Source organism: Anarhichas minor, unplaced genomic scaffold, assembly GCF_050575085.1.
Source record: "Anarhichas minor isolate MPS153535 unplaced genomic scaffold, ASM5057508v1 ptg000026l, whole genome shotgun sequence".
Classification (NCBI taxonomy): Eukaryota; Metazoa; Chordata; class Actinopteri; order Perciformes; family Anarhichadidae; genus Anarhichas; species Anarhichas minor.
The window spans coordinates 17062768-17206946 of record NW_027466472.1 but is presented as its reverse complement, the minus strand read 5'-3'; the positions used below and the strand labels follow the sequence as shown (position 1 = coordinate 17206946).

Sequence of the window (144179 nt, the reverse complement as noted above, 5' to 3'; positions counted from 1 at the left end):
GCAGTGATCAACATTTCCTTCATGTCAAAACAATTACCTCATCCCATTCAAGAGTGTAGTTTTGGATTTTGGAGCCGTTGTCGCATGGAGCCTGTAGACAAACCGTGCGTCGAGTGATTATTACATCTCAATCAGATACATGCAGAAAACACACATACCACTAATACCCAGTTATTTCTTTGACTTTAAATGTGAGCACACGGAGCCAAACTCAAATGTTTGGATGGCTTGAGTCACACCGCACTTCATTTAAAATCTTGTGCGAAACATTTCTCATTACTGCCGCTAATTACGAAGAAGCCATCGTCAGGCCATGCTAATAACAAATAATGTGCATCCAGGTGTACGCACTCTTCTATGTTTTAATTAAATCAGTAAAGTTTGCTGAGCATGCACGATTTGTTCTTGCAGAGCCTCGCTTAACTCTCACACATTTACACTCACACCTGGGAGGTGATCTGCGTAACCGCTGCCTTTAACTGCTAGCGATTGAGCAACTTTAATGAAGCCACAGAAGCGATGGCTGTTGAAGAAGGAGAGACTGATTCTGAAACACTTTTTCCCTGTATGTACATGTGTGGCAGGTATCTCACACACACACACACACACACAACACGATTAAAGGCGCTTTGGCTACCACTTAGCAAAAACACTTTTTTCCACCTCGGTATTATTACTGTGCAGAGAAGAGATTGTGGCCTAAATGTTTCCTTAATCTGTTGCTTGCTTTCTGTCACGTCTATACGGCTGCCAATTGTGAAGGACCCGCCCCTGACACTGTTGGTTTCTGGGAGATTACCTTCCACTGGAGTACCAGTGTGTTCTTGGTCCCACTGGCCTTCCTGGGAGCGTTGGGCGGATCCGGCTCACAGCTTGAAGTGGTGAAGCTCACAGCCTCCGACGGGCTTCCCTGTAAACAGTTACACATAGCCTGGACCCTGAGGAAAGACGAGGAACGCGGTTACAACATGTTCCGCCGAGCGTTAACACCGTAGTTCAGAAGCAGGCAGTAGGTTACGCCTACCTGACATGATACTCTGTTGCTGGTCGAAGGTCTTCTAAAGTAGCACTTAGTTCTTCCCCGCTGCGTCAAAAAAAAAAAAAGACATTCTTTAGTGTCGTTTCAAATAACTGTCTATGTTAAATGTTGTTAGAGAAGTTGGTATTGAATCTCGTAGCATCTCGCTACTCACGCTCACCAGTACATGCTGTTGTACTTCCCATCTTTGCCGCTGAATGAGACGGAGACTTCGTAGCTGAGGGGCTCCGGGGGGCTCCGGTTGTCCTCCACACTTCCGTTCTCACTCTCTGGCCTGGTGGGCACGACGCAGCTCGCTACTGCTCCTCTGGCCTGGATGTCTGATACCTATCGTGTGAAGGTTTAAAATCATCAAACCAAACCTGAGCATGGAAAGAGAGCTTTTTGTCCCTCTAACCACAGCAAAATAAACTCACTTTTCTAAATTGTACTACCCTAAACCCGAGTCCAAAGAGGGGACGTGTGTTATGTATCAAGTGTCTAAGAAAATGTCTCATTCTTAATTTTCCCAAAACCAACACAAAAATCACATTGCTTGGTCGTGGAAAAGAGACGGGAATCAAAATATTCGAGCCGATACCACCTTGGGACAAGCACTTGGCAGGGAACCCTAACATATTTCATTCTGTTCTGAGGAGGCTTAAAAATAGCCTAAGCTACACTGCAGGGGGGGGGGGGGGGGGGGGTGTGGATTCATATGTGGAAGAACTCAATCAGGTCACGTCTGTTCCGCCTCCTCCCCTCTGCCCTAGGGGGCCACCTTACCCCCTCTCACTTCACACAGTTTGATTCTTAGCAGTTTGGCAGCAGAGACAGGAAAAAAAAAAATCAGAAGCTTCCCTTAGCCATCCTCCCTTAACCTTATCAATCACCTTTACGATAGGTTTGGTTTGCTCCTTTTACAAAGAGTTCAGACCTTAGCGACAGTGTATGACAAATCCCATCTTATATGAGGTCAAGGAAATCCTATTTGTAGTTAAAACAGCTATGCCCCTCTTCGGTTTATCCTCATTGCTTCCCTGCATCATTATACCGCTGGTTATTTCAGAGAATAAGACAAAGGGGACTTTGGCATACATGTGTATTTCCATCCGATTATTTCCCTAGGCCAAAAAGTAATCGTGATCGTCATCTGTAAGCACACTACCGTGAAGATGTGAGAGCTAAGCAACTGTTTCGCAAAGAGCTCAGAGCTTTTAGTAGACGCTAGCGTCGTTGTTTGGTGGCACATGTGGGAATAGAAATCCCCACATGGATGCTAGTCAGCACGTCTGACTCCATTAGCACGATGTCAGCAAGAATCCATCATGGATGTTAATAGTGTGTTTAATGACGCAATGCAGTCGCATCATTACGGGTTATCGTGAACACGGCGCTAATAGCGTCACACAACATCATCCAAATTGTATTGCTAAGATAAAGAAAAACAATAAAAGGAAGATATCAGGAGTGAATACGAACCACTGGGGTACTGATGGTGCTCAATAATGCTTGCAGGGCCAGAGCTTCCTCATCCAGCTCTGAGAAGAGAAATACAAGTGAATATGGATTAAAAAAACAGCACCGTCTTCATGAAATGAAGAAGAAATGAAGGAATGTGAGAAATAACGTGCCGGTTTCTATCTAAATGTGTAATACTGACTTAATCTCTGCCTGCAGTTGTTCCTGCTGGATTTTGTGGGCAATGTAATATCCATTTTGCTATTTGTAACATTTCTGTCATGTCTGTGTGCTTCTTGGACAGTGTAGTAGAGCATGTAACTATAACTACATGCTGAACCAGCACAGAGAACATTTCAGTGCATCTACAATGAATCAAAAGGAACTGTAAGGTTTTATTGACAGTCGTTCAAATTCAAAGCTCTGCAAAATCTTTAGAATAATTGACACAATCCTGAGAGGATTGCTGCCACAGTTATACTAATTTACAAGTTCACAATCTAGCTTGCCAATTAGTTACAATTGTATGCCCGTCTCTAATGGAATGCAAAAGACAGCAGGATTTTGAACATCCTATTCCAATTTTGTCGTAGATTGCTCGTGTTCCTACATTTCTTGAAACCTTCATGAGGTGAAATAATTTTTTCCCCTCCAGTGTCAAAAGCTGTGTTAAACTCCACGATTAATGAGCAGAGTTCACGTAATCAAGAATAGCATTGGCCGTGTTGCTAATCCCTCACTGCCACCAGCTGCAGCGGCTAATGAGGCACTATTCTCAGCACCTCAACACAACACACTGCTCGCATCCGGAAAACGCTGCGAGTGCTTTACGTCATATTTGTGAACCTAGACAAACTTCTACACTTTAACCTCCTCACCTCCTGGCTCTCCATTTTTGCCCCTGCCCGTCTGCTTGTCGGGGCCGGCCACGGCGTGGCTGAGCTGCCCCGGCTCCGCCTCCAGCCCCTTCCCTCCGACGCCGTTGTGAATGTCCACTGTCGGGGGGCTGCTGCAGGTCTTCTGTGGCGAAGGGGGAGGGCTGTCCTTCACCTGCCCCCCTCCTCCACCACCACCCTGACGGTCCTTCAGTTTCTTCTGCAGACGCTCGTACGTTTTGCTAGTTCTGTCGTCTCTGTGAACAAACGGCGGGCGTCCGTGTTGGGAGTGAGAATCTGTAGAGACTGAAGGGGCAAAAAAGACAAGATTTGTGAGCTTGTATAGACACAGACAGGAACACAATAAAGACCTGTCTCGCCGCATAAAGAGTCTGAAGGACTTAACAGTTTGACTCAGGCCTTGATTGTAAAAACTCGTCTTAATATAACAATACAGCCCGGACACCGCTGGCTCCAACTCACCCTGCTCTGAGTAGATGTGGGCTGGATGGTACTGGGAGATGTACTGGGAGCTCATGTCGCCCACGCCGCCCGCCATGCCCGTGTACAGGTGGGGTGGCGGGGGCATCATGGCAGGGTGTGGGATGAAGGCAGGCAGGTGGGCATGGGGCGGAGGTGGAGGGTGGTGGAGAGGGGAGTGGCCCCCTGGGTGGAACTCTGGTTGTTGAGGTAAAACCAGAACCCGCCGCACTCCGTTCTCTTCTATGATCTGAAGAGACACACACACACGTGGTATCAAAGCCGCTCCGAGGTCGACCAGATGCCAATCGGAAAGGCTGCGCTGGAAATAGTTCAGAATAAATACCTGTGAAACGTATCCAGGAGGCACATAGATTGGAGGCACTGAACCATTTGGAGACATCATGGGAACCTGAGCAGGACCTGTGAAGCAGGAAGGAGCGAGATCAAACACGTTCCCCGAGGGCAAACAGCTGTTTCATCTGTGGGCGATGTGTTGAAAGTAGTGGTGCGCAGGCCCCAGTCTGACCGGAATCATCCAAGCTCTAGCCTGGGCCCAACTAACAAATGTCTTCATAACAAATAGGGATGCACTATTTTGGATTTTTGCTGTTAAACCAATATTTCCAGCAAATTTTGGCCGATTGCCAATACCGTTAATCACACACATTTCTTTTCCAAGTCTGTCCTGTATTGGAATAAACATATTATCATGTCTACGGTTATCGTGATGACCCCCCCAAATCACTGGCCATAACACAACTACGGTAATTTACATGTAAACGTATTTATGTTTATGCAACAACTCCGTCATATCTGTAGAAATGTTCATTTCTGGCTGATGCCAATATTCCATTATAAGGCCTTTCTCTGCCGATACCGATGACATGCGGATATCATCTTACATCCTTAATACCAACTTGTTTATGCCAAAAAAATGTGTCTCATTAACATAAACAGAGCTATGTTGAAGCTCACACCAACATTTGAGAGTGTTGTTGAAAATGTGGCTCAAAATAGCAGTTGCATAAATAACAAACTGTCACTTTCAAATATTTCACAAACCATCAGCTTAGTACTGCAGCTTACTCTAAACACTGTAGTACCCGAAGTCTCAGTGGCTCAATACATCCAAAATACATCTTTGTTGAGTTCTCTCTTAATGTTTTTATAGACGGCCCCATCTGACGGTGCTTTTGACTTTGTAATCAAAACTTGTAAGTTTCTTCCGACTGCCTTAAACCTTCTACACAGATAATAAATGGACTTTATATTATATTTCTGTATATCTGGACAACCATAATAACTCCTCCCAGCTTGCCACCTTTGGCATGGAACACTTGGCAGGTTTTCACCAGAGCCAAAGTCAGACGCTACCTCTGTAGGGGAACAATCCCGACAGTCCATTCACTCTTCTAAACCAGCTGTATTTTCAATGACTTTCATTTTTTTTTAAATGCAAAGAATGGCTTTTTTTCTTTTCTTTTTTTATTAAAACTGGCAAACGCAAGAAGGCCACTTTATAAAAGTGCTGAGAAACAACAAAGTACCCTGCATGGCTCTGTCGTAGGGGCCAGTGCAGCGCTTAGCTCAGCTCAGAGAAGTGACAGCTCAGCAAAAAGCCAGAGAGAGAGAAAGAGAGAGAGAGAGAGAGAGAGAGCGAGAGAGAGAGAGAGAGAGCGAGAGAGAGAGAGCGAGAGAGAGAGAGAGAGAGAGAGAGAGCGAGAGCGAGAGCGAGAGCGAGAGCGAGAGCGAGAGCGAGAGCGAGAGCGAGACCTCTGTGCCAAGTTTGCACATTTCTCTTCTTAGAGACCTAAGACGTAAACACTGGGGCCCCAACGCCAGATGTCATGCAGGAGAGCAAAAAGGGATCCACAACACGTACTGACCTCCCAGCAGCCCGCCTGAGGAAGAGTGTCTCTTCATTTTGACGAAGCTGCCGTGAGCAGAGAGAAGACACTTACTTCTAAATGAACAGCCACACTGGGCCCACGACCACAGAGGCTGGCTTTGTAATGACACATTTAAAACGTCTCGTAGCACCTCCCCAGGTGCTGAAGTCCAGGCTCCACCTCTCGGGGGAGAGCAACAACAAGTGATTGTTGGAATAAGGACGTTTCCAGATAAGCTCATACAGTCGGATACAGTTTTCCCTTTTTATTTATTCAAACGTCTTTTTGGAGGTGGAAGTTTGTGGTGCTGTTGGTTTGTAATGTGTATATGTTGTGTATTACGTAACACCGTTCAGCAGCTGGATAAACACCCTCCTAATGATACAGCTGTAGGGCGGTTGTATTCGTTTTAGCGCAGTGTACCTAATAAACGGACAACCGAGTTTACACCTGAACACGTAACAACTCGGGTACAGAGTTTACTGCTGCACTCAAGGCTCAATAATGACACACGCTACGTTTGCAAGGCAATAGAGCCGGTTGGATTTTTAACACTACACTCATTCCTTATATGCTTCAATGCTGCCGAGCACTGAGCAAATAAGGAAGACATGGTACAGTGGATGAACGCTACCAGATCCACAGTGCAGTGGTTGGCATTAGTGATCCTGTGAATTCCCCCACTGCGGGACTAATAAAGGATTATCTTATTAGTCAAGTGTGAATAAGGTGGACAGAGCTGACCTGAAGTAAACAGAAGAAATTGAGTTACTTTAAGTACTTTATCATAAAGATAGCAATACTCTAATAATGTGAAAATCATCTAAGAAACACACAAAATAACAGGTACTGTGTACCGGAGGACGCACTGTTCTTAAAACTTCTTTTCACGGTTCTCTTCGCTCCAATGCCTCACAATTTATTACTTTGTTAGTAAAAACATTCAAAGTCTACTACATTAGTCTACCCATTATAAACTTTATTGTAGAAGACAGCTAGCAGGTCGGCCCTCTTATCCTGGTATCAAATGGGTTTTGAAGCCCCTTTCAGTACACTGAAGCAGCAGACTGATGGGTGGGGAAGTGACTCACTGCCTAAGAACACAAGGACAAAAACAATCCAGGGAGCATTGGGAGAGCTCGGCCTGAATGAAGGCAGTCACACCGGCTCAGTCCTCATTGATTTCAGATCCACATCATTTGAGTGGGAGTTCAAAGTGTGCAGTGTTCACTCGACTCACTTTTAAGACTAATAAAGGATCTCTTGCTTGTGCCAAATGCCTCTGTGCACCTCGGTGATGACTGATTACAGCAATGCCGACTAACAGGAAATCGAATGAATCACATTAGCATACAATATGCGATTGTTTGTCTGTTTAGAACGAGGTGCTTCGTGTGTACCGACTAGGAGAGCAAAGGAAGGAGGGAGGGAGGGGGGGGGGACACCCACTCTTTTACATCAGGCTGACGCACGAGTGCTGACAGATATCAGATAGAAAAGGCCACATCCTCATCCCCCCCTTCCCTCCGCCTGAGTCAACTGGAGCATTGGTTGTGCCGACGTGGCCGAGGAGTGCCAGCCTTCCAGAGGAAGCGGCCATGGGAAAAAAAAAAAACATCAGTCCTCCTCCACACGAATCAGCAGGCGGCCACTGAGCCAAGAATAGCCACAAACAAGCTGCCCGTTCTGGCAGCGTAAACAAGAGGCTGAGCAACACTTTGGGACTGCCATCGTCTCCCGTCAACATCGCATAACCCGTCTTACACCTCCACGCCTCCCGGGGCGGGCCGACAGTATCGACTGGTGTGGCGCCTCTTGAGTCGAGACGGGGAGAGAATTGTTCGGGTGAAAAAGCCGAGGGGAGAGACTTACCAAAGGGCAACACACACACGTCAACGTGCGTACATACACGTAAACAGATGCGCTAGGGTGGTAACGCCACTTTAAGGGATCGAGATCGTAAACAAATTCAAGTGGGACATTGCGAAGGTCTTCTTAGGCATAGTGCGAGCCGAGGGAACTGTCGGGATTTAATCGGGTGTGCAAATGAACCCTCAATTAGATACGATGAATAAAAAAAGAAGATAGAGGCTGGCTGGGTTAAGAGAAAGATGTGAAAATTCAAGAAGGGCACGCTAGACGGAAAAGACAAGAGAGAGACAGAGAGGTTTCACACGGGAGCTCTCAATAAGCTCTCAATGGCAACATGATGAACTGTGAGCCTATAAAGATGGAGCGGGCTTGATTATTAATTAGAGCTAATAAATTGTCTCCATCCACAAATAAAGGGAGAGAGGATAGACGAGGGAAGGCAAGCCGACTAACTGACAGAGGTTAATAATTACAGCCAAGCACGGGAAAGAGGCGAAGTATTGAACCGTCAGTAAAGCTAAAAAAAAAAAAAAAGGACCAATTGCGACCTAACCTTCGTTCTTAGTGATGACACCGTGGCGAATAGTTCTCTTTTTGCATGACACGGCCCATTGTTCTTTGCAGGCAGGAAAGATCTTCCATCAATTAAGCGAGCGGTAATTTGCAATAACCGTACCGTTCTATTAGCAGATTACAAAGCCGGGGATGGACACGCTCTATCCTCGGCCGGGCTGTTTCTCCACAACGTGCCCTTTAACGTCAGACCACCGCCAACCCAGACACACAGAGGAGAGGAGCAAGTGGAAAAAGAGGAAAAGGGCATTCTGTGTTGATCTGTGTGCAAACCACAGCCTGAGGGAGGAAGCTGTACAGTAGACAATGGAGCAAATTAATAAGAATATTTGGTAAACTTTGTCTGAATTGCTGATATTTTAGAAAGGCATCCGCATGGTTCTTACGAACCCACCAGCATGAATGGCGTTTACAGGAGGGGAGGGAATCAGTAACCTTCATGCTTGTGCTTGTGACAGAAACACCACACTGCTGCTGCTGCTGCTGCTGCTGCTCTCAGACAGACAAACACAGGGCGAGAGAAGAGCCATGACCACAGGGGCCGGATTCGTTTTTAAATAATGAATGATTTGGCTCCGTTCAGGATATGAAGATTCCACTCTGAAAAACACTGTCTCCTCCTGTGACGAGAAGCTAACCTCACAAACCCAGTGACGTGGATCATTTAACAAACACAAACACAGCCGAGTGGACGGAGGGATCGCCCCGTTCCTCCGGACATCCCACCCTTGATTCACTGGGAAGAAGAAATATGTTTTTTGATCAAACACATCATCTTCTATCATCCTCTTTACCTCCCCCCCCCCCCTTCGTATCAACGCAGCAAAAGGGAGAATGAGTCACAAGCTCAGTCATTCTACTCACTGCAGAAGCTGTGAATGAACCTCGTCTGTGTGCGCGTCTCTACGCACATGTTTGTGTACGCGTACTTGGAGTTCGGTGGGGGAGGTAGCGAGTATAAAAATAACGTGCTAATGTGTTTGATGTTTGCGGTCCAATTATGTGAACCATATGTGATGAGCTTTGTTTAAAAAAAAAAAAAAAAAGGGTGCTGGGTGTGAGGAAATATGCAACCACCCCACAACAATCTGAATGGATACGGCCCACGCAGTTTTTATATGATGTGTATTTGCTTCATTCATGTAACTCCTTCTGACATATTATTTACCCGAGTCAATGTGGCAAATACTTTCTGCTACAGAGTGTCTCAGCTGAGGGGTCATTTATGGCAAATGTATTTTGAATCATTGTCTTCAGTAAGAATTCAGACTCCTTAATTCCCACCGATTGTAAAACACTAATGTCTACATTTTTCTCGTCAATGCCTATTGAGAATTATGACGGACAGTCGAACAGCTTGGGAACCGCTCAAACCTCTCCGACGTTGGGATTGGAGTGGGCTTATGTCCTTTTTGAAAACTACAATCCAACATCCACTTCCTGTTGTGATTGTCCAGCTGTGTGGAGGGGAGGAAGTGAGCTGGGTGTGAACTTCACTCTTGAGATTCTTTAATTAACACCCATTTGTGGCACTTTCTCGTTTGTACAACCAAGTGCAATTCTACGAATGTCGTTCTAGAGAGAGTGTGTGAAGATGTGTGTTGCACCCATTTTAAACATTAGTAACTCTGTAACAGCTACAATCTACTTATTTCCGATCAAAACCAGGCCCCAACTGTAGTAATTCAATTTAATGACACCACTTGGACTGCTTTCACTCAATCGTAACAATTTAACTCGTCTTGAACAGATATGCGATGGAGCATGTGTATTGCAGCCAGGCGGCATCCTCCAGGCTGAAAAGTGAAGCCATTGTGAAGGGGCCTTAAACTTGCATTCTTTCTACTGACCAGCAGGGGGCGACTCCTCTGGTTGTATAGAAGTCTATGAGAAAAATGACTCTACTTCTCACTTGATTTAAACATTGTAAACATGAGTTTATGGTCTCAATCTCTAGCTTCAAGTCTTTAATGCAGCATGATGTTCATTTAGTAAATTATGGTCCATTTAGAGTCAAATAGACCATAAAGTAAGGTATGCTTTAGGGCGGGGCTACCTTGTGATTGACAGGTCCCTGCGAGGACGTTGTTCAGCCGTCGTGTCACTTCAAAAACCAAGATGGTGTCTTTGGTGAGCCAACTCAAGGCTTCAAAACGACGGAGACTACGTCCACTTTTCCTATACAGTCAATGCTTGAAGCTGTACAGAACACATTATGGAAAACGTCTATTGCAGCGGTAGAGCTTCCTAAAAGTCAATTTCAGTGGAAATTCTGTCGAGACAGACCACGCCAGTGTATTGACAGTATGGATACACCCTCACCCCCCTCACCACACAGTGTCAAATGTTCAACAGTGCACATCGTGGCTGCTCCGTTTCAGGCACAGAGGACATGACAGCCTCAAGTCCCTCCGATAGAAAATAGACCAGCACCATCAGGAATGAGATGAGGTGTTTCACAGCTATGGCATCAGAGATAAGGGACAAGTAGGCAGATGGGTCGACTGACCAACCGGTATCTAACAAGAGAGAAAAGGCAAGAGGACACTAGCAAAATGGCTACAAACTGAGCCAGGTGTAAGCATGCAAGCACAGACTAACAGACAGACGGACACTCTTTCGCTCCACGTCGAAATGCCGGAATGGCCGCCTTGGCTTTTGTGGGAGAAGGCACATCTCCATCAGCCTCAGCAAGCCGAGTGGAGCTAGACGCTGCTTTCAGCCATCAACCAGAGACTGAATCATCCACAGTGATGTGAATCACCGGCAGGCCGAGTCAGATAAAGAGGTGGATCTAATCAACCCAGTGGTCCTGATGCTGACTTGCCTCGTCAGTCCCCAAGCTGATCAGGCGGTCTTATTGCTGGGTGCCAGTGATGCAGCCTTCAGATCTACGAGAAGACGACCCGTGGAGCGCTGGGGGTCATGGCCACTCACATAGAGAACTCTCCGTATGGCGAGGACGACGGCTAGGAGGAAGAGACTAGATGGCCACGCTAATTAGCCTCCCTCGCCCCTCCTCCGAGGCACACATAAAAAAAAAAGAAAAAAAAAAGGAAACTGCCTTCCAGGCACTGCATTTTATAAGATTTGTCTGTTTGTATTGAGCAGGCTGTCATGCGTTAACACGAAGCAATTACACACATCTAGCTGCTAAAAATACATAATTGAAAACACAAACTGGGTGTGGGACGGAGCAAATCCTGAAAAATGTGTGTAAACCGGATCCTCCTGGCTCCGGAACCGTGTCGCGCTGTCTCTGTCGGTACATACTAGGGTAAAAAGGTGAAAGCATGCCTATGCACAAAACACTTAAGTGAACAAGGATAATCTGTTCTTGTGACCACACAACAAACCGATCAACCCCGCGCGCATACGTACACGCATACATGCCCACACGCACGCACACACACTCTTCTTCTTCTTCCTCCCTCCTTGCACCGCAAGCGGTGAGTCATCCCTCTATTCACGTCACCGAGAGATGAGTGCACCCTGTGACAGGCCAGTTAGTAGCAGTCGCACTGATCTATGTGGCACCTCTCTCCCTTTGTTTCTCCTCTGATGGAGAGACTATGTATGCTCGCTCCCCATTAGGGAGGTTTACTCGGCTCATGATGAGAGGGCCCAGTGCGGGAGCTCGGTCAGACAGGAGTAGGGGGAAGAGCCCCTGCTTTGGGAAAGCGTATGATGGCTTCATATCACTGCTTTTGCTCCTTTGTCATCCAAACCTGGATAACCGAGGCCTATCGTCTCATTGTTATTCATGTACGTCACGAGGCATAGCCAAAGGCTACGGACAAGAGGGATAATAAGCATCAGTCTATACATGGGTCATTATATTTATGCTGAAATGTCGAGCGACTGCCTACTGCGGTCACAAAGGGTAGCGATAATTATTCACTCACAAACCTTCATTACGCCAACATCCTTTATCTTTCTTTATCAAATCGAACATTTAACAGGGAAAAAAACCAAAAGAAAACAGTGGCAGCGAGCTCACAGAAATACACGGAGGGATGTCCACGGAGCACAACAAAATAAAGCTAATCATTTTCAGATCTCCCGTTTTACCATAATTATTTACAATTACGGCCCCGCGGCTCCACCTCCTACTACTCCAGCTGTCTTCCGTTCGCAATGTCAGCGACGTGTTGGAGCCAGACTTCATTGTCGCTGTCACAAAGCCAGCGCAATCACAAAACAATCGAGGAGAAGGAAATGACTGCCATCAGGACGAATGTGTAACACATCTTACTCAAACACGGCCTTTCAGCCCCAACTCCTCTACCAACACACTGATCAGACCGTATGCTTATTCTGCATTTATGATAGCATGGCGGCGCGCAGCTCATTTCATCATCAAGAGCAGCGTGCCAAATGATATTCGGATAGCAAAGCTGATGAGAGGGGGGGAAAAAATTATTGTATTTTGGGGGGGGGGGGGGGGGCACGAGAGTATGACAGTCCGGGGGAGACACAGGATCAGTGTAATAAAGCGTTGTAACAGAAACTACATAAAAACCAAAAGGGTGCATTCATGTGTCCTGAACTAAAGAATGAAGATGTCAGGAAGCATTTTGTGTGTATTGCCCTATAATTATCATATTAGGATAACACATTTTAGGTCAGTTACAGCATGCAAGTGTAACGTCAATCCATGTGACCAAGCTTCATCAGCTCTGTGTGTCCTTAAAAAAAAACATCTAATTTCATAAAAACATATTGATGCACGTAAATAACAGATCCTTTCAAGCTATGCTTTCCATTGCATCGGGTGGAACCAGAAGATGCGATTATGTCATTGAGCAGCCTATGAGCAGTGAGACATGACTGTCATCCTGTTGGCATTCCTGTAAAAAAAATACGTCAATGCTTCCTGGCCAAGCCCCTCCCCCTTTTCACTGCGCACACTGAAAAAAAAAAAAAAGCTGGATGAATCTGGGTGAAGGTGATTGCTGGAAATAAAAGAGGTGAAAGCAAAAATCCAGCTCAGTTAATCAGATTATACTTATACGCCTATTATAACTTGTCAGTGTGATTTTAAGCGCATACATGAAATTTGCTCTGAGCAGCAAGAGCCTTTTCGCAACCTCATTTTTTTTGGGGCCTCTAGATTCAACATAATTACCTACACAAGCAGGCACGGAGATTCTAAGCTCTCGCTTACAGGCGAGGCAATTTCAGCAGGAAAAATATCCCATGTTCAGGTACATTTTATTAATAAGCCAAACACAGATGGAAAGCCAAACATCTCTGGTTTTTAAAAGCCCGTGTTAGTTTTTAAACACAATCTCTTTGAATGGGTGTGCATTCTTACAGGTGACCACATTAAAGAATAAAAACTAATTTAAGTTAAGAAAATAACTAAATGAGTTATTTAAGTTTTTGCACTTGTGAATACCTTTTTGAGGTTTTGCATATTTTGTTATTTGCTCATTATCGTGATCTTCCTTTTCCATAGATGTCAAGGTAAAAGCAGAGTACTCAGCATTTTTAAACCAGCCATACATTTAATGGAGGCAGCCCCGTGGAGTGCGTGGCCAAGAAGGCGTTTGTGTTGCGGTCACAACGCCCTGAAACTCGCCCTCAGTGCGTCGTCTGCTCTCCCTTTGAGCACTCTCTGCTGGAACAGTCGTGCTTGTTAAACGCAATGAGCCCGTGCACATTGTTGCGCGTCTTCATGTTGAGAAGGTGATGCTATAACTAGAATGAAACTTTGATCAAATAATTGTATTCATCTTTCATGTATCTGAACCATACGCTACGGCTTAACTGTATAAAAATAAAACGGTCAAACCATATTTAAATGTTGAGGCACGGCTGAGCTTTAAAAATGGACTCATCGATGTCATTACATAAACCCGTTTTGTTTCTTCAAGGCTAAAGAAATATGGTATTTATTTACTTTTTTTATATTACATGATAAAAATCTATATTTTGAAATCAACCACTGGGTTTTCAGACATGCATTTGAATTTAAATGACAGTGAAAGGGTTTCCACACAATAACAGAGCAGCCGTCTCACCTGTGATACACTGAAATTGACCATCCTCTCGTCGAATAGTGAAGGCCTCACCTGGGTTTACCTGCACCAGGATTACCTGTGGAGAAACACAAGCAACGTTTCATTTGACCAAGTTAACTTCCACACATGCTCATTAAAGCTGAACTCAACTTTACACTCGAGATCGTGTAACATTTCTGGGACTCCTTCCTCCGGCGTGAATAAAAGCAGCAACATTCAACAACAGTCGTTAACACAAACAGTGTTCGCTGTTACAATGACAATAAAGCATTCATTCATCTGAACGTACATGGGAGACTAAAGTGTGAACACCAATAATCACAACTGTGTGTGTGTGCTGAATGTACCACACACAATCAATACACAAGCTCATGTTCTACACTGGTTTTCACTGCCAAATTTAAGGAAATATCATCCATAGAGTGTGGGACTGTTTCTCATAAGCAGCACAGTATAATGAATACAGCTTTGATTTCACATCACATATGCATTCTGGTTCTTTTTGGTTGCAAAAAGCATATCAGGAGACTCGTTATTGGTTCATTAAAGTCATCCACAAAATCTAAAGGCAACAAAGAGAAACGTATCAGTTTGGCATGCAACCCTTGCCTCTAGAAAAAAAAAAAACAGCACAAAAACATTGCCAGCTCATCATAATTCATGATTAAAACATTTTAAATTATGAAATTATGGTTTGGGTCTCTTTCAAAAACACAATATAATTAAACGGCTGCTCATTTTGTCAATCGAAGAGATGAAACGATTGAATGTTTAACTTGATAACTTTCAAAGTATGTGTTAATGCAATGCATTCACTGTTATGATCATTTACCTTTCTGTAAATATGACATAAAAACAACAATCACCTGTAAATCTCAGGAACATTCAACAGATACAACAACTCGGAAGCTGATTCCTATTTCAACCCATTTCTAACAAGGAAAAAAACAAACCATCATCCTCCATCTCTAAACATATTGATTGGGTTAATATTTCAAAGGATTCATGATTTTGAACTGAACTGCTTCTCCCTTGTACCTTAGCTGTAATGTGCGGCAAAAACAACTCGAGTCATCCGGCCTTACGAGCCTCAACTATAAACCTTACAAACTGTTCATATCTCCGTCCTATTCATAGAGTTCAACATGACTACTGGAAGCATCAGGTACACACCGCTCCCCTACACTGAGTCATGCTGCTTCTGTCATCACAAGAGAATCAGCCTCAGAAGAACAGGTGCATTGTGTCCGAGGAACTAACTTTTCAAACCACTCAACATTCCCGACAACGTCGCCGTCTTCTGATTACCGTCAAATACAACTGAAATCATCAACACAACTAAAGACAAACAATATGTTTTTCCCGTTCACCAACAGGTCAGAGATTCGTCATTCTTTTAAACTCAATTAACGCGATTAAGGGGTTTTCAGTTGCCCGGCGCTGCATGTGAGCGCGAGTTACCTCAGTCTTGTGGAAGTCTCCGTCATAGAATCTACACTTGGCTGGCAGAGGGCTCTGGCTACGGTTCTCCTCGAGCACAGAAACCATCAGCACCTCCATCTCATCTCTGACACTGCTCCCATTCATGTGCTCGGCGGGGAGCGGAAAGAGCCCTTTGACTGCCACACACACACACACACACACACACACACACACGTATGTTCACACACACAACCACACAGACAGCGTCAGCAGCAAGTGTAGATGGCAGGGGAGGGGGGGGGGGTCTAATCAAAGTCTAAGCACTTCACAGTCAGAGGTGTGTGTGTGTGCGGTCCACCCCTCCCAGGACGATCCCTCCCCTTTGACCAATGTTAATCCTCGCAGTGTGAGTAACATTGACATCAACACAGATACATTCATTGCATTGGAAGATGTGACTGCTACTTACTGTCGCCCGCATTGCTTTTTCTCATTCAGGCGTCGCTATTCACGCAGTCAAAGAAAGAAAAAAAAAAAAAACGAACACAACAAAGATGCTCTAGGGTCTAACCAGACCCTCCACCACCTCATCAGAAATCACATGACCTGCGATGCTAACACATCTGGCTGGGCTGATCCTTTACACCCTCCACTTCCATCAACCCCTGCAACGAAATCCAGGGAGAAGCCGGTGAGAGGCGAGGAGGAGGAGGAGGAGTGCAGCAGGAGCTATGTAGGCGGATGAGGGCTTGGTCTCTCTTGCGCTGGATGCAGCCTTCACAGAAAGTGTGGCGTGAATCTCATGTTTGCTTAGCGTGGCTCGGTCTCATCTGCTCCGTAGCGGCGGCGCTCTCTCTCTCTGCAGCAGGGCGGCTGGTTCACTCTGGGCTCCTTGTGCAGCCTCCCTACCAGTCAGTATCCACAGCAACCCCTTCAACAAATAAGCCACGGCGATGTCCGCTTCCAAACCTTCAGAGGAGGGATTGAAACCTTATCAGCAGTGGCCACTCTCTGGGGGGGGGGGGGGGGAAGGGAGGCGGATGAACCCAAGGAAACGGAACCAAATGTGAGAGGAATGATGCCCTCAGTTCTCTTCTCTGTCACCGACTGTGTGCCAGCTCCGTTACCGCCCGCTGTGCTCCTTAATGTGCTTCATTTAAATAGCATTCCATCAGGGCGTGATCATAACACCGGTATAGGGGTTCCATAGCGTGGAGAGTCCTTTGTTCTGCCTTTTTTTTTTCACAACAACAACAATGGCGTGAGGGAGCCGAGCGACCCACGCAGCCTCTGAGGCTGACATATACGACTACGCTACAGTCCCACTCCCTCCCCCCGCTGTTCTCCCTCCCCCTCATACTCTCACTGGCTCTCTCTCTCTCTCTCTCTCTCTCTCTCTCCCATTCACGGAGCGACATGCCATACACCCTCTCTTAATACTCCGATCGATGGTGGGAGGAGACGAGGTGGTGGGAGTTCAATTTCAGAGCGCCAGCGTTCAGCGACGATTGAACCCTCGAGTTCTCCGCCGCCGCCTTCAAAAAGATCACAAAGCGGCACCGCCGACGGTCAGAACGGGGACACCATTTGTACGGCGACACAATAAAACAAGAGAGCTCCCAAAGTATTCAGTGCTTCTGGAACATCTGTCCCCATTCATTCTAAACGGATCGTTCCTTAAAGGGACAGCGCTCGCCACTTGATCGGCGCGTGCCAAGTTAGCGGATACTCTGCGTCACGGATACTGCTGCGCACGGGGTAGTACACCTATGGCCCATCCTCCACCAGGAGAAACATACGCTTCTTTTTACTCCGGGGAAAAAAAGAAGAAGCTGGAATTTAAGGACATAGAATAATATAGCCACTCGCAGCAATAATCAGTTTAATGTTTAAGAAGAAGACTGCTCAGAAAGCACTGGAATAATGAGCTGGACTTTGCATTGATGAATTCAAAAGATGTGTCATGGTCATGATGCTGAGAATCTGATGAAATAAGGATGTATCTTTCCATGATAATCACACCCCCTTTTGTTTTCTAGACATTTAAAATACATGTCGAAATGAACCAAACAGCTTTTCTGTCCAGATAAATATTATAGTCCAATGTGACAGTTACCACAACAGAGCCTTCTACTGAGATTCTATTCATTGAACTGTAGATGCACCCCCAGCAACTGAATAGGTCAAATAAGCCGTGAACCTGGCAACACAGAGTCAAGCAACCAGTTGCAGCAAGCACCATGTTTGCTCCGTGCTGCCACTCCCACATGTATATATATATATATATATATATATGGCTGATGTTACAAAATGGAATTTCAATGAGGTTGTGGCTGAAATGGTGTTTTTTTTTTTCTTTCAATGTTACAACGTCATAATATAGTTTTGTATTGCGTGATGCGATTAGTGTCTTTGGGGGTTTAGAATATAGATGGGTTACCGAGGTATTGTCAGGTATTTTATGCTTAAGACTGCTAATATTGCCTCATAATGTTACATCAATGTCAGACAGTCAACAGAGGCTCAACCTCTTCTTTTCACCGTTTTTGTGCAGCTTTGTCTCCAACATATTTAGTGCAAATGTGTGTAAGTGGCAGGAAAAAGGGAGGCGATTAATACATTGTTTAGATTGGTCAAGTTCCTCTTCTGATCATAGTTACCCTTATCCATACATGAACTACAGATGATATCCATATTGCATAGCTGGATCAGGTATCGTGACAATTGGCCGATCTGGTATTGGATGCCATTATTTTAATAAATAAAAATACATTTATATCCATGTATTTATTGGTTACATTTTGTTTGATAAAGTTAAGAAAGCTATCTTTAAGTCAGGTTTGATGTTTCCTTACACATAAAGGCACACGGCTTATTAATCACACACTGGACTGTATACCGGGCGATGCCCAGGTATCGCTATCGGGAACGAAGGACTTTGATCGTAATAGCGGTGTAACTACTATAACAAAGTAAAAGAACAACATTTAGACATTTTTTATGGTTTACATCGACTACAATGATTTTTTTGGACGGTCTTGTAGATCAGCTGTATAATCAAACAACAAAGGGATCCGTTTCTATCAATATAGATCATCAATGATCAGCAATTAGTATCGGCGACAATAAAACATGATCAGAATCTCTAAAAGTTATATTAGCTATGTTTTTTCTTTTGTGCTGATCCGATCCGAACCGTGAGTTTTATGATGCGTTGCAGCACTAATCCCAAACCAAGCTTTTTAAATCTCCCGAGGCTCAGCTGAATGTATAGTGCTGCTACCGTCAGATACATTCTGCCCGAGCCACGCCGCTGCTGTAGGACCACTGCGTCACTGGATGCGTGGCCGCCGTCACAAACTGTACGAGGACTTCATTTTGGAAGTGCATAGACTCAGAAGAGAGGCGCTTGGATACTGCAAAAGGTTACTTTTCACACAGATGACTAAGCACTGTGATGTGAAATGGTTTCCTGCTCACATTCACAAACAGAGATGATCTATTTAACAGAGCGCTGGGTGAAAGAAACCATGCATTAAGAGAAGAGGGACAAAGAAAATGAAATAAACTGCCACAGATTCAGAGAACAGTATGTCCCCCCTCGCCAAAAGAAATGCGTCTCGTTCCCACCGTTGTAAAGATCGTATGTATGAAGCTCATGCAATAAGAGTGCGGATCAATCGAGATGGCCACTGCTGTGTTTTATTACCCCGGAGGAGAAAAAAAGGGCCCGCTCTGTGCTTTTCATGGCTGTTAGCTCTGACGTTTCTCAGACGTCGGTGACTCAGAGCTCGGGTTTCTCACTATTTGTTCCTCTTAATTGTTTACCGTGCGTTGACGTGAACTAGCAGCTGGGTGGACAGGAAGCGGGAGCCAAATTACGCGGGGGGGGGGGGGGGGGGGGGGGGGGGGGGGGGGATCCTGCCAGTGGCGGAACTAGCCAGGGACCAAACCCGGCCTCCCTGCAGCTGATGGCGTAGTTACATGCACAATGATAAGTCGAGGCAATCTGATGATCCTCCACCCTCCAAGATCCCCTTGAAACGCTGCATGACAGGAAAGTAGTGAGGTGTTCATGCTGCAGCAAGTCCTAGTAAGACGTATCTGCAGTAGCAAGTCCTTGTAAGTAGAAGTAGTATCTTCTTAGCCATGTTAAGTCACATTGTGTTTTATGGATTTATCGGAGGAAATGTTATCAAAGCACAAGCTCTATGATCTGAAACATGAGCCACGCGGTGTTTTCAGCTTTCTGTTTTATACGTTACACTTGCTTTGTTTTTCCACTATTTTTTCTATATTGATTCCTATGCCGGTCTATATTTATGTGTGATAAACCACGTCATCAACCACTACTGACCAACGATGACTCAGGGCAGTGATCATCGGCCACATACGGCCCACCGAAGCTTCCCATCCAGCACGTCGCAGACTGCCTCCCTGGCTGAGAGTATTTGCTAACTATTACTATGGATTTCACATATTTTATGTTCACACCGATATAAGTTAATAACAATAGGCTAATTATGCATAGAAGATTTTTTTTTTTTTTTTGCTTACAAAAATTCCTGTCCTTGGACAACTGTAGGAAATGACCCCTGATGGGCCGAAACATAAAGTGTTACATATTAGTGTTTAGTGTCATTTGTTTAAATGATGCTTGATTATGTGAGGTCTGGTACTAAGAAAACAAGAAATACCTGCCATTCTATTGATTTCATGTCGTCATTAGTTTGGTGCATCTGGACTTTGTCACGTCTCTGCTTCTTTCTAAATTTGACGCAACATCACTGAACTCCTTTTAAATAAGATTCATTATAAAATCAATAACAGCCACTCCAGTATTGATCTGGCTGCATGGTTAGGATCATTGTCCAATAAGTAAGGATGCTGCTGTGACTTTGCGTGTTTTGGACTGTGCCGTTTGCTCCCTTCTTTAAAAAGAACCCTTTGGTCCAGGGAGGTGAGAGGCTATTACAGTCGTGACACCAAGCTCTCCACTACAGCTCGACTATTCTTTTTTTCTTCAATCAGACCACATTATCTTTTGGCTCTTGCCCTCTCAAAATTTCACATGAATTTCTGCAAATAGCAGGCATGTAGTCACGCGCTCTTGTTCTCCTCAGGAGAGCCTTCCATCTGGCTCCAGACGTGTGAAGAGCTGCACCGAGTGCAGTCCTCCCAGAGGACTAGTTCAGGTACTTTACACTAATGTCGGAGCCGTCCTTGGGCTCCAGGTCAGCCTCCTTGCTCAGGTCCTTCTAGCTTGGTCACTTTGTCAACGTGCTCTCGGGAAAATTCAAGGTAGTTTCACGTTTGGCCATTTTTAATGATAAAGCCTTATGTGCTCCTCCATAAATGTATGTTTTACTCTTTTCCACGGGTACTTTCCTCCCAGGTTTGTCTTGCTCCATGTAGCCAGATTGTTAGCAGTAAAACACAGATGACCAGATTTGGATTTCAAATTTTAGAATTTGATATGAAGAATACAAATTTGTCATTTTAGTGCAAAACAAAAAGCAATTGATTGTGTTACAAACATGTGAACACAGTTCTTACGCTAAAAATGTACAATTCAAATCACTTTACCGCCACTACTCATTTATTTTGTGACTTTTTATTATGTTATACGAGTTATATTATGACATAATTTGCCATTTTAATCTAACAAAATGTTCTGCTTGTTTGACTAATGTTATGCCCGTTATACTTAATATGTAAGGGACCATGTTCTACAATATTGAACAGAAATAATTAGTTGTATTGTACTAGAGTTTGCTTTAAGCGTGCAGTGCGTATCTTGATCAACGCAGTGCATCTACTTGAACGCTTATTGAGTGGAGCTCAGATCAGCATCGGTTGGTTTGCATGATGAAATATGCAGCACTTCTCAGTATTGGTGCAGTAACACTGTTGTGGTTATTCTCCCTGGCTTTGGGAGGAAAGTGTCCTAAACACTGAGTCACGCACTGTCCACCTCCTCACAACAGGTGACAAACAGTGGGCCGCCCCCATCTTCACAGACCAGTCGGTGGCGGACCAGGAGACAAGCAGAGCGGGCTGCGTTTGTTTTGGTGTTTTTGTCTTTTGTCACAACATCTCGAGTCCTCAGGCAACATGTCCAAGGCCCCGTCTCCTGTGTGTGGCTACAGCGTACGAGGCCAGCACTAAAGGCGGCCGAGTCGGGGGTGAGGTCTCACTATACCACAGTAACATTAGCCCACGCATGGCCACGAGCAGAGCAGACCACACACACACACACTCACGGCTGTGTGCTCCCTGTTCAATTTGTAGAGACTATTCAATGCAGAGTGTTCTCTCACACAACCGGAGCAAACGGCTTCTTTTTGTATTTTGAATCTCAGCTCATGTTTTTAGAAGATTTACAAAACGACATGATTATGAATAGAAAGGGAATTCAAACCAATTGAAAAACACTTTCTCTACACTTTTCTTTCAACGCTGTCCCTATGAAGTCTTGAGTTTATATTCAGAGATGTTGGATGATTCCTGGGTTTGCACGGCACAAAGTCATACCCAAGGAGTGACAACCCCCCCCCCCCCCCCGATACTATACTTTGGAAAATAACTGCCAATTATCCATTTCTACTTCTAAAAGTTTTTTTTTTTTTTTTTATCACTTTCAGTCGTTCAGGTTACAAACAGACTTTGAATATTGACGCAAGCACAAAAGAACATGAACACATTAAATGGACGGCCTCATGAAAAAGGGTAATGAACAAAATGGAAGAAAATATACATAGCCATCAGCACAGACAACAGCTAAGTACATAAGCCATTAGCTGGGCTTAAACATTGACAGAAACGGACTGATTCATCCGTTACCAATATAGCTACAAACCAAACGGCAAGAGCAGGAACAACATAAGGGGGGGGGGATGGAAGCAGTGAATCATACTGTAGCCAAAGTCATCTCTAAAAAGGAATCATCTCAGGTAATGACCCCAAGACAACAGCTTCCTCTCTGACTCACAATAATTGGTCCAACAGAGCGTTACTATCGAGCCGAGGCAGGAAGATAGAAACCAAGAACAAAGAATGAGGTGTCAGAGGAGGGAGGGGTCAGCCATCGCTGTGAATCCTCTTCACTGTCACCACCGTCCTGCCTCGCACCGTCAGAGCCCCAGACCCCTCCAGTGGTTCCTGCGCCTCGCTCTGCAGCTGTCAGGATATTTACACACCTCCTCAGACACACACACGAGCGCCGTCTTATTCGCAGTGACACGCAAAACAGCGGTCCTTAAAAAGCCCGATATCGAATAATAATCCCCTATCACGATCAGTAGTCAGACGCCCTAAAATGAGTCACAAGATCGCCTTATGTGCCATATGAGCTTTCACAAGGTACTAAAAACTCTCACAATAAAAAGGAAGCATGCCATTCAGTGCACATTTACAACAAGTAAACTAACATGTAGGTACAAAGCTTCAAAGATCTTTTGATTTTGCAAACAAAAACAATAGAACCATGCCAAAAATTTAAGCGACCATAAAATACTTTCAAAATATATATTGGTACACGCGTTACCTGTAGGGGAAAGTCCATCTAAGGCAAGCTAACCGTGCTAGCATTAGCCAACTGCACACTCACACCCAGCTCCTCACGGTCAAAAGGTAAAAACTGAGGTAATAAGAGATTATATGTGCAAGGACATGCACCCGTAGAGCTGTGCTGAAAATGCTGGCTACAGATGGATGACGCTGGCCATGGAAGCGCAGCGCATAATATCCAGCTCTGGCAGCATTTCAGAGAAAACTACACACGTAATGGGTGCTGCCCAAAAGCTTTGGCCTCGTATTGCTGCCCGTTGTTCGCTGTCGCTGATGCAGCAGGAGGCATGTTTTGACAAAGGGTCCTCTCTACTTGGAATAAATTATTCTTTGCCATCTATTGCTATTTTGTCATTAATAATATTGTTGTTTTTTTTAAAGCTACCGCAATTCAAACCTCATAGAATTTATTTCATGTGGAATTAAAAACATCAAATCAATGAATTGTCTCAGCATCCGATTGTATACAATGTATGCTGGGTATTGATATGTCTGAGAGGTATATACAGTAATACCTCTGGTGCATAAACAAAGCCATCGTGCTGTCGTTGGACAAACACAGAAGCCGCTCTGTGTTATCCGATACTTGTTATTCCTCCTCGTAGCACATTTCAGCCATCATGAACATGCAGCGTCTCAAATTGGTCCGGGCAGCAGGGTGGCAATGACGTGAGCCAGGTAGGAACTGTTTTCCTCTAACTCTGACAAATAAAATTAAAAAAACGTAAACACAGAGGACGAGCACAGGTAATCAGGTAACCTTTGCGGGAGAGGGGGGGAGGTAACTGAATTCCATGAGAACACCACCATCACAACCCAACCAGCTAAACCTGATCTCTGCGTGAACAAAGCCAGATTCAGGCCAGGGGGATTTTTCCACTGAGGAAAAAGACAAGACGACTGGAAAGGCCCGTTTATGGGGCAGAGCTAATATTAGCGAGTCTTATCTAGACGAACTGCATAAGCCTGAGGAAATGACGGAAAAGATGGAACTGTTGGGTACCACCCGTCTCCAGAAAGAAGTCATGGAAACTTAAGCAAATTGAACAGATGACCATCAAAAATGACAGGGAAATAGCCCGGGCTTGTCAGGGCCACTCAATCTCACGCCGATACTGACGAGAGGCGTTCAGCTCATATCCTGCACCCATACAGCCGAGGCTGCTATCAAAACCGAGAGAGTTGTGGTCCCTGACTAACGTGCACCTGTTGCCTGTGAAATATGCTGCTGGGAGAGGACAGCGGGTCCGTTTGGGCTGTTTCAGTACTCGTTTCAATACTTACCCAAATGTGCATGTTTTGTTTAGCAGGTTTCACACGAGGTGCATGTTGTATGCCGTTGTCAAAGTGAGTTGGATGGAAACAATAGCTCAGATGGAGTTCATAGCAGCCCGATAAGAGTCAAAAGAGTATTTTTGAAAATATTGCTGGAGTAAGTTGAGGCTAAATATAAACAAATTAATTCAAATTAAACCAATTTACACAGCGGCATCTGATTTTTCTACAGTGATTATATTAACAGACTCTCCATGCAGGCGACTTTTGATTCATTATCCCCTGACTCACACACAACCCTGGCTCCAGCCTCTGCTGCACTACATATCAGGCCAAATAGCACATTAGTGTTTCCCTGCTGCGCTGGTCAAACCATACACGGTGTCACTGCCTCTAGTGTTTCTATTGGAGTACGTGCTCAAGTGCACAGGTCTGCTGAAATTTCCCAATTTCACTGATTAAGTCTGTGAATGTAGTGCATTTTAATGCATTGATATTCATGGTTTTGCAAAGCAGCCCAGTGTAATGCATTAAATTGTTCAAATATCTCTGACAAACACATAAAACTAGCTCAAGCTATTATAGCTTTTTTTCTTCTACATCGCAGGAACACAAAACAGTTCAATAAAAGGCCAACAAGAGAGAAAATAAGCCAGAGGCTCTGCTCCTAACAAATTCCTTCAACTGGAATAACAAGGCAGACTGCTTAAAGATTGATGATGCAGCGACTGAGACTAATAGCAGGGAGACATGAGGGTACCTGCTGGGGGCCCTCCCCATTGACCATGGTTGGGGGCGGTGGTGAGGCCAGCATTTGGAGTTCAGGGCTGAGAAGCTGGCCGGACTCCAGAGGTGAGGTGTGGTCTGCCATGTCTCCTTCATTCACACCAGTGAAGAGGAACTCCTGCAACAAAGACAATGCAATCAGTGAAAATGCACAAAAGTATACCACCAAGACATGTGGTGTCATCGTCATTAGACCAGTGCTGAGAACTACATTACCCAGAATGACCACAGGATGTGGCTTCTCTCTCCTCCTCACCTATCTGTATAATGTCAGGTTGTGAATGCCTTTAATGTGAACTACACACAAATTGTGAATCGCTATACGTGTATTAAAATTATGATTAACTAAGCTTATTCTGAAGTGTGATTTCTTTATGTTTCACAAGTTTAATAATACAACAAAAACAGAAACATTATTGCTGTTATTGGCTTTAAGATTTAGGCAGGTTATGAAAATGAAGGATCATTTCTGGATGGATGAAAGGACGGATATTTGTACCGATTACTTCTACAAACAATATGACAGAGTGACAATATACAATACAATATAAAAGAGACACTGTAAATATTATTTGTAAACAATTGTCGGGCAATGGGACACAAATAACCTCTAAATGCACTGTTCTCCGTAAAGACGTTGTGACTCGCTGAACCGCACTGAGTGGGAATTTGGAGCACGTGATAATTCATTTCAAAGCACATCCACCGTTCTCCACTGCCAGTCACGCACCGGCAGCATTTTGGCACAGCAGCCCAGTTCAGCTGACTGAAGAAAGATATTCCATCCAAACTAAAGTGATTGCAAACCAAAGACGGGGTTGATCAGATGCATTTCCTTACGAGCGTGTCAATAGCCAACATTGACACGGAGTCAACGTTGCCTATTAATCCTATTTGGTACTTGCCTCTGCTGCATGCTCCACTTACATGGAATTTGTGTCTCTCAATTTTCATTAATGTGATGCAAAACTAAGTTTCTGTTTTAACAACAATAAATCACAGCTAAATTAAAGAAAAGTAGTTATTGATATGTACCCGTTTCCTGTCATATACGGGAAAGGTCTCCCTTTCTAAGAAAGTTAGATAAACTTAATTGTTATTTTAAAGACATCGTTGCATATGAAAACATGCTAACCCCTTCTACTGAAAAAAGGAATTGTTTCTCAGGCCACATAACAAATACATACTGCGGTCCAATGTGTGCTCACATCCTTCACATAAACAACCACAAATATTCAAAAGCTGACCCTGGAGGCATACAAATTCAAGCAATCGACAAATGCATATCAACAAAGAGGGATAATACGTAAGCTCATGTCAAGTCAACCCTGTGAGAGTAAACAGGAAAGATACAGAGCCTTTAGATACACTGCAATGACATGAGCCTAACAAAGGGCCACGCTGACTGATCACTTGTGAAAAACACATACACCAACTCTGGCTCTCAGAAATTGTCAAAAAAACAACAACAGAACAGCGCGAGAGAAATGTAACATGTGTCCTTGAACCTAATTACAATCTAGCGCATGCGCCCCTTAAACCTCCCGGTGATCTGGCTTATCAGTTAGCTTTAGCCCCTCCCATCCTTAAGCTTAAACAACAAAGTCAGTTCACCGGGTGATGGTCAATATAATGGGTTTGAGGGAACCATTGCTAGCAGCGGGGGACCGACATGTGATATCATGAGGCCCTCTGAGTCAATCCCTTGGCACATTACTCTCCAACACATTGATTCATGCTCAAGTCGAAAATAAGTTTGCCAAGACCGCTCACACAACAGCTAGCGAGGGGTTAGTGACAGAAGAAGCAACAAAGGGGAATCCCCGATCACACACTTCATGAAACTCCAAATTGGCACTTTATACTCGTGGTGGAAAATAAGATTTGAGGGTTAATTAACCCAGAAATGACATCATCTCATAAGGGTGGAATCAAGTTTTTTTTACACACCAGTTTTTAGTACCTGTGGAGGCTGAATGCATGTTAACAACACACAGTGGAGGTACTTTCCCATCTTTGCTCCTGTCCCTTCTATAGGATAAGACGTGGCTATAAAAGTTGATAAATAATCAGGTCACCACAGCCTCCAGTGTTGAAAGTCCATTGCGGTTGACTTTCACTATGCAACAGCCTTTTCCTGTTGCAGCACAATAAACATTACTTATGCAACATCTGTTGTTGACTGTAGATCCTATTTGACTGTAGCTAATAGAGGAGTCAACCAGGGCACAACAGCTGTTTTTCAGTTACAGTTTTGGTGAGATGGGTAAAAACACCCCGAATGGGTAGAATAATAGCACATTGTGTCTAGCCAGCACTTATGTTTATTCCTTGTTGTCAAGTAGAAAAAGTGGCATAACGTCAGTTTCTAATGACGATTAAAAAGGTTTAAACCAATTCTCTAATTCGGCGGGTTACCTTTAAACACCTGGAGAAATGTTTCTCTATGGCGGACAGCTTCACATGGTGTAACAGCTGCTCATGTATTTGACCCACTAAGCTAAACCTATCTCTGCCTCCTTACAACGTAACGCTGTATCAACTAAAAGCATGTTAAACATGTCGCACTGGTAACACTAAAGTCAATGTTCAGAGGTAATGTTCCTTATTTTTTTTGTTGCAATGGCTGACGTTAAATTACCCACCGTTAGGTTAGCTACCTCGCAGCCAATACAAGTGTTTACTCTAGCTACAGGTGTGTGTGCTTAACGTTATGTCACAACGTTAGCTGCTCGTTATCTAATTGCAACATAACACGGAAGTTAGCTAATTCACGAACGATAACCTTAGAGTTTTACTTCGAGTCCCTCGTATGAAATGCACCATCGACTGTAACATAAGTGGGTTATTGTCAGCTAGCGTTACTCACTCTGTCGGCACAGCAGCAGTAGCAGTCTTCACAGACACACAACGATGATTCCTCTGCAGCTCTTCCGGAAATGTTTCACGTCAGCGAGCTCCGATGACCAGCTACTCTCTGCAACACCTGAGACGGATACCTCGCTAGCTACCTAGATAAACACAAGACAAGGCGAGATGTGACATGCTAGCGTGAGCTACCTAATGCTACCAAGCTAACAGTTAGCAAGATGAAGATGTTGCTTTTTCTCGTAATTTCAACGACGGCCGCTCGCATCGGCTGCACCTAAAACACAGCGAAGTTACTAGCGAGCACCGGTGATGGTGCTAAGCATCGGTAATGTCAGCCTGGTTGACAGTTTTATCGAGGTAACTTTCCATCCAACCCTGCTCCTCGCAAAAAAGTCAGGAATTTCACCATCGCTTACGGGGCTCTGTGTGCGCATGCGTGTGGTACAGCAAGTCATGACGAATCCCAAATTCCAAGATAGCGAAGAGAAACATTTATAATATTGTCACGCCGTTTTAATTTAGCTTGTGTCGTGGTTGTGGTCAGTACACCGTACCGTTAATTAATAAACGTCATCTGTCTGTCTACGTGTTCAGGGTTTTAATTAAGGAGGAACTAAAGGTTGACGTGTCCGTGATCGGTTTGTTGACCAAGTAATTCGCAGATAAACATGAAACAAACGAGTCAGAAACACATTCAATTGTTAATGTGATCTTCAGTCCTGCCCTGCCGAACAGTGAATTATTCACAGGTCCACCTTCACAGCATCATATTGCCTTCAAAGGATACTATTGATACAGATCTTCCATTTTTCTCCACATTCCTTGTAGGCTACAGAAAATATATTCACTTTAAGTACCAATAAGTAAGCTAGAAATAAATGAATTTCAAGTATGTTTTGTGCATTTTTTTCCATTCATTACGAAATAATATTTGAGTATATGTCTGTCTGTCTGTCTGGCTATCTATCTATCCATCCATCTATCTTATATTAAGTCATAATGTCTCCCATGTGTGACATTATATATGAAAGATATAAATTGTGGTTGCATATGGATGCTTAAATGTCCATGACTATACCTCCCGATTGACACAAAGTCCCAGGAAGTTGACACTGAGGTTTGACAGGAAACATCACAATCAATCAATCACAACTCAGTATCACAGTACATACTTTTAAGTAAATTCACGTAGCATTTCTTGGTTGTGTGCAGCCCTTTACATTTCATGGTATGCAACAGTGCCGAACTCCAACTTAGACATGCAGAATAATTGTTAAACCACAACCTGTGGTACAGCCAAACAACATATTAAGGCGCTGTATTATGTAAAGTGAGTGGCATCACAATTAAATATTTCAATAAAGTGTTTTTATTTTACCCAATAAACAAACATGTGCAAACACTATCTGTAATATAGACTATGTGTCTAAAGGTGCACGTGGAAATGGAAGTACTTTTTGAAATATATTAATATTAGTTCATTTATAAGACACTAATTATACTCACCGACACATAGGCTATAAATCTATCTTCAAATAAAATACCAGCACGTCAAATTAGAGTCTGTAAAGCTTTGGCATAAACAAGTGCAATAAGTCATGAATTGATACGCTATCCATGGCTCCACCTGCTGGTTGCTGTATATTACAGTATATTATTGTGGTGGACTAGTAATTATCTCTATGACAACATTAAACATAAATGTCTCTATACTGTATTTTGTTTCTGTGAACAACAATGGATACTGAAAAAAACCACCAACACCAGGTATCCTAGCAGGAAAACCATTTAAATCAGATATGATCATTTCAATATCATAACTCAGTCACATTACACACATTGTTCCATATTCTGCTAAATTCTGCATATTTTTTTAAGCCCATATATTCATGTTGTTAAATTCCCTCTTGAACACAGTATTCAAGACAGGAGGCTGATGATCATTTGCAGTCATTTGCAGCCCATAGAGTTACTGAAATGCTATACCCCTGAAGGAAGAGGTGTGTTTTGTAGATGTGAAAATACTACAATAACTCAAATGTAATTATTATTTAATGCACAATAATGAATCTCCTATGCATCGATTGGTTAAGATTGTTGGTGACGAAAGACTACAAGCTGGATGATAGTCGAAAAGTCTAGCCTAATTGAATCATAAGTAATTTAGATCTGATTTGTGATCTAAAACATCAGCATGTTTGCCATCACTGTGACAAGCGTATATCAGAGAAATGGAATTGAGATCAGGGTGTTGGAGGTGGGTTGTTTAATGCACGCTAACATGTCACACATGCTAACATGTTGCATGCTAAATGTAAATGTATGCTGCCATGCTGCCATAAGCATTTCATTCTGAGCACAGCTTGGCCCGAGTACAGCTCAGAATGATGAAAGTCGAGCCAAGTCTGACAAAAGAGCTGAGACCAAGATGTCCCATAAGGACCACCATACAGAGACTGAACCCTTTTTGGGTTACAACATTACCTCTCCTCTGGCACCACCCTCAGGTTAACTTTTACACTTTTTGTCCCATTTTTAATCCATCCGACCATTGTTTTTGGTGTGTAATGAGCATCAGAGCTTCATGGAGAGGTGTCACATTTGGACATGTTTGTTTTCACTAAGCTGATTTAGAGACAACTACATCATAATAAAAAAAATCCTCATTCTGTGTAAAACTAATTCAAAGCAAAGTGACTTTAGTAGGCAAAAGAGGATGCATAGGGAAGTTACACAGATACATTAAGATAAATAGTCAAAGTGTGAATACTGTCATGAAAGATTCCATTTGCATCAGGTGCCTCTGGGGACAGTGTGAATATTGTTTACATGATGATACTTTTCCAAATTAAATTGAGTATAGTTTAGTAAGGGTTTGTATTGTATAATGTTAAAATCAAGGTAAGTATATAGAAATAAAAGCCACAAAAAATGTCTCTAATTTATTTATCCCCTAAATCAAATCTTTATTTAATCAGGGTTGAAAAAGTTTCAATTTGCTCCAATACAATACAAATTATAATACAATAACTTTATTTACTTGCAATTTTTTTGTTTTGTTTTATGGATTGAATACCTCGTTTTCACCCATTTTTGATTTTCAAATCAAACTGATAAAGTATTGGAGCTCTAAATAGAAAAGACATTTGTTATATTTGCTTCGCAGTTTTTGTATACAGATAGCTAACTAGCTTTAAATTACTAATAGATGGTTATGATATTTTTTGCCCATAACAAACGCCAGAATGTCCCATCTCCGATTTTCGTGAACGCACCATTTTACTACAGGAAGTACAGCGGTGTGTTTTTGTCAGTCGGCGGTGCAGCGATCAGAGCTAAACTATAACGAGGTGACAACTGATGTGAGGAGAGATCCATAACAGACTGCCGAGATGACTCCACCTGCAACCTGATTGGCCAGTATGTTGTCGGACAACTTGTCAATGTTTCACTGCTTAGTGATTAGAAAACAACACCGCGTGAGAAACACTAGCTAGGACAACAGCAAGGTAAGCTTAACGTCAGCTGTTCCCAGCAGCAACATCGCTCCTTACGATAAATAGCTTCATAGTTTTGTGTTGGGCAGTTTGATAGTCAGGGCACCACTAATGCTAGATGCACATTAGCAACTTTTTTATGTTTTAAGTTGGAAAACCCAGGATGCAACAAAACACGCCCCGTTACTTTAGCGTTGTTTGTGTGCATCCTCTTTGGCGTTTCCTAATCTTAAATGTTGGACATCTCCTAAAAGCCGTGTGCAGGCTTACTGCAGTTTGGGAGGGGTGGTGTTCACGAGGTCTGGGTTCATGCTATTGATCATTGAGAGACGCAGATATACAATGCTCACTTTGAAGTTTCTTAATTATTATAAAGAGTCGAATTTTGCGCACTTGGCGCTTGTGAATCAGCTGAGAATTACTCCATCACATTAACGTTAGTGCTTTTTTTTCTTTTCTTTACCAGTGATCTTTTATTATGAGCATGTATTGATCCTGGAGTCAAGATGATATTAAGCTCCATTACATACGTATCGCATACATACCACCCTGAGAACATTGATGATGTAAATTCAAAAGAAGAGTGCATCCTTCACATCTGACTTCGTTTCCTTTTGTACTGGAAAGTATTGCATCAGGCTGTAGATCTGGTGGCATAACCTGGACTTCACTCCTGAGAGTAAACGCACTGTTAATGAGGTTACCTCGGTTAACAGGCGTACATGTTTTAATCTGTCTACAAAAGTGGACTTAGTGCCCACTTGCTGTCTGCGTTGGGCACTTTTGAGACATGGAAAACCTCCTCTTAGCTTTTATTTCATGCATCGGTTGCTACAGGCTGGACAATACTTAATTCATAGTTTAAAGTAGTCACAGTTTGGCATATTTATTAAATAATTTACAATTTACAAATAACAGCACTAGGAATTTGTGTGCATTGAAGATTTAATTAAAATCTCCGGATGCCTCGTATTCACATTTGTCTAACTGTGTTTTCTCTTCATTTCACAGCTGAGCAGTATGCTGGACGTGGGGAAGTGGCCCGTGTTTGCGCTCCTTCCTCCTGAGGAGCTACGGCTTATTCGGCAGGCTTGTGTCTTTGGCAGTGCTGCAAATGAAGCCCTCTATGTCACAGTTAATGATGAGGTAACACTTTGGCTTTAAGCCCGGGTGCTGTAATCCTCCTGTTTACGTGAAGATGTGTTGCTGATAGACCTAATCTACTGTCATAACAGATTGGTGTGATTATTGACGATTTTAGAAGTGGACATGAAAAGTGTTGCAGGCCTCGCTCTCTGTGGTTGATACTGCAGCTTGCAGTTCCAGGTACAGAGATAAGCAGATAGAACGAGGCTATCTTTAGCCTTACAGGCCTAATACCTGAGCAAGCTCCATTTTTATCCTGTGGAAAGGTAAAGGCCGTGTCCCGTCTTGCCACCCGAGCTCATTTGTTTGTCCCTGTGGCCCAAGCAGATTGTGTTTTCGGAGCAGTAACTGGTGGCGGAATAAAAATTGTATATTTTGTTGGGTTTGCTTAAAATGGTAGGGTGCATTGCAGTTAGTTCTTAAGTTTATATTATTTTTATAGAGCACACAAACATTCTGGGAAATTAGATGCTGAAGTATTTCTGAAAACAGAATCTCACAAAAGATTACGTTTTGTTTGCAGGTGTAGTTTTACCTGTGTGTGAATAAGCACTGAAATGATTCGTCCATTAATTAATTAATGAATTAGTCAGTTGACACAAAGTCAAAATCTCTGCATTTCAAACTTTCTGACATTTTGGAGACTTCTGACACAATTGATCAAAAACATAATAGACGGATTAGCAATAGTGTAAATATAATTAGTTGCTGGCTAGTTGCATATTTAAGAATTCAAGTGGGACAGTTAAAAAAATATTTGAACATTTCATTTACTGTGAAATGACTTGTCACACTTTTGACTCTTCTATAACTACAAATCATAAATATAATACAAAGTTTTGATGTTATTCGGCGTCTTCCCAGTATGTTGTCTCAGCAAATATTTCGTGTTTGCTGTGGTGTCCGTATACGTATATAACAGGATGTGTCATTTTATTTATATTGGTACCATTTCATCAGTGACCTTTTGGTCTTTGCAGGTCTTTGCTCTGGGCACCAACTGCAGCGGCTGTTTAGGCCTCGGAGACCTTCAAAGCACGATAGAGCCGCGCCGGATTGATGTCTTGTGTGGAAAGAAGATCGTGTCCCTAAGCTATGGAACGGGACCGCATGTGGTTATCACTACTGCAGGTAATCCAGTCCAGAAAAGCTGTGTTTGTCCCTGAGGGGTGCACGGGTATGACATCACAAACAACAAGACGACACATGCAAATGTCTAGAATCTGGTTTTATGTCAATGCTGCCAGTACACTATCAAAAATCCCCCAATTAGAACAAAACAGAGCTAAATATATTCATAGTAGATTATTAGAGTCCAATAACTTGTATTCATATGAGTAGAACCTGAATACTTTCTATCCTGCTGCCTTAAATCATGTGAAGTCGACTGCTTCTCATCTAATGATAAAATATTAACCATCGAGACAACATGAGTGAAAGTTTGCCTGCTGCTCCGTAGACGGAGAGGTGTTTGCTTGGGGCCATAACGGCTACAGCCAGCTGGGCAATGGCACCACCAACCACGGACTGACCCCCGCCTTGGTTTCCACCAACCTCCTCAGCAAGAGAGTGACAGAGGTGGCCTGTGGCTCCCACCACACTATTGCCCTCACGACTGATGGAGAGGTAACCTGTCACCGGTTGTGTCCTCTCGCGAGTTTCTTCTCTGCTTCATCATCTGCGTGTGTCTCGGTGTGACGGTGAGCGTTTCTCTCTGCGTTCAGGTGTTCGCATGGGGTTACAACAACTCGGGCCAAGTAGGTTCGGGGTCTACGGCCAACCAGCCGACACCGCGGCGGGTTAGCAGCTGCCTGCAGAACAAAGTGGTGGTGAACATAGCCTGTGGTCAGCTCTGCTCTATGGCTGTACTGGACAACGGAGAGGTAACAGGTCACGTCAGTCTGCATGAACAGCAAGCGAGTCAGAGCTACCAGTAGGTCAATTGATTGGCGGTGGGCATATTCCCTCTTATTTTGAAGGGGGTTGGCTAATGCAAACGTGTAACACACCTGAACACAGGACGGCATGGCTAATCATTTTATGTTCTTATGTATATATTTTTTAGAAACATACAGATTCATTAGAAGTTGTGTTTTTCTCCACCAAGAAGACCATGTTCATCTCAGAATGTATGCACTAAAAGATATATGCAGAATACATGCAGGTAGAAGCAGAAAACAATTAGCCCTAAACGTACATAAAACAACCAATGCCTTGATGTAGCTGTGTGCGTCATCTAAATGTGTCCCCTGTGTGTGTGTGTAGATCTATGGTTGGGGCTACAATTGCAATGGACAGCTTGGTTTGGGCAACAATGGGAACCAGCAGACCCCATGCAGGATCGCTGCTCTGCAAGGTGTCAACGTCGTGCAGGTAAGAGCCGAGGGAGAGATGCAGCTCGTGAATCTCCAGTTTTTGATGATTCATCTCTTAACATTCAGCTCAATCCCTTGCGTACACAGGTTGCCTGTGGATATGCGCACACGTTGGCACTCACAGACGAAGGGATGGTTTACGCCTGGGGAGCCAACTCCTATGGGCAGTTGGGAACAGGCAACAAGAGTAACCAAGCTCTCCCCACCCTAATAAACACTGACAAGGAGAGGTTAGTACCTTGTCCAAAATTAGCACTAACACCTCCCTGCCGCAACAATAGGTCACTGAGGGGCCCCATGACAAGATCCTCAGAGATTTAGCCGCTAAATGCCTCAAAGACATAAATAGTTTAACATTATAGTGTAAAAAAAAAAAAAAGACGTGATTTCTGACTCTAGAGAAGTATTAGAGAAGTAGCGCCAGTTGGAGAAATCTATTTGTCTAGGATAGAATGCCTCCGTTGCCTCTTTATGAGACGTATTTCCTCATACAACCTGCATGAGAAGGCTGTACATTAGTAGTATTTTAAGGTTTGACATTCAGTTTTTATTGCCACCAGAATGGTGGAGGTGGCTGCATGTCACACCAGCCACACGTCAGCTGCCAAGACGCAGAGCGGGCAGGTTCTGATGTGGGGTCAGTGTCGAGGTCAGGCTGTGGCCAGCCCCCACCTCACCCACTTCAGCAGCACAGACGACGTGTTCGCCTGCTTCGCCACGCCAGCGGTCACGTGGCACCTCCTCTCAGTAGGTAAGAGTGTTATGGGGAAATAGGTGTTTTTAAACAGAGCCCAAGATTCCCTATATCATCCTCAATAGTTGACATTGTCCCCCCCCCGATACTGTGGGCCATAGGTACACATTCCTGGAAGCGCTTTAAGAAATAAACAGGACAGTCTGTTTCCTGTGCACATCAAACAGACATGTGTTTACCGACTGATGTCTTTTGAACTCCGCTCAAACTGAGGAGCAGGAACATTTCACTCTGAGAGCTTTCTTTTTTTTTTTTGTTTAATCTGCTCAACTAGCAAAGCCACTGAAATCATCGGCGCTCTCATGAGTGCAATCTGTTTCTGTCCGTCACCTGTTCAACTGAAGAGCAAGTGTGCCGGAGAGAGTCGTATCTATAGGCTCATGAAACATTTAGTTATTTACTCGTTCCTAAAGTAAGAACTCACTTTTCTTTTTCTTTTTTTTTTTTTTTGCCAGATGGCGATGACTACCTGACCGTTGCCCAGTCTCTGAAGAGGGAGTTTGACAGCCCAGAGATTTCCGACCTTAAGTTCTTGGTTGACGGGAAGTGTATCCATGTTCACAAAGCGCTGCTGAAAATCAGGTACAGAAAACTTTAGTTTTTGCAACTTCATATTGTTTTTTTGCTTTTTTTTAATGATATTTTTTAGTGCAACATTGCCGCCTTAAAAATATATTTAGAAGTCCAGCAAATCAAAAGAACACAGTTCCCATTTATTCCGTGTCTGCTAAGGTGTACAAGTTTCTTTAGACTATCTTCTTATTTTGGTTCTTATTTGCACAAATTAAGAGTGACTTTTGGATGCACGTAATCATCCTTTGTCTCCAGGTTCTCCTCTCTGATGTTGGGCCTCTGTACTCTTTTTCTTCTTTGCTTGACTGTTTTTAAGAGATGATTTTCCTTTCTTACTCACCAGAGCATCGTGCTTCTCCATCCTGACTTTCATATTGGTCACATGAGTCTATTTTTCACATTTGGAGGTTGTGTTTGGTCATGAGTAATAGAGGCGCTTGGTATGCCACAGTGGGATTTTCAGAGGAACAGAAACACGCTTCGATGTTGCAGAATTACGTGCTTGTAATTACGGAAACATAAAATCAAGAGGAAGAAATCATTTTGTTAATCGTGCAGCCATCATGACAGCAAACACACTGGCCTTCCTATGATAATGGCTTCAACATATACCGAGCCAATGCTGCGTTGCCTGTGTTTAAACTCCGTTCGACAGCGTTTCCTCATCTTTCCTGTTAATGTCACGGGGAAGCAAAGACAGACCTATTGTTTCCTGCTTGTCTTTTTATAACCAAAGCCTCTGCGTTCCAGTCACTTGCTCTTTTGCACCGTCAGTAGGAAGGAGCCAGACTGTCTGCGACGTCGCCCCTCGCGCCAACACGCTCACGCGCAGCTGCATGCAAACCGAGCCAGACGCGTGCTTTGGCGAGATCACATGCAAATGACACGCTTATGAGATGCACTTCGAGAATGAAGATTCAGTTGTTTGCTCAACCGCGTCCTGAGACGAAATGATAGGTGGGGGTGGGGGGGTGTTTTGAGTCAGTAGAGTTTAGCAGCGACGGAAAATGGTAATCAGTATTTCTAATGCAGAGGACTAGAAGGAAATATACTGTGGGCTGTAGTTGTTGGCAAAGTGAGAGTGAGTAAGAGTGAGTTTTAACTTAGATTACAGGAATATATTTCCTTTTTACTCTGACATTACAATGTTACAGTAACATTTGCAGTATATTACCTATAGCTGTTTCTACATACTTATTTTAAACTCTTGGGGTAGTGCTGGGATTCAGATATAATGCTGTGGAAGAGGAAACACGATTTACATAAAATTCAGACAAGTTGTGAACTAGAAATAGAGATATATTAACTTTTATTTCCACATTTCCTTATCTACTAATCACGTATACTTCACGTTCCTACTGAATGATGCTGTAGTGTTTCAGATTTTTACAGGTATTGTTCCTTCTTGATTGGCAGTTTATTCATATAGTCGGCCCATTTATTTCCATACAGTATGAACGTTAACTATGACGTGCTTGCTTGAGTTGTGTGACTGATCACAGCGAACCTCGAATCTCATTATTGTTTTTCCGGCAAATGTAATTTCATTGGGTGGTAATGCAATTTGCTGCAAGTGCAGACTGCACTGCGTCAGCTCACAATGACGCTATAACTTTGGCAACAGGTCAGTGTAAACCGTGGTGTGCATTCTGGGAGACTAGGATATTGTTTTTTTAATGACTACCGCGTGATAGTGATTCATGCGGCAGTAATTCAAACTGCTGTCAAGCACACGTTCATTACAAAACACATTACTCTCTAAATCCCTGGTGTGGTATCTTTTACGTCACCGGAGCGGTCCGATCCTTTTCTTCCCTCTCCAGGTGTGAGCATTTCCGTGCACTGCTGAATGAAACTGATGAGGATGCCATAGAAGTCCACCAGTTCTCATACCTGGTGTACCGAGCCTTTCTGGAGTACCTCTACACGGACACCATCAACCTGCCACCAGAGGATGCTATTGGTACGCCCGCACAAGGACCACAGTCCTTTACACACTGAAAGGTCTGTGCAGAAGTCCCTAACCGCGCTCACCTGTGTGTTGCTCTCCCGTGTGCAGGCTTGCTAGACTTGGCCACGTACTACCGAGAGACCCGGCTGAAGAGGCTGTGCCAGGAAACCATCAAGAGAGGCATTTCTGAGGAGAACGCCATCACTCTGCTCTCTGCCGCTGTCAAGTATGAGGCGCGGGTAAGCTCATAGCCCCTGGCACACAGTCAAACACCGTGGTGGCGGGGAGGGGGGGGGGGAGGGGGCCTTCTCAAGTAGCTAGTCAGTTATACTCCTCAGCACTGACCAGACAGCCCTCTTCATTTTTAGGACCTGGAGGAGTTCTGCTTCAAGTTTTGCGTCAACCACCTAACGGCTGTCACGCAGACCCAGGCCTTTGCGGACATGGACCACGACCTGCTCAAGAACTTCATTAGCAAAGCCAGCCGCTACGGGGCCTTCAAGAACTGACTAGAGGGCCCCCGTAGCGACGGACTCGACGTGATCCGGTCTCGGTTCACTGAGGTCCTGAGAGTCGACCCTAGCCCAAAGTAAACACCAGGCTGATGAGCGCTTCAATGTCGCTGGGGATGTTAACACTGGAGATGCAAATGGCTTTAGGTTCCGCCCTCTAACTGATGCGTCCGTGTGTTGCTGCCCTAAAACTATCCCAAACACAGTAGCTGCTCGGGGCGTAAATATTGGGTGTCCCCACTCACTCAGTCACGAGCCGACAGTGCAGAGGCACGAATAGAAAGTGGTCTTTGTGTCACTGACAATAGGCTGGGCTACTAACTGGAGGTGTCTGATTGGTTTGATCAACAGAAGGATGGGGTGCCTCATTACAGCCAGCTCAGACACAATGCCTGGAAACGCTGCTCGCTATTCATTGCATTACAAGGGGTTTGGCGTTTGAGGTGTGGGACAAATTATCAATGCGCATATCGCACTGTAGCCATGAATTGAGCCTTCAAGTTGTGCTGCTTTTCTGTGAAGCCTTGATTCTCCAACACCCTGGATTGAGAAGTAGTGTTTAATGAGGAAAAACACAAGCGCTTCTTCTTTGTGATGGACACCCTTTTTTTTGTTTTTCTTCTAAACAGCTGTAGCTTGTATCTGGTCAATGATACCATCTGTTCTCTTGCATAACTTCATTTTGCCATTTTGTTTTATATTGTAAGTGTTCACCTTTGCCATCCAAGCATATGGTTACTGATTGATGTCGACTAAGATTTGCACTGTTTTGCTGTCGACAGTTAGCAGACAGGTGCAGTCGGTTACACTCGGTATGCAGCCGCAAACAGTGTCTGACTCACAGGAGCATATTGAGTCCTGTGTAGCCTGTGGGTGATGTCACACTGTAGGTGCAGCTGATTTTACAGATGTGTTTCATTTGCAATTTGCTATGTTTACAAATGTTTTTTTTAATTTTATTATCATTGTCTGTATGTTGGCAGCAACATTCTGGATCTTTTTACAAGTCTTGCTGTGTGTCAGTCCCCCGGTAGCACCTTGTGGGAACTAAATCGTGCCGGCTTGGTGGAATCGCCAACTGACTGTCAAATATAAGACCACAAGGTCTTTAAACGTAGTCACCAGATACATCCAACTAGAAATGTAACAAAACGCTCCTACTTTTAACAAGCCAATTATTGTATTTTGTTTTTGTGGAACATTTTGATAATTACTAAAGAAAATGCCTGTGTGTTCTCATTTTGTATGGAAAAAATGCTGTAATCTGCTGATAGCGACACAAAGGGTAACATTTGTAATTTGAAATATATTAAATTGAGTAACTATGAACTTTGACGTATGTATGTGTTATTGCTGTAATTGGTTGTCTGTCTGTAGTGGAATATTTTTGCAGCCTCCACAAATATGCATACACGGTGTTAAATACTGTATCACACATGTATTTTTAGCTGCAAACATTACTGTGAGAACCCTGTGATTAACCAGTAGCAGCTCTAAGACATCGGGGGGCAGTGAGTTTCACTTGAAGATCTTTTCATACTTCTGCATGTTTGTGCCTGCAGAGCACCCAAAGGTACATGTAGAGGTTTTCACACCTGCTTCACTCTGCTACCAAATGCTTCTAGCAAAGAAATCAACTTGTCTCTTATCTGCATGATGCCGTTGCCCTTAACTCTAAAGTAGTGCCCGGTGAGTGCAATGCATGAGGCTTACTCCACACACACCTTGCATTAGTGCTGTTATGCCATGCATAGAGGAAGCGCTGGCAATGATTTGAACATTTGTAACACAATCTGAATCTGACAACTGTTTGCACATTGAGATGTGACAACTGAAGTGTTCCTGCGAGAGGAAGCTCCTGTTATTCTACAGGTAGGCCTGTTTACATCCTGAAGTGCAGCATTACGGTGTCACATCACCCAGTCAGACTTCTTCCAGTATTTCAAATACCTGCCAGAAAGATTCAGGGCGTGGTCAGAAGCACAGGGACACCGTACAAGATGTGGCAATCTAATATCGTGGTGTGTAGTACATATTGAATTTGGGAATATATTTTTTCTCAGAATCTGGCAAATAATTTGATTTCTTACGGTCTCAACAAAACATTATAAGCTTCATAGTGTGCTGAGCCCTAACAGACAGCATGTTTGGAAATATCGTGATGAAAGCCAGATCAGCAGCTCAAGGATGATAATTCAGTTTCTCCGTTCCAGCTAATGGCTACTCCCAAAACAAATGATGTTAGGTTTATGTGCACCTGGCTTTGAGGATAACGCCCACTGTGATCCACAGTGTATAAGACTTATTTGGTGTAAGGCTGTCTGCTGCTTTTGGCTTTGTATTTGCTTTAACGTTGCATTACAGTTGCCAGAAAAGATACATTTTACGTGTCTCTTATGGAAAGGGGCCTTTTAACAGTATAGAGTGCAGAATTAGGCTGTCAGTCGAGTTAATATGTTGTTGTATGGATGAAGCCTCAGACTAAACATATGTACATTGTCACAGAAAATGACTCAACGTAGCTGACACGCAAGTTAAACGGTTTCACAAGAGAATGAGGAACTGCACTCAGCTGCCAACGGTAACTGGCACTCTGCCACAAACAAACCCCGCCGACACTGTGACAGAAATGGAATAGATTATGGATTCATTTGATCCCAATAAAGCCCTTTGGCTTTCCTAAAAAACATATAAGAAGAATTCTGATCTCTTACTTGATTGGAAAATGACTTTGACTGCATTCAAAATGTAACTATTCAGAGCCACGTGAATTGATGTGTAAGAAGCATTTAAATGTTCCCGGTCGGGATGGAGTTCATTTTATAATATTTTATAAGATGGTTTTACATGATGTACGTAAAATCTTAATCTGCAAAGGCCCTAAAGCCACCAGACAATATGCAGTTGAGAAAAAATATTTCCCTCTGTAATGTAGAAGTAAACGTATGATGTCACAAAAGATGGCTGTACGCAACTACCTCAAAATTGTACTGGAATGAGTAAGCTTACCACCAACTTCATTTTCTGTAATTCGAGATCAAGAATCACCTAGAACTTCTGCTTAGAGGTAGTTCAGTCTGGGTTAAATGTCGAGCATCCTCCTCTGTGTTGACAGGAAGTTCTGGGTTTGATAGAGAGTTGCACCTCTTCTGGTTTACACATGTTGGTAACTTTGCTCTCTCTCAGGGCCCCTCCTAAACACCTCTCTATTGTATATGCAATCAGTGGTCTCACAGTCGGCTCTCTCAGGATGACATTATGTAGTAAAACATGTACATATAGCAGGAGAATGAAATGGCATCTGGATGGCTATTTCCGGTGAAGAATTGCTCGAATACGCCGAGCTTCATCCAGAAAATGGAAACAACAGTCGAGGTCTTTAGATTCCAAACATGGTGTTCGGGCCAGCGGTGCCAGGAGGCCGGACCACCCCGTTCATGTTTGTTTGAAGTGAAGCAGAGCTTAACTAAAGACTTTCCGTCTAAGGTGCATGCCATTTACTTACATGCAACACTACATGATGAATCTAAGGCACAAATATTGTAGGTCGTGCTTTATAATAAGCTACTCAGCATGCAAAATCACTAGTTACTGATTCCCAAACCACTTTACCTACCCATAGTAAATATAGCCTGAAAATGAGTTAGTTTAGTGCTGTTGGTGGTTTAGTTGTCGGGGCTTTGGAGCTACAGAGACTGTCAAGAAGAAGTTTTTGTCTACTCGGTGTAGACAAAAGGTTGTCTACACCGAGTAGACAAGACATGTGGTAAAAAGGCTTTTTATACTACTGTATATGCAATCAGTGTTTTCAGTGGGGGAGAGTGAAGTATTTGTGGGTGAGGAGTATTTGTTTTACAAAACAGTCAAAAGCTTGAGGCTGATAAGGCAGTGTGGGAGAGCACCAGCAGCACACGCTTTTCTTCTGTGTGTTTATATTTCAAATGTCAAGACAAAAAAATGTGACCGTAGGTGCAACTGATAAAGATGATAAAGTTAGAATTCTCACTGTCATGAAAAGCTTTATTCAATGTGTTGAAATCCGGAGAAGGGTAGTACAGCCTCACTGATGGCACATCTGTTCCCTTTTGTGCCTTCTCTGGACATTTTAAAGCTTTTAGTCTCTTTGGTGAAACAGTTTTATTTTCTATTCTTGATGATTCTAGATGTGTCAGTGTGGCAGTCCTGAAACACTTCCTCGGCCTCAGCGGTTCGTGTATAAACTGCAGTTCTGTTGGTTTGTGTCCGTTTCGCTCGTCATTTGTTTATTTGTTTCGCCACCACAACTTTTGTGCGGCCTCTGTTTCCAAGGTGAACGTGAGGGAATGAGCCAAAAAGCCCTTTGAGTCGCAGTGAAGCTGTCCGTGGTCCAGAACGTCTTTTTTTGCCAAGTTAGACATTTGTTCAGCAGCTTTCATTTGGGTTGCTCATTTTTCGTATTGCATGATGTGTTATTTTAGATCTTCTTCAAGAGGTGGGATTAAATCATTGTTTTGAAAGTCACGTGGGAGTGTCAAGTCTTAAATCTCCTAAATCCCAAAGTTGAGCCCCAAATCCAACCTATTTGGGGTTTAGAGTCCAAAACAAGTCCTTGTGTTTCATCAAATGTGATGACATTTTATATTGTGATACACAACCTCATATTATTTAGCTAATAGTAATATTGTCATTACTATTTATTTACTGACAGGGTACACTGGGTGTGTTTTTTTCCATGCTGTGCCAAAAACGAATTCTAGTTGCGTGGCCATTAAAGTGAAGTGAAGTCAAGTAACTAATAGATTTCTGTTTAAATTAATAATTCAACATTTTGGGAAGTGCTGTCATTCCCTTTCTAGCTGAGAGTTCGATGAGAAGATTAACTCTACTCTTCCATTATGTACGTAAAGCTACCGCTTCGACCCAGTTAGCTTAGCTTAGCACAGAGACTGGAAACAGAGAGAAACAGCTAGCCTGGCTCTGTCCACTTACCAGCACCTCTGAACCTCACTAACACCAGCAGCATAAACAATACATTCCCCCCCTATGACTAATATCAAAGGGGTTACCCGTTGACTGCAGGTTTACCATATTTTAGCACATTTCCTCTTACAGTTCTGGTCTACGACACGTTTAACCAGTTATTGGTGTCCTGACCAAAATGTGCTCCAGGCTTCTGTTCAGTAGAACCAGTGAGCTAAGTGTAGTCTGTCTCTAAAACAGGTTTCAAAGCGTGGGTGTGTATCAGAAGTGTAATATTAAGGTTCAGTCTACGTTGAGTAACAAACCTTTAGTGTGAAGTCACATTCCTGTTGAATTCTTTTAACGATATTTGTGATGTTTGAAGACCATCTCTGATCATCTTTACACAACAGTTATTCTGTCACCTGCTATCTTTCTCGTGCCTTTTTTTCCTTTCTATTTTAAAAGCCTTCAGTCTTGGCCTTGGAGGTGCCAGACAGTTTCCTGGCATTGTGAGAAATGTACCAGTCAAGGGATTTCAGGCACATGTTTTTGTTTAGCGACCGCACACTCGCATGTGAAGAGCTTGTTTTTATGTGCTGGATGGAACTATTTTGCGAGCGAAAGACAATAGTACAGGTTTTTCTATTTTTCTTGAACATTTCATTCTAGCCTTGATGGTGTTTATTTTGCGGTGGAGCGACAAAGAGAGGCACAGTGGCCATAAAACACCCACCGTCTCTTTGATTCTCTGCAAGATTTCCCTTCATTTGTTTGGCTATTGTTGGTAACTCTGTGAAGTCAAAATGAACCGCTGTGGAATTAGTGTCATGTAGCTCAACTAGAGCACATATGCTTGTATCACTGGAGTCAGTTACAAGTGGGGAACCGCTGGATAAGTTCCCCCATGTCTGCATGGTTTTTTGTTAGAGATGCACTTGTTTTAGCTGCAGGACACACATTCGTTTACAGACGGGAAAACCCCCCAGTAGGTAATATACATCCCATTTGACACAGTTACAGTGACCCACCAGAAACACACTTAAACAGTTTACAGTATTCACTCACCGCGCTGCCTATCACAAAGCTGAGAGCACTTTCAAGTTGTCTGAGACTAATTATTGATAAACTTCACATTCCGCCCTGCTAAGCTACTTCACTCGCAACAAAGGCCTCAATGTTTTTACTGGCTGCCAAGTGGGGAGTTTCTACTAAAGGAGAACTTGAATGCTTTTTTCGCAACGCATGTGAAGAGAAAGCTGTGGGCATGGGCCAACACGGGCGCCTGAAAAACCACTGAGTAGAGAAAGCTTTCTGTTCCGTCTCTATGTCCCCTTGTAGAATAAAACAGTGCTTCTTTAGCAGAGCTGCTGCCTACACAGGCTGTCAAAAACAACAAGGAGACAGTTCAATTCTGGTGCTCCGCCCATCAGACCTGTGGGAGGCCTTCATCCCCTGCAATTACAGAGGTTTAGTGAACTTCTCAGGCACGTTTGACCTCCTGTCTTTATTGACAGCTTGACTTATGAGGAAAAACAAATCAATCAGCAATCCAGGAATTAAATTGTCTCGATTGTTTTGTTACATTTCTCTCATGCTTTACAGAGGAGAAGTATTCAGAGTCTTTATTTAAGTAGAAGAAGCAACACCTCAACATAGAAATACTCCCTTACAAGTCCTGCATTCAGGATGCTACGTTAAGTAATAGCAGTAAAATGTACTTAAAGCGTCAGAAGTAAATGTACTTGTTGTGCAAAACAATGACTCCTGACAGTTTTCTATTATTACAGTATCATATTATTGGACTTTTACTACTGTAAGCAGCATTTTATGATGCAGCTAGTTGAGATGGAGCTCATTTTAATTGAGATATAATTATAATAATTTAATAATATAGGTGATATAATAACGTATAGTCTTCAAAGTAATTCGTAATTAGAGACGCTAAGTAAATGTAATAAAGTAGAAGTAAAAGTAGAAGTATAAAGTAGTATTTGAGTAAATGTACTTATAGGTACATTCCACCACAGATGCTGTAAGGGGTTGTACGGGGTTTAAGAAGTCACAAAATCATGAATAAATACATTAAGAGGCCTTTTATCGTCACTCAGTACACCACAGCTTAGAGTCAGAGCTGGTCTTTTTATATGATTAAGTTATGTTTCAACTCCAATACAGCTCGAAGCACTTCTTCTGCTTTAATATCTAAAAATGTTTTGATATTTCTTGGCCCTATAAAGGCACACTTTTAAACTCTACTTGACACAGAATATTGCTTAATAATAAGCTCAATATTGGTGGTATTACATTTAATATTGCCATTTTTTAAACTGTTGCTCTCTCACTGCTCAAGTAAGAATAGTTTCAAACATTTCTATAACTATTTATTTCATTTACATTTATTGATGTATCAACATGTGTTTATAGTGACAGTATTCCAGCATGTGTTGTAAACTTTCAATGAATTCCCTCACCATGCGGGGTGGTTGATTCCTACTCCCAACTGTAGAGCAGACAAAGGAGTAGGAGGAGTTAGATGGGAGGCAGTGGGAGGGCTCACCACAGCTGCTCTCCCTTCCAAAGTACAAAACCTGCCTGTGATACCGGCACAAAGGAGAAGAAGAGCTCTGTCTGAGTGTGATGCGTGCTGAGCAAAAGCTCGGGAGGCTGTCAGAGTGAGAGAGACATACGGGGGAAGGAGAAGTAGACCTACTGAGGGACTCAGTCAGGTAGCAAGAGAAAGAAAGAGGAGGGAACCAGTGAGACACTCACATTGTGACACACTCAAATCTCCAGAGCTCTCTGAATGAGCCTGGTGGTTTGTAGTGAGGACCTTGTGAGAGAGGAGGAACGCTAACAACAACTTTGCTGCTTTGGAACTGAAAAGGACAAAACAAAAACACAGGACTGAGTTTTGACAAAGAGAAAGGATTTTGCCATGTGGACATCTCTCTGTGTGGGGCCTGAATGTGGATTTACCATCATTTCTTTTGTGGACTCAGCGGCTCGTGCTTGTTGAGGACGTCTTGAGTGAAAAGGAGACGCATTTTGTGTGGACTGATCCATGTGAGTAAGTGAAGCTCAGTCTGCAACTTGTGGGCTGCAGCCCGCTCGGGAGACAGGACAGGACAGGGGGAGGGGAGGACGCTCCTGCCTGAGTCTCTCTATCCTCTGGGAGGGGGTCTTTTCAATATGAGGTAACCCCCATGATAGCTACATCCAGATAGGGTCTCATGTTGACCATGTGCAGCAGTGCTCTCTAACATGGGGCAGTCGTGTTGGAAACAAACCTTTGTACCAATGGCCTGAATTATCAGATGACAGAGTGTCTTTTAATGTATCCTGGTTTAGGACTGTTCTGTGCTTTACTCTCCATTCATGGTGAATTCATTGTGCAGGGCAGCCCTTTCATTATATAGCCATTACATAACAGACACCCATCGTCCGGCCACTCTTTGTCTCTCAGAATGTACAACAGTACCCTCCCTCCCGACAACTTCACCCAGCGCTGGGCTGAAAATATCGCAGCAAACAACTCTACCTGTGAGAAGAACGATGGGTTCAAGTACCCGCTGTACAGCACCGTCTTCAGCATCGTGTTTGTGGTGGGACTGATCACCAATGTTGTGTCCATTTACATATTCACCTGCTCCCTGAAGCTGCGGAACGAGACCACGACCTACATGATGAACCTGGTCGTGTCTGACCTGCTGTTTGTCTTCACGCTGCCTCTGAGGATCTTCTACTTCATCAACGGGAACTGGCCTTTCGGAAACACGCTCTGCAAGGTCTCCAACTCGCTCTTCTACACTAACATGTATGGCAGCATGCTCTTTCTCACCTGCATCAGCGTGGATCGCTTCCTAGCCATTGTCTACCCTTTTCGCTCGAGGGCTCTCCGGAACAAGCGCAACGCCAAGATAGTGTGCGTCGCCGTGTGGGTGTTGGTGCTCTCCGGGAGTCTCCCCACCGGGTTCATGCTGGAGACCACCTCACGCGAAAACAACAAGACTAACGCCATTAAATGCTTCGAGAACTTCTCCTCCAAGCAGTGGAAATCTCACCTGTCCAAGGTGGTGATATTCATAGAGACAGTGGGCTTCCTCATCCCGCTCCTACTCAACGTGTGTTGCTCCATCATGGTGCTGCAGACTCTGCGCCGGCCCCAGACCATCAATCGTGGGGGGAAGCTGAACAAAACAAAGATCCTGCGCATGATAATTGTGCACCTCTTCATTTTTTGCTTCTGCTTCATCCCCTACAATGTGAACTTGGTTTTCTACGCTTTGGTCCGCACTAACACTTTAAAAGGCTGCTTTGTGGAGTCAGTGGTGCGGACGATCTACCCGATAGCCCTCTGCATTGCTGTGTCCAACTGCTGCTTTGATCCCATTGTGTACTATTTCACCTCGGAGACTATCCAGAACTCCATCAAGAGGAAGTCTCAGGTGAACCGTTTGTATGACGTCAAGTTCTCTGAGGCGCTGCAGTCAGAAACAAGCTCCAACCTGCAGTGTAGCCTGCGGAACCTCAAAGCTAAAGTCTTCCACAATGAGTCGTCAGTGTGATGGCGGGGTTCCAACACACAACATGAACAATCCATCGTTCCTTAGAAAAATGAACCTCCTTCAGACAATGGGAAGGTTGTTTGTTTTTGGAGTGCTTTATGTCTTGGAGTTTTTAACACCTGCCAAAAGAGGTATTATCTTCATCTCAGGGCAAATGTTTGGACTTGTCATTGACGGCCTCTGCAGTATTATTGCTACATGCATCTGTGGATTGCTTATGACTACTCATTCATTTCCCTTTCCTGTGGAGTATTTTGTAATTGTGTTAAGCACAATTACTCTGCATGTGATCTTGAGGGGAATGTGATCCAGGAGGACAGATATGATATTGATATTGAATGCTACTCGTGCCTGTATATTTGTACATTTCTGTGGTAAGTTGTGGTGCTAACTTTAGATTAGCATCCATTAAATTAACATAAAGTTATATCAAGATATTGATTGTACAGGGCTTCTTTTTTTAAATTGTGAATTACAAATAATTCAAAAGAAGTGCCTTTTTTGTTCTTGCACCATTTCATTATCGCCTATGTCTTTATTGACCATTAAATGCACTGACACAGAATTTCACATACTGCACTCATGCCACAGTAATGAATAAAAGTCATGTACTGTTTAAAACAAACAATTGCACCTGAAACCTTTTTTTGTCATTTGAATGAAGAAGATGCTATCTTTTGATGCTGGAATAGGAATGATTTTAAATGTTGAACTTGGACCTAATAGACCAAAATTACATGTTGGTACAATATGTTTGTTTACAACATTAAACCTTATGGCCGTTTGCACAAGTCAGGTGAAGATTGTAGCAGTGGTGTAAGGTAGTTAGGGGCCTCAGTGCACACTAATATGCCGGGCTCTAGTGCACACTAGCTACCAGTTATGAAGCATTGCTACAGGGGCTATGATGTTTGTGCCAAATGCAAATGAGGTGGCAAATAAGTGGAAGTAGAAATTTGGATGGAGTAAGTGAGTCTGACTCCCACTGGGGGGGGGGCAGCTTCCTGTGTGGCAATCAGCGGTGAAGGAGAGGAACTAATAAAAGCAGACTATTCACATTTTCGGCCAAACATTAAATAAATGTGAGAGTGTGGTGTAAGAACCACCAGGTCTAAAACAGCATTGACTTGTGTGCCATTCTGATGTCTGCTTAAACATAGTGAGCGGATCGGTTTGGTACGAGATAGGAGTGAAAGCAGTGCAGCGTCTTTTATGTTTAACTTAACCTCGATAGGAATTCCATTTTATCTTCCTGAGACATTTTGTTTTCCTCCTCCACAAGGACATGCTGTTTTTACTGTCGTCCCTGAAGAGGCTGGTCTTTTGATCAACAGGGAATTCAAATTCAAACAGTCATGCGGCATAATTTGAAAGAAATAGTTGCTGACAGCCTTATGAAAAAAGACATCACATTTAAATTGAAATAGATTTCTATTTGCAGTTTGATCGGAAAAAAAAACATACGTGTGAGATATTTGTCCTGTTTGTGGTGATATGGCATCAGTGAGGAGTCAACACAGTGTGAGAGTGAAGAGCAAGAAAGCAACATGGTACTTTAGCTTTATTGACATAGCCTGAAGGTCATGCAGCGGCACTTTATTCACACCCCACCTATAACTCTGGTTCTGGAGCCATGTGAGCGACTCAAGGACGGGGGTCAAAGACCCCGGCCGCTATGAAAACAAACAAGCACACTTTGACTCAGAGGCGGTTCGCGTCATCTGCACTGGAGGCCAGCTTTGTGCGAGTATAGCCGCGACTTGCCCACATGCTTACACTGAGCATCTTGAACTCGAGCTTGTTCATTTCAAGAGGATGTTTTGGTTTCACCACTCTGCGTGGATGAGTCAGGCCGTGGGTAGTAAGCACACACGACCGTTATCTGAACACAAGGTGTTCATGGCTGTTGTCGTCTGGGCCAAAGGTCAGGGCAGAGATAGAGGAGCAACCAGAGGAAATCGCAGTACAGCTGTAGTTGAGATATGTAAATACAATGGTTTTCTAAACTAAATGGAGGAAGTAAATACAGTTATTACTGACTATAGCCACATTTACTCAGAAAAGAAACCAGCCCCTTCCTCATAAACGCTGACTGATGTAACTGCTAGACGTTTCCTAATTGTTCCCGCTTCACAGTGTTGCTTAAAACGCTATGGACATGAAGTTGTGTATACCCTGAAGTCTTGTGGTTGTGTAAGCTCTCTGTATCAGGGATCGGACCCCCCCCCCCCCCCTCACGTGAGCCCAGCAGGCTGCCCTGCATACACAACAGTTATCTAATCAGCCTGACCTCTCCTTCACAGCGGGCTGCAGGGAGAGAAAACACAGACGCCACACTGCGTGTCATCACGTACACTGTGTTCCGCGTTGCTCTGGTCATTTCTAAGACGGGAGCGCGCATCAAAGCCTTCTCGTGCAGATCCGGGGATCTGGGAAATGTTATTGTGCGAGTGATGCGAAGAAACTATAAAACACTCGGAAAGATGTATTCTTCTAACATTACGACATTCAAAGGTTGACATCCAATGCTTTTATGTACTTAATAATAGGATTTTTGCATTGTTCAACCTTTAAGAATCTCTCATAAAGTAATTTGTTTTAAGTAACTGAAACAAAAACAACGTTTGTCTTCTGCAGGGTCATCACAGTCAGTGTCTCCCTCCAGGTCTTTCTCTTCCCCCTGTTGGTGAACCCAGCATGTTCTCTCCAATGAACCTCTTAATGGCTTCTTTGAAGTTCTGTCAGTCGCAACTGACCGAAGATCCTCTGGTGTGCTGAGCACTCGTGTCAGGAGTCATCTCCGCTGGGGCATTAACGAGGACCTCTCTCGGTCTGACGTGGGATCGTGGGTGAGGTCTTCACTCCACAGCTCCGGATCACATGACAAGGGCAGCGCCTGTCCCACTGAATGGCGCTCCTCAAAGGGTTAATCCACCATGTTCCCAGTGCATGGCTCACAGGATGAATTTAAGAGGAAATAGCTGTTATTAGCCTGATACGGCCAAGTGCCCATTTAGAGATATGCAACATTTTCCCACAATTAGGCCTACATTAGAATCACATTCCACATCTCTGGTATTTACAGTCCCAACTTGGTTTTCGGGTAAACGGGTATTATTATTGCTCGGTAAAACGTTTGTCACCCTCGGGGGAGTGAGGGGGGCAGATTGCTTACTGGGAAAGAAGAAGGCAATAAAAACACACAATGAGGGAGACAGAACATCGCATACCCATCAGGATGTGGTTTAACAAAAAAAAAAAGGAAAAAGGGTTGTTGTGCTTGTGCTAGCACAACAACCTCACTCATTCTGAAATCTGAGGCAGCACTGAACTAATAACTAGCGGTGGAATGGGCTCAGTGTCCGCAAGGAGGGAGGTAGGCTAAATAACCAGCCAGTCCCATGTAATCCTCCTTAACTCCCTGTCGCCTCGGACCATAAACAGGCTTTATCAGTCCCTGGAGGAGTTATTTGACCAGATCAGCTGTTGGTCACATAACATCTTAGGAATGAAACAGAAAGCGCAGAGAGAATGTTGATGAAACACTCCCTTCATCTGGGTGCCGTGGTGTTTACAAAAAAAAAAGGTGCAGCGAACAGGAAAGCCAATGCTTGTCTCTATATGCATTTCAGCAACGCAGACAGGAAATTCAATTTGGACATTTCAACTGCTTTTACACAAAGGGTGTGTGCACAAAGCCCGTTATTGTTCTTCCATCCATCGACCGGATGAGTCTTTACCTTCAGGCAAGAATTAGGAGCCTGTCTGTGCCATGCGTGACACATATAGAAACAAAGATCAGACAGAAGATGAGATAACAAATACCAGGCCGATTTTGTCATTAGCAAACGAGATAATACCATGTGACTCTCCCTACGTGTCCCAGCTTGATCTGTGACTTAATGGGAATATGTGTTGTTAACAAGTTCTGAAGAAATCCTTCCCATGAGTCCAGCTGGGAAAACTCCCACTGACACATGCTGTAGCACTCATTTCTCATTTTCCTGGAAACACAAGGTTGTCTCTACCCCTGAAATCTACAGATCCAACAGCACACACAATATTCTGCCTTTTGTTTCAGTCTGAGTGTTTCAGCCTGACTGGATCCAGTATTACAGTCTGTTGGAGAAAAAAAACAAAAAACGTCATGATTAGGTAGGTGTGTTCTGCTTGATGGGACAGGTTGGGCTCTCCTTAACTGGGAGTCCTTCCTCTGGGAACTCCTGTGGATTTGAACAATGTCTGGCCATCCAATGTGGACACATTAATCCTCCCCAGCAGCCACAGCTTCTAACCAGAGAGGACAGCCCACTGGTTCCACTGACAGCCTCATGAGAGAACGTAAAGGGTCACCGGGTCAAACCCAACAGCAGCCACATGTCCCATACATGCCCCCGTGTCACAGTACACAACATGAAAACTCGCTCGAATGTTGTAAAACTTGCTTTGAGACAATGTAAAATGTGATACACTGCTACATGTAACATCACATTAATGCATTCATGAAAACTTAAATTGCATTTAAAACGATATTGTCAAACAGTCTGAGAAATGCTGAATCCTTATCTGCATGTTCACCGTACTATTGACATTGTAAAAGAAATACCTCAGATTTAAGCTCAACTGTACAGTCACCACATTAAGAGCCGATCAGCACAAATTGTAATGAAGCCTGAAAATGTAATGAACGTAATAAAGCCTGGAGTCCACCTATTAAGTTTTACACATGGGCTCCACTGAGCACATGGCAGGATTAGTGAAACCTGCGCCCCGCTAATGCTACAGTACAGGCTCAAAAACAAATGCCCGTAGCACAACCACACATAAAAGCTGACGCTTACAGGCCTTGATTTATCTCTCATGAAAGAAGATTGCTGGGTTGTGGCGTGACACGGGTGGACGGAAATGCGCTGCACTGACACAGGTTGCATGACGGTAGAAAGTAAGCACGCACAGGAAACACACCAGCATTAGTACAGGTACACGAATGCAAATGCAAATGTCTCAGCCTGAGCACAGCTGCAGCAATAGTCGAGATAATAATCAACTTTTATTTCAGACTCATGAGTCCATATAGTATCAAAAAAAAACAACACAAATACAACAATATCTAAAATACAATACAATACGAGGACACCAAGACACAAGTGTAACCATTGCAGTTAAAAAAGTCACTCGTTAAAAACATACAGACATTTGTTCCAATGTTTCCAGAAACAAGAAGAATATCTTGTGTCACTTTGCGTTGGATCAGTTAAGGCTTTTATAATTACAGTCATTTAACCGACATTTAAATTTGTAAATAAAATTCCTCAACACAGCATGGAAGGTGGGAACATTACGACTCACAGACATATGACTAGCACTTGTCCATCTTGGAAGCTTGAGCAAGATTCTAAACGCATCATTAAATGCCACCTGAATCTTTTTCATTTTGGCTTTACTACAGCTGCACCACAGGTGGGCTGTATACAGTGGAGTACAGTAGGCTCTGAAGAGAGCTGTTTTAACATCATCCGTACACATATGAAATTTACGTGCCAGCATATTAGCTTGAGCATACAATTTGCAACACTGCCGCTGCACATCGTCATCATCACTTAGGTCATTCCTGATGATGTGACCCAAATATTTCATTTTGTGCACCACATTTAGCTCTTGACCTCCCATAAAAAATGAGGGAAAATGTAGCTTCTGATCCTCCTTGGTTTTAGCAATCACGATAACACTCTTTAGAGTTGAATTTGATATCATACTGCACAGCAGACTCTGAGCAATTGCTGTAAACCAGCGCTATAAGGAGACAGGACCACTAAGTTATCAGCGTACATCAGATGGTTAACAAGACTTTCCCCCACCATACATCCTGTCTTACACTCTTTTAGTTTTTTCGAAAGATCCATATATAGATTAAAAAGAGCAGGTGACAGTGTTCCACCTTGTCGGATGCCGTTGGTCACTAGGAAGGGTGCAGATACACTCTTACCCCATCTAGCTCGCATGGTTTGATGTGAATACCAAAAGTGCAAAATCCTAGTCAAGTATGGAGGGACCCCTCGCTCTTGTAGTTTCATCAACAATTTACCATGATTAATTCGATCAAAAGCTTTAGATGCATCCAGGAAACACATAAATATTGTAGTGTTATGTCTCCTGTACTTACTAACAACTTCCTTCAGTGCGTATATGCATAAGTCTGTGCTATGTTTACTTTTAAAACCAAATTGATTGTCAGTGGTTATTATGTATTCTTGAAGCCTATCTAAGAGAATTCGTTCTAATACTTTAGAGAGTACACTAGCCAGAGCAATTGGTCGGTCATTTTCAAAGCTGGATATTTTACCGGTTTTATCTTTGATTACTGGCACGAACAAAACAGTCAGCATAGAGTCAGGAAGTACGCCATGCATTAACAATCCAGACAAAACACATTGCAAGTAAAACTGAAATTCTGCCAATTGCTCAATGGCATACAGCACTTCATCAGGTCTAACACACACACCAGCATCATTAGGAACATCACCAATATTAAAATGATCACTCTTCACACTGTTGAAAATATCCCTATAATGTTTACTCCACAGATCTGCAATACTGTCCGAACCAGTAGCCCCATCAATGTTGGATGGCGAGAGCATCTTAGTGTTATTGGCAACCTTAACTTCTTTCCAGAAATCAGAGACATTATTCTGCTGAAGCTTTTTGGCCATGGAGTTTGCCCTAATGGCCTGTTCATTTATTTTATTAAAGCGCACAGCATATTTAAATCTAGCATTTGTGTGTTTCTTGTGTTCACACTCTGGACCATGTCTTGCTTTTCCTGATAAAACCCAGTTTTTAAAAGCTTCTTTCGCCTCTATATGGAGTTCAGACACATATTCATTCCATCCTGGCCTAAGATTATGTTGTTTAGCCCTTTTTTTGCAGAATGATTCACTAGACCAAGATAATTGCACAGAGGTAGCATCAAGCTAGAGAGGCATGTGTCATTTAATCATCACATATTGATTGTACTATCTACCTTTGTTTTCCATTTACACCACATTAAGGTAACATTTAGCAAAACACACAGGTATGCTTTATTGCTATAAACTGTTTTGCTAGCCGTCCTCTGGAGCGTGAGATTATTTTTAACGCTCTGAGTTGATGGATGGATTACACAACGTCTAAGCTTCAAGAGTCTATGAAATGATTTCCATGCCACACGGAAATTAGTTGACGCTGATGGCTTTCCCCGACAAAACACATAAAGTCTGAAACATTGTTTCCCTTCACAGTACACTCCCTGTACTCTCATCGCCGTGTGAAACTTTTCCAGTGATGTAAACAGTGTCAGTATTTGGAAAGTCCAAGTGGCACAGTTAATCTTTAACTCGTCACTTTTTCCTGTTTGAACTTGTTCAGTGGGGTTGCACTGTTTTAGATCAGTGAGATAAATGCTGACTGTGCTTTTACACAGAATCGATACTGAAATATTTGATTCATGCTGGGGCCTGAACCACTGCAGCATTCTTTGTCATGCGTTGCATACAACGCAGTTTGGAGTTTGAATGAATCTGTGTCGACCTCGTTGACAGACCAACATGCTGGCTTATTTTGACAAATACTTTGCTGCTATTCTTTTTCGAACAGAGGAGCAAAGCAATACTGTCGGCCTCCTCACTGTGAAAGTGAAATCGGGGGAGTTTTTCTGCATCAAATGCGTGCAGCCAAATCTGACTAATTTCAAAACCAAAATGAAGAGTGTTGGTTCTCACAGGATATAAACAGAAATAAAGAGGCGGAGGTGAGAAGTTTCACTGAAAATGCTGCAAGATGTGGGAGGACAGTGTGTGACATGAGATTCATCTTTAGATCAGTGTGTAGATCGGTGAAGTGACAAGGGAGCAAGCGCTCAAATTCAATTTCTACTGTGGCATGAAAAAAAAGAGAAAAGATTAGGCCGTGCTTCGTAGGCTGGAATCTTTCAGCATGAGACGATAAGTGATGAAGATCTGCTGCTGCCAACGTCACACAGTAACAGTCTGTGGGAGCTACAAAAGGGGGAAGAAGAAAGTTGTGATACATTTGAATGGAATGATGTACTTCTTACTTCATAAAAAAATGAAGTGTGAAGTCTTTTAAAGACTGCTATCGATCTATTGGCTCGAAGGAAGGATGGCAAAGGGAGAGGCCAGCAGAGCCTGTGACCCTGCCTGAAGTCGGACCAGCCCATCAGGAGTCACCAAGGCGTGTGTGAGCCACGAACAATAGCAGCCTCTCAAACTGCTTTCAAACTGCTAATGGCCCGATAACCTGCGCAGAGCAGAACTGTCCCACCTCACATAACATGGGCTCCAAATTTAACTGTTCCTGACCTTTTTACTCTGAGCGGCTGATGAATTGTGGAGCTCCACGACAAACCCCTGCTCGTCTATTGTCTGATACAGAAGCATGCAAACGCTGGCAGGAGACAATGGCGGGTCATTGCAGAGGGCTTGAAATAATCATAACAATGACAGCTCCCATATTTATAGTTGCAAAGAGACCTCCAACTGCAGCGCCTAAGTGCTTTGTTATTAACAGGAAGAGCTGCTCCCCGCGAAGAATAAACAGCACTTCTCTTTACTGGGTGAGTCACGGTAGCAGGTTTCATTGTTTCCCCTCACTGTGCGGTTGATACCACTGAGGCTGTAAGCGTCTAATAAAAACTCAAATACTAATGTAGCTGAACATCTAAATACAAATATATTAAAAAATGTGAACACTTTTTGCTGTAAATAAGAAAGGAATCTGGTAGAAAATGCCTTTCTAAGCATCGGTAGCCAGACAGAGATCACTGGGTCATCTTGCATCTGCAGCACTCTTCCTGTGTGAAACTTTGTGTGCTGTGTGTGTGTGTGCGGGGGGTGGGGGTGGGGGGGGGTTCAGAAAGCAGGACACAAAAACAGAACTGTGACAGAAGGGGAACAGAGATTATTGCAGACAACAAGCGTCAATATTTCATCGTAGGCGATGACAGAAGGAGATGTGCAGACAAGCAAAATAAAAAGGTCTTCTGGGCATCATTTGATAAGAGGGGAAGCTGCTTGATTGTACGCTAACGGGTCACCAGGATGTAGCGGGAAGAAAATCAATGAAGCATTTCAGATTAGATGTCTGAGCAGGGGCCAGAGATTCAATCTGAGTACAAACTGTAGTGCAGGATGTTTTAAAATGAGTAACACTTCAAGGTAAGCTGAACAGAGAAAGATAGAGAGAGAGGAAGCGCTATCGGGGCCCTCAGTTCCACTGATTTTTTTCACTCGTGAGCTGCTCAGCTGACGCTCGATGTTCTCAAACCAAGGACATTGTGGGTTTCGCATGTACTTCTCCCAAAAACCAAAAACACCGCAGCGAGTTCGCAGGGTTTTCTTACCGCAGAAAGTGAAACGATGGTATTGTTCACTTGTCAGTGCAGTGAGTTGTATCATCAAACTCATTGGACTTTGACCTCACAGCCCTGCTGTTAACGGTCGGTGTAGGAGTGCTGCACAGAGGAGCAATTCATTCAAGGAGAAATTCCTTTTTTGACCCATTTATAGCCATTGAGATACAACAGACACGACTTCACATCCTTCCTGCGAGAGGAAGCTCATGTTCAACAGCTTGTTTGGCTCCAAGTGCAACCTCAGAAAATTGTTCAGTCACGACCTTCTTTTTCTTCTTCCATGCAGCACCCCATACCCAATAATTGAAGAGTGTGGACTTAATAACATGAACACCTGCACAATTCCATGCAAAGCAATCGTCCTGCAATACATTCTGTCTTTGTTTATAATGGTTAATGTTGTTTTTCTTATATTAATTATCATTATATAACAGCAATATAGTGTGAGATGCTATTATTTATTATGCCCGCAGCAGATGCCGTGACTGAGCTTCATGAAAATATGAATAGAATCTGAATAATTTGAATAACAAAGATGGGAGGAAAAAAAGTGAAGAATCAATAAGGAAATTGAAATATAGCACATAGAAAGAAAAAATGTATACTGTACAAACTACTACTTGTTTTGTAATTCAACACAATATGCCAAATTGATCAACGCATTAGTGTCTAATAAAGCTATAATAATAATTTTGCTCAGTAAAATACAATTTAAAGATTGAAAAGATTCCTGTTTTGATCAGAAAACATCTGATCAAATTAAATAAATAAACATAAGAGCATTTGAAGACACTTATAATATCCGACACTTTTTAACACTTAAGGCTAGTCCAGATTTCAGTCTCAAAAAGTACTGAGCTTCAATAAACCGCCAAAAAAAAACTTGATTGCAGACGTTAATAACACAATCCTTATTCTACCATTCGAGCTCAGACTCCTCAGCTTACATTAGATGGCTGAACTACGAAGACGCCGTCTGGTTTGTGGTGGACACTGATGGGAGACCCTCCTATCTGCAGGACATACAGTATGGTGGTGTTGTACACCACTTTATCTGTATCCTTACTAAACATGGACATCTTTGGAGGTACAAGGGGAAATAAAGTAAGAATTAAAAAAACAAAAGAGCAGGGGGCTGGGGTGTGAGGCCTGGAGGGGGATTCAGTGTGTCTTCAAGATAAGGGGCGAGCTGCGGCCCCGAGCTTCCTCAATAAAACACATCGTGGGCAGATTGTGTATCGCGGAGTCCTCCAGTCAGCCAATGGGAGGCCTCAGCCTCAACTTTGGCAGCGGGATAATCCATCCCTGGTGTGACTGTTGATGGTGAATCAGCACCATTATGGTTTTGTTGACTCAAGGGTCTGTAGTATCCTGTTGAGCCCAAACTGCCATGGGCGAGGCTCGTTTTGAGTTTTTACCAACATGCGGTTAAGCTCTTGTCCGCTCCTACTCCGTATTGTTGAGCTTCTAATTTGGCAAAACAAAGACAGGAACAGGCTCGACTTGTTCCCTTTCATTAAATGTCTGTATGCTTCCAATAACTAAGAACTAAAGTCCCTTTAATTCAGATGCAGGCAGCATGAGCACTCCCACATTTATCTGACTGTATCTGATTCTTACTATTAAAAAGGATTTCAACAAAGGTTTAGTTATATTAATGTTTCTCGCTCCCACCCACTCCAAACGGTTCACATCAGTGATTTCAACTCCACCTAGTGGTAGATAAATAGACCAGCAGTCACCTCTCAGCATCTGCACCATTGTGTGGGGTTGTTATTGTCTCGCCAAGGAGTAAAAGACAAAGAATACCAGTCACTGGTCATGTTTCGTGTACTTATCATATTGCATGGGATATGGACATCAGAGGGTGTGGGCGGGCTCGTGACCCCGTGGAGACCAGCTGCTCTGAGTAATATTTCCTGCTTCTCAAACAAAGGCAAACATTAGCTTCCAGACGGCCTCAATCTACTGGGAATGTTATCATTGGTAACTCGACCGGTACGCGCTAGATGTGCAAAATCAAATGGGAGGCAGACACACACACACACATCTCAAACATCTTTATGTAAAAAATTTTTTTACGACAAGTTCAACAATATCCAACTCAAACTGTAGTGCTTTCAGGTTCACACAGATCACTGCAGAGCTTGAAACGTTCAATGTGCAGAAACTACGGTCTTACCGTTACTGTCTGAGCTTCACTGGCTTTTTGTAAACTTGGATATAAAGATGCTATAAAAGTTGGTCCTCATTTATCGGATCAAGACCTGGTCTTGCGTACATGATGTGAAATGATTTAGCGCCTTTAGTGAATGTAAACACCTTGCGATTGTGTCGGCTCAGCACAAATGAGGCTTTAGTGTTCTGAAAACATCTTCTCAGCTTCATCCATCCAGTCACACGGAGATTCTTCCTCAAAGTCTCTGTGAAGCGAGATGAACAAACAATTTGACTTTGTTTTCATATTAGAAGTCATACAAAAAAACTGTACATTCAACAGTCATCAGAGACTCATACAAACCTCCCTTTGTACATTCATATTCAATGTGAATGTCATTGTGAGTAATGTATATTAGAATAGAATAAAAGCAGAAGCCTACAGCTACTGTACCAGACAGAGGAGATAAGGGTAAGTAAGAAGAGTTACTTACGTGTCCTCGTCATCAGAGCGCGACTGCAGACGCTCCTCGTCTACGGCCACTTCAGGCTCACCACCGTCAGTGTCGTCCCCCTGTGGCTGGGAGAGGGGTCCCACCAGAGGGTCCTCAACTGAAAAAGAGAACCCCCCCAGAGGACTGTTTATATCACCCACGACGGTGGCATACGACGTATTCCTATCAGGAGGGAAATGACTTATTAACACGTATTCAGATTTCAACAGACCTCCCGTGTTTATTAAAAAGGTGCTGAAGGCTCTGCTCAGCCGGGCCTTCTCCAACAGACTCAGAAGCCTCTCAGGAGGATCCCTGTCCCATCGTCTCCTCTGCCTGCTGTCCTCTGGCTCCTCTGACAACACCCGGGACAAACAGGGACACACAGCTGATATACACTCTGACACTGCACGTCATTCTACCGAGCTTCCAGGAAGTGAAAACGCTGCTACTGCTATCATACCTCCATGAGTGGAAGCTGCGAAGGCCCGGTCGGTCGATGCCATGCTGTCAGATGATGAGACGAGGCTGGCATTGGCCAACATCTGCCGCACAGTGTCTGACGGCCCAGCGGCCCAGCGCTTTCTAGGTCCTGGCTCTCTGCTTTCACACTGGGCTTCGGGGGAACCCACTCCTGAGGAAAGAGGTTACTTAGGATACTTAATATATATTTATTGTTTTCAGTAGGGTCCTGACAACCACATATTCCTAGCGGTCTTCACAAAAATGTCTGGGATGTGGCTCTCCCGGCATCGCAGCAGTAAATCATATTTTCTTGACAACGCTGTTAATTTGGACTCTACCTTCACATGTCGACGTTTTTATTAAACTCCTCTCTCCCAGAAGATCAGCCACCTTCTTTCCCTCCTCTCTGTTCCATCGACCCGTGCGCCTCCCCTGCTCCTGCGTCTCCAGCGCCTGTAATAAGGTTCAAAGCGCTGCAGTAAATCACAACACATAACATGAGCGCCACGGCCATCTGAACTAACAGCGCCTTGCCAAAGGGCAGATTCCGCACGGGGGTCACCTCAGCTGGGGAAATTGTGTAAGAGTTTAAATTTTCACTTTGACACCGTGTTGTGACAGCGTTGCCGTACTGACGGATGAGCGGCCGTTAAATCACGTCTGGTTTCAACTGTTTTGAGTGGCTGTCACCAGGCGTGAAGCTCAAACCGCAGGGAACGGCACTTCTAAGTGCACAGGTGCCGACTGCGTCTGTACCTGGGAGGGCAGGTGCGTACGCAGGAGTCTGGAGGCGCGGTGAGAGGTCAGGATGCTGTGCAGGGACGGCCTGTCTTTTGGGTTCGTCTTAAACATCTGCTTGAGCAAGTACTGCAGCTCGTAGGGCAGGCGATTGGGGAGTGGAGGGTACGCGCCCCGGCACACCTTAAGGATCAGGCTCCTCCAGCTGGATGCCTGGAACTAGACACAAGAGCGGAGGCGTGAGGAATCTCCGGGACAACAAACCATGTTTAAAAAACAAAATACACAGCAGATGATGGAAATCAGCTGAAGACACCGGGCCTCCCATCATTCCACAACAAAGCTTTTACAGTATGTCGCTGTGACGCGAGATGACAGCAGGAATGTTGCACACAATGAGTCATTGACAATATTTGGAGAGAGGCCCGCAGTCAAAGTCGTGGAACACGGCGAGAGAGGAGGGAGGGAGGGGGAAGTACCGGGTGTTGCAGGGTGCAGAGCTCGTAGAGAACGCAGCCCAGAGCCCACACGTCGCTGCAGGACACACAAACACAGAGGTGGTTATTCATTCACTCCAGACATTAGTCATGTACTGGCACGGTCACGAAGGTAAGACAAGACGGGTTAGCCCACGCACGAGTTACATAATCACCGCCGAGCTGAGAACACAGACTTTGGAAACATCATGAGGAGTTTTATTCTTCGTTAAAAAGTCTGTACATTCAATTGTCCTTTAAAATTTGAATGACTGGATTTTGGGAAATTGTTAGTGCTAGTAGCTACGCAGTAATTGTGTAAAGAAAACAGAGTGTGTACAGTATATTTCTGTATTGTGCCGTTTCACACCTCGGGTCAACAGACACCAGGAGATGGAGCCAGAGCGAAGCACAACGGCCCCGTGGGAACAGATGCCAGCTGGGGAGCCCAAAAGGTAATCGGTACCGTCCCCGCCACGCGCTTCAATCATAAGGAGAACGAGCAGTAGCTCATCTCCATTCAGCCCTAAACGGCTCCTCTGCAGCCTCAGTCAGGAGGAAGGAAGGCACGGCCGTACACAGGAGGTGGATACTTCCTGTTGAATGTCACTCCGAGGAAGACGGAGGAGCCTTTCGCTCCATTTCCCTTCTGTTTCTTGTCAGGCTAAATTTCCCTTCTGGGAATTAATATTGCAAATTTTCTGCACATATGGTCAATAACGTAAATAACATGTGCACATTCTGCAGACACCTTATAAGCATCAATATAAATAGACTAGTGTGCATAGTCTTCCTCAATACAGCAACATTAGCCTGGACACTGTGTTCATGTACACGGCCCTCCGTACCACATTTTACCAATCATATTTATCCCTCAGCTTTTCCTTTGTTGTTCTATAATTGGGGGTTTCTTTTTTTCTTTCTTTACCCAATTAATACTTCCTGTTAAAATGACCCAATTTCCTCAAATGGGCATGGATCCAAAGTTATTAAGGTTTAATCTTATTTCTATTTGAACGTGTTCCGTAGAACATGGAGGAACCCGTCAAACGAACACGGTGCGATACCTCTTATTGTTGTATGGCTTGTTGTCCCAGATTTCCGGAGCCACATAGTACGGTGTCCCAACATATGTGTGAGCGTACGCCTTTGAGCTGCAACACAATCACAAAAAAAATTGGTCAGAGCACAAATGTAGCGGCAGCAAAGAGGCAAACTATAAATCGCTGCCTCTTCTCTTCCTGTACCTGTTCAGAATACACGCTGAGCCAAAGTCCCCGAGCTTGATTGTCCCATTATCTGTCAGGAAGATGTTCTGAGGACGGAAATGAAAAAGAAGTCATGACTTTGACACGAGGCCAAAACAAGAGCAGCCAAAATGATGACATTATGCATAAGTGGGAGGCGATGCTGTGATCTTATCTCAATCAGCAATTTCACCGTTGTTCATTTCACTCCACGGCCTCTCGCACTAATGAGATTTCATCAACATGCATCCAAGCAATAAACTGAATTATCGACTTCCTGTTCCGACTCACAGAAAATCTGATCTTCCTCATGGGTTCGTAATGTCTGTTCGATGTGTGGTAACCATTTTAGACGTATAGTAGCTATAAACTACTGCACCTTGGACTTCAGATCTCTGTGCAAAACCCGTCTATCGTGGATATGCAGCGCGGCGGCACACATTTGAGCAAACCACCTCAAGATCTGGAAAGAAAAGATAAAACAAAACACGGAACACATTAAACATCATGTGAAACATTAAAACAGTGAGAATATTTGCAGGAGGTCGAGGCTTACATCGTCAACACAGAACTGCGTAGTTTTCTGCTGCCGGATCCTCTGGAGCAGGTCTCCTCCGCTGCAGTACTCCATAACAATACACAGGAGGTCGTCAGCTGAACAAACACAACCACACCGTCTATCCTGCAGTCCGAACCGTAATAACTGTACCGTCTTGTTAGAAGAGAGTTAGCGCCGTGAATACCTTCGAATGCCTCCCTGAAGGCCACAATGTTAGGATGTTTCATTCTGGACAGCAGGATGGCTTCCCTCCTCGAATTCTCCAATTTAGAGGGATTCTATAAAAATGCAAAATACAAGCATGGATGCATTCTCTATTATGCCAAAACAATCAGCCTCCACGTCTCTGCGCTAGGCCACAATCCGGTAGGTTATCAGCGCAGAGACATTTCCATATCCTACCCCAGGGACATAACAGTCTGGAATAAAGTAGTCTGCAGCAGGGTGGTGCAAATCCAACATCTCCTCCCTTAATACCCTATTTTATTACTACAATGATTGTTACCAGAAAGGCTTGCTGCGTTGGGGGGATTCTGTTCAAGTTGAGTTACTTCACAGGTGGGGGGAAAGCTACAGTAGCAGCTATATCTCTGTTTGCACAAACCTTTGGCAGCTGGACTTCCTTGACCACATACTTCTCCTGACTGCTTTTACACCGGACTAACAAAGCCCGGCCGAAGGACCCCTCACCGATGACTCTCTGGAGCGAGTATCTCTCCATAGAGCTCCTTCATAAATCACAGGGAGAGCCCAACAAAGGATAATAACAACAACTCATCGAGTTACAACAGAATGAGCCGGCGGAGGCGAGAAGATTGTCTTGTTTTGGTCTTCAGTGCTCACATTGAGACATTTAAAACGTTTAATAAAAGAAAAATTCGCCGCCCAAAAGAATCTACCAGACTCGTGCTGTTTGTTTAGCCGCTACTTCCTTATTATTATATGACGTAGGCGATATAGACCTGTAGTGCGCGGCGTCGCCGCTCGATGGCGGTAGAGTACAGTCTCTAAATCCTTCATATTATAATAACATATTTATAATAATAATATTGTTATAGTAATTTGTCATAGTAGTCCAATAGTTTCATATTGTGCTCTGTTTTTGAACTGCTTATGTAATGTATTTCTTACCATTTCCTCTTGTAATATTTGTTTTCCAAACCATCACTTGATGTTCTGCCGCTGAATTGGGACACAGCTATTGTGTCTACTCTACACAGTATGCGCTGCTCTAAGTGCTGCTATACTTTATTACAATAATTGCCTAAAACCAACGTGTTCAACAATGTCATTAAGATTTTTATAAGTCATACGTCAGCACGCAGACAGAGCCCGGATAGCTCAGTCGGTAGAGCATCAGACTTTTAATCTGAGGGTCCAGGGTTCAAGTCCCTGTTCGGGCGGACATTCTTTTCACTTTTCTTTAGGCCAAGATGTACCTTCCTGTTTTAAACTAACTATCACTTGACGGAGTAAGAGAATGCGATCTGTGACTGGAACTGGTACAAAACCCTGTTTCCTGATCTGACATGTCCGTTCACATTCGTATCAAATTCACAGTATGAGACTAAGCTGTGCAGACTGTATCAAAGTGCAACGATAATATAAATCTGGTTTAAAAATGAAAGCAGACTTCACTGTAGCGGATTACACAATATCAGCATCTTTCAAGATCATTTTCACATCACACAGCAATGAATGGAGACCACCAAAACATGCAATGCAATTGTGAACGGTCAGCACAAATGTAAAGTGTATGCTACAAGTTTTGTAGTTAAGGGGCTGAAACCTGAAAACACACAGGAAGATAGTGTGCAGCAGAATTCCCCAAACATCTTGTGCAGCACAAACCAAGTGCCCCATAGCCAAATAACGATTGCATAGTGCAGAGTCCAAATGTCTAATATCTGCCTCGTTACCTCCAGCATTTCACTCTAATGGCAGTGCTCTTCCACAGGGGGAAAATAAAGGCAATCATTGGGTAAATATTGGGCATGTCTGCAACAGTCTGTCTGCAGCTCATCGACTGTGCTGCAAATGCTGTTTAGTAAAATGCGATGGGCACTTTATGTTTTGTTGGAGCTGAAAAAGTTCCATCCATTATAAACGCAGGGATCGCCGGGGAGGGGGGTGGAATCGATCCAGGCTGACATTGGGCGTGATGAGCAGTAAATTAGGTCCACACCCTGGGCAGGAAGCCGCTCAATCCCCGGCCTGACACATAGAGATCGCAGTCATGATAGAGACAGACAACCATACACGCAATTCCTGTTATGTTTACCTGCACGTCTCTGGACTGTGGGGGGAAAGTCGCAGGACCCGCAGAAAACACTCCGCACACAGAAGGGCCGGACGGCGGTTTCGAACCCTCAACCCGCTCGCTAACAACTACTTTAAAATATGTTTTGATTGAGTGAAATACTCCTGGCAGGGTTGGTAATAATGAGAAACTAGCAAGAGTATGCTAGATTTAGAAAAAAATATCCAACCGAAAACCCAACCCAGTTTTGCAGCTCTTTTCCAATGAAAGTAGCTAGCATCCAAAAGTTGCTAAAGCTAGCAATAAAGTTGCCAAGTCGGCACCACTTGAGGCCAAAGCCCCTCCCCGCAAAATAATCATTATGAAAGTAAACATATCATAATGAATGTAAACAGCGAACATGGCTGTTGTTAGTACTCACAATTGTTAAGCTAGCAGCTTGTGGAAGACTCTGTTGACACGCAATGAGTGCACCGGTCATTTTAACACGTGCAGAATATGCATAAGTAGGTATGTAGACAGGCAGGTAGCTCGTCCAATCATTACATCCAGGCCGAATGAAATGATTGGACGGGCTCCACACAGTCCGGAAACAGCCACAAATGCAGGATTTTTTCTTTTTTTTTTTTTTGTCAGAGCATTTTATACATTGATGGTTCTCAGGATGTAATCAGAATTTCAACAAAAATGTCGATAATGTTTTTTACAGACAAGACAGCAATGAGCTCTTGGTATTATATAATAGGCTACCAGTCTAGAAGTATGTCAGAGAGTAGGACAACTGACACCTCCAGCTGGTGATTTTCATGAGAGAAAAATAGGCTAAACGTTATTTTTAAACATCCATTTCATCATACAAAACTTCACAGTTGATTCTACCAAAAGATCTATAAAAGCTGTTTGAATAAAACCTGAATGGACTGAGAGAGAAGGCATGTTCTGTGTCATCCATGGTATCTAAACGACTTATTTTAACCCCCAAATAGCAGCTTGGCCCTTGGTGAGGTGTAACAAGACAGTGTTTGTGTACTTGGCTGAAGTAAAGTACTGTCAGGCTGTTCGTTTGAGTCTTCTCTGCTCCCTAAGTGAGGAACTTTCACAAGGCCAACTATCTAATCATTCATTAGGATATACTGGTTATTAAAGATGGAAACCAAAGGGACCAAGCTGTGCCAGTATGTGTGAGCGAGAGAGCCTTTACAACAAATTTGAAAATATGTAATCTGTGAGGTGAGACCTGCGAGATGAAGATCATGTTTCTCCAGGAACGGGCTTTTCTGTAAGTGGCTGGTGCTGAGTGAGCATTTAAATGCAGAATCGTAACGTATCTCTCAGAGGCTGAGTCACTTCTCTGAGGTTGTGCTGACAGAAGACTGACATAAAGCAGCTGTGGGGCGATACATAATTAAAACTGAGCCTCTAGTGTGGAGGTTTCTCAATCCAGGGATCGGGCCCCCCACGTGGGCCTCCTTGACATATAAGCGATTTATAAGAGTTATTTATTGATATGTGTCTGAAAGAGAATATGAAATGTATGACTTATTCAGGTGGCAGCTCGATAACTCTCTAGCTCCTGGGGCAATGACAAGTTTGGGACCAAAAAAAGAGTCAAGAGTCAAAAACGCTGCATGAATGACTTCCTGTGATGTAAAAAACTATAAAGAAAAAGTTGCTTGAGTCATGTAATGTGTCATTTTTAAGCTTCGGTTAAATCTTTATGTTTGAGGTTTTCATTGATATTAATCTTTCTTAACATTAAAAAAATCTTGGTGTCCTGCCAGTCTATATTTTAGGCTCGCATCGTATTAAAAAGCTATCAGAAGGTCCTTCATGGGGACAGGACATCCACTGCCTAAGGAGGTGAACACTTAAGACCCTCAGAGGCCCATTAAAAACCAGAGAAAGATAATAAAAAAGAATTGGTGGTTCAATATATATATATATATATATTAAAAAATAGACATAGAATATGGGATTGTTTAAAATGGTGACACATTTTAACGTATATGGCAAATTATGACGGCAGTGTTAAATGTTCGAATGTATGTCCTGGGAGAAACGAAAACTATAAAGAGGAAGAATTTAACACAATCTTAATATCGTTCAGCGATTCAAATAGAGTGAACGAATGAGCTGAAACAAACTGGCAATTGAGTTTGATTAGCAGGCTATCACAGACGGACATCAAAGAAGCAAAACTACGATCGGTTGTGCCGTGTCGGTGAAGCCGCTTTGTGGATGGTGAAGGTCACTCTGTGGGACCTTTAAGGTCCATTTGAGCATTACTTAGCGGAGGTTTTATCACCATTCTTAACCTGGGAGCATATGTTGATCCCCACATAATCACCATGGATGCCGTCACCTTGTCCCTATATTTATCAGTGCAGTGCTGTTAATAGGTTTATCCTTCACAGGCTTTGGGGATGGATCCTTTTCTCCTTTCTTTCCTCAGAGGCAACAGTTACAGTTTATTAATACAGAGGGAACCTGCCAGCTTTATTATGTACTCACAAATAGAATGACATCACAACACTAGATGTTAGTGTGTTATATGGTCTACAGCGGTGTCAGAGAGCTTAGAAGCACACATCAGACCTTTGAGGGATGATGAGGTGAGCTGACGAAAGAGTGATGACATCGGAAAGAATAAGCATAATGTGAACACATCCTAAATAAAGACAAGACCTTCATTTTTGACATTGTGTAAAGAGAGTCACTAAACTACCATACGCCCGTACCCCATGTACCACAATTCCTGTATTTATCAAGTGTTCACGTGATGTTTTCCAGGGGTCCTATTCCAGTCCTCGGAGACTTGTGAGGTATTCTTGATAGATTTACCACAGGACCATACCACATGCAGAACATGTGGTGAATTACCACAGAACATGTGCTACATTCCTGTGGTAGGTGCCCCAAAATTCCACACAAGCCTCTGAGTTGCACAGAAATACCTGAGGGAAATGTCACAGGAACACAAAAAAGTACCAGATGAAGTTACCTAAAACACAAAGCAGAACATATGACATTTTATCACTGGGGATGTTTTGTTTTGGTCTCCACACAAACAATATTTAGCTCTTTAAATGCCATGCTATGTTATTTAGTGTTATTTACTGAAAGCATGCAGTGGGTTTTATCACAGCTTGTTTGCAGGGTTAGGGATAATTATTTTCTTTTTAACATTGCACGCACGTTTAATGTATCATGAAACGTCAAACAACAAAGGTTGTGGGGTGATCTTCATCTGCTGTCTTAATTAAATAGGTCTCTAATTTCAGTTGGCTCAAAGTAACTTGACAAAAACAGCATTTAAAAGTTAGGTGTATGGGATTAAGGGATCAAGGCTGGATTCTTAAACTTGAAACTGCATAAATACCAGTGACCAGAGAGCTGTTTGTGACTGATAAAATGCTGGGATTAACTTTATCAAAGACCTTCTGGAGGAGACTCCTCTGGGACAACATTTAAGGGACCCGGTGAGCATCTTCATGTGACCAACGCCTCCTTAAAAACAAGACAGGAACATAGGTTTTGAGACAATTCTAAACAGCCTCAAAACAGCCTCAAAACAGCAGCAGATTGGGGACCGGCTGCTCACAAGCTTTTGATGAAGGATAAAAGAATCTGCATGTTTCTCCTGGGAGGATTCTGTGCGGCAGAGTGCTGATAGCAGAGCTGATTACACTGAACAGTGTTACGACAACATGTTAGATAGGAGCTCAGCGACTGCTGCTCTTGCAACTTCTCTGCATATATCTCTCATTAGAGCAGGTCTTCCATAGGGTGCTGGAATATTTGCACTCTGTTGATGGTCTCTGATGTTTGATTTCTATAGGGGTTTATGTTCCCCGAGTAAACAGAAGGCTGTGAAGCTGCATTTCTTTTTCTCGTTTAAATTGTTCAACAGATTCAGTGAACTGTGCCATCTCTGCAAGCTTTGAGAATATTCACAATGTTTTTTTGAGAGCTATGATTTCAGTTCTCTGAAAATTTGTGAGGCGTTATTTTTGGTTTTTAGAAAGTATAACATTGCTGTAGCCAGGTCTCACCCGGCTTAGAAATAATGCTACTGCCTGAGTTTGAACTTTAACTGAGGTAGCTTGAAATTAGATGCCAGCCTCCATCCTGCATGTTTTCATTAATGCTATGTCAGGTAACACATCTTTGAGAGGATACCGGAACGTTTTCAGTCTTGCTTCTTTCCTCCCATCCCTCAGCGCCACTGTGCTCTTACCAGAGAAAAAAATGACTTGGAGATGATGGAATGAAGTGGTACAGAGGAGGAGGAAGAAAACGGGGAGGTCATTTGGGATTTAGATGTTTAATTCTAAAAAAGTAGTCCTCTGTCCTGTGTGATTTGATGCCCATTTCAACCAAATAGTAAAATAGATCTCAGCAAGGAGCTATCATCCTGCATGCAGATGATTGATAACCTTGTGCTACGTCCTCACATTTCCCCCCAATTTGTCTCACATTTTACTTCTAAGGCTCTGCAAACCCATGTTAAACCCACACAGGGGCTTTTAATTACTCTGGCTGACTAGACCTCTTCTCAGCATGAGCATGCACAGACACTGCATCTCTCTGACTCATTCTTTGCTGCACACACAATGTAAGGTGGGACAAATGACATCTTTATCATAAGCCTTTTCCACGGAAGACATTCTGACAGGTGTAAATTAATAAAAATGAAAGATGGCGGCGTTCTGTTTGGTTTCAGGGTCCTGCTTTTGCGAATAGTGGCTCCCTGGCACCATGTCCCGGCTTACTGGGACACCTGAATAGAACCGAGCCCTCGTTAATGTTATCATGATCACCTGTGCTTTTCCAACTATGACATATTGAAAACATCTGCTGTGAAAAAAAGCCTGCAATAACTGCCCTCTTTGAACCTGAGCAGAGGTGTAATCAGCCGGAATTGGAAACACCTGTGTGGGTGTGTATGACCTTCAAAAGGTAAACAGCGTGGCACTGTTAATATCGAGGAGACTGACATTTTGTCTCATTAAAATATGCCTCTCCCAGTACTGCGAATATCCTGCTCCTGTATCCCTGTAGGGGGACCAGTGGACCGTGAGCCGCTTCTCCCTGTGTGTGAGCTTTGATTGTCTGGTGTATGTTTAAAGAATTCCCATCACGCGGACAGGGAAATATGATAATTGACATGCCACTAACTGGCAGTTCCTAATTGCAGTGGGTACACGTAAGGCACAATATGAAACAAAAATGGAGTTATACATTTTAAATCAGCAAGATTGAGTGAATCGAAACATTTTTGGCCCAAACCACTGCACTTTCTGGGGAACGCTGATTGTTAATGTGAAACACCTGCGTGACTGTCTTCGTTCTCGTGCTGCAGACACTGCCCTTAAAAACAATTTACTCCACTGCCAGTGCATTCACATATAGTATATTACACAAGGCTGACAGACCACTATATTGCCATATACAGGCTCTATATTACAGCAGTCACGGCTCACTATCTTGCTATCCTGCAGCATTATCAATTAATAATGCAATATCTTTATGGAGATTGTTGTTATAGGAGCACAAAACCTTTTTTAAGCAGAGTTGCTCTTAAGGGCAGTAATTATCTCGCAAGGGTGCTGTCGAGGAAAGAAAACGAATTAGAAAGAAATTAATTGAGGCAGAATATTTAACTGGTTGAACTCTATAAAGGTGATTCAGTGCTTTCCCCCTAAAGCAATCCCCGCTAGTATAAGATTAAAACAGACAGAGCACAATTTAAGGCTTTTCAACTGACGCCATGCGATTGTGTTGCCTGTAACTTCAGCAGCATTCACTTTGTGGTATGATTTTTTTCTTGCTGGTTTTCCATATGTTTTATTCTTCTCATGCCATTTCCCTTCACGATTAAAGAAAATCAATTAGGAGAAGTAAGAAAAGAACATTCTTTTGCAGGCTATATTTCTGGATCCAGCTGCTAATTTGCAGCCTCAAGAGCTAATCCAGGAAGTAATCCTGCTGGTCTTCCCAAATCAGAAATGTAACGGAAAAAAGGTAATCCATGTCATTTTTAAATTGCATTTATTTTTTGGTTCCACTCATCCAAGTGATTGCATTTTGAACATTTGTATTAAATGCTCAAATGCAGGTTTGTAAAATGCTCTTAAAGGGCCAGTTCACCCAAATTATAAAAGAAAACGCAGATAGTTCTGCTTTTATTTGTCCTCTGTCAGAGTTTTCTGCCTTTACCCCAATATAGTGGTGGTCATTATAAACCAGTGTGTGGTCCTCACTCTATTAAAAATGATACTTTATAGTGCTCAGAGCGATCAGCAGCTCAAGTCATCTTTAATCAGTTACAGAAGTTGTAATATCCCTTTTACTCGGCAGCTGACAAGAGCAGCATGCACTTCCCACACATTTTGCATGTTTTAAGACAATCAGCCGCCTACGAGTAACAAGTAAGATTGCATCGTACAGCCTGTCTGTCAGTCTGAGGTACGGGTACTGATGCAAAGGAGGGAGCGCTCCAACGTAACCCCAATGTGTCAGCCTGTGCTGATGAGGCATCTGGTTGACAAATCGCGGGTGATATCAATCAGCACGGCAGATCAGACAGAGTGAGAGCGGAATGCAGAGGAGCCATGCTAACATATTAAACAGAGCAAGTACTGAGAGAGAAATTTCTCAAGTGAGGATGGAGGAGGGGGGGAGGAGCGGTGTTTCCAGTATCTGGGGACGCCGCGCATTGTGAGAAAACGGGCATGCTAATAATGAGGGCGAAATACTTGGAGAACAGCTGCATTGTAAATGAGCTGACTTTGTACACTGGAGCTTGGATGAATCTCTGAAGTGTTGTTTGCTAATCAAAGGAGGTAAAACGGAGAGGAACAACAAAAGGACTAAAAATAGGGACTGGAAAGCTGGGAGCAGCTCACATACAGCTGTGGTAATTGCTATGAAAAGGTTACCATTATTGTTATTCTCAGTGTGAAGGCAGGTGGAGGGACTCGGAGATAGCCCTTGACATTAAGCTGATGGATGCGCGGCTACTTCATGTCCCAGGGCGTGATTGCATCTCAGGCTTTGTCTGGAAGACTCGGACGCTTTGAAGTTGAGCAACCTGATCAAAAGGCAAATAATCTGACTAGAGGTCACGGGATTTACCTCATCAATAAAAGGGAAAAGTTAAATTCACAAGCGCTACCCGTCCTTATCCTCTTTATCGATTGAGGGGGGAGGACTCCCACTTGTAGTGAACACTACGGAGATCAAGAGGTCATGGGAAAAGCTTTTCAGGAATGTGAGACGAGGACTGTTCAGTTAACCTCAGGGCGTATTGTTCGACCGAAATAACTTTAAATACAACATTTCAATAAACATTTATTTACAAAACGAAAATAATGACAAAGAATACTTCGAAGAGTGGATACAAAACATGTGCTAATATGATAAAATACATTATCGTACACGACGTATATCATCTTATGAATGTGTTAAATAAACTATGCTTAGACTTTTGGGATCTGAACAGGTTGAGTCGAGGAAGCAGGCAGCCAGTGTTGGATTGCTTTACATTATAGGGATTATTGCATTTCAGTTTGTGTTTAAGGCAAGGATGAGACATGAAGAGGACACGGAAACACTTCACGTAACAACGAAGCAAGATGACTTTTATCTTCATCATCATCAGGGAACACTATTCACATAAACATCAATGACTGAAGAGGAGGAAGACAAAAAAAGAAAGAAAGAGAATACTCTTAAAGAAATGTAACATTTTTACAAATAGGATTGGTCCATACATTTTTCATTTAAGAACAGCTCTTGAGAGAAGAACAAGTTTTTCAAAGCCATGTGTCTTGCATTATGAAACAGTCCCTGCAGTTGTCAGACGAGTTGTGTCCCATGACGCACCATAACGACTTGGTGTCTTTGGTGCCTGATGTGCTGTACTGGTGCGAGTCCGCAGGGTCGGAGTCCTCTCGCTTTCCTCGTTTCGCCCGGGGTCTCTGCCTGGCCCCGTTTCCCTCCCGTCAGTACGGGTACTGCTTCTGCTTCTTCCCCGCGAAACAGGACAGCCAGGTGCACAGCAGCATGGCAGCCGCCGCCCCGGCCCCTGTGCAGTAATACGCCCAGCCGATCTGGCAGGAACCTGCAAGAGGAAAGCAGAAGATTCAGGGTGATATCTTTCCACCGTTGGGGCTTTTCTCCGTCCGTCAGTCAGCAGGAGATCTCCAAAAACCCATGAATGTATTTCAATGAAATTGGGATGGATAAGCCGTGGGCCAGGGAACAACTGATTCCATTTTTGGTTTCACCAGAGTGTCTGAAGAGTCCTGCACTGCTTACTCTACACTTTGGGAGTACTGCTCATAAATCTGGCATCACTTCTATAATAAACGGGGAAAACAATCTATAAAAGAGCTCAAGTTTAAAACGGTTTACTCCATAGAGATAAATAAACTGCAGGAGGATATAATACGTGTTTCTTATTCAAGTCATGTACTTGTAATGGTAAAATTGAAGTGATTAGAGACACTTTAGTTTTTAACAAGGCTTATTTCTTTTGGTTGTGCTCATAATTGTAATATCTCCACTTTTGTTGTCCTATGTACACAGAGTGCCCGTCCAAACGTGGTAACAACTGGCACTGGACCATAGTGTATGAATGGATAACTGAATGGTGATCCAGGTGTGGAATTTCCACCTTATACATGTTTGTGGTCATAAGAAGGATCTCACTAAATTCAAAAATTTTAAATGTTTGCAGAACATGTGGAAGTTAAGATGTTTGTCTTTTAGTTGTGTGTGTGTGTGTGTGTGCTGTGTATTAGTGAGCATGTATGTGAAGCTTACCGCCTACTGATAACATAACATGTCGGTTCATTTGAAAGGCTTTGCACTGTCTGCATCATAAGAATACTACAATATCTCTATTATTGCTTTCGATCAAACATTAACATTTTTGATTCAGTTTTACTTATACAGCCCAATATCATGAATCACAAACGCAGCACAGGACACCCTCTGTCCTTTTCGACCCTCGCTTCAGATGAGGAGTTGAGAGCAGAAAAAATGTCGTGAACTGCTTAACATTTTTGTTCAAGCCACAACATTTCCCTTCCTCTTGTGAAAAAGGGTCGGCATTGCTGAAACAAATGCACTGGACATAGTTAAACTTCATTTGCAAACAGACAAGTCTGGTCCGTGCCAAATGCTCTCTCACAGCACAGACCTTTGGAAAGCACACCAGAGGCAGAATGTGCTGAAAGTGAGCCAAAAGCTAGCCCAAATTAAAACATAAATGGCCTCCTTCTTTAATCCTCAAAAGGGATTTATGTGCACTATCAAAGAAGGATCTGACCTAAATCTGCCGCTAAATTTGGAAAAATGTTGAGATGACCATCAAGACTTCTCATTTGAAGAATCAAATTTTGGGGAGAATGTGTGATTGAATGTAGTTGTCTGACTAGCAGCCGGGCGGTAGGAGGAAGAGGCGTCTCATTAACGAATCATATCAGCTGCCTTCTCACTGCGGAAACCTGATTCAGCAGACAAAACTAAAAACACTTATTTCTCAGAGCCCCATTTTTTTTCTGCTGCAAATTTCTCTCACTGTCGGCATTACTGAAAATGAGCTTCCCCTCTTTTGAAAACGTGGCTGTAGTTCATTAACTATTAACATGATGTGGAGTATTCCATTTGAAAACATGCCAGGTCAAAGCAATGACTTGGATCTTCCATGCATTCATTCTGTAGGACATAGGTGTGATCATTTCCCCAACTCGTTCTTCTTCTTCTTCTTCATAGATTCAACATGCATGCAATTAATGTGTCCTGGCTGCAGCAACACTCAAAGCATTTGAATTACTAAAGTACCGACTGCTGTCTTCATGATTAATGAACGGAGTCTGCGTTCTGGCCCCGCTTTGTGTGAAATCCGCTGCTCTCGCGGCAGAACATGTCAGTCTTGTCATGAAACGAGACAGCAGTGAAGCTGAAACAACTGTGTTGCAGCTTAACAACAGGCTGAAGCAAAACGCACCTGTTAACAAATATTCATCGACTACTGATGCTCTGTCAAGTCATAACTTGTCCTTGAGAAGCATCGAGTAAAATTGACAGTAAAAACTAATGATTGCATTTTCACACTTGTGGGACTTCACGGAAAACGTCCCCCACAAAGTGACCATTTGTCTGTCAGTTACTCACCCCCTGTTACCGTGAATTCTTGTAGAAAACATTGTTTTTCTCGGGTGCCTCCATGGTGAACGGAGAATAAAAAAAACAGAGAAAAAAGGCTTGATGTAATTGAAGCAAATGGGGGCCTCTAAACACAACTCGTGCAGTATAATCCAAGTCTCATTTATCCAGTTTTATGCTCACTACTTCCCGAACACATGCATCTTCAATTGATCAAGACTTTTCTTCCTTTTATTGATTCTCTGTTCACCGTGGAGGCACGTGACAAAAACAACGTTTTTTTAATGATGATGAGTAATTGATATACAAATGGTCATTGGGGGGGTATTCTTCTATCTAGTTGTTTTGTAACAAGCTGTACTTATTCGTTCTGCAGTTACCCGGTTCAATGAGCACACAGAAGCTCTGCGTATCTTAATGTGTGAGGCAGAAAGTAGAAGAAAATAGGTCTAACTTCTTTAAAAAAGAAAAAAGATAGAAGTGGCAGAAACTCTGGCATGGCGGACGTTGATGATAATTGAAAGAGAAAGCAAATCTATGCGTACCTGATTACATAAGTAATGGTCTCAACAGCTCTATCAAAAATGTACCTTTGACATTTAATTAAAACATTACAATCACACCAAGTGATTTTTCTCCACTAAGTAGAGGATCAAACGCTAGTTGATTAGCATCAAATAAAAAAGAGCAGCTGCAGACTGAATAGCCCCTCCACCTGCCTAGCGTCTGATACAGTAGCATATTATTGTCTATCTATGAGATGCCAGCTGAATACAGAGCACCAATCTGGCTCCTGCTTTATTCTCGACACATATTTAGAGCTTTGAAACTCTGCAGAAATCGACAGCAGCTGGAGGTCCTGTTGACTTTTTACCATCCAGAAATAAAAGTCTTCTCAGTTTTCAGCCTTTTCATCCACAAAATCAGTTATCAGTTCTGGGACAGACAGATGTACACAGTCACGGTTGAAGCATCGGGGTGTGTGCTGTAGCTGTGTGTGTGTGTGTGTGTGTGTGTCTGTGGACATCTCACCTAGTTGAAACTGGTCTGAACTGTTGTTGCAGGTCTGCTGCACTTCCTCACTGTCCCATCCCAGTGGATAGAGTGCACAGCCAGATCCTATGAGCAGACCTGAGGATGAGAGAGAGAGAGAGAGAGAGAGAGAGAGAGAGAGTCAGCGATGAAGGAATCGCACCAACTTGACTGATCAGCGAAATAAGACTGGGGGCTGACAAGACAGTAAGGACAAACTCTCCCCGTCAAGGTGCTCACTCAGCTCCTTCAGGAAGGTCTGCATTGTTGGTTTTTTTTTTGCGAGACCTCGCCTAGGTGGGTTTTCATTATTTGAGAATCTTTTCATTAATGAGGTAGAAAAATGCAAAGCAGTGTGCTGTTTATTAATTAAAAACTGGGGTTTCGTGTGGATCCTCCCTCCTTCTTTGGTTTATGTTTTAATTAAAATGATTAAAAAGACAACAACGAGCTGCTGCTCTCGAATAGAGTGATGTCTGCGACCTCACCGCCGTGATTTTTTTTTATTGTTACCTTATCAACCGTTTCCAGCAGATACTGATGGGGGGTGGGCAGCAGCAGCTTTGACCCGTTCCAACAGTTTTACCTAACAAGCCTCAAATCCCTTTGTAAAATGACATGGATTGTGATTTCTAACACTCCATCATGTTTTTACCGCGACGAAATAAAGCACTCCTCTGCCAGCAGCTCATAAAAAAACCCCGCTGCAAATGAACAAGGAACATATGCAAATAGCTTGGTAATTTCTCACAGAGGCAACGGCAGGAAAAAAAACAAAAAACAAGCATCTTTTTGGTGCACAATAATTACTGTAAAACTCTGGAAAATCCTTGAGGGACTGCTTTATGTCAGTGATTAAAGAGACTTATGACTGCGCTTAAAGCTGCACACAGAGACAAGAGTAAAATCTAGTCAAGGCCATTCACATTAAGGATTAATATCCAGAATATTAGCCTACAGCCGGGTCTTGACAAGTTATTCCCCGGATGCCAAGGCCTGTCTCTTGAAATTACCCTGTAGGTGGCTCTGCCATCACATTAGCTTAATCCCCTCCGATGTGTCTACCCTGCTATCAGTTTTGGGATGTGAGGATGGCAGCAGAGGAAGAGAAGGCAAAAAAAAAAGCTCTGCCTTCCAACCTGATTAGCCCTGCCATCCAGGACTGACTCATTACATATAGGCCAAGATAACAAGCAGGAATTAATCCATATGCTAATGCAGATGGGCCAGACAAAGTGGCCAACATCAGAGGTGGAGTTGAAAAAGTGAAAAGGACATCTGTGTTTTTCCCCAGCCGCGGCCAAAAGGACGGAAAATGTCATCCGCTCGTTTCAGGGGAGAAAATAGTCTGGCTGATTATGGCACCTGTGGTAGAAAATCAATCCGGTGAAACTCTGGCATGTTGATGAGCATGAGGGGATAAAAAAAAAAAAGGTTCTGACCAAGTCTGTCGCTGCAGCTCAGGATCAGAGAGGATCCAGGGATTGTCAAACGTAACAACTCTGCCGTTTCTTCTTCAGCCCCTTGAGAAAACTTCAGGGGAGTTTCTGCTTCAGACCCAAAATTACAACCTTTAAGTAACACGGGGGCATTTGATGTAAATCCCTGTGCAAGCAGCCACCGTGGACCTCTGACGAACATAAAAACACTATTCTACAAGGTGCAGAAATGTGTTTCGGGAGCAAGCGAGCACACACACACACACAGTCTTCAAAAAATATTCTAAGTTATATAATGTTCGAATGTGTTTTGATTCAAATTTGTAACAGTAAAGACTGTAAAGCATGCGAGCATGATAATGTGCTCATGATTAATATTTAACCAACTCAAAAATTCCCTTTCAAGTGTAATGCAGAGAGATACAGCAGCATGCAATCAAATTGAATTTCCTTGCAGCACACGGGAGGGGAAATAATGCAGCGCAGAATGTGGCTTTGTTTCCCAAAGACATTATTATTCTATTCCGCAAACTGTAATATTTCCATTTGACAAAATCAAGAGAGATTCATGGGGATTCACAGTCATTCTTTGATTAGCCCATTTGTTAAAATGATGAAAACCATAAAGAGCTGCTGCTCTGTAGCACCTCGGAGGGAAGAACGGGGGAAGGAAAGACGTCAGTGAATAGTTTCCACATAGATGATGATGATGATGATGATGACATGGAACGCTGAAAATCTAAGACTATACAGACAGGAGGGAAAATACTGCCACAACAAAGACAAAGGCTCAGTTCCATTGTGCGACCACAACAACAGAATCAAAGGTGTCTGGGTGAACTGCCAGTCTTTTCTGTTGTTTTGGGCGATAGACTCACTGAGCCTGCGACACTGCAGTGGGTGAAATCAATGCGAGCACTCACATGTTACCATGACACTGTGGAGACAGATACTGCGTAACACTTTCACTGTGGGAGCAGATAAAAAATATATATAAACACATCGCCAAGGTGTAATTCAATACCGTATCATACGTGGCCCTACATTTCTCTTTTGGCTTTTTCTTTCTTTTTTTTTTGTGTGTCACGATAGTTAATTCCGTCAAATCCCATCCTCCACACTCACTATGTGGGTTATTGAGAACCAGAGGTAGGAAGGCTGGTGACTGGGATGTGGGACACAGATTACCAAGAATGGAAAATGTTCTTTCACACACATAATGTTTATGAGGCAAGCTGCTCGAGAGAAGTGTGGACCGGTGAGAGGCAGCTACCTCGGGCTCTGATTCTCCATGCGTGCTGTTGGAGACGGATACTTCCCGGCCTCCTCATTTCCTGAGCTGACACAGATGCATCCCGATCTGCACAAACAATCAGTTGGGGATTTGTGTCATTTAGCGCGTGGTTGTCAGCTACGGCAGTGCTTCTCAACCTTTTTGGCTTGTGACCTCTTAGACCAAGGCCTTCTCCTGACCTCCCCTCACAGTGTGAAGACACTTGTTTCATGTAATGTGTTTTTGTTCCCCCCCCCCCCCAAAATGTATTGACCTAAATCTGGTGTCCTAACTTGAAAACCACTGCTAGCGGACACGCTACAATCACAAGCACTAAACCACATGCTAGACTTCATAAGATAAGAAAAAAATGATCCCCTTGGGGAAAAATTGGTTCACTGTAGCTGAATATAGAGAAGAGCAAAAACACAAGTTAAATGAGAACACTGCAATTGGAAATTGACAAATAAAACTCTTGGATGTTATGTAAAAACAGAAAACAGTGAAGTGCAAATGGCCAAAATGAAAACAGCCATATTGGCTTCCACAAATGTTTCTTCGCTTTACCCAAACCTCAGAGAGGTTCTCTCTTCTCCTGCAGACAACATGATCAACTTCAACGAGCGGCTCCACTTTTCTGTGAGCAGGCGGCCGCCTCGTGATGAAATCATTGCAGAACTCCACTTACGCTGCCATGAGGATTGTAGTGAAACAAGTCACAACAAGGCTGTTACTGCAGAGCAGTAATGCAGCGACTACATCACACTGTGGAACAGACGGACAGAAAAGAGCAAAATCTGCCGTCACCTGCATCCGCGGCCGCCCCGTGCGCCTTCCACGGTTGTTGTTAAGAATCAAAACAACGAGTTTCCCTTTAACAGCATCGCCCGCGCCGTCGGGTCAAACACAAAGATGCCCCCCGGTCTTTCTGGGAGATCGGCAGAGGTTAAAGTGCCGCTCTATCAACACGGGCCAGGGAGGTTTGTTTGTTTACTTTGCTGCTTTCTGCCCACAGCCGCTGTTTGTGAAACCTTTTTCCTGGAGTCTTGTTTCAGTTGCTATGGCAGCCAGCTGATGCTGATGGTCTTCTCTGACGGAGGAGGTGAGCAGGATGAGGGTCAGAGAGCGCGTGCAGAACCTAAGAGGCCTGACAACTTATTCACATATTGAGTTTTATCACGACTATCTCAGGCGTAATAGCTCCTCTGAAGGGTTATTCTATGAACTGGGATATAGTTCAGATGAATGGACTCAACCAAATACAATCAGTCCCACATATCATGTTTTCAATCCATAGAATCTGCTCCCACACAGTGCACTTTCTCCTGCGCACCGTTGCCTCGTATTTCATCATCGTAGTTGAGCTCACTTTTGAAATGGCTCTAAAAAGCCCACAGAGTAATGCTTTGTTCCATCGGAGCTGCTCCATTGTTCCCCCGTCCATTTCTTCTGTCGGCGCTTTTTACCTGAATGAAAAACTGCCCCCTTTTCATATCCCCCACATTCTCTGATTTAGGGAGTGCTGATGCCCTTTGTCAAGCTTTCCTGCTCTCTGTCAAGAAGCAAGGCATTTCTTCACCCTCCCCTCCTGCCTCGAGACAATAACATTCAAGGTTATCATTCAGAAGGCCAAAGAGGACGGGGAGAAAGGGCAGCCGCCGCTAAGCTGGAGAGAATTTTGGTGGCCGGGGGAATTTGAGCGGGGATGTGCCTGAATGGGCCGGCTTCATGTAAGACATTCCCTTTTGGTTATTGGACGATCAGCTGACAGAGAGACCCACACCCGGGAAGGCGGTTTTACAGAAACGTGTTAATATCACAAGGAAAAGGTTGAATACTAAATGGCTAGTTTGAGTTATGAACCTACATTTTTTCAGTGCTCAGTTTTAATTATTATACACAGGTATACCAGTTGCTCTTCTGTGGTATTTCTGACAAAGTAGCTGCTCAAGCAGTGTTTGCTGTCGTATTAAACCCCACTTGCTAATACCGTGGTTACCCTGGGTGTCGATTTGGATTACAAATGCCCCCAAAAAAGACATTTTGTGCAATTATCACACGTTATATGGTTCCTCGCATGTAATTGATGGATAAATATGATGTATTTAATATGACATTGTAAACATGTTTATGTTATTCTGAGATTTAATTCGAGGAAGCGACAGGTTCTGAGTCCCACGGTGTCACTTCAGCCCAAACAGCCCATGTGACTGATCTGTCAACAGCGCCATCCCTGCATGTCGAGGCATGTTTTTTTTTTTTGTTCTCCCTTCACTTGAAACACAAGGCACACATCAGCATGTACCGCTCACATTCCTGCTTTTCTTGCCATGTGTTGCTGCTCTCTGTCATTCAAGTCGGATCACTGCAGTCGTTTTTCAAACGGGCTTACTCCTGTGTGAGCACTTTTCACCGTCGAAGCTCAGTGTTTTCATGTGGGCGAGACGGACATCAGGAGATTCAGTTGAACCGTTAGATTCTGGAGCTCTGAGAGATGGAGGATGAGGGGGGGGGGGGGGGGGGGATTTAAAGAGAGTATGTGGAGTACGTGTGATATGTGATGTGCAAAGTGATGCAGATGAATACTCGCTGCAGCCTGTGGCTGGCTTTCAAGCCTTATTCAGCCAATATTCGACTTGTTTTTCTTATCAGTGTTAGTTTTCTAAACTGCTGTGGGTTTTCTGCACAGCCCTCCCCATGAGATAATACCTCAATCATCCAGTTGAACGAGAGGTGTGTTCATGGTGAAGATGTTTTTCTGGTTGAACGATGTTTCCTCCCAACTGTGAAATCTCCAGATAGGTTTCCCACTGTGTGGTGGGTGACCCACACATTAGATCTTCCAGTCTTGCAGTCTTCAGTTAAGTCCGTTGAATATCAAACACAGTGAAACTGTATTACTGACCAGGCCGGTGAGAGCAGGGCTCTGTGACAAACCGGCTCCACACCATGCTTTGACTTTTCATTCAGAGTGTGACCATCCTCTCCGTGACCAATTTCTGCCTCTTCCCTCTGGAATCTGCTACCGCCGGCCCGAGAAAAGGTCAGACAGTTACAAACAGTCCCTTTATTCCAAGCAGCCGTCAAAGGACTTAACAAGACGCATTGTTCTTGTGAGGCCTGCATGGTAATATTTCCATGTCATCCTGCAGACAGACCGTCATGTTTTTCACTTGCCGTTTTGGCATCGCGTCTTATTTCATCTGTATTATCAGTTTCCCTCTGGGACTAATTAATAACAAACTGAACCTAACTGTTTTAAACAGCCATCAGCACAATAGGCGCAGTGTTGTGGTCCATCAAGTTCACATTTTTGTGAAGTTTTGCTATGTCAGGGTTAGGGTTGGCTCTAAAAAAGCATCTCTCTCTTACTATATAGATCTCATATTAGCCTTTTTTCACTCCAGGGACTTAAGCTATTGTTGTTATTTCTGCTTTTATTGCAATTGCTTCGTGCACGCTTTGGAGAGGCTAACTAACTAGCTGAGGAGGCGATGCTAAATCCAGGTGCGTTCAGGCACTGCTAGCATTGCTGCTGAATGTTATTCGACGAGAAAATGTGAACGCTTAAAAGCTGTACCAAAGGGTTGGGGTGTTCGACACAGCAACACAGGAGAGCAGCAGAGCAAACTGGAAAACATGACGTGATGCAATGCACTGGACGCTGTATTTTCTATGATCGGAACACACATTTCAAATGTCAATATCCAATCCATCATGTTCATGTAATTGTAGGAATCCAAAATCGTGATCGCGATTAATATTGATTAATTAATTGTGCAGCACTTAGAAGTTGAGATTGTGGAAAGGTTATGGTTACTGTCAAAGGTGAGACTATGTTAAATATTACATTGGCCTTCTTCTTGGCCTGCTCCTTGGGAATATATAATCTGACAAAGTGATGTACAGTATGTTGCTGGTTTGTTGGCTTGTGCCACTCTCCTGTAACACGGTCTCATTTCATTCCATGTCCACCCATCAGTCACCTTCCCTGGCCCCCGGGCGGAAAGAGCAGCTTGTGTTGTATTGATCTGTTTCAGTGCTTTCGCTACAGGAATTCTGTCAGGAGCCGGCCTTATCTAATCACACCGTTCATTTGTCACACAGTTTCCGCGGCTACAACCGGTAATTAATAAACACAGCAATTACCAGAGCAAAATTAACTTCTGGTTCATTAAGCAGTGGCCGATTATTAAGCAGGAAAGAAACAACAACGACGGGTCTACAGCTCAGGAGCACAGCACATTGCATAAAGATGAAACTGGGGGGGGGGGGGGGGTGGATCTAAATACTTAGCAAATAACTTTCAAAAGACAACGTCTTCCGGACGTGTGGGGAGAATGAGCTCTTCGCACGAGGGTGCAGATATTTCCTGTATGTCTCACTCTTTCCAGCTACAGACCCACGCCTCCCTGCGACCTCAACCATGGCTCCTCTGATCTCATGTTGCAGATTGGACATTCTTCCCCCTCCTTTCAGTTACGAGGAGAAGTCAAATAAGAGGCGGGGACGGGGCAAAACAAGGGAAAGAATTCAGCAGGATCTGAGGGAAATTCCTGCTCTTGTTTTTCCAAAAGAATTTCACCCGTCTCTTGTAAATGTCGCCACTCCTGTGCAAGACAGCAGAAACAATGAGCTCATGTATGTCAGTAGGCTAAATGAGAAATTCTGCCATGTCAAGACCACCTGACTGCCGCACTGGTGTTAATTTGATGCCTTGTTTTTTTTTTTTCACTCAAGTCAGGGGGAAAGATTAGCGTTTGCAATATCTTGCAATATTTTAATGACTTATTATCATTGTGAGGCTTGGCGGCAGGGCGGTGACAATAAGCTACTTTACTTGCACATGACAAAGATAGAGTCAAAGCCAACAGTTTTTTGTCCAGAATTTCACTCATTTAGAAAAATCAAAGTATGTTGAAAAGCACGCCTGAAAGGAAATATGAGCACCGTCTACACTACAGACTGTTATACAAATCAGCATGCTCGTCTGCAATTCCGGTGTAAAAAAGTGAGGGCTGTTCAATTCATCAGAGAGGCGAGTGAAGAGGAAAAAGTGTGAGGAGAACAAAGCCAAATACCTCCTCAGGGTAGGATCCACTTGATATGGTCCTACAAGTGTAGCTCTTCTAACTGGGTCATGTCTGATGTGTTGAGCAGCACCTCCTCCTCCTCCTCCTCCTCCCACTGACAGAAAAGCACGACGGTATAGGCCACGTGTCCAAAAGTCAGCGTACATCTACAGCGATGCGTTCATGCTTTAATTACCCTTTACAATGAGCATGCCAACACAAGGCCTTCTGGGAGAAGAGGGGAAATCAAAGACACCGCAATCTTAATATTCCTCTTAATAGCATCCAAATATGCGATGAATGTTTTAGTGTCTTTCACAGATTCCGGCAGACATCAAAATCCCTCTCTGACAGCATGGGCTCATCATGTGAGCGGCTCCATACTGCAAACACAAAGAGCCTCCTTTCAAAAGACAATGCAACGCTTCAGGGATCGAGGAAAAACTGACTCCCACTGCCAAGTGTACAAAGTACTCCATAGCGTGTGTTTAAAGCGGCGGCCCTATGCATTCTATGCAAGTCTTCTGGGACACACAGCAGGCAAGCTTATTACCCCTGGGGAGCGAGTTTACTTCCCAAACTCCCAGAAATCAATCATTCCCTAAACTAACAGGTCACTTCTGCTCCCAGAGTTTCATTGTGTGGGTGTGCTGTGAAAACCGTTCTCATTCTAAAGCCCTGGAAAGGTTGTAATACCACCAGAATATAACCTGAGACACGACAACACTCAAAAACAAAGCACAAATCTGAAGTAGTAGATTTTCTTTATACCAACTTTAAAAGTACATTTTCAATTTTTTATGATTTAAATGTTGGTAATTTTGGGAAATGAGCCTATTTGCTTTCTTGCTGAGAGTTAGATGAGAAAATCAATACCAGTCTTATTTCTGCACAGTGAATACGAAGCTATGAATATGAATACAAAGATTAGTAAAAGGGAGAAACATCTATCCTAGTTCTGTCCAAAGATAACTCACTAATGCACATGTTTTATCTTGTTTGCTGTGTAGTGACTCGTGGATTTTAGTCGGAGGATGTTACCATAAACAATCGGCTAGCTGTTTTTTCTCTCTTTATGCTAAGCTAAGCTAACTGTATGCCTGCACAGTAGCTCTATATTTAGAGACGCGAGAGTGTGGATCTTTTACATCCAACCCCGCTGCAAGAAATGTCAAACTATTCTTTTAGGTGGACATTTTCAGACATTTCTGATGTTTCTGAAACTGCTGAAAATCACGAAGGCTCCTGTTTTAGAGTTGTTCTTACTTTTGTATATATGTAGAAAGATAAATATTACAGGATGAAGCTCAAGTGGCTCCGCTCTCATCACATGCTGTTATCGTGACATTTGAGAGGCCGCGAGGAAGAGGAGAACAGTGGAAATGAGAGCACATTATGTAACATGTCAAGTAATCTGTGAGCAATACAATAGGGCATTACAATGGAGAGGCACAGATCAGGTTGTGCCGGGCTGCGTGTGCTTTTGATGTTTTTGTATGATATTGAATTGGTATTGTGATCCTACATAATCACATAATATCTGGTTTATTCTGTCCGCTCGAGGATGAAAAGCTATTTCTGCCCCGCTGATTCGGCAGATTGAATCTAAACAGATGTCAAGAAAAGGCTACCAATTCCATTTCATATGAAGATTTACCATTGTCTTCCATTTTTATGTTGCCATGCCATCACTGACAGGCTGGTAAAAAGAAATGAGGTGAACAGAAGCGGATGCTGTTGTGTTGAGATAAACGTTTGTGATGCCGAATCCTTGTCTTCTCAACAGTGATGTTAGGGAGTCCTTTGAACCCACGCGTAATGAAATAACATCGACAATAAAATTTATTTCGCTGATTGTGTGGAAAAGACACATGACAGTGTCATTTGTTTATTTGTCCATGGTGGTAAAAATGCCTGGTTTGGTGAAACATGACGAAATGCGCCTCAGGGTTTTTTCCACACCGAGGATTATTTTTACCACTTGGTCAGGGCACTGGTTAAGTGTGATGACCTGCTTCTTGTTTAGACAGGCATGCCCATTAAAGCATCATCTTGATTAACAGTTTGTACTTTTGTTAAGCCCCGAGGCAAACTAAGTCAAAAACATTGAAGGTGAAGAAATAAAACCAGCTGCATCAGTATATGAAGCCATGACAAATGTGAACCAAAAGGGTTAGTGGGCAGAAAATGAAGCAGTTTATATGGGTAATTACAGAGCATACAGAAAAACAACCACAATTACCATTATTTACTCCTGTGTCCACTTTGGAACAATGTGGGAAAACCACGATGTAATGCAGAATGAACAACGGTTTATCCAGTATCCAGCATGATGTGTTTCTAATAAAATGAGAACTTAAAAAAAAAAAACTAAAACAAGATGGTGCCCTGGTTTCTTTTGACTCTGCTTCAAACAACTCAGACTTAACACCTCTATTACACTCCAGCCTCGCACAAACACATGGCTTCAATCAAGCTGCAGGGATTCATGTCATGCGAGTCAGTGGCTGGCATGAATCCAGAGATTATAGCATGGGAGCAAGGACGAATGAAAATCAATAGTTCCCCGAGTCCTTTGCAAAACTGCCTCTCACTGAGATGTTTCAAAGAGAGAGAGAGAAAAAAACAATATATATCTGCAGAAAGGAACAGTTGCTATTTAAGCACCAGTGGTTTTCGTCCTGCAGCCAGGCTGGTTCGAGTGCGTTTCCACTCCTATTGTCTCACGCTCAATTCACACGGGACTAATAGCACAGTATGTTCATGCAATTCATCAATTAGCACCATACCTCAAAGCATGAGGACCAGGAAATGAAACGTTGGATACAAGTCTGTAAAGTGAGTCCTTTTTTTTTTTTTTAAGTTCGTCATTATGCAAAGCTACACTTCCAAATTGCCTCCCAAAACCAAGTTCCACAGTTTCCACTACTGCCTCAAGTGTTTTTTGAAGTGCAACATTTTTGCCTCTTAAAGAAAAAGACACCTTTTAAAGCCAAGAACAAAATCAATTTGCGTGAGATTAGGACGTATTACCCGGGGACCTCTGACTTCACCGCGATGGGGCAGGTCATTTTTTTGTGTGCTTAAATTACGACCGTGGCAGACTCACATCGGGATTAAAATCATCTAGGATCTGCCTCAATTATACAAATCACTTCCCAACCTCAGGTTCTATCAGTTTCGTGCAAATAGAGCTTTACAAAGTTCCATCAGTATTCATGAACATGAACGAGCCGTTCTTCAGAAGCTTAAAATTAGATAAAACTTCGGTCTGCTGCGCTGACGGTGATTAGAGATCAACTTTGTGGGACGAAACTGTGAAACTTCGCAGCCAAATTAACTTTGTGTCATTAAAGGGCTCTCGGTGATGAGGCAGAAAAGTTCGCCTGCAGTGTAATGTCACGTGTCCACAAAGGCTCCCATTCACTGTCATGAGAGCCCGGGCCACAATACGTCTCCTGATTGAATCAGTTCGAGTGCATGCGGCTCTGAGAGGGACTTGTTCCTGCTCTCAAATTACGACTGAATAGTCCGAGATCACAGGTCATTGCATGTGCAAACTCTTTATCCTCATGGATGAATCTTTTTTTCTTGCATGTTGATCATAGCACCGTTACTGTAGCCTCGCGGTGACTGAATAGCCTGACGAGGGCTGTTGTGAATGTACCGCTGGACATTTCAGTGCGAGTCAGTCTGATGGATTGAGCCATAAAGTGTTTGTCCGTGGGGCTAACAGGACTCGGATAAAAGATTAGGAGTCCGTTGAGTCTTGATTAATGCTAGAGGATATAACCTCTGGCCAGTGGTGCTGAAATATTTATGCAAACAGGGGCTCGGCGGCGAAGTGTACGCACACTGAATTGGAGCGATTTGAAGCCAGTGAGGACGAAACAATCACAGGGTATCCCCGGGAGGCAAGCGCAATCAAAACAGAATTGTCACAACTCCATAATGAGGCAAACAAGCGCATTAACAGGCAGATGAAGTAGGACAGCAACACAACACAGACTAGATGAAAAGACACAGCCTAAAGGCAAGAAATTACATTTTTCCCTAAATCAGAAGGAGTGTGATGACGGCAGGGGGGGAGAAAAAAAATTCCTCTGCATATTAATAGAGGACCATGTCCGTGTTAAACCCTGCCCCACCCCCTGGACTTAGGCTGCCTGATTAGCATTCAGTGAATTCATTAAGACACAATTGCTGGTGTCTGGGAACATGGGAACTCTTGATGGAGGAGAGGCTGAGTTCAGCCCACTGGGTAAGTCCCTACAGAAATAAAAAAAACTAAAAACGCTCCATCCCCCAAACCTGAAGGTCACCATGTCCTTACTCAGCGACTGATCTGATGATCACAGGCTGACAGCAGTTGTGGGGCTCTGCGTTAGGTTCTTTACATGCGGTGTTGTTGCCAGCATGCAAAGATCCGCACCGTGCCGGAGAAAACGGTAAATGTGAGTGTGACTTTTGGCTTGATTGTCCCCAAAGGCAATCCCCTACAATTCATCACCCAGGAGGGAGCGTTGTTGTGCGGCGTTATAATAAAGTGTTTGTCCTCGTAAGCTGGAAAAAATAATAATACATAAACGAGATCAGACTTTGTAGCCCGTAAACCATCCATCCCTCAAAGGTGGCAACCACACCCCCACCTCCACAACTATTAAAATCAATGTGGAGATGAATGAACAGCATAAGCCAGTGGTGGTGGTGGTGGGTGGGTGAGGGGGGCACCTGGTAGAAAACTCTTCCGGCTGCTCCAGTGGTTCATAAGTTAGGGAGGCGAGCTTTGGTCTCGTCCCAGAAAAAAACGGTGATGAATCATTCCTCAGGGAAGCACTTACACACTTCAGCCAGTTTAATGAAAAACACCAAAAAACCTGTCCTGCATGAAAGCCTCACAATAATAAATCACTGGCGAGGAGAAAAATATTGCATACGGCCGCGGTGCACAAACCCAATAGAGTTTGGCTTAACTCTCCTCTCGCTGCTGGACTGTCAGTCGTGTGTGTTTCTTCCACCCAGCTCGTTATCAATTTGACCTGCAGCTCCAAATACAAATCCTTATGTCATCACTTCCTACGTCCGAAAATGATTTGAAATTGTGAGAGAATTATCAAACAGAGGCAAAAACACTTGAATGCTGCAATTCGGGCTTCTCTGTGTCGCTGAGTGGTCTCTTGATGGCTGGGGAAAGATCATTTAACCGCACAAGTACTCGCAATAAAACTAATTACCATTAAAAAAAACTAAAAAACAAAGGAGAATAATACGAAGAGCAGCCCTGGCAGTCCACAGTTCTCGTTCCAGAGAGAAATCTGTGCCATATCCTGGAGCTTATTTCTGTTTTTTCTCCACCACAATGAGGAAGCAAGACTTTGATCATCCACTGCACTGTATCTCACTCACCAGGAGAAGAGGAAAAACAGAGTCAGGGCATAAAAGTTGGGCGTTGCACAGAGGGTAATGCAGAGCAGAGGAAAATGAGGTGAACTGTCATGAAAAGAAAAGCAGAAAACCTCCAGCCGTTGCAACGCACTTGACAGCAAACCACGCCGCTGAAGCAATTGTCAAACAAAACAAATTGCTGATCCTTTCCTGACACACAGAGCGCTCTCCGGATTGTCACGAAGAGTGGAAATGAAGTTGCCAGGGACAGAGACTGCCATGGATGGATCACCAACATCAGGATTAACTCTGACTTAATGGTGGTGGTGTGTGTGTGTGTGTGTGTGTGTGTGTATGTGTGTGTGTGTGTGTGTGTGTGTGTGTATGAGTGAGCTCAAGAGGTATCAGTTCACATCTGAGAATTAAATCATAAATGCTCGGGTATTTGCGGCCTCTTCGTCCAAAAAGCGATTGGAATTCCTTTGCACAACGTTCAGTCTTTGTCATGGAGCCAAAGTTAAAATGGGCTTCCTCTCAGCAGAGACCAACGTATTCTGTCTCAAAAGATTTCCTTTTGGAGCCCAGGCATTGGCAGGCACATAAGCACAAACGTGAGCGGGTCGATAAACACACCCAGGGAGCGCGCTTTCATTTAGGAAGGAGGGAGTGCTTTCAAAAAATTCTGCCGACGGGGGTTAAGAGAAAATACAGAAGAATGAAGGGGAATCTGCGCTGGCTGTAAATGCATTTTGAGGTGGACAGGAACTGATACCGCAGCAACAACAGCTGAACACATCTGTACTCCATTCAAGTTCAAGTCAAAAGAAGGAAAAACCTATTTGATGCATTTTGAAATCTCTAAATCATGCCTCTATGTTATTCCATTCTGTGTGCTGGATCAGGTATTTGAAGAGTAAACACTGCAGAATAACAAAATGACATACAGTATATTACTTCTTACAAATCCATCCTTATAAAAAACAACTGTTTTGTTTTGACAAAATGTCCACAGAAAAACAGATGGTAAGCATTAGCTATAAATCACACTATAACACAGTGACACTAATGCAAGAAGAAGTAAAAACTGCAAAGGGAGATATATATATATACGAGAGGTATTCCACAGGAAACAGCAACAAAGAAGGGAGTGTGTTCCTGTGCATGCGAGTGTGTGTGCGCGATATGTTGCAAAGGTAGCCATTACCGCTGAGTGTAGCAGCAATGGGATTACTGGTACCCGGAGGGCACAGATGGCACCTAAATCCTGTGAGTCGCTGTGAAAAGGTCATACACGTAACACCTACTCACCCCTAGTCCACCGCCGCTAACAGATTCCTCGGGCTGGTTTGCTTGGTCGGGGCTTTTAGTCCCTCATCAATCCTCTGAATGCTCCACAATCATTCTTTTCAAGTGTGTAACGGGGAGACGAACAGGAATGCCTTGAAAATGTCACACGGCGGCGGGCCTGACTCGCTCATTGACGACATCGTGGCAATGCCTGTACTCAACACGAAGCTTGTGGCGTTTTGGGGGGAAACTGATTTTTATCACAGCTCTTTTGTTACCATGTTTAATGGGACAGGAGAGGGAGAGGGAAGAGATCCAGAGTGATGTATTAAAAGACATTAGTCTTTATGGCTGTGCCGGGAACAAATGAATTGCTTTGCACCTTGTGATTTAGTCTGAAGGTCAGTTTTGACCCTTTCCACTCTCCTCCCTCTCATTTATTCGTCTCTGTCATACCGCATGAGCTAATGCTAGGTCTGTTGTTTTTTTGCATCGCAAGCAAGGAGACTCGCATTCCTCTTCCGTCTTGTTTTGCCACACTGCTGTGTCTGTGTATTTCCTGCCACCATACGGCTGCATCCTCCCCAGGCGCTGGCTCTTTCACCAACACCATATGGCAAGGCCAACGAGACAGGCAGCGCTCCGCAAGACTCTCACAGCGCCTCCGTTATCCCTGTTTTATATGACGGATCCGATTGCAGAGGGTTATTGCTGCGTAGAATACACATGCATACCAACTCGTAAAGAATCGGAGCACAGAAAGGCAGCAGAGCAATTATAACGCAATGTATAGAGACTCCCTCAGGAGGGTTTACAGGAGCCTCTTTGCAAAACAGTGCCGCTTATTTGAGATTTCTAGGTCCTTATTCTTCTAAAATGATACAATAAAGCTACAGACAATGTGCATACTCGATCAAAAACGTAAACAAGCTTCTTGTGTATGAGAGACAGCTTTCCTTCACTTGATAAAAAAGGGCCAGATGAAGAAGAGTGGAGTTTTTATTTACGCCTCCGTGTGCACCATGAGGTCATCATTAAAAAAAAATCTTAGGAGGTAAAAGTGTGCCTGCAAGGCTAATAACCCCCAAAATCCTCATCTCTACTCCACCATACGGCTTGTAAACTCAGAAAACATCCACTGGGAATGGACTGAGGCTGACAGCTGGCAAACCAATCACTGAACTATGGGGAGCAATTCTGATGATGACATGAGTCCAAACCCCCGAAACCTGAATTACTGCTTCCACCAGGTGTTGTGGATGTAAAATGAAGTGTGATTCTGTAGCTGCGTGGCTCATTTCTGACCAGTTTTCCTGGATGATTTGTGACGATGTTAACGATAACTCTTTATACCTATTCCGAAGGAAGTCACAAGGAAAGCTGGGGGACAGCCAAGTGAGCGGCGTGTTCCTCCAGTCAGGTGCAGGAACGGTTTATAATAATGTACGAGTGAAGGAGAGCACTGTCTGTCACTTGCTGTACAGTGTGGTGGAATTCTTCTCCAGACCACAATGAGTTAAATTTGCGGGTTGGCAGTGTGAGCGAACCGTTTCATTCCAAAACGCAGAAATTACAAGGTGCAGTGCAGCAGCATTCTGGTCAGCAAACACTGAACCGCTGGACGGAAACTGTCGCTGCACTTCATCTTGGCGTCACAACACGTAAACTCGCCCATTATCTCCTCCGCGTGGGAGTTGGGCTGTATTGTGATTTGGTTGGAAGGAATTCAAAACAATCATTTTGTGTATTCTGACAAAAGGCGTTTGTTTTTTTGTTTTGCATTTTTTGCCACCAGCAGTGTTAGACTGAAACCAACTTGCGGTGGAAGGAAGTGTGAAAACCAAATCTGGAGAGAGAGCTGTAAATTGATTTCCCAAACTGTGGCGGCAGACAGACATGTGGAGTACGTGTTACAATTATAAAGGTGAAGCATTCGTACCCCAGGATCACACTTTGTGTGTTGAGAAGGTGAGAAGGTGTTACCACTCTATTTTTGTATGCACCCGCATCATGTTGTAAGGAAACTGAAACTTTTACCCATTTTGCAATGAACATCTTCCATCTAATAATATAAATTAATTGTGTGTTAAAAATAGTTTATCGAATCAAATCCATCTGTCCACACGAGGTGCTCACATAGCGCCCTGCGTGGGACGTACATTAAGGCATTATGCAGTTACTGATACCAGTGTCAACTCGGCACCACCCCTGACATCTGTGACTGATTACAAGTTGTAATGTGCCAGTGATAAATGTGTGAAAGCGAGGCGGTGATGAATTTAACGCCGCTCCCCAAGGAACCCAAGCCTTCCATTACATGTCTTATTACTGTCTCTCCCTCCTGATGGCTTAATTGATCCTTGTGGGCCAACAAAGTGAACACTCCTCCACCCATCCAGAGATCATGATACCTGATAGGAGGAGGGGGGGGGAAGGGAGAAAAAAAATCAAAGACCACAGCAGCTTTTAACCCAACTGGCCCCTTGTTCGACATTCAATTACAGAATAGCGAGTCTCTGCTAATATCGAGCAGTTGCTGGACCGTAAAGGTGAATGCGGCATTTTATCGCTGAACTTCATTTTCATTGGGTGCAACTTGTTTTTTTTTCCTCAGCATGAAAATAGAGGCCACCGGTCTGACTGGCATGTCCTGCTGCCTGGGCTTCCTCTGCTGTGGTGCGTGCTAAACTGAGTGCCTTCATGGATGAATTCAGAGGAGAAATGCAAAGCATGGAGGAATAGCATCCACAGAGGTTGACCACAGCATATGCTGCCGCTTATTATTCTGTCTGCCTGTTTTCAATTGTATTTATAGCAGGAGGGGGGGGGGCGCTTGATTTAGATCTGCTGCATCTGATGATTGGTTGTCGGGACGGGTGCCACATCTTCCGCTCTCTTCAGCGTAATCTGCCCCCCCCCCCCCAACACTCTGCTTACAGGCCTTTATTTAAAGAAGATGGTAAGTGAGATAGCAGCGTGTCGCTCCTCTCTCCGTCTTCTTCTCTGTCACCAGCTGCTGCTGCACAGTTTATGATGCTGGCTGGGAGGCATTGGGATGAAGAGGGGGGGGGGGGGGCGTGGAGCCTGCAGAGGTGAAAAAGAAATCCCTCCCACTTTCTCTGGTGGTATGCAAAGATTCCACAGGCGGCCTCCAGAGCTCCTTTCCTTCCACAACCCTCCCCCAGCCTCAGCTCCCATCAACCTTCAGCAGCCGCTGAAAGGGAGGGGAACAGAGAGGAGGTAACGGAGCTGAGGTTTGGGGCACGGAAGAGGGAGAGGCTGATTAAAAGCCATCCTTACCCTCTGACTTCCATGTCTGAATCTCTTTTTACCTCTATATAAAGACGAGCTGGGCTTTCAAGTATTCGTACTTACAAATGGAGCAAGAGTAGGTGTCTTTCATTTTGTGTAAATGCACAGGAAATGTAGGGCAGGAAGGCGCGCTACCAAAAGAAGATTTTCTGATCTAATGAAGCCTCAACAGAAAAAACACCCAGGCGTCGACAACGAGAAAAAGAACAGCAAAGTGTATTCCAGAACATTTCAGCAGCACAGACACGAGTCCATTTCCCCTATAAATATATTTTAGAGGAGATCATAATACCCCTTAATGGGAAGGAAAGTCATTGCAACGGACAACTGGTAATGTGATCGTCTACCCGTGACTGACACTCAATTCAGATCTTTCTTTAAAAGCCCTTATTTCATTACACTCTAATGTATTCTTTACCCAGTGTGCTGGTGCAGGGAGAAGTGGGTGAAATGAGGGAAGGGAAGGCTAAAGATGAGCCGCTATCTCAAATGCCTCATTTCATGGGCTATTTTTCAGCTGGAAAAAAAAACTGCAACACTTTTAAAATTTCTAATCTGATGATTAATCAGCATCTGGCTTCAGCTGAAACGTGCCGTTTGTCTCCTTCGCTGAAGTGTTACGTTGAAGTTTGTTGAAGCTGTATTTGACTTCCTCTCGAAAGGAACAAACAAGGGGCTCGGTCGGGGGCAACCCGTCAGTCACTTTGCCACGATTGCAAGACTTTCTGAGTGTACTTGCCAGAGTAAATAACTCACCATGAGGCCGTCTGTCTGACTGACGGAGCTTTAATGTTTAATGCTGAATTATATACGAGCCAGAATAATAAGCCAAATACTGACTCCTAAAGATTCACACAATGCTGCTCAAACAGACTGTGAAGCCCTCAAACTAGTCAGGCGGATGCATTGTGTGACAAAACACAAGCCCCCCCAAAAAAATAGCACACAAATGACTTGCAAACACTTCTTTGTCTTCCTGCTTTTTAGCTCAGCCGAGAACAAACACTGATGGGGAGCATCTTTGGCTGCCTCTGCACCATGTGCTTGTGTTTGCATAACTGCGCGAATGATTGTTTGCTCTAATCTGGCTACGTGACAGAGCTACGACGGAAATTTGCAACAAGGGGGGGGGGGGAAGACAAAAATACAAGATGTTGTTTCAGCAAATATTTATGTGCGATATGTGAGCAGCTTCCAAAACGAAATGCAGCCCGTCGTGGGAAACAGGAAAAGGCACAAACAGCAGAGCCAGTGAATCTAACCTCCCGGGCTGTTTGCTCACCGTCACCTCTGAGCGCGGTCACGCATGCTTGTTGCCTCCGAGGAAGCTGGAGGCTCCCCGCAGGGAAAAAAGGGCCGTCTTCACTTATTTTAATTTACACGCTCACCGCCGGAAATTAGAGGGGGGAGGTTTGGGCCAGGCCGCCGCTCCGGTGCCCACCTGGTGATCAGATGAAGGCTTCGGGGTTCCGCATCCCCTCGTAGCTCTGCACTAGGCTGGCCCCCGCCTGCAGCCTGTCTTGAAGACGGATGAGGCAGTGGTGCTGGGCCTGGGGGCCCCCCTGGTTCCCTGCAGGGACCTCACTATTGGGCTGGTTGATTAGGTCTGGATCACAGTTGACGTGCCACAGCAGAAAGGATGGGTGGAGAGGGAGAGAGAGGGTGGAGTGCTTCTTCTCTTTATACTTCAACAGTGGAGCAGCCAACATGTGATCCCGGGTGTGAGATATTCAGAACATTTCTATAAAGTAATATAAAGGATATACTATTGCTGAAACAATTAGCCAAATAATCAATTATTCAATCGGCAGAAAATTGAAATGCAACTGTTTAGTATAAAGTAATTTGAATACCCTAATGTAGTGGAGTGCTGGTTGGACAAAACAAGCAATTTGAAGGCGTCACCTTGGGCTCAAGGAAATGAGCTGCACCCCTGTACGTATTAATATGGATCATGCACACTTTGTGTGTACTGTTTAGGCCCCCGGGAACATAATAATAACAGATCGTCCTTCCAATTGTTTCATATTATCACTGGCCAAACCACATTAGCAGCCACTCAAGCGACAACAGCCCATTTCCCCACCCCCACGTTCACTCCACCACCCCCACCCATTACTGCTTCCTGAAGATATATAGCCAGCCATATACATGCCAATGAATCACAGTCCTGCTCTGCACGCGACACGTTGCCCTTGGTTAGGTGTTACTTCTCAAGCTCAAGGTCTAACAGCGGAGTAATTACCACAAAGCGGCGAGATGGAGGAGGATGTTTGAGGATGGTATGTTTAGCTGGAGTGCGAGGAAGGTGGGGGGGGGGGGGGTACTTAATTGCTCGACGTGCGACATAGGATCGATCATTTGGGGGGGGGGGGGGGGGGTTTAAGGCAGAAGACAAAATCTGAGAGAAGATGAAAGTGCTGCATGTGAAGAATGAAGATTAAAAAAAAGACAGAGGGTTAGGAGAAACACATCCAGAGCACGCAGCGAAGGCAGCCGAAAGCCATTCATCATCAAGTGCCAAGTAGTGGTCAGTCGGTAGCTACGGAGAGGATGTATATCTCTTTTCACAGATCAATAAGTCCTGCACACGCCCCTGTCACAAGCCCCGGGCCTGGTGCCTGCTGGAGTCTCCACCCTGCACCGTCCCACCACCCGCCTCCTGTGTAACTGCCTGCGGGGCTCGTCAAAAGGTAGAAGAGCACGCTCAGAACAACAAAGCCTCCTAGAGCTAGGACACTGCCGGGCTCCCAGCTGACGGATCCCGAGCTTTGATCATGATTATTACAGATCACCGTGGCTCTTAGGGCAGGTGTCTTCCTGACTCGGCGACACCCTGCTGAGAGAGAGCCCATCAATAGGCAGGCGGGAAGGATGACTGTTTGAATACTTTGGCTCGACGACATCACACCTTTAAAAATCCCAGATGATACGAGCTGTCTGCTTTTGAAATGTTGTTTTTGTTCAGTTGCCTTCCAAGAAAGAGGATGTTTGTGAAAACTCAGTGGAGCTTCTGACACGATTTCAGAAGGAAAACTCTTTTTTTTTCATCAAGGAAATCACAAACTCTTGCCCAAAGAAGTATTTAAGAACCAATCAGTTACTTCATCACATTTGTGTATCTGTTTTTTTTCTTATCAACCCATGCAGGTTTTCACTGTGGGCTGCTATCCCTCCATCACACGGTACAGCAGGGAAAACGATCTCATAGTGACTACGCTGGAAGTAATTGTAAAACACCAGAGCCTTTTTTGTTTGAAGTTTGGAGTGGCGTACGTGTGGTATAAATGCTCTCTTCTCAAACTGAATGGATATCGCCGGGGAAATCTCCACGCGCCAGTTGCCGGTATCCGGCCGACAAATGTTCAGGGAAAAAAAAGTGCTCGGCTCCTCTCAAGTCTTTCACTCTAAGTGTCTCTGGAGGATGGAGAGCAAAGCTGTGGATTGACCAGCAACCATATATTTGCCATGTTTGCTTCAGCATGCCCTTTCCTTTGGGTTGCGAGCCGGAAGAACGGGCAGAGACTGTGAGATTCACCGGCACATAAAAGCTACAAACCGTTGGGAGAGCAGTCTTCTGAGATTTCATTTGAAAACTGTGACATTTTTCGTCTCTTCTTTTTTTCCTGTCTCGTTATAACATATTTTCAATCCTAAATGGGCTTTTTAATATAGTTATATTGATGCTTTACAGTTAAATGACTGCTGGCAGCTTTAGAGAGAAACTTTTTCACGCTGAATGATTTATTTCTGAGGATCTTATGAGCACTTTGCTAGTTAACACAAGATTTAAAGTGGTGCTTATGTGTGTGTAAAACTCAGTTTAACAAATCTGTTGATTACATCAACTAGTCGATAAGGATGTGCCAATACCAATATCGGACATTGGGCCAATACTGACTCAAATAGCTGGATCAGAAATCTATGGAACGGGCTGATCTACTCAATTCACTTCTCTGTTTATATACTATATATATTATATCTATTATCTACTATTATATACTGGAAATGTAATTCCTGTATAAAAAGGTTTACACTTTTGGAGATTTTTTTACCAAGTTACTGTTGCATGTCTTATTATTTCAACAATGAATAACAGTTCATTTTATTTTACAAATGTAAGGAAGCAATGTTTAAGCCACGCCTGATGTTGCCTTACACTGTAGAGAGACACTGGTATCGGATCAGTGCTCGGTATCGGCCGATAGCCCTGGCATGGCTATCAGTATCTGGACTGAAACAGTCGGGTCAGTGGAGCCCTACTAATCAAACTGCATTGTAGAATAGACAGATAAACCAGTCTCTCCAGCAGAGCAGACTGCAGAGCAGCCACTTGAATCTCCATAAGACGGTGCAGCTCTTGCTTCACAGTCTGATCCAAAAAGTTGATCACACGGGATGCATTCACCAAGATACATAATAAAATCCTGCTCGTATCCCAGATGACATTTCCAGCACGGATCAACAGCCAACAAGGCCACATGCTTTTCAGCTGTTTCTCATCTCTTTTGACAGGCAAAAGAAAATAATGGATAACTCATCTTCAACTGCATTGTTGATGGAAGTGGAAGCCAAATGATCTCAGAGCTCCGGACACTGGCTGGAGGGGAAGACGCTGAGATAATAATGGACATTTAGTGGCCAAAACCCAGAAGGGTACTGCAGGGTCTCTGTGTCTCTGCTTTTATTGACATTTTGTGCATGCAGCCTGGGTCGTTTTACCGGATGGCTTACAGACTGACCTTGATGTCACTGCTGTTCATGGGTGATGGGCAGTGCAACTACTGGATGACGGATGTCAAAGTCGCCTCCCTCTATAATAGCCACCTCTGCCACCTCACTCCAGAGAGCTGATGCAGTTACAGAGGCGGAAAAAACGCCCGACATTGGGTAACATTTCATTTCTGGGCGGGACACACGGAAAAATCAGATATCATGGAGGCGATCAAAATAATACAAGCTACTCTTTGTCCACTCTGCTGCATGGCTGCTGTTTTATCAGCAGGCCTTGAGTGCCTGACTTCTCCGCTTCTATTATCTCCCTCTTTGGACAAGACGAGCCATTCGGCATCCGTCATGAGTGAAGCTGAGTGCTTCCCATTTGGAAAAAAAATAAAATAAAAAATGCACACTCCGGCCAACCACTTCCTCTGTGGTTATCGTCAAACGTCAGATGGCGAAGCCCATCACGGTCAGGCCGGAACATGTTGAGCAGAACAGCTTTTGAAGGACTTCACTTCCTGATCCGGCGGATCTCGCAGAGATCCAGCATTGTTGGGAAAAATAACACTGACTTCTAGACGGCCTCTGAAATTACGTTGTTATGACAAGCGATCAGCTGAATCTCCTTCTATTTGTCTGAAATGATCACATGAATACGTGCCTTGTGAAAGAGCCAACTTCCGTTCGAGCAGCCACCCCTGACAATTTTCTAATGCGAGCCGTATCTTTCGTTTTTCCTGCCTCTATACGTGCTCTAGCAGAGAGACGGGAGGCAGCGGGAGGCAGGAAAGGGAGTTGCCCTGAGGGGAATGCCAACAAAGGACCGGCATTAGAGTAGCGCGATCAGGACGGGCACGATAGCGACACATTCACTAATGATCAAGTCTTAGCTGGCGGTGCTGGAGATAAGTAGATGTGAGTGATATCACTGGCAGCGGAGCAGTACGCTTCACCTCCCAAGGGCATGGCTCTACGTAGAATCACTCTGTAATTACAAATCCTCCCCTCTGCTTCACCCGAACAGGTGACACCTTTTGTCTTTAGTTGTGTCTGTTAACAAACATTGAGGTTCTCTTCCAATTTCCCCATGCAATGGCACTTACATGCTACAGCACTTGGTTGTAGAGACTAAAATTGAGGTTCATGTGTTTCACAAGAAAAAATCAATACTTCTTTCAGATGTTGGATACTAGAACCGCACAACCGTTGCCAGAAAATAATAATAATTTGATCCCATTTTCGCTTCTGAATGGAGTTAGATTACTCTTTCTGGCGACAATGTATTTTAAATGAGACAAAGCATACAAATGATGGTGGCGGTGGAGTGTTTGTATTATCTTGGAGCTACACACTGATGATTGTTGTTTTCATTATGTTGGTGAGTCTATAAAGCCAGAGAATAAGTCACATTTGATCATTTTGATTCGTCCACACCCTCTCCCGCTGGAGAGAGCAGCAATAGCTGGAATATGTGATTAAAAAGCCCGGGGTTCGGTCACAGTGTGACTCTCAATCACTCCCGTGATAAGTTTCGGTCGTACTCCGATGTGACGGTAACTAGAGCCAGGTCGCCGTTGCCATGGTGACCCCCCGGCGAGCCCGTGGGCCAGGGACTGGGTGTAGTTGGCTCATCAGGCCTGGGAGAACCACACCGGGGGGGAAGGGGCTCAGACTGGTCCAGAGACAGAATTGGTGCAGAGAGCAAAGTCACTCTGCTGGATCAAAGAGTACCTTTGTTCCCGTGCTCCCCTTTTGGAAAGCAGCGGAACTTTGCAGCTTTTCATTTCAGTGTTCGGTGTCATTTTGTTTCTGTTCAAGCAAAGGAAACACACACATGAGTCAAGCAAGACTTGAGTGAAAACAGAAAAGAGAATAATGTGACTAACGGTAATAAAGGGCATGGAAGCGGCAGGGGAGGGGGCGGAGCGGGCATGGAGGGCAGGTGAGGAAAGAGATAAGGTATCGCTGCTGATATCATTATCACCACCTACCAAACAGCTATTTGTAACTGACACAACTTGTCCGAACAAGTTCCTCAGGTTTGAACTCCGACATTATTCCATGTCTTACAATTGTCTCTGGATGGCGTTTAACAATCGCTTCCCAACCTCAGACAGGTCTGCGCAGCTCTTCCACCAAGCTGTTTTTCCACAACAACCCTATATAAGGCCCTCGGCTCTTGCTGATCTACCCAAACACATACAAATATGGGTAGAGCACGTCTGCTCTCCTGTTTATAGCCTCCTCCGGCTCTCTCTGCGATGGAGCTCTCTTGGAGCATTCCAGAGACCCTGCGTTATGCTTTCACAGGGCAGCATTTTGGACGGAGCGGCTCAAAATACATCCAGCCAGTCTGTCTTACGGGCGTTTCATCTCAGGGGCCTCTTATTCCAGAGCACTTTCACAACCTTTGTCTGCTGGCTAGATGGGGTAAATGCTTGACTTCAGGTTCTCTCTCTCGCCAGGTTTTGTTTTTCGTCTCTCGTTTGGGCTCACAAGGCCAGTAAACAAAGTGCTCTTTAACTGTTGAGGCTTGAATACACATTTAAAAACGTGTTTTTTGAGCTAAACTCCAATCAGCAGAATGGTGGTGGTGTGTTGTATTCTTGAATCTAAAGGCAACTTGTTGCTTAACTTGTTTATCTTAAGCAACAAAACCCTGACAGCTACAAGACTCTTGGATTTCTCCAAATGTTGATCCTCCCTCCCTGTCTCTCTCTGCTTCGGGTCTGCACCCCCTGCTGCTGTGGAAACCAGATCCTATAAGGGGGAGACACCCAACTGCAGCTGACCAGCTGGAATGAGAGTCTGGGAAGCAAAGCAGAACTGGAATCACACTGTGTCGCCTTCCACCCAAACACTAAACCCTCCCCAGTCTCCACAAGCAGAGACCTGGGCCACAAAATGGAGATTATTGTTCAGCTTGTGTCAGCCTTATAAAAACTGAGCCATGCACTTTTTTTTTCTTTTCCTGAGACATAATTCCATGCGGCACAATTACGGGTTTGTCATTTTATGATAATGACGGGAGTGACATTTTGCTTCGCCAAGGTGCCTTTGATGGTGTGTTTCTGCAAGGCATCAAAAAAAGCCAGAATGCACAGACCGTTCCTTCAAAGGAATTCTTATTTGTATTGATCACTAAAACACACAAACGCTCATTCTCTCAAGGGCCTTGGCGCCTCTAATTTATATGGGATGAATTCATAACGGAAAAATCCTTGCCTCTGTTAGCACGATCACAAGCTAAATATAGATTTTAGCCCGCTGCTGCAACGACAACAAGAGGGAAGCTGTGGAATTTATTCAACTCTAACACTTTCTCTTGTGCAACACATGCAAACGCACTCATTAAAAGCCTCAAATTAAACTGGTTGTGAGGATGGGGGAGTTTTGTTGGAGGGGAGGGGGGGGTCACCAGAATATATTTACCCTAAATTCCCAGCATTACTTAAGGCAGACAGTGAAGGCAGGCCCTGGCCTCAGCACACGGGACATTAATAAACTCGGCCTCATGCAGGCTAAACTACCAGCACTCTCAAACAAACACTAATGGACACAGGAAGCAACAACTTCACACTTTACAAGAGCACATGTCCCTTTCACACATGCAACCGCCGCCACAAAGTGATCAACAGACTGAGGGCCACTGGTGACGGACAAGTGCACAGGTGACACCACTCCCCCCGTCCTCCTCTGATCTCATCTCCAGCTGCCTTTTACGCCACCTTCACCTGTCCTCGCTGTCTAGCAGCGCGGCCGCATGTGTTGGAGTGACCAAAGCTTGTGTCCCGGAGCTGCACACTGACCCTGATCTAATTCACCCGGAGACAGAGGCGACTCTTTTTCCACACATTACCGCCCATGAGAGCTCTGGCTCTTCGTGCAGCTCCTAATGCTTATTTCTGGCCGCTCGGGGATGAGATGCGGGAGATGCTCAGACACACTGAGTCAAATTAAATGAGACATCCAGGAGTCAAAGTGGCGAAAAGGAGAAAAAGTTGATCGTTCTTAAGAGGGTATTTCGCAATGGCTCTTTGGGACAGGGAAGTGTAAAATATAATATATCTTTGGTTTGAGGGTAAAGAAACTAAAGATAGGCAATTACTGTGGATTCTTTTGCCAAAAATAGACTTTATCTCGGCTATTATACGCTGCCATTTGTATTCGCAAATCCAGCCCATATTCTATTTCTTTGCTGGCCCGCTGTTTGACCTACGAGAAGGCAGCACAAAAGGAGTATTGACCCCACATTCCCCCTCACTAGGAGGAACAGGGTACAATTAACTGCAGTGTTAAAGGCACGATGCCTCTGAGACTGTAAAACAGGGTATGCATACTGAGCAAACTACTTTATCCCACAGGACTCAGGCCCAATCCATCCAATCCATACTTATTCATTTATTCAGCAGACTCATGGCCTCTGACTCCCTCAGAGATGTCTAACAGGTCAAATGTGGGCTTTCCATCTTCTTCATCTCTAATTAGACATAACATGTGGGGAAGTTAAGGGAAACTGTTTTTCTGTTTTTTTTCTTTCTCTTGTTCTCTCTTCGTGTTTCTGTTCACACAGTGGGGGTTTAGTTATCTGCCACAGAAACAAGGCCTAAGATGGCTCAGACTACATGAAAGGGGTTTATTCTTGTATCCCTACCTGTGACTCAAGTGTTGCTCACTGCAAGTACAGGCTAGGGCACTGACACCAAACATGCCCTCCACAATGCGTGTCACCAGTGATACAGAGGAGCGGAGCCTCCACCATCTGTTAAGCATCTGCCTGAGCTGTGGTTCACACATATTCACTGTTTTAGGTGTCAGCGGCAAAGACGTGATATGTGTTAGCAATTACTTTTCTGACTGCTTCGCCCTGTCTGCTAGAGCAGAGAAGAACACCGTGGGTAATCTCCTGAGGAAACAAACAAACTCTTCACAAGGAAGTGAATTAGCTTCCTGAGTTCCAATATATATGTGAGTTAAACATTAGCACGCTAGCACGCTAAACCAAGATGGTGAACGTGGTTAACATTATACCTGCTAAACAGCTAGCATCCTGGCATAGTTATTGTGATCGTGTAGCCATGCTGGTGTTAGCATTCAGCCGCCAGCATGGCTAACTCTTTGAGCTTATTTTGTCTAACCAACATCCACAAACCAAAAAAGATTTTTTTAGTTACATTGATAAATGAAACAAAGAGAATCCTCACATTTGGTTTGCTGGCCTGGAACCAGCAAATGTTTGACATTGTTGCTTGGCAATCATTTATTGATTTCCCAAATTAATTTATTCCCCACAACTGGCTTGGTTTTTTTATAGCCGCATTAATGCCGGGCACGAATGCAGACACACCAGACACGTTTTCTGGAACAGTTTTGTTCCGAGTGACAAAAACAACCCGATGTGCAGCACGCCTGCTACTATGGCAGTGAAAACAATGACTTAACAGAGGAACAGACTGAAATAACCCTTCTGTCTGTCCTTTGGTTGCCCAGACTTCCTGTTTGACAAAAGTAAATCCCTGTTGATGCTGGGCTTTCCGCCCTGTTTCTCTCTGTTTCCGTCTCACTCTTTGTTTTCTTTCATCCGTTCACTCTTTCTGTCTTTGTGGCTGAGCCCAGGTCCACTCTTTGGGTCACTGTGTACTGGCCCAATCCATTTTTTTTTCTTTTCTTAATGACAGACACCCACTGCAAGGAGGAGGAGAGTGAGGGAAGGAGATGGAGAAGGAGAGAGGAAGGACACAGAGGGGTGGACAGACAACATAATTAGGCGAAAGGTGAAACATGGCTGGAATAGAAAGTTAAAGAGTGAGAGCATTGGAAATAATACTGTAACCCGAAAGGCTAGAAAAAGGAGGGGGGGGGGGGGGGGGGGGATAGAGAGTGTTAGAGAGAATAGACTGCCTGCGGTGCAGAGGCTTCGTTTCACCGCTCTGACTCCAAACACCCTTGTGGTGATGTTGGTGGGGGTTTAGGGAACTGTATGTTGAGCAGAAAATAGCTGCCAGGCTCAATGAGCTCATTAGAGTGTTGCAAAAGGGGTCTGCACTGTAGGTGATCAATCAACCCGGAGGAAGAGACGTCCACTTTATAACCATCAGTGGCCGGAAACGCGAGCGATGAAGAGCAAGATAGCGTTCCAAAAAAAAACATTACACAAGACTCGTGTCCGTAGTGAAAAGGCCTGGCTTCCTCCTCTCAAACATATGGGCCGGTGCTATCTCATTAGCTTTATGCAATGCCTACATGGCAGATGAGACAGTGTAGTCCATCATCGTCACATCAAACTGGCAGGCCTTTGAGGAGGAAGGAATACAGATAGGTTTTTGGGGAGTAAAAGGATAAAAAGGCGTGTCGGGGAATATTTATCCATCGTCGCGGAAATGTCTCGCGATCCGACATGACTGACAAGAGACGCTGCCCCAGACAGAATATTCCCCCCCGGGACACATGAGCTCTTCATCCCGAAGTCGTCCTCGTGCGGATGCGGATTTCATTTGGTTGTACCTCTCGAAAATGAGTGCTGATGGTGAGAGGGGAGTGGAAGCACACATTCTGGGACTGGGCGGGATCCAGCTGGCAAGAGCTCACAAAGCCGACACAAGGACAAAGCTCCCGGCTGTGTTGGTATGGCTCTCGAACAGGACAACACGCTCCTGTGCCAAAAAGCCCTCGGCAACATCGCGGAAGCCAAAATAGCAGCCCATCTGTAATTTATTTACATGTCTTTAAATGTATCGTTCGCGGCCATGCCCTTGACATACACTCTGAGCCACGGAGGTAGTGCGGGCAGATGTGACACATGACCGGGATACTGTATTACATGTTACGGGTCACCTCTGGGGGAACAATAGAGCTACTCAGGAGGATGAGGGGGCAAACTTCAGTGAGACAGACCGGGAGTTGAAAGTAGTATTTCATGTGTGTTTCATCCTCTCTGCGGCTTCATATTGTTCACTTACTGGCATCGCACACCAATGTGGGCAAACGAGATGCTGGCACTGAGATGTGAACGGAGCCAATCAACCAGCAAACGAAATGGAGAAGCTTTCCCAGCAGGCAACACTGCCAATTATTTGATGGTTCTGATCAACTGCAGCTTCACCGGAGGCAGGTGTGGGGGGGGGGGGGGGGGGGGGGAGTACTCAACCAGCGCGGCCAACAGGCCCTGTGCACCATATGGAGGCTATAGACCCAGGGCGTCGCATTGCTTCACCCACAAACATATCCTTTTGTTCAGACAAACCAGCCTTCTACTTTCACTCTCACTGGGCTGATCTTCAATTCCGCTTTAAAGAAATACAACAAAAAAAAAAGAATCCATTTCACAAGTTTTCAAAAGCGGTTCGAGGCATAAACGCATGTCAAATAAATTGCGAGTTTGTCATCTCTCTCTGAAAGACCTTACGTGGGAGCGTCACAAAGCAGAGATGCATGGGGAAGAAAACCCACATTTCTCTAATCTCATTTCATCAAAGGACTGTCAGAACCCAGGGGTAATATTTCATGTAATAGTCATTAAATGTCTCTAATCAATAAAACATGCTTTTTGCCCATCCCGGAGCGATGGCATTGAAAATTCCTGCTAAAACTGTAAAGAGTTCTCGGCACTTCTCCCAACAATGACAGACAAAATTAGACTGTATGGATTCCCTGCTGACCGCAACCTTCCCTTATGGCAGTATGGCAGTGAAATATGCTACGTTGGGCTGTTATAAACTTCTTTTTTTTTCTCCACATCCCTTCGGGACAGAAAACCGTATGCAGTAGGTCTGCACCTCCTCTGAAACAGCAGACGTCCTCTGCCTGCACCATACAAACTGCCCCAACAAACTCCCCGAAAGAGGCCAACTGCAGCCTATAATGCATCATATTGTTTGTCCTGTTATTTTCGCCTTCAATTTGAAGGACGTGGCGGTTCAGCACTTTCTCAATAAAAAAAAATATAGCATTTCTCCTGCAGCCTTGCGCAGCTATATCTCCTGACATTTTTATCAAGAGCTCAAGTGATCTCAGTCCATTTGACATTCTCCGCGGGTCAAGGCAATATCTCTTAGAGATTTAAGGCATGTTTTGGAACAATGCTTTATCACTGCCTCTCCTAATGTGACTTGTGATGTTATTTGGACTTCACATGCTGCAAATCAACCTTTGGAAACTCGGTTTCGGCGATCACAGCAGTTGTATTTGATTGATTGGCTTGAAAAGGGCAACGGGGTGTAGAAACTGGGTCTAAATTTGCAATTCATGCCACTAAATGGACATCACCAAAACTTCAGAGACCTCCATAAAAAATGGTATATAATGACATCAGATCAGTGCACAGTGACGATATAGCTATTTTAACGTGCCTTTGAATTTAGCTCTGGCTCTAGCACAGACAGCAATTTAAAGCACTCTCTTTTAGAAATCTGGCATCCAGCCCCGACTGTCTCCTTTTTTCGGCACGGTGTTCTTCCCCCAACTCCAACTGCACCGCCGTCATTTCAGAAAGTCACATTTTAAGTTTGTTTCCCTGCCATATCGAAAACATTCCCAAGTGCTCCCATGAGCAGACGAGGCGTCTCACTTTTATAAGCCTCCTACTAATCAGAAATATTATAAAGTGAAAATAGCAACTCAGTATTACAAAAAGCACCCCCACGCTCCCATCACTATCCCTTATATTTAATTGGGGATGGAGCAGACCCGTCGTCCACTCCCGGAGCCTGTCAAAGTGTCAGTCATCGGGAGGCGATCAAATAGCAAAAAATGTCAAAACAAAATCACCTGTCAGGCGCAGAGAGGAAAGAGAGGAAATAAACAGCGAAAAAGACACCAAAGAATAAATCAAAGGCAGCTTATTGTGCCGAGGGGAGATACAAAGTACTTAAAAAGGTACACTGAGGTCTTGTATCGAGCCCGTGGAAAACAAACGTTAAACAGCTTTCCCCCCCCCCGCTGTGCATGAGGAACCCAAAAGACAAGGCGAGGCTCTGCAGGGGGTGGGGGGGTGGATCAAAATCCCTAACAACCAAATCCAAGTCAAAAATCTTTTAAAGTCTGAACCTCCCATCTGTGCCACAGATTTCGCACCGCTGCATAACTAAGACAAGAAATTACCGCGCAGGCGGTTGTTTAGTGTAAGCAGTGCAGAGCGCTCAGGCCTTTGATTTATGAGCCAGAACCGTCTCATAGTCTCATAGTCTCATACTCAGACCGAAGCGCTCTGGCCCGGAGAGGAAATTTGGGCCTTTGCCATAAGCAATTAACCAAGCTCTGGAGCAACTTGCCCACAAGTGAACCGGGAGAAAGCAGCATTACAAGAGGTAAACAACAACAACAACGAGAAACAATAACAGCTATTGTTAAAAGGTATACTCTTTCAGTCCGGGGCTGCGGCTAATGAGGTAAAGCGCTGATAGATCCTTTCTGCTCTAATCTAATCCCTGGGATTGAGATAAATTGCAGGGAGATATTAAAGTGGATGTTTTCCTCGTGGCGGCCCAGAGGCCCCCGGCCTCTCTGGTAAGACACTCTTCATTAGTGGCCGACAATAGGAGCAGAGGAAACACAAAAGGAGGAAGACACCGGCATCACACGGCGAACCACGGGGCTCTTTTACATCTGGCCAACAACAAAATGCCAACTGTTCCTCCTCGTTTAGTCCCTGTCACTGTTCCCGCTAATCGCTGAGATTTGATCACATCTCTCGGCACACAGTTCGATATGGCCACCCCCCCCCCCCCCCCCCCCCCCCCCCCCAGGCATCTCTCAGTGAGATTCTCGGTTAATAACAAGTGAATGCAGAATGTTTCAATGATCAGGTCTTTCTTTTTCTTCTTCTCTCTCCCAATTCACCCTGACATTTGTGCACTCTTCGCGAGCGGTAGAAGACAATGCACGGAGCGGCCCACTGAGCTTCCCAATTGTGTCACTTCCAATTAGCCCTTCTGAGACATCTCTGCCCTTTGGCTCGCCAGCATTCAAGTTAAGAAAGAACCGAGCGGTGCCCCTTGTATTGGACCCCGCCTTCCTTCGCTCTCCCCTCCATCTCAATTCACTCCGGTGCTGGATTTGTGAGTCAACGAAAAGAGAGAAACTGCAAGAAAGACAGACAGGGATTTTTTTTTTTTTTTTAATCCTATAACCAAAAATAGCATCTTGCTGTAATACTCTATGTATGGGGTTGCTTGGAGCTTAAAAGGAGCTTTCCTTACATAAAAGTGCACATTTCTGGAATAAGCCAACCAGCCTTCACCTTAATCATCCTCCATATTATACATCATTAATACTGACGTTCCAAAGCAGCTAAGAACTAGGACATAACACGTTGTGGTGGCCCTCTGCAGATTTATCCTTCTGGGGAAAAAAACCTGGCAGCTCTGTCAAATCTGCAGGCAACCTGCTTTTCTGTCACATCACTTTTTAAAGCCCGGCTGAAGTGATGGGGATTGCAAACAGCAGAGTGGTGAGCCACAGTATGCGAGCAAACGTTTTATGAGTTAATGAGAGGGCCGGAGCGCCGCAGCTTCTTAAACTGGGGCGGAGAAACTTGCAGCTTCGGTGGAAGCCTTCCCTCAGACCTCGCCTCCCCGGGAGAACACGCCAACAGTGCACATAAACAAAGCTGGTGCCGTGCGGAGCCGCATACACTTATTGCAGTCAAACAAACAAACAAAAAGGCATTTTCCATGGCTTCAGCGTGGACAGGACTCCATTTGTGCAGAGAGAAAGAGAAAGGGCGTGGGTTTCTTTTCAACTCTAAAGGATCAAAACCAGAACAGAAAACCCAAGCTGACATATTTTGGGCACGTTGGCTCGGTTTTCAATCATTTCATCAGTCGAACTAAAAGAACTGAAGATCTGAATTGATGCCAAAATCTGCCGCACATAAGAGAAGTAAAACTAGTCCATGCTTTCTTAATTGAGACCAAAGACACATCTTTGGCACCAACACACTTAATGTGAAATCAACAATTCACTTTGTAAATGTGGTATATTTCTTTTTTAAACAGTCTTTCAAATATTGACTCAGAATGCAGAATCGTGTGTGCTATGTTTAAACTGCAGTCAGGAGTTAAGAAATGTAAACTGACCCAATGTCTTCAAGCGGGCTCCATTTCTTGTGGAGCCAAGTGTCTGAGGAAACGACAGCTTCTCTGGGCTAACCACAGGTTTCTTAGCCAAGAAAACTGGAGCCCGAGGTGAAATGTTCACGGTTATTAAGATTTCTATGCATCCTTGTTCCCTCATGAATGTGATCTTGTGTTCCTGAACAAATCACGTTTGATGAGAAGTTAATCACAACAATTAAAACCCTCACAGTTCTCTGTAAACATCTTAGGAGTTACATAGAATCGTTCAGTGCAAAGCAAAACCATCACGACACATGTGATCTTGATAGCCCCCATATCGCCTCATAATTCTAACCAGAGCCGTGGCTCTGCACACCCACAGTCAGATGATAATCACCCACTAGTGGTGGGGGAACACAAACACAGAAACATAAACTCACCTCCAACAAACTGCATGCCGCCGGCGACGCGGCCGATTGTACGTGAGATGAGGTCAGAGATGCAGCAGCCCATGAGAGCTGTGAGGGCCACCAGCAGGAGGAGGCCGCAGCCCACGCCCGTCACCACCGTGCAGATCCTCCACTCCAGGCTGGGGATGCCGAGGAAGGAGGCGTAGCGGCCGCACTGCTCCAGCATCACCGTGGCCTGCCTCTCCTCGTCCCTCACCGGGTAGGAGCAGCGGCGGAACGTGCCGAAGGACACCGGCTTGTCCATCTGTGTCCCCAGCAGCCAGTAGGGCATGAAGAAGCCAACGCAGGAGGCGGCAGCGCACAGCAGGGACAGCAGGGCCCAGATAACGCCCGTGCATGTGAGACTAGACGCCATGGTAAACAAGCCTGCGAGCGGTTCACACAGTCACTGAACTAACAGCAGTTATATGAGCAGTCGCAGTGTGGTAGGGAAGCCTCGCGGTGAGCATTTATCACTAGCAGCCTTCACCTTCTCAGTGACTCCTGGTCCCTGTCAGGAGGAAGAGACACAGAGAAGACAACACAAAAAAGTCATCTGTGGGAACAAGTTGTTGGCTTTTGGAATAATCTTATTATTTTTTTTTTCTTTTCAAAGATTTTTCCTAAATGATGAAGTAAGCAGATAAGTAGACTAAACAAAACTGGACTTTGTTTAATAAGAGGCACAGTTATTCAATATCTTCAATACGATTCGGAAACACAATTCATCACAATTGTCATACATTGAATGTGTTGTAATTCAGTTATCCACACATGACATCTATTGCACTTCTGTCCATCCTGGGAGAGGGATCCCTCCTCTGTTGCTCTCCCTAAGGTTTCTTCCTCTTTTCTCCCCGTTAAAGGGGTTTTTTGGGGGAGTTTTTCCTGTTCCGATGTGAGGGTTCCGGGACAAGAGGATGTCAAATACATATTGTAAAGCCCTCTGAGGCAAATTTGTAATTTGTGATTTTGGGCTATACAAAAATAAATTGAATTGAATTGAATCAATTATCAAACTCTGGCTGATGCATTATCAACTCAAGTATGATAAGATGAGATGAACAGTTATTCTCTGTTTCCTTTATAATCACACAGGAATGCAGTTAGTTCACAAAATTCCGCACCTTCAAGGCAGCCCTGAATACGCATAATAACAACCAGCTCCCAACAGGTAGCCTATGAATGGAACATTATCAGGTGGGGCTATACTGTCCTATAATATCTCTCCTACAAAACAGCAATAGCATTCATATAATAAACTTTACTACGATAGTATACACATATCAGAGCGAAACTATAACAACTGTGGGACTATAATAACACATGCAATACCCATTAAGTACAACAGTAACCGGACATGTAGTTGAGGAAACACTCCCTGCAGGAGCAGCGACTACAGGAACATACATCGCAGTGATTTTTCGTTACCTCGCGGGACACGCTGTATTATCGCAGTGCTCACACCGCCGGAATGTAAATCATGAAAACAAGAATAAAGAAAAAGGAAAAAGACCGCTTACATGTTGGGAGACCTCCGGAATAAAGGTGCGCTCGGTGTCCACTGAGAGGTTATTCCCATCCGCTGACTCCAGCTGTGTTGGGTCTCAAAGCAAACTTTTCTCCAGTCGAGGAAAAGAGAAGGGGAATTATGCGTTCGACCGAAGAATGTTAATCCTCCCACCTTCCAAAAAAAAAAGTGACCGCAGAAACCGTTCACAAATCACTTCCTCCTCATCAATATATTTAACCGAGGTCAATTATTCACTCGCGTGCGGTGCAGAAACGTGCAGCGCTGACTGACTGAACTCCCCGTTTCCACATTCCTGCTCAGAGAGGGAGAGAGCGCAAGAGGGAGAGGGAGAGGGAGAGGGAGGGGGCGAGTCCATGAAACACTCTCGGGAGGCGACCATCAATCACACAAATCCCCACCCAGAGGCTGGACTCACCGCTACTATCATTCTCCTCATGTTCCTGACGCATTCAGGGATGCCTCGTAAACTGCTCGACTTGGAAACAACCATCCTGATTCTAGTAAACCTCAATTGATTTGACGTGGCGATGAAAGACAGGGAAGCAATTGTAGCTAGGTTATGAAAGTTTTAGTGTAGTAGGCCTATAGTATACTTGCAAGTTATAGATATTTTTCATGTCGCATTTTGTAACAGCAAACATGTTTAGAGACCAGATCAGAGCTCATGTGTTGTGTATCATATTTTTTTTTTTTTTTGCATGTTTAGTCTGCCTTTATATCTTAACGTCTTGAGACAGAGTTGGAAAGGTATTCTCACATTAACGTGTTACCTTTTGGAGTCAATGTCTTCTGTAGATCAATAAATACAACCAAAGGAATATTTTTGGAAGACTTGATTGATGAAGACTTTAGTCTAAAAAGCCTGATTTATTAACATTTATATTGTAGGATACTGCGTTACGTCCTGTGCAAACAAGTATATATTAGCCTAGGATACGCTACTTATTAATAACTTATAGACACTATTAAAGGGCACAAAAATATTAAAATGTACCTCTGATTTCTGTGGACAGCATGTAATTAAAGATCTTACAGAATACCAAATTGCTCAGAAAAGGATTGAGTAGTTGAAAACCATAAACAACACTTAAGTAAACGTATTAATTTGCTTTACACCATGTTGAGGCAAGAGAATACACAATTGCATCAGCTGTTTGTAATTAGTGTGTTACAGGTCAAAAATAGCAGACAAATCTGTGTATCTTTAAAAGCCCCCCTTTTTTTTGGGGGGGGGGGGGGGGGGGGGTGCACAGTCAGCCACGTCACTGATAGTCGCATACTTTAGCCTACAGGTTACTAAACTCAGGCCTGTGTAGATGGGACATCACCTCACTAACCACAAGGTCATCCCACTATACCCATTATCTTCATTCTATAGAACCTAAGGGGGATCCAGAAAAAGTGGAATATTTCCAAATGTACATGAACGCAGCACCTCCTGAACACGCTTTAAATCGGGGATCTCTTTTAATTGTGGTCTCGTCTCTCTTATCTTTTAAAAGTTAATCTGACTCAGATATCGACCCAGTAAACTGACTAAAAGAGCCTCTCACTCAATCCATGTAAAGAATAACTTTGAATATCTTGTTACACGGCATCAATGTTTTTATTCAGTACTTGGAATTATATAATAACACAGCTTCTTCAAGAAGTGAGGAAGTCTAAAGTTGAGAGTTATATTTGTATGATGTCATCACCGTTATTATCGTCATCAGTCCAGTGGCCTCTTCCCTTTAAAAAAAACTGTAAAGTATTTTAGCAAAAATAATTAACTGCGTAGCGGAACGTTGTCCTCCATGGACGTACACGCCGACCGGACGTTAATTTCAGACGGACCAAAACATCTTTCCGAAAGTTGACGTGGAGGTGTTCGTGTACGATGGCTGATAATAAACTAGACATTGCAACTGATAGCTCCACTGCATTACAGAACCCAAATGCGTCTTCTCAGCCCAATAACCCGCTGTCAAGGAAGCTCAACAAAATACTGGAGACGAGGCTCGACAATGACAAGGTAAGGTGGAAGGCTTTAGCTTCATGCTAGCTAGCTAGCCATCATTAGCTAAACCTGCAAGAGAGTTGCGTCATAACTGGACACAATGCTGCTCTTGGGGGATAGTGTTACCCACCCAGGGATGACTGTTGGGAAGAAACGATATTGTTCCTGACTGGCTGTGGTTAACCACAGTAACAACGTCCACAAAAAACGCCATTGATTTAAAAGTTGACGTTAGCGTGTTGCTGCAGTCGTTCAGTGTGGACTGCTCCTGGTTTCAGTGGGATCACAAACTGACTGACATCACAATGTCCCTGTTTGTGCTTTCAGGAGATGCTGGAGGCTCTGAAGGCGCTCTCTGTGTTCTTCACCGACAACAGTCTGCGCACCAGGAGAAATCTTCGCGGTGACATAGAGAGACGAAGCCTCTCGATCAACGAGGACTTTGCACGGATATTTAAGGATGTAAAAGAGGTACGTTTTTAAAGAAAAATACAGCTTATTCACCATTAAACAGCACTCAAGTCTAACTCAATTTAACCAGGCAAAATACCTGTGCAGTGATTATTATATTTGACTGAGGTTTGTTTACAAATATTCACATGGAGAAGATGCTGCGTGGGTTCATCTCTAAATTAATAACTGTATTTTACAAGACAGCAAAGAAACGTTTTCCGTTACCAGAGCTGTGAGAGTGATGTTGAACAGCAGATCCAATGTAGAAAGTGCATTTTGAAGTTCAGGGAGTGACATGGAGTTTTAAGTTCAAGGAGATGTGTACGTTTTTTGGGATAATTTATGAGCAGCTACTCTCACCAGGACCACAGACTGTAGTGGGGAATCTGAAAGCCTGACATTGAAGCAGGCTTCTCCACAACATTTATTTGAACAGTAGTGTTTGACTTTGCCTGTGTGGACGGGCACGCATCGGCCTCAGTTCTTTTGTAACGGTGACTTTGTGTTTTCCAAAGGCGCTTGAAAGTGTTCATGAGGATGTTCAGGCCATGAGCACGTGTTCTGAAGAGATGACTAATAGGTTAAAGGTACGTTGTGTCTTTTGAAATTTATCCTGCCCAGATAATGACTCACTAAAGCTAAACTCCTCATAACAATAGAAGCTAGTACATTTGTGTATATGGTGTGTAATATAAGACGTTAATCACCTCATGTAGCAGATTTATTCAGTTTCATTTTGAGAGCATAATGTTTGCTTTTATAAAAACAGCAACTTTTCTTCAACAGGCGGCGAAGGAGCAAACTCAAGACCTGATAGTGAAAACCAACAAGCTGCAGGGAGAAAAGTGAGTCTAAAGAGGCAAACATAGTGTGTGTGTGTGTGTGTGTGTGTGTGTGTGTGTTACTGACCAGAGTTAACCTTGTTACTTGACATATCCATGTATATTTGATGAAGATAGACAAAGAGAAAACGGCAAATCCAGTTACTTTTGATTTTTTTTTTGTCCAGAAGTCCTACTAACTGGTTGACTGAGAATCTTCATAGAAATCTCTAGAATACATATATCTTAGTTATTGGGTTACATATTTACTTTTCCCTCTTGTGGCTACAGGAGATACACCAGGGAAGTAGAAGCCTCTTTGCACTATAATGCAATCCAATAAACAGTAATCATTAACTACCACAATCAAACAATTAAAACAAATGCAGGAGTGTGTCAGGAAGTTAATTCAGCTCTAACCTTTGTGGGAGTAGTTTGGTACTCCTGATTTGGATTGCATTATATTGTAACGTTCTGCTGATATTTTGCTCCATAAATCTGGAGGACAAAATGTTATTTTACTGTCATGCCGTCTACTGCACAACACTTTAGCAATGTACAGCCCCAAGTTCATCTGTATAAACCCGTCAGTGATGAAGTGAGCTCTTCTGTTTATTGTAGGGCTGCCATAATAAAAAGGATTGCATCGATCAAGCTTTGATCAAGAGACACAATTTTATTTAGTCATAGCAAGCACAAGTTGTCTGTCCTACTGTAACAAAATCACCAAAATTAACTTTTAAACTAGCATTTCAGAATATCAGCGAGGGATAAGAGAGATAAGGTGGCAACTTTATTCTAAAATATCTTCAGAAATTTACAAAGACACCCCGTACTGCCATTCTCCCCTTATCTGTTCTGAGACCACAAGTCATTTTTGTCGCTGATAAGCATCTTCATCTCGCCAGAGCTAGACTCCATCTGTTCGCTCTCTCTGTAGTCTCATTTCTGTTGCAGAGAAATCGCCTCTTTTCTGTTCAGGCGAGACAAAAAGCACTTCAATCAAACCACACTGCGGGAGCAACGTGGTCCACTTTGCAAGTGATACGCTTTAAATGCACACGTGTTGTTTGCCTCTGGAAGTTGTTAACCCAAGGGTATTTTTCCATTTAGTTAGAGCCAAGCAATTAAATTAAGAATCGCATGTGGATTATTTGAATATTTGCACAAATATAGATTTGACCTGCCAACGCTAATAAGTTGAAAAGTGGATTTCCAGTCTGTGAAACGCAGCTCTTTTATAGCGTCAGACGTTGGAGAGATGTGGAGCAGGGCAGGAGGAGCACATCTTTATTTCTGATGAGGAGGGATGAATGACTTATGAGTTGGATGAAAATTTCTCCCGCAGTTGTCTATTTGCATAAGGAGAGCAGCAATCATCATTAACGCAACTTCCTTTGTTTTATTCGTACGGTCCTGTGATGTTTGGTTTGAGATACACGTCAAAGTAGTTGTTGTTTACACTGCGTTACTCCCTTCAGAGTGTTCCTGTGTTTGTAGAGGGTGAACGAGTGTCATGGAGCTGTTACCCAGTTTACTGTTAAAGACCTGCACCCCTTCTCAACAGTAGAGTCAAAGGGACCTTTGCCTTCAGGTGAACTCGCTGCATCTCTCCCACCTCCTGGAGCGCCATCTTCAAGTCTTCACGTGCAATTTTTTTGACTTTATTCCTTCCTCTGAACGCTGAGTTTATTTTTTTTAAATTTGGTGCAACCAGTCCCGGTAGCTAGCTGCTGCTGTGTCGCTATGGTTCCTCCATTAGGGTAAACACTCACTGCCAGAGGAGGGGGGAGACAAAAGTTCCACACTCCAGCTTTAATGTACGAATTTGGCCTGTAGAGTGTTAGACGGGACTGTTCGCTCCTAGCTGACGGTTGGGATTGGATACATTAGCATTTTGTGGCGACTGTGACCTCGGTGCTCGGTGACCTTGTGAGCCGACATGGAGGCAGCGGCACGGGCAAAGATAATGTAGATTTCTGGCAAAAGACACTGCATACAGCTGCGACGCTCCGAGGCAATTCCATGCTCCGCTGGCACAGCTCCAGGACCTCTTTGACGGACAGGTGACGCAGGAAAGGGGTGGGCTCTGAATCTGACGGCAGTGAATTAATACAAGTCGTATCGTTTTGTAAAGGGGCTCTTTCTTTATTTTTATGAAGGTAGTTGGTCAGAGGTTTCACACGGACGCCCTTCTGAGTGCCCCGTCTTTGCACAGCGGTCCCATTGGGACCTTCTCTCCGTCCGTGTGACATTTTCATTCGCGGAGCTGCAATGACCCCCTCAGACAGATGGGCTGGTGTCTGCACGCGGGGCTTCGACCTTGTCTTCGGCGATTTTTGTCTCAGAAGAGCTGCCAGGGGAAGCGTGCAGTCAAGCTGTCCTCCTTCAGTCAGCCCTCTGCACCACAACACTCCACTTTTCTCGGTCACACAATCCTCTGCAGTCCCAAGTCTTGTCTTTTTTCTCCTGGTGACTGTTATTACAGCAGCGCTACATTAGCGGCATTATCTCATGTTCTGTGCTTATAGGGCAGCTCTGTGTTTTCAAAGCCTGATGTGTATTTACCTGGCAGAGCAGGCTCGTCCCGACCTGTTTGCTGTCTTATCTGCCATGCAGTGACACTGTGTCATTTGTCAGCTTTTAATGAAATGGTGTTACAGTGTGCACAAGCAACGGTGTGATAGGTTGGGGCCAATGAGAGCCGTCTGCTCTTTTGTTCTGGGCTGGCCCCGTTCAAAGGCGCTGTCAGCGAGATCACTCAATAGGTGTTGTGTTGTTCCATAATGAAACGTAATGCGAGCCAGCTGTCCCGCACCGTGTGATCTTTGCATTAGCGCGGCATGTCATCTGCTGAACAAGTCGAGACGTCTCACCGACGGATGTCGTGTGACCTCACGAAGCAGCCGGAGCTGTTGGTTTAGTTCTCCAGCTATTACTGAACTACACATAGCTACAGAAGGCCTAAAGTAGTTTTATTTAATAACCACAACTAAGCGTTACCTGCATTTACCACTGTAATTCCTACAGCCTATGATGCATTGTTCCCTAAAAAAAAATAAAGCAAATATTTTCAGTATGATGTCTGCTTAGGTCATCAAGAGGTCTGAAACCCTCCTGAGGACAATTAGGGACATCAAAGTGTTAATGACGACCTGTGTAAAGGGACACTCGAGCCTTATTAAGGCCCAGCTGGCTGTTAATGAGTGCACGGCTGTGTGAGTGTGCCTTTGTGTTGTCTGATGTGGCTGTGATCATCGGCGCGTGGCTAACTTAACGGCGTTGTGAATGCCAAATTTTCACGCGGGCCTTTTAAAACGGCCCCTAATAGATTTTAATGGACAATCGACCCACATGGTTTCACAATTTACGAGAGGGCGGGACGTTCGCTTTGTTACAGAGCTCAACACTCAATCCCCGCATCGCTCATTCCGTATGGATTATCAGTCAGAAATAAGAAGGAAAAAAAAGTCCCGTAAATCTTTTCATGGAAATCACATGTTTCAATGAAACAATTAAAAATACATTCAATTAAATGTTATTCACTGATCAAGCTCTCATGCTTCATAAACCCTGGTGCTGCACCATCAGCGTATTAAACAGGCATCGGTAGTTCCAGTGTTTCAGTTTGACGAAGCCGTTCATCAGACGTTAGACTGCTTCAACGATATCTCTGCTTGGACTGACAAAATCAAATGAGAAAACAAATTCACAAAAATCACACACAAACAAAGAGACAAACACTGTAACTGTGTTTCATTCCATCATGTAACATTATGTGACCTGCATCTAACTCCACTTTTCCACATATTCTGCAAGAAAAGCGTGCGTATTGAGTTCATTTGAGTTCTGTCTTTGAACCACCAGCCCAGAGCGTCTCCGCATATACTTGCCAGTGCGGTGTGACGTCGCAGATTCACTCAAGTATTGTTTCCTCTCTCCGGTATTCGATAATTGCAGCCGGGAGAAGAACGTGTCGCGTCCTGACAGCGCCGTAGAGAACGATCCTGCTGCTCCGCCGTTCCCCCTCTCTCTCTCCTCCTCCTCCGTGTGCAGCCTGTGTGTCTTTGTTGTGATTTACGTCCTGGTGGAACAGGTCTGTCACTTTTGGCTGAACACGAGATTCTGGAGGTGAATCCGTTGCACAGTTTTTCGCTGGTGCTCCCGTGTCTGTGAAGTTGGACACGTCCGTAGACAGAAGCCTTTATAAATAAGTGATCGGGAACAATTGCTGCCTGACAATGAAACTCTCCAGGTCAGCTGAGTCAATCATATAATTGCCGGTTAAGTGGTGTAACCCTGAGAACACTTTTGCAAGGTGACGATAACAGAAAAAGTCAGAAATTGCAAATCATTTGGTGTTTTCTACATTTCAGTGTCAAGTAGGCCTAATTTGACAAAAGATATTACAAAGTTCGCTTTAGCTTAATCTTCTAATGTCATGAATACAACATCAGTGAGTCACTCCTCTCATAAACACAACCTGGTTTGAAGGCACCGACTGTTGGAATGCAGTCTGTGGCTTCACTGCTTTATGAATGAAAGTCCAAGCTATGGCGTGTTAAATGTGACCAATCGGATGAGGCCTGGGAAGCTTTAGTTGATGCCTATTAGGATCGGATGGCCAATTAATTTTATGTCTCATAAAACTAGTGCTTTAATGATAGAAATTCCCTGTTTGCACCAGTTTCCCCCCCGTAGAACAGATAGAAAGCACACATTTGCATTTCAGTGATTAAAATCTCCTTTCTTGAGACAACAGTAGCTTCTCGCTTTACAAGACTTGTTTCATGTTAATGTTGCTCATGTGTTGAATTAAGACAAGCATGTTCGCATGGAAATGGTTCCCCTAATGTATGCTTCACTTAGTTTAATTAATAGCCTCATTAGCATAGCTTGTTATTAAAATATATATATATATCGCTATAATTGTAATGGTCTATCAGGTAGATGAAGTGCCTCTGGTTTTAACTTCTCTCTCAGTTGCTTGGTGTGTTTTCTCTTAATCCATTCAGTCCTTTTTGTCACGCATGCAGGGTCGGGCAGTGACGGATACCTTATAAATATAAATAATATAACTTCTGCCACCTTAATAATTAATTCTAAATATTTGTGACAGGCTAAAATATTGCTTTTGACAATGTAGCCTTTTTTTGTATTGTTACTCCTCACAATTGGGCTGATGTAGCCAGGTTGCTGTAACGAGTTGCTTTTTAAAAAAAAGTATGACACTCGAGCCTGTGCGTGCGTGTGTGCGTGTGTGTGTGTGTGCGCGCGTGCGTGCTCGGGACAGCCAAGCTGTCGTCTTTCTCAACCCGCGGAACACGTAAAGGGCAAAGATGCCTCGAGGTCCTGCTTGTGAGGCGTCGGCGAGCCGTACACCGAGATACTAAATCACAGAACCCTCTTACAGATTTACAACCCGTTACTTTCAGCTGGCTGAGCGCCGGTAATGGCTGCATGAGAGACAATGGTCAGATAGTGTTGGGCTTCTTCAACCTGGTGATTTACCGATCCAGCCCTGTGTTTTTCGCAGACGGGAGGAGAGACTATAGCCGAGGTGGTTTGGGTGGAGACACGGGGGACAGAAGGGAGCGCTCCCTGTTGTCCTGCTATCCCGTCACAAGAGTTCCCTGTTTGACTGGGGCCGTTGCCATGGACACTATTGTGCTGAGACACTTCTAGTGACACGGATAGCGATCGCTCCGCTGTTATTGATGGTGACAACAAAAACCTGGCTGGTATCTGTCTCTGTATTCTTATTGTGTGTCTTGTCTTCCTCTGTTATTTATTCTGTGCACATGATATCTTTAGAGTGTGTGTGAGTGTGTGTGTGTGTGTGTGTCCCACCCTGTTGTCTCACTGTGACCAGAGGTTCGTGTGAGGAGTATGACTGCCATCTGCTGCAGAGCGTCAAACATTACAGCTTGTTGACAACATTTCTTTTTTTTTCCCCGTGTGAAATAAAAGCATCCAACTTTGTTCCAGTTTTCCTCCACTGACAGGTCTTTTTATTTGCACAGTAAGAAAACACCAGGTGATAAAACTCCAGGGCCTTGAAGACAGACAAAACAAGTTGTGATGACTAGAGAAGACTGTAATAAACCAAGAATCATTTCTCCATCAGAGCGCAACAATGGCAGGTGAAGGAAATCACAACATGTATCTCTTCCCCCTCCTCAGTCACCGGCTGGAGTTGAGAGCTCAGGTTGCTCAGGCCTTCCTCGCAAAGTTCCAGCTGTCTAATGAGGAGACGGCCACACTGCGAGGGGCTCGGGATGCCCCCATCACTGAGGTAATCTCTATTATACTGGAGACCACTTAATGAAGTCCCGTAGAGAATCCTCCCATCTGCACCCAGAGGATGGATGCAGATTCGTGTGTCTTTTTCTCTTCCATTATTTCTGTCCTCTGGTGTTTGGTCTTCTCACTTGTCGCCACAATATCTAATAAGTTCTGTTAAGACATCCCATTGTTATGAACTATTTATTTTGTTATTTGAGGTGGTTTTCCTACCATCACTTTATACTATATACATGCTCAAAACAAAACAAAATGATCTAAAAACCTTTTTCAGTTTTTATATACTTCTGATATGCGCATAAATAATTTAGCATATGAAACAACACCACACATCTGTCTGCTTCAAATCAAGGTTGTATCAACCAATACTGCATGATCAGCTACAATGCGGTCACACCAGAAAACATCATTTTTTTTGTTGCATTTGGCCAAACCTGCGACCCACGTTGCTCCTAAAATATTCACGTGTCGTTCCATTTCCCAGGATTTCTTCAAAGCTCTGAGCCGGGTGAAGCACATCCACGAGGATGTGAAAATCCTCCTGCGAACCAACCAGCAAACTGCGGGGTAAGGTGCACGTCTCTCCTGAATCGAATTAATTTTTTTCAGTGATTCTGTTCTAGTTGTTCAATTCATTTTCGACCTGAATGGTGGAACAGATGAGTGGAAAAAAAAAAAAAAAAAACACACACTGGTCTGGTATTTCTGTCCCTGCCTGCGATCTGACACTATGCAGCAGGTTATGAGTATGTAATATGTGGTCTGTGTGCTCGCTCCAGGTTAGAGATCATGGAGCAGATGGCCGTGTTACAGGAGACCTCATATGAGCAGCTCTACCGCTGGGCTCAGAGTGAGTACAGTACACGCTGACTCACTGTGACCCTCACTGTACCTTCATACTGATCCACCACCATCATCACGGATTTAACTCTTGTTTTTTTTGTCTTTTCCACTGTTTGATGGTTTGTGCACTCAAAATTCTTTCATGTGCAAGTAATGCGTGCATAGGACACATTTGAGGACTCATGTGACTCATAACTCCTGACTGAGTTCTGCCAAAAGAATGCCAGAAACCCAAATTTCCCTCAACTTAGCCATGTGTTTTGTCATTGAAATTGGAGCGGAAATATACCATTCAGATCACAGACACCACAGAACCCAATATAGAGCATCGACTAAATTATGAGTTGCCCTACAGGCGCTTATTCTGCTGTGCTTTGGACCCAAATCCAGAAATTTGAAAGTTTTGTAACGTTCAAATGAAAAGTCATGTTTTTCATCATTTCTCCAAATGGAGTAGAAGTTTTTTTTTTGTTTTTTTTTATATGCATGTTGTGTATGAGGGAGAACAAAATATTCCTGCACATTGTTTGAATAGAGCATTTACTTTTATTTCCAGGTCCGACTCGAGTGGAGTGTGTTGACGCATGCTTTCCACTGCCTGTTTCTTGTTTGTATTGTCTGAAGCACAAGTAAAAGCACTGACTTCTTGGTACAAGCTCACGGGAAAATGTGATTGAAAAATGTTCTTAGTGTTTTTGATTTTCTTCTTGCCAACAAGGTTACCATGGCCCAAAACATTTAGCAACAATGAAGGGAGCATGACACAGCAAGCATAGTCACTGGAAAGACTGCAGCTATTTAGTTGTATGGAGGATGCTGTCCTATTCTTACGGGTGCACTTCTCCTCCTATGCTCCTTCTCTCTACAAAGATGAATGCAGAGGACTGACCCACGAGACCTGTGATATCTGCCCTGTGCTGACTCAAGCCATGGAAGCCTTACAGGACCGACCTGTCCTTTACAAGTAACCGACACACACACACACACACACAACATGTTGCACGGTCTGTCCTCTCCATGTTTACACATCTTCTAAGAAGTCGACCTGTGTAGTGGTGCATGTTTTAAAATGGGAAAGTTATTCATTTATTCAAATTAATAGTAGCTGGAGCTCTATAAATGTTCTTGAACTATTTCTATTGCCAGATAGCTATCGGCACCACACAGTCCAAACATCAGCATTGTAACAAACTGTCTGAAGTTTTCTTACAAATATTGTACGAGGAGTGTATATTTTTTAATTAATCCAAATATATTCCCTCATAGTTGAAAAAAAAACAGTGCTCGAATTATCTCAAGTAAATACATTACTTGATATATTTGAGACATCGTATGAGATCATTTTTTATAAACGAACAGTTTAATTCCGCTTTCTGTTCAAGTGTTTTCAGTGGGTTAGGGGATGAACTTAAGCAATAATAAGAAGTCGTGATTCACTGTTATTTGCCACGATCGTTTATTGGCTTTCCCGGTTTTTCAATTTCTCTCTCAGTAATCTCCATGTGTCTCCTTTCTTTTTTCATCTTCCTCCTCAATCCTGTCCGACTCCTTCCACCACTTATCCACACTTTGCAGTATACTACGGCAAAATCTGACATTTTGAAACAATAGGTAACTAATCGGCTTATTGGGTCACAGCTGTGTGTTTATAGCGTACTTTACAATCTTATCTATTTTATAAAAAGGGTTTCAGTCACTCTGAGAATCATATAATACAATACAATACATACCACTATGGGTCCTAATAATCTTGAAGTGCTTTGAAATGCCTGAAGTACATATGAGAAGTATTACTAATGCCCATTGCTCACATTTAAGGCAAGCACTAATACATAATGAAGAAGAAGAAAAACCTCGTTCTATACCATCTAGTACAGGACAGAGCAAAGACTTGCAGAGGACTCACAGAGTTCCTCAAGCTCACTGTGAGTTTAAATTTGTCCCAAGAACAAAACAACAACAAAGGAAAGTTTCACACGTTACCACGATATGTTTTAATGTCAAACCCTCGTTGTGTTTGTCTGCATTATTTTTAAACGCACCTGTCTCGTTGCCCAGTGAGTGTTCAAGGTCTTGCTCCATCTGTGGGATGTTGAGGCTATGCTTCAGCACTATCTTCTGTTTAGTCTGTCGCAGAGACCGCCACTACCAAATAATCAAAACAACCCCAAAGTATTTCCTTTTTGGAAAAGCTGCCTGCATTGTTGACGTGTGTCAGCGACTGACTTCCGCCACACAGTCTGCACGAAAACACGCAGCGGCCACCGTCTTTTCCCATGAGGCTTGGGAGCTGAATGTTGCCTTCTTTCTCGTCTGTTTGGCCAGGTACACTCTGGACGAGTTCGGGACTGCGCGCAGGTGCGCGGTGGTACGAGGCTTCATCGACGCCCTCACCCGCGGCGGTCTAGGAGGGACTCCTCGGCCCATAGAGATGCATTCACACGACCCAATGAGGTACATCTCTGAACTTTGACTTTTCTTACTGTCATATAATCGTCATATAATCCAGAGGAAGCGTTAGTTGTGATAGAAAACGTGAATACTTTCACTCATGTCTCTGGATCAAACGGTAAGTTCATTGTATCTTTGCTCAATTAGGGGATGTTTGTAAAAATCAAAGTCAATCTCCTCTTTAAAAATAGGAACATCTACAGTAACACATCTCCAAAGATGTAATCTGATATCATCTAACAAATAAATTAAGATTATATCAAACTTTCAATCTGTTTCCAGTTAACATGTGGCCACAACCAGAGCCGCTGAATTCAAATAGTTTACATGTTAATGCCAGGCTGTTTTGCAATTGTTAAGATTTTGCTTGAAAACAATTCTCGTAATCCCAAAATATTATAAACTGCAAAACGTCCAACTACATTATATACAGACACATTCAAATGGAATCAATGGTTCTGTCCAAATATATTGAAGTAATACAATACTATTCCTTTAAAACACAGCAGTCCCTTTAATATATATATATATATATATATATATATATATATATATATATATATATATATATATATATATATATATATATATTCATTCTACAGTGTGATTATTGTATGATTGCAAACTCTTCAGGTTCTTAACTGTCAAAATCCAATTCAAGAAGATGTTAATGTCTATTCCATCAGTGTCTGAGTGTGTCTGTGCTTCCTGTCGTACAACATCCTCTTCCCTCTTCCTCCTGTGCCCCGCAGCCAAATGGGAGATTTTCTCAGAATACCAGACATGTGTGGAACACAAAATCACCTCCACTTTATAGGGAGGCATCAACAGTTCTGAGAACATCAAGTTCTTTCTCACCTCCCTATGTCCTTGCACGCTCACAAACACACACACACACACACACACTCTCACTCTCTCACACACACACACACACACACACACAGGCTTACATACAATAATTCAAGTTTAACCTCGGTGTGTGTGCGAGTGTGAAACACGATGACCCACGCCTCAGTGTAGCTGTGGTGCGTTTAGCCCTCGGGTCGGCCCCTCACTGACGTCTTGTTTAGTACAAGATGTTTTGTCTCTCTTTCAGGTATGTTGGGGACATGCTGGCCTGGCTGCACCAAGCCACCGCCTCGGAGAACGAGCACCTGGAAGCTCTGCTGAAACAAGTCACTGTGCAAGGTATGCTGTCTCCTGCATGCTAATCACACATGCTGCACTTCATTTCATTGAATTACAAAGCAAAAGTATCACACGTACATCTGTTTTATATCTTATACTCAATTATATTTTATCATGTGTTTTATTCCTATATTTTAACTTGTGCACTATTTTGTTTTTGTTTTACGTCTTGTGTGTTGGATTCTCCTGTTTACTACTTCACATGTTTTATACATTCTGTAGTAGCATTGTTTGAGGGAGCCTGAGAACAACTACTACTCCAGTAAATGTTGCGTATATGACAAAGACTTTAAATCTTGGTGCACTCTGAGTTTAAATACTGGCATTGCTGTCACCTGCCTAAACCTTTTGTATTCATTAACACCGTGCTTGTATTCATGGTCACCTCAAAACAATCCCAGATACCCTGACTACTGGATTGTGTGTGTGTGTGTGTGTGTGTGTGTGTGTGTGTGTGTGTGTGTGTGTGTGTGTGTGTGTGTGTGTGTGTGTGTGTGTGTGTGTGTGTGTGTGTGTGTGTGTGTGTGTGTGTGTGTGTGTGTGTGTGTGTGTGTGTGTGTGTGTCTTCCTCTCTCATTAGGTGTGGAGGAGAACATGCAGGAGGTGGTTGGACACATCACTGAGGGAGTCTGCAGGCCGCTGAAAGTGAGCAACCAAATACGTTTCAGGCGCTGTTAAAGAAACACTGAGCACAGCTCTGTTGAATGCGTGTCGTTTTCTGTCGTGTTCTGCTCATGTCCTCACTCGGCGTGTTGTGGATCTGTCCCTCAGGTTCGGATAGAGCAGGTCATAGTGGCTGAGCCAGGCGCTGTCCTGCTGTACAAGCTGTCCAACCTGCTCAAGTTCTACCACCACACCATCAGGTATGTTAACTCACTCGGTGGGCAACAGCTTTCAGAATCAGTTCATAATTTAAGTCATTCAAAAAACAGATGTTGAAACATTTTTTGCTCATTTGGGTATTTGGTGCTTTTTTTTTATTTATTGTAAATTGAAAACAGGTTTGTTTTGCACAGTCAGATGGACAAACAAGCGATTTAAAGATGCCACTTTAGGCTCCTGGACAAGCTCCAATGAGCATTTTTTGTTGTCTTTTCAAAAGACGCGTATCATTTATAATGTAAATAATCAATGATCTTTGTCCAGTTCCATCATTGGGACCAGTGTGGCCTCTTTGCTCATCACTATTGAAGAAATGCACATCCTCAGCAAAAAGATGTTCTTCAACAGCCTGAGCCTTCATGCAAGCAGACTCATGGACAAGGTACAGTACGAGTAGGATGACTTCTATTTGAATAATCCACAGTATTGTTTTCTGTTGTACAGATGCGAGAAAGTGACTGGTAGGTAAACAATGCCACCACCTGAGAAGAGAGAGAAGAAGAAGTTTTTAAAATGCAGGCTTTTCGCCTCGTTCTTTCATTAAAAACGCTTAAATGATTGTGCAGAAGTTCAGTGTGAACCCTTCAGACACTCATTGTGTATTTCAGCTCTGCGTCGAAACCCTCAAAGACAACAAGGCTATTTCTGAAGCACTTGTGCTTGTAAACAGTTTCAGCCTGCTGGCCACAGCATCCAAATGCCGCTCGCTGCCAAAAAACACCAAACTTGTTACGCTGTAGTTAAATTGCCGTCCAAATATACCTCGGCACGGGCGGGACCTCTTCCCCATAACATGCTGGCTGTGTCCTGATCAATAGCAGTTACAAGAATTATCCCTGTAGCTCGGGTGTTAATCAAATTGGAGGCCCTCGGGGTTTTGGTGTCAATTCCAGCTAATGCCAGGAACACAGCCTTCTCATAATTTGCTCTATTAGGTGGACAACGGTGGCTGGGCTCAGTTCTGTGTTGTGTATCCAGCAGCCAATGAAATCAAAACCCTCTTCATTAAAAAAAAAAAGAAGCTCTACTGACTGCGAACAAGCTGAGGCTCCGAGTAGCAGCAGGAAGCAGTTGTATGCTCGATCTGTCATGCTGCTCATTAGGGAAGTGTAATGCTTTGATAACGTTACGAGGACCGCTTGTCTTGGTGAAGGCGGCTACAGCACACGCACAACTTATCTCTGCAAGAATAACTTTTGCCCCTCTTCCACCATCGTCTAATATCCTGTCTTCTTCCGTCCGTGTCCGCCTGGGCAGGTGGAGCTGCCACCTGCAGACCTGGGACCCACATCCTCCCTCACTCAGACCCTCTCCCTCCTCAGGGAGGTGCTGGCCTCCCACGACTCGTCGGTGGTTCCTCTGGATGCCCGCCAGGCCGACTTTGCTCAGGTAAACTCGCATGCAAACTGTGGAAAAAGTCAAACACGTCTCCCCTTCATAGTCATAGTGAACCAATTGCTCTGAATTTATCTGATATAAATGTGTTATCATTTGTTTTTGGTCACCCGCCAATGATATTTCGCTCATCTCTTCTTCCTTTATCTTTCCCAGGTGCTCTCTTGCATCTTGGATCCCCTCCTACAGTTATGTACCGTGTCTGCCAGTAACCTCGGCACTGCTGACATGGCTACCTACATGGTCAACTCCCTGTATGTCATGAAGACAACCTTGGCTCTCTTTGAGTTCACTGACAAGAGGCTTGAGATGCTCGAATTCCAGGTCTGTCCTAATAGTAAACAATAATGAACTATTAATAGTGAGTCAGACAATGAAATTAGTTTATTCATGTTGTAGGTATTTAGCTATTTCCATTTCATTACAATTAGTCAAGGGCATGAAACTAACGATGACGGACCAAACCTTAGTTAGACGAGACAACTGAAACTAATGTCATCTAACACTGACACTCACCTCACAGTTCTCACGTTGTCTGTGCGCAGAGGCATTGTTCATTGAAAATGATTCGCCTTCCTTTCATTAAAGCCCACAGAGCCCAAGTCTTTTATTAAAAAGATTTAATTTGCTATCTAATAAAAGCGTGTGCGTCATGCATTGTTGTTCATGCTCAAACGCGCCATCTAGACTCTATTTTTAGCACGTCTTTTGTAATTGAGCACCACAAGAGCTCCTGTGGAAGTTTCATTATCAATAGCGCAGTGGTTCTCTATCAACCACGAGTGCCATTGGTTCACAATGCGGGCTCGGACCGTGTGTTAAGCCACTCTCTCTCTCTCTCTCTCTCTCTCACGTTTTCTAGATCGAGGCTCACCTTGACACCCTGATCAACGAGCAGGCGTCCTACGTGCTGACCAGAGCCGGACTGAGTTACATCTACAGCTGTGTCCAGCAGCATAGTGCTGAGCAGGTCTCACATGAAGCACTCAACTCCACATTGACATGTGCTCACTCATCAAGTTATAGAACTGTGAAGAACTGTGTTTTTTTCTCTCGCTCATCTTTCCTGTTACAGTCCCTAATGGTCTCCTTTTTCTGTATTTTATAGGCCCTAACAATATTGTTTACGCTACCTCTTTTGGCTATTGCTATGGTTACCACATGACCAGTGTCTTTATTAGGGCATAATAGCATTTCGATCACATGTTCAGATGAGAAAAAAGGAGAGAGGGAGGCAGATCACATTATGTTCTATAACAAATATACCAGCTTCTCCAGAGCCGTCCTGTGCAAATGAGAGAGCTGATGCCCTGGATCACTCCGCCCTCTTTGTAACACACTGCGCTCACCGAGACCCATAGTTGTGGTTTAGCATGCGAGTCTTGAAACCCTGGGTCATGTCAGGACACACCACACCCTGCTGCTGCAGCTCCAACGCAAAGCTCAATCAAGAACCGTCATTCTTCTCGCAGACTATACCTCTCTCTCCTCGGGTGGCCTGTCTCAGGTTTGCTTTAAATAGTCCTCTGTTTGAAAAGATTAAGTCTAGCTGTCCACACTCGAAGGCATACCAGACTGAAAAGAATCCCATAAGTTTATTTTAGACTTTTCAGCTTTACCTTCAAGATCTGCTTGACATTTTCTCCTTGTTATTGTCTGTGATACATCAGATGAACAAGTCGCATACAAGACAACCGTGATGAAAACAACACTGGCTCGTAGCTAGCCGATGAGTTTGCAGGCTCGTAGTGTGTTTGTTGATGTGCCCACATCCCCATAAAATCCCTCTCGGTACTGCGCTCTAGCTTCGACCCTTGCACTGCCTTCTATTTGCTGCTTTTAATGTTGGCAATTAAGGCATTTAAGCTTGACTTAATGTTGCCATTCTGGACAATCAGTGTCAACTAATTGCCTTAAAGGTACCAGCTGTTGTGTTCACACAAAGTCAGTCATGTCGTTAGTGATCAAGAGTAAGGGAGGATATTTCTCTTCTTTTCTCTGTTTACAAATCAAGATTCACAAAGTACAAGTTCAGTGTATTCAAAAAAACATATATTTTTTCATCTTCTGTACTGTAAATTAGGGCTAAATATAAACGAAGTTATCAAATCACCAAAATTATGAATCTCTTACCTACTTAAATTGACTCTCTTAGTAGTTTTTCAACACATGAATAGTCTGAATCCCAGATATAATTTAGTTACAACAACCCATGACATCAAACAGATGTGTAGCCAACCAAGCAGCCGTTTAAAAAGCAACCCAGCATGACAAAGGAAGTGTCCTGAACTGATGCACATGCACTATTTATAGTCATTGAGATAAATGTGACATTTTATTCTGAGACGGATCAAAGGTAGGAAGCAGTAAGATACACTGATGATGTGTGTCTTTTTTATAAAAGAAATGATCCTTATTATACGCCCGTGTGGTCATTCATTCAGCCATCATCATATATTCTGCCTGAGGGGTAATAGACAAATGAGAAAGGAAGAAAACCTTTCGACACTGCCTGCACATTCAACATCGTTGCTGTTCAAACACCGCGACCTCGAGTTGGATTCCAAGCTGATGTTGACTTTTCTGTCTCAGGGTCCTCTGTCGCTCCTCCCCAGCATGGACAGCTCCTCTGTGAAAGCAGCGATGGTGAGTTTCACTGTGTGTGTGTGTTAATGAAGCAAACCTCTCTGCAGGAATCAATAAATATAAACTTAATGATTATAATTCTTTGACTCATCCCACAAACAACAGGTCCAGTTCGATCGGTACTTGTCGTCACCTGACACTCTGGTGATGCCACAGCTCAACTTCCTGCTCAGTGCGGCCATCAAGTGAGTTCCTATCCCGGTTGTTGACAATAACTCTTTCTGTCCGGGGGAAGAACAGCAAACAATGCAATAATCAGGCGTGTTAAATGTCTACAACATGGTGCTTCAGCAAGGTATACAGCAACCTCAGAGTGCTGGAAATACAGCAGGAGCGTCGGCGCAACATTCATTAGTTTCCCCGATGTAATACGATCATTACTGCATTCCAAACGAAACACTCAAACAAATGCACGCCGAGCTCGGATGCTAAATTGCTAAAGCCACCAAAACATTGAGAGAGGGGTCGGCAGGACTGCCTGTATTTGTCTTACTGATCAGGAAATTCATATGCTTTTAGCTCAATCCAGCTGCTACATTGGAGGGCTCTTTCTATGAGTCACGTTTACTGGGAAGTGCAGCAGGCTTGAGGAGCACTCTGTACCTCAGGTTAATGTTCTCTATTAATGGACATGGGAGGACTGATGGGCAGGACGCCATTAATTAGCTTCTGGTCCATTTCTCACTCACACTCGTTCCCTGAAATCGTTCCTCCTCTTTGTCTTTCTCTCTCTCTCTCTCTCTCCCGCTCTCTCTCGCTCTCTCACTCTCTTTCTCTCTCTCTCTCTCTCTCTCGCTCTCTCTCTCGCTCGCTATCTCTCAAGTCTGCTTCTCTGCTCACCTAAACACACAAAAACACCCGCCATTACTCTGAAAAGGCTCCTGGAGTTCACAAATAATGGGAATTTACTTTTAGACTCCCATCGTTTCACAGTTCGCGTTAGAACCATAGTGCTGCGTCTAAAACATTACTCCATACCAAATGCACTGTGTCCTCTGTGGGCCAATTAAAAATATGGATCTCAAGAGCCTGAGTTGGATACAACCGAGGCGCTCCCACTGTGTCCTTGGGTCCTCTCACTGGGCTCTTCAGTCCGACTGTTGCATCCTCCATTTGTGCTCTACTGCAAGAAGTAGTCACATTATGTCCTTCACTAAAAGGTATATAAAGAGTTTTTTATGACAAATTATTTTTAAAGGAAATCAAACTTTAGAACTAAGATGATGAACAAAATCATAAGAAACCTTACAAGATATGTTAGATATAAAAAATGCAACGTAAGTATTATCTTGTTTTAATGGATTAATAATTTGGTCTATAAAATGTCATCAAGTGACCAATCATCCAACCAAATGTAGTATAATCGATTATTCAAAAAGTTGCTGACTAACTTTTTTGCAGCACTAAAAGAATACAAAAATCTGTATGACTTCACCGAATTTGATTTGAAACAGTTGTATAGATGGGTCCAGAAATCCATGAAACTGTACTTTACATTTTTAGATTATAAGACGGCTGCAAATATGATTAGAGGGAATAAAATGGCCTCTTTTCTTTGCTGTGGCTGACACCTGATGCTTCTGCATTTATGCGGTGATATGCATCCATAGATGGCAGTGTGCACCACATACTGCCACCCATTGTTTTCACACAGTGGTCACTGAACATAATTTTAAAAAACAAGTAATTAGGAGAAAATTCTTACTTGTAGCTAACTTACTCGGCTCTTCGAGCGTAGCTCTGCTTGTCTGATTTAGACCTGAAAGGCCCACTCACTGCTGCTACTTTTGTATAAAAAGGTAAAGAGCTCTCATCTGTGTTTGCAGGGAGCAGATTTTCCATCAGTCCACAGAGCTGGTATGCAGAGCCTATGTGGAGGTTCACACCGTGCTCACCAGCCCAGCGAACAGCTACAAAGACCCAGAGAACCTGCTTCCCAGATCACCTCAGCAGGTTCAGGCCTTGCTGTCCTGAGAGACACCTTTTTTTTTTTTTTTTTTTCCCCAACCTGGTTGATCTTAAAAGCACGAGGTGAGCCCCAGTGAAGGTTATTTAAGGAGCGGTGTGCTTTGTACAGCATAATAACATATACAATAATATAAAAAGTAGTCGTTAAGGTGGGGTTCTTCTTTGTGGGATGTGGGTCACTGACCTCAGAGAGAGAGAAGGAACATTATATGTATATGATCTTATTTACTTTCACTGCTGTGGACAGTCGGCTCGTTATTCTCTCTGTAAAGCACATGTGTGTCCGTCTTTCTGTCTGTTTTCACACCATGTACTCTCTTCTACCATGTCCATAATTGTACAAAATAATGTATTTTTTATTGAAAACGTTGAACATTATATAAAAACAAAAGGGTACACTTAATTCAAGAGACTCGTCTTATTCTTCTACACTTAAAGAGTGGTCAGGGGAAAACTCAGCCACAATGTTAAGAGGAACCTCAGAAGCTTCAGGGCCAACGTTGTGTTTATGTTCATCTCAACTGTTTTGAGTTGTTGGGATGAAATGGAAAAGTCTGTCTTACCGTCTCGTTTGGCTTTTCAACAAAATGTCCATGCTGACTAAGATGTGTAAACAAGACAAATTCTACCTTTAAATGTCCTTATAAAATGCATTATGGTGTTTCAGATGGAGAACAAACAAAACACTTCTCATGCATTGTTATTTTTTTTTCCCATTCGGGCTGCACTGCATTGTCTGAAATGATGAAGTGGTGACATTTTGGACAGACATGGATGTAAACTGCAATATGACTGGTTGGCGGAGGTATACAACCTTCTAGTTTGGATATATAAAGTGATGCTTTAGTATACGACAATAATATATAGCATTATCTATTGCTCCTTTCTAAAATAAAGGTATGAATAAAAGACTCAAAAATGCTTTAGTTTCACAAGGATAATCTCCGTCTTTCATAAATATAAATCTATAAAATCCAAATGGATTGATTTGCGATATTATCTGCAAAGTAACCAAATGCACATTCAGGACATTTGATCCCGATAGTGTGCCCTTTTCCTCGAAAGTAAACATGATGGCGTGTGTTATCATATTGAAGATCGGACACCACCCAGCCCACATAATCCCCAATAAAGCACGACTGAAACAGTAATAACATGTGGATATTGATCCCGCCTGTTGTTCTGGTATCTGGCCTGAGAGGCAGCATTTCATTCCTGCTGTCTGACATCAAGGTTCATGGCAGCAGGCCTGATCTTTGCAGCTCTGCCAGCACTGAGACCCAGGATTTCCCCAGCTCACCGGATGTAACTCGGATATCATTGGCCGGGACATTGAGTACTGGGAATAAATGGAATACCGCAAGATTCAGCATCTGGACGGGTGCTCTTAAATCCTTTAAATAGACCAGCTCGCTCTTCCAGTACTGCTTGGCTCCGGTCGGATACAAGCTGGATTCTCGAGTGTTTTCACTCAGCACTCTTTGGCAAAAAAAAGTGGGACGATGTTTGAATAACAACATTATTGTTCATGTGTAACGATACACACGGTGCACGCCCTCACTTACTCAGCTTCACATCACTTGTGTGTGTGTGTGTGTGTGTGTGTGTGTGTGTGTGTGTGTGTGTGTGTGTGTGTGTGTGTGTGTGTGTGTGTGTGTGTGTGTGTGTGTGTGTGTGTGTGTGTGTGTGTGTGTGTGTGTGTGTGTGTGTGTGAATACGTGTGGGCCTTACACAGTTCAGCGTGTGAGAGCTTTTTCCTGCCGGTGGCTGTATTAATGAGTTAGCAGATGTGAGGGGTGATGGAGTCACCACTTAGAGGCAGGTAGTGGTGAGCAGGGTGGCAAACATTCATCCCATCATCCGCTCCACATGACAGCGGCCACCGAGCTTTTGCCTGCTGAAGCATGAGACCAGCAGGAATCTGGGTTAAAGGATAATATTGAGTCGTCCCCCCCCCCCCCCCTCCGTCTTATCTATTGCCTCAGCAGAAACTTTGAAAAGAAAATGAGTCAAACAAATGCACATCTCACTCAACTAATGCTGCTCATTCTCTATGTTCATGCTTAGAAATGTCGTGAGTTGCTTCCTCGCTCGGAAATGAATCATCAGCTCCTCAAATTAGGATTTGCTAACCTGTTGAACAGGAGGAATGAACGTTTGTCTTGTGTCACAATGTAGTCATGTTGTTTTAATGTCATTTAAATTCAGGACAAATGCAGGAAGAGCTTTTTATTTTAGCTCCAAAATTATAACGTGCATCTAAAACCCTCAATATATTGATGACATTGATATTGATGACATCCGGTTAATGACACAGTTTTCTTACATTTCTTGAAGAACCCAGGACAACTGATGGAGCATAACCTGACCTTTTAGTAGCATGAACAGAATATTACAAGTTAAAAATATAGCGCAATACAAACTCCAAACTGGTCACCACAGATTGACTAAAATGATGAATGGCATTCTCCGGTGATTAGAAAAAGACCTTTATCACTGCTGGTATGTTGTTGTTGTTGTTTTTTGACGCCATGCTTCAGGTGAAAAGCCTTCTTCTACTCTCCAGCTCTAATCTTCCCTCACAGATAGAGTCCTGCCCGATAGGAAGTTGTTGAGAAATTAATGACCAAATGATGGACTTTGTGCCACTGAACTACAACCCAGGAACACTGTAAGGTGTACAACGTTAACGTGTTTTTGGACGGTTGCGTCACGCCCCGGCACCCCGTGTTAAACATTGAACACTAACTTTCTGCTGGACATGCGTTTATCTGCGAAAGTCTAATTTATGGGTCATTACGCGTAACGTGGTCTTAGTCAACACTTTTTTTTTTTTTTCAGGATTTCAAACCAAATTCTTGGTATGAATTGAGCCGCTCATCCGCCTCGGCCCTAACATACCTTATTAAAGCCATTCGGAAAAAAAAGACGTTGGTTATGTAACGTGCTCTCCATGCTTTGTGCACTAGCTGCTTCAAGCCCGGGGGCTTTGTCATCCATCTTATTATGAAGCTCAAATATCTCCTGCCTCATATCATTACAACTCCTAATTATTTCTTCACATCGCTTGTATTATTTGAAACGGTTACCTCATGCCAAACCTCTTTCTCTTTGGAGACTATTATGTAATTTTTCTATTAGCGCAGGAAACGGGGACACTGAAGTACTGACCTGAAACACTCGTGCACAGTAATTAATTTTCCTTTCTGATTCTCTGCGGTTCCCATCACACTAATCAGCCTTTCATTCAGTGCACTCAACACAACGCAGGGCTTCAGAAACTCCGAAAAACTGCCTTAAAAGTCAGCATTTTGCAGCTCGTGATTTTCTTTTGGCACATAAGACAGAGTTATTAATGCATGTCCATCTGTCACCGCTATTGACCGGCATACTCCCTTTGCTTGACCAGATGCATGTCCAGGTGGCCTGGACAAACAAAAGCATATCAGAGACACTAACAAGCACAGTGTTTGGTTAGTTGTGGGATGAGAGGGGAGTGCAGAGATGACTGGCTCTCTCCGGCCAGAGATTAGCCAATGATAGAGCGGCCGTGCCCTCGCGCTGTTGGAAAAGGTTGGACCCCCCGATGGTGCCCCAGAATGCTTGTACAGTATTGCGTGTGGCTGGGATACTTCATTGTGTAAGCTTTTCCTCCCAGCAGAAACATGTTTGCTTTTGCTGGTATGAACACTTTGTACAGAGTCCTGGGTCGAGCACAAGCACATTCAGTGATTTCCGAATTCTTTCACTAATGACCTTATCTGTCCTGTGTTGTTGGATTTTGAGTCCCTGCTGTCTTTTTTTTTTTTGTGATATCTTTTACGAAGTTGTGTGCGCCACAAAAGAGAGATTTATTGAAACCTGGTGATAGTCAGAGATGTGTATTTACTGTACTTATAGATTGTTTTATAGAACATTTAGATTATTTTTTTCTGCCAAACATTTTAAAGTTCACCATGTTTGCCGCCAGCACACGACCAAATCCATGAACCTGACAGACAGAGCAATTCACACTTACAGAATAGAGAACAAGAACACGTAACAAATTCACCATGACTAATACCTCTGTGAGTAATCCACCATTCTGTCAATAATTACTCATACTGTCTTCGCCGTCATTGGTCCGAATGTGGCCCCGCTGTGCTCTACTTCAAAGCACAGTCCCGTGACTCCCGTCCTGAACGACCAGGGCCGAGCTAGCGGTGGGTGCAGGAGAGGGAGAAAGACAACGATTATATCGACGGGGGTCGTTCTTGACACCCCGGGTCACGGCCACAGACCCGGTCACCCCCACTGTCATGTCTCCCTGCTCAGGGCCAGAAAACAAACATGGCTGTGAGCACCAGCTCTAGCTGCATTACGCACTGGCTGTGTGTTGGTGCCAGAGTGCCCGGAAGGCGATGCAACGGTAGCAGGCTGGGACCCAGTCAAAGGTACTCCATCAACTGTAGTGTGAGGTTAAAGTTGAGCATCTGTATCTTATACTCGGATCAATCACATTGATCATATGTATTCTCTTCTCTGCTCTTTTAGAGCACCTTAGAACAGCATTCACACACCAAATAATTGCGGAGTAACCTAAATTCCTTCAAATACACATACAGTATACGGGTCATGTAGTGACTATACAGTAATCCCACAAATAGAGGTAAAGTAATAAAGACAAATGCCTCGGATGGAACAGTCTGTGACATGTACATACACATAAACAACAGGGAAATGTATATGGGAAATAGAGTATTGAGTATGGATTATTTCTTCTTTCAAAGAGATAACGCAAGTAAAGAGAGAACAGTGACACATCTACAGTGTCTGTGTGTGTGGTAGGAGGTGTGTGGGGGGAGGGGAGGGGAGGGGAGGGGGGGGGGGGGGGGGGTTTGCAGGAACAGCACTAGAGGCCTGAGAGGGGAAGAAGAGAAGAGCCCCAGTTACTGAGTAACCCAGCGGCGTAGTCCCATACTCACCTTTCCCCTAACAGCCCTTCACCTTCCGAACCACGTGAAGTGGGCCTGTATGCTGACTCCCCATAGTGTGCACTCAAACAGACAAACCACCAAAGCTTAGCCAGTGACAGAGAAACACGGCAGCACATGCTCACAAGAGCATTAAGTGGACGTTTACCTTGACAGCAGAACAAGTAGAATAGCAGCAGCATAAAGGGGGAATGCGTGTCATTTTAACTGTCCCATAACACAAAATGACCAGAGTGCTCAACACTTGGGAGCCATTGGGCCATGTGTGGTCACCTGTAGTGTTTGCCTTGTGATCAGTGTGAACTGTCCCTTTCGCTAAGTCCCGCCCTCATATGCAGAATCGTAGCGTAGAATCTGCTGGCACCGACAACCGTCTGGCTCTGCTCCAAAGACTCGTTAAAATCGTCTCCGATTTTCTACGTTTTCAGGCTAGTTTTGTAGATTTGGAGTTAGTCATGGTTAAAACGTTGTGTAATAGTGTTGCTCATTATCCAGAGAAGTTGAAAGGAGAAAAAAAAAAAGCTGTGGAGCTAACATTTGCAGAGTACGTTAGCACATCATTAACAAGCTTTAGCACTTCTATGCTACGCTAGTTGCTGAAGCTATACTGAGTGTGTACACATGCTGCTTTTGGTTTTAAATGATTATAACAGTGGTACAGGTCTTCCCAGCTTTACAGGAACAGTGTTAATTCATTTAATTTAATGTCATTGTCTTCTGTCTTGACCGGCAGGTGATGAGGTGGTTCACTTTCACACAGTTAACAGTAACATTCGCTTCCATTTCTATCTTTTAACTTGTTTTTGCTGCTGAATTTGTTTGATATCCTGGATATTGTCGACCCGTCTGTCTGCTTCTCTCTGAAGCGTTCCGCTTTTCAAAATAAATCTGATATATTTATGCAGGGAGTGCAGTTAGTGACAGTGTGGGCTCCACGGTAGCTCTGGCAGCTTGACGGAGGAGCATCGGGGGTCGGGGCTTAGCGGAAAGGTCAATTGGCTTTAGTCAATCCTCATCAGCGGTAATTCGACAGAGCGTTCTGAACTGACGTCGGAGGCAGCTGAGCTTAGCATTCAGTGAAGTTTCTCTGTTACGCCTTCACCTGTTCTTCGGGCTGACAGCATCATTGCGAAGCAAAGCTTTGATTAGCTCGATTCATCTTTTTATCACGCGGAATCGCAATAGGTATTCTGAGCACATGACGAGATTGTTTTTGTTAGACCGCAATGTTTTTGGAGGGCACGTGCAGACTACTGACTACTTATTTCCTCTCTTGAATGCTCAATACGTGCGTGAAGGCATGTAAACTGGCCGTTGGCTGTAGCGTTTGCTGTGTTCAAGTGCAACGTCTAGCAAGCGCCAGTTGATTCAGGTTGGCTGGCAGATTGCCACGATTGAACGAAATCACAAAACCTTACAGCTGTGAATGTTAATAAGTCTGACAAAGCAGGATTATCTCTCCAGTGAATGCAATGCATTTTAATATTGTGTTTTCTGATTAGCTCGTCACTGGCAGAGTTTGAGAAAGGCTTACGCTGCTTTAAAGTAAGGCACAACTGAACTCTGTGGAGCATGAACTACAGTTGAATATGGCGGTATGGAGACGTGTGTGGAAATGTGTGCCCCACTGTGTCAGCAGAAAGCCACTCCTTCCCATTGTAGCTGCTGAATGAGTAAGATGTCAATGGAAAGTATGAGTCACTAGACCTACAACTCACAACAATAATATTTAGCGGGAGCGGGAAACTCTGAGCAGTCTGCAGAATGTAGATTGGTGATTAGTGGCTTTATACGCAGACTGGGAGTGGCTGCTGGCCTGATATCATTAATCCGCCCCAGCCCACACTCTCTCCACGCCAGACTGGTAAGGGAGGTACCGGCTGAAAGACGGGCTGCTAATTCAGTCCAGCGTGAGGAGCAGAACCAGAGCGATCCAGATCAGCCACACTGAAGGTTTTGCCCCTTTCCCTCGTCAGAAGGGTGTGACTGGGACATTTTCTGGTAATATCCTGTCAGAGAGAAAAAAAAGTGCATTCCTCCAAGTCACTACACACACACGGACTTTGCAGATATTGAATGCGTAGAAAAATATGGTGTGTCAAAAATAAAACAGAAATATGTAAAAATGTAGCGACAGTAAAACTATATTTTTCGTGTTTAGGCAATTTGGCTTTTTGCCCGTCACTGTTAATCGTCTATCAGATTAGTCCTGCACATGTTGTTTAGCAGTGTGATGGGAATGAGAAGTCGGGAGGAGGATCTTCATTTACTGAAAGCTCTAAAATGTGTGATTTATCTTTTAACAATCTGCACATCAGTGGAACCCTGAAGAGGAACTTATATGTTGATTTTGACGGCCCCTGTGGACGACAGTGGTAGTGTCCCTTTAAAATAAATCTTAATTCTACTACAGCCATGTTTGACCGCCCTGGTTCTGGCTCTCCTGAGTCTCCCTTCCCTCCAGCAGGCCCAGCTATACAGCCTGTGTCTCCAGCAGCGTGGCGTCGGTTCAACTTGGTGCAAACCTCACACAGAAAAACGCTAAAGACGCAAACATCCAAATACATACTGACCAAGCAACAGAATTTAAACGAAGAACGTCGCAAACCATGATTGAGATAATCAAGGAATGTGAATTATGTCGGCATTAGTGGGGGAAAAAGACAAAAAGACAGACCTCACAAATTGTCAGTTTCTAATAGAACTCACATGCATGACTGTCAGCTGTGGCACTGATTCAGCTGCTCTTCTCTTGTCAAAAGGAAAGAGCAGTAATCCACCAAACACTGCCATAAATTCCTTGTGATCTAAAAATGATTTGTAAAACTAAAATCTCGTGACAACAAACAAGAAGCAAAAATATGTCTTGTGAGCAAGTTGGAAAAGACAAACTGTTTTGCTGTTGTTTATCAAAGCTGTGCAGCATTTTTGTTTTGGAAACAGAATTTGTATTTTCCTAAAACGTTCATGTCTCTAGCACAGCCTCCGTGTGATCTACACGCTAAGTATTTATGCTGTACACATTTAATTGAGTAATCATTCAAATTTACAAATCTGCCCGTGAATCACGACTGCATTGAGGTTAAATCTGGAGTCGGTGGTGTTGACTCAGAAAATGAATCATGGAACCTGCAGAGAGCCCAGATCATCTGAGCAGCTGTCCCAACAAGCCGGGGGCCGGGGCCAGATCGGGCTCTGTTTTCACTGAGGAGGGGGGAGAGGAGGAGGAGGAGGAGGAGGAGGGGGGAGGGATCTGAAAACTTTCCACACAATGTTTTTTAAACGTTCAGCTTCAAAATCATGGACGCAAATCAAATCCATGCAGAGAAAAACAGGCGCTGGTATTTAACCCAAGTGCACAGTAGCAAAGAAGTGGTGTTGTTATTGAATGACGGGCATGGTGGGTAAACGCTTCAGCCGTTTCCTCCCATTCATACACCCAAAGGTCTTGACTTTCTCTTAAGTGAAATCTTGGCTCCGCCGTATGAAATGCTCCGGATTGATGAAGAAGTAGGAAGCTGTGTTTGACCCGAACTAGGAAATCACAGCAGGAAGTTAGATATAATTCAAGGCTTTCACAAAACACTTTTCCACTTAATTCTTGCGGTGTTATTTATGGGGATTTGTTTTTGCCTTTGGCTGGGTTCAACATCCATAAAGACATGCCAAACTATCAAAAAGTTCTGCTTGTCTCACAACCCTTATCTTTTCAGTTTAGCTTACCTGTTATGCAAAGTCTACATGACCTCCTTCTACTCATTTTTCTCAAACTTTGCAACAAAAAAGCAGTATTTGTGACAGTCCAGGAGCTAGTTTTCTAATTACTCTTTTGTGTGCGTGTGTGTGTGTGTGCGCGCGTGTGTGTGCGTGTGTGTGTGGATGAAAAGAAAAAAGTTGTTTTGAAGGTATAAATTATGGTTGTCGTGGAAACAGTGTGATTTTAGCTTGGCGCTCTCATGCGTGGGTGGGCCAACATGTGAGTCAGCGAAATAGACCACTCGGATTGCATCTGCTGTCACGATATGAGAGGGATCGTGAACTCTATTTATTTTCTTATTCCCTGATGAGAGCGGCCATATGGTCAAGCCTTCTTTCTGCTGGCGCAATCCTCAAACTGGGTTGTCTGGTTCATTTTTATTTTTATTTTTATTTTTTCAGATTACAGCTCAAGAAACGCTGATGTCAAATGAATCAGGAGCAGCAATATGTCAGTTATGCAATATGATGGAACAATAGGTGCGCATTGCTGCCGTACTAAAGCGTTTGCATTGGCTGCTTCGGTGTACTCTAATAATTAAAATGCTCAGTGAAAGAGGCTGAGCAGGTGGATCCCAGTTAAGGCTTTTAAAGCCCCCCCTGTTGTGACGAGCAGACAGAGTTGAACGTGAGACTGGACTCAGCGCAGCAGGGGTCCGACTCGACTGACCTTTGACTTGTCGGCACAGGTGCAATTGATCACATTAGCGATGGCTCAGTTCCACCGAGTGTCGCCTATTCCAGTGAGCCGGCCGGTACAATACCAGGACCTCCGCAGAGTGGAATGCAGCAATCACTAATGTTATTAAATGCACCTGCTGTGCTTTTCCTTCTATGACATGTCAAAATGTCTGCTGTGAAAAAAAGCTCTATCTTTTACACAATAAAACTGTATTTTTCTTCCAGTATTGTTTAGATTCATAAGAAATGAATATGATACAACCCAATTAAGTCTACTTCATTAAAAAAGAAAAGTGGGATGTTTCATTTATTGAGTTGTTAACTCTTTTCAGGACTGTAAATGTAGATCGAACACGTTGAAAGCTTTCATTTTGGGAACTACGAGTGTTGGCTTTCTTGCTGAGAGTTAGATGAGAAGCTTGGCACCACTGACCCATCTGTCTGGTGGATCTGATGCTGAATCCAGCTGCCTGTTAGCTTAGAGTTGCATGAAGACTGGAAACGAGGATCTCTGACCAAAGGTAACACAATCCACCTGTCACCACCTCAAAAGCTCACTAATTAACACATTGTTTCTAGTTTGTTTAAGCCAGGCTCCAGCTACTTATCGACTGGTATAAATCTTTTCACCTAAACCTCGACAAGAAGCGAATAACCGTATTTCCCAAAATCTCAAACTTTAAGTACAAACAAGTATTTGTTTAAAAGCAACACACAAAAGCTGCAATTGAAAAAAAGGGGAAAAGGATAAAAAAATGACATGAATCAGCAATCAGAAAATCAAATACAAGAGTATGGGTTAAAATCTTAGATAATCTAAATTTGTAAAAAAAAACAAATGTACTC

The 144179-nt window shown here is 43.7% G+C and overlaps 6 protein-coding genes and 1 non-coding gene across 12 annotated transcripts in view; 4 read left to right on the top strand and 3 right to left on the bottom strand.

Annotated features, from left to right (window-relative positions):
• The window catches only part of fndc3a (fibronectin type III domain containing 3A), a 42201-nt gene extending 13665 nt beyond the window's left edge, over positions 1-28536 (bottom strand). Inside the window, exons 1-11 of one of the 3 annotated variants that reach the window (XM_076100992.1) lie at positions 28119-28536; positions 25224-25367; positions 14198-14273; positions 4181-4257; positions 3838-4084; positions 3358-3660; positions 2501-2559; positions 1200-1366; positions 1025-1084; positions 800-938; positions 38-91 (exon numbers count right to left, since the gene is read on the bottom strand). In XM_076100992.1, the coding sequence (XP_075957107.1) occupies positions 38-91; positions 800-938; positions 1025-1084; positions 1200-1366; positions 2501-2559; positions 3358-3660; positions 3838-4084; positions 4181-4257; positions 14198-14273; positions 25224-25334 (1293 nt within the window). In that variant the 5' untranslated portion in view covers positions 25335-25367; positions 28119-28536. Of the gene's footprint in view, positions 1-37; positions 92-799; positions 939-1024; positions 1085-1199; positions 1367-2500; positions 2560-3357; positions 3661-3837; positions 4085-4180; positions 4258-10998; positions 12530-14197; positions 14274-16088; positions 16962-25223; positions 25368-28118 lie in introns of those variants that run through there. The other 2 variants (XM_076100993.1, XM_076100994.1) reach the window with 2 other exon arrangements.
• A 2877-nt stretch (positions 28537-31413) lies between these two features.
• On the top strand, positions 31414-40050 carry rcbtb2 (regulator of chromosome condensation (RCC1) and BTB (POZ) domain containing protein 2). Of its 3 annotated transcripts, none has more exons than XM_076100401.1 (12): positions 31414-31540; positions 32629-32763; positions 33744-33894; positions 34223-34389; positions 34488-34646; positions 35029-35136; positions 35226-35368; positions 35699-35889; positions 36348-36474; positions 38289-38428; positions 38525-38655; positions 38785-40050. In XM_076100401.1, the coding sequence occupies exons 2-12, from the start codon at positions 32638-32640 to the stop codon at positions 38923-38925; spliced, it is 1584 nt and encodes a 527-aa protein (XP_075956516.1). In that variant the 5' UTR covers positions 31414-31540; positions 32629-32637; the 3' UTR covers positions 38926-40050. The 3 variants fall into 3 exon arrangements, with proteins under 3 accessions (XP_075956516.1, XP_075956515.1, XP_075956517.1); XM_076100400.1 differs by having other exon boundaries at positions 31419-31629; XM_076100402.1 differs by having other exon boundaries at positions 31419-31629; positions 38769-40050.
• Positions 40051-46492: 6442 nt separating this feature from the next.
• On the top strand, positions 46493-49062 carry lpar6a (lysophosphatidic acid receptor 6a). Its single transcript, XM_076100282.1, has one exon. It carries the CDS (start codon positions 47334-47336, stop codon positions 48432-48434), a length of 1101 nt encoding a protein of 366 aa, XP_075956397.1. The 5' UTR covers positions 46493-47333; the 3' UTR covers positions 48435-49062.
• A 10841-nt stretch (positions 49063-59903) lies between these two features.
• nek3 (NIMA related kinase 3) lies at positions 59904-64883 on the bottom strand. 2 transcript variants are annotated; one of them, XM_076100255.1, is made up of 13 exons: positions 64584-64883; positions 64164-64257; positions 63977-64074; positions 63800-63883; positions 63421-63488; positions 63241-63327; positions 62177-62231; positions 61716-61916; positions 61298-61412; positions 60958-61128; positions 60727-60849; positions 60495-60612; positions 59904-60266 (listed from the first exon to the last, which is right to left on the bottom strand). In XM_076100255.1, exons 1-13 carry the CDS (start codon positions 64698-64700, stop codon positions 60200-60202), a joined length of 1398 nt encoding a protein of 465 aa, XP_075956370.1. In that variant the 5' UTR covers positions 64701-64883; the 3' UTR covers positions 59904-60199. The 2 variants fall into 2 exon arrangements, with proteins under 2 accessions (XP_075956370.1, XP_075956371.1); XM_076100256.1 differs by having other exon boundaries at positions 60958-61125.
• Positions 64884-65309: 426 nt separating this feature from the next.
• On the top strand, positions 65310-65382 carry trnak-uuu (transfer RNA lysine (anticodon UUU)). Its single transcript has one exon. It is a non-coding gene; the product is annotated as a tRNA-Lys (tRNA).
• An 8863-nt stretch (positions 65383-74245) lies between these two features.
• LOC142959653 (LHFPL tetraspan subfamily member 6 protein) lies at positions 74246-111889 on the bottom strand. The gene is made up of 3 exons (XM_076101034.1): positions 111432-111889; positions 77448-77546; positions 74246-74364 (listed from the first exon to the last, which is right to left on the bottom strand). The coding sequence occupies exons 1-3, from the start codon at positions 111814-111816 to the stop codon at positions 74246-74248; spliced, it is 603 nt and encodes a 200-aa protein (XP_075957149.1). The 5' UTR covers positions 111817-111889.
• Positions 111890-114789: 2900 nt separating this feature from the next.
• On the top strand, positions 114790-134326 carry cog6 (component of oligomeric golgi complex 6). Its single transcript, XM_076100266.1, has 19 exons — positions 114790-114988; positions 115301-115444; positions 115942-116013; positions 116213-116271; positions 122431-122542; positions 123035-123117; positions 123330-123400; positions 124264-124357; positions 125719-125847; positions 126941-127032; positions 127613-127677; positions 127804-127895; positions 128179-128296; positions 129172-129303; positions 129466-129633; positions 130172-130279; positions 131902-131955; positions 132061-132140; positions 133782-134326. Exons 1-19 carry the CDS (start codon positions 114854-114856, stop codon positions 133927-133929), a joined length of 1956 nt encoding a protein of 651 aa, XP_075956381.1. The 5' UTR covers positions 114790-114853; the 3' UTR covers positions 133930-134326.
• Positions 134327-144179: the final 9853 nt, after the last annotated feature.

What these genes read in the sequence shown, in the direction of transcription:
- rcbtb2 (XM_076100401.1), top strand. Translation starts at nt 32,638, where the DNA reads ATGCTGGACGTGGGGAAGTGGCCCGTGTTTGCGCTCCTTCCTCCTGAG. An exon ending in ATAAACACTGACAAGGAGAG is followed by an intron (nt 35,369 to 35,698) that starts GTTAGTACCTTG and finishes TATTGCCACCAG; the next exon opens with AATGGTGGAGGTGGCTGCAT. An exon ending in CTGTCAAGTATGAGGCGCGG is followed by an intron (nt 38,656 to 38,784) that starts GTAAGCTCATAG and finishes CTTCATTTTTAG; the next exon opens with GACCTGGAGGAGTTCTGCTT.
- lpar6a (XM_076100282.1), top strand. Translation starts at nt 47,334, where the DNA reads ATGTACAACAGTACCCTCCCTCCCGACAACTTCACCCAGCGCTGGGCT.
- nek3 (XM_076100255.1), bottom strand. Translation starts at nt 64,700, where the DNA reads ATGGAGAGATACTCGCTCCAGAGAGTCATCGGTGAGGGGTCCTTCGGC. An exon ending in CGCAGTTCTGTGTTGACGAT is followed by an intron (nt 63,884 to 63,976) that starts GTAAGCCTCGAC and finishes TTTTCTTTCCAG; the next exon opens with ATCTTGAGGTGGTTTGCTCA. An exon ending in TCTGCACCCTGCAACACCCG is followed by an intron (nt 61,917 to 62,176) that starts GTACTTCCCCCT and finishes TCTTGTGTCTAG; the next exon opens with TTCCAGGCATCCAGCTGGAG.
- LOC142959653 (XM_076101034.1), bottom strand. Translation starts at nt 111,816, where the DNA reads ATGGCGTCTAGTCTCACATGCACGGGCGTTATCTGGGCCCTGCTGTCC. An exon ending in CGGCATGCAGTTTGTTGGAG is followed by an intron (nt 77,547 to 111,431) that starts GTGAGTTTATGT and finishes TCTCATCCTCAG; the next exon opens with GTCTGCTCATAGGATCTGGC. An exon ending in TTCAGACCAGTTTCAACTAG is followed by an intron (nt 74,365 to 77,447) that starts GTGAGATGTCCA and finishes TTCCTCTTGCAG; the next exon opens with GTTCCTGCCAGATCGGCTGG.
- cog6 (XM_076100266.1), top strand. Translation starts at nt 114,854, where the DNA reads ATGGCTGATAATAAACTAGACATTGCAACTGATAGCTCCACTGCATTA. An exon ending in GAGTCTGCAGGCCGCTGAAA is followed by an intron (nt 127,678 to 127,803) that starts GTGAGCAACCAA and finishes TCTGTCCCTCAG; the next exon opens with GTTCGGATAGAGCAGGTCAT. An exon ending in TTCTACCACCACACCATCAG is followed by an intron (nt 127,896 to 128,178) that starts GTATGTTAACTC and finishes ATCTTTGTCCAG; the next exon opens with TTCCATCATTGGGACCAGTG.